This window comes from Mobula birostris, chromosome 5 (genome assembly GCF_030028105.1).
Source record: "Mobula birostris isolate sMobBir1 chromosome 5, sMobBir1.hap1, whole genome shotgun sequence".
In the NCBI taxonomy this organism is placed as follows: domain Eukaryota; kingdom Metazoa; phylum Chordata; class Chondrichthyes; order Myliobatiformes; family Myliobatidae; genus Mobula; species Mobula birostris.
Window position 1 is genome coordinate 41,047,823 of NC_092374.1, and position 144,179 is coordinate 41,192,001.

The 144,179-nt window shown below is 41.0% G+C and overlaps 1 protein-coding gene across 1 annotated transcript; it reads right to left on the reverse strand.

Moving 5' to 3' along the window:
• Nucleotides 1-1,013: 1,013 nt before the first annotated feature.
• map1b (microtubule-associated protein 1B) lies at nucleotides 1,014-108,171 on the reverse strand. Its single transcript, XM_072257956.1, has 7 exons — nucleotides 107,969-108,171; nucleotides 94,020-94,121; nucleotides 28,786-28,868; nucleotides 20,542-20,682; nucleotides 13,392-19,329; nucleotides 9,741-9,979; nucleotides 1,014-6,956 (listed from the first exon to the last, which is right to left on the reverse strand). The coding sequence occupies exons 1-7, from the start codon at nucleotides 108,138-108,140 to the stop codon at nucleotides 6,801-6,803; spliced, it is 6,831 nt and encodes a 2,276-aa protein (XP_072114057.1). The 5' UTR covers nucleotides 108,141-108,171; the 3' UTR covers nucleotides 1,014-6,800.
• Nucleotides 108,172-144,179: the final 36,008 nt, after the last annotated feature.

Genomic DNA, 144,179 nt, shown 5'->3' on the forward strand with positions numbered 1-144,179 from the left:
TGGATGATGCTGGTCAAGTCACCTGAGCAGCCAGTCTGAGCCTTACCTGAAAAGTGGGTGACACACTCCAGCTGCCCACTCCTAGATTGTAACAATGTAGGATTGTGTCCTTAAGTCCTGGGCCCAACATTTCTGACTAAGAAGCAAAGGTACTAGCAAGTAAACTGAGTTAACACAGATCACTGTAAACTATTCAACATACAGTCTCATGAGAGAGCTGTAAAACATTAGAACATTTTGTTTCATCTTCATGTCATTGTGGAATCTTTAAAAATTACTTCTCAGTAGAAATGCATTATAGATTATAAACAACACACAAAATGCTAGAGGAACTCAGCTAGTCAGGCCATATCTATGGAGGGGAGTAAATAATCAAAGCTTCAGGGCTCAATAATATGTATTTCATTGAAATGATTTAATTACTTCCAAATCATATTAAATAAATAAAATACTGTGGCATTTTTGGACTTATATCATCTGATTACATTCCACTGAACATAGGGAGTTAGTCACCTTGCTGAATTAATGTTAGTTCTTTGGTCCAACATTCCAAATGCTAATCTCAGCTTTATGCTACTTAAAATGCCCCTGCTTCAATATTTCTGCATTCTCTCTCTAAATAATATTATGGTCTTTCCCCCAAGTCAAGCATTTACTTATAGAAATCCCTTTCCATTATAACATCTAAGTTGTTGACCTCCTTGTCACTGATTTTTCAGACAGATGAAGATAATGTTCTTGATTTATTCCAGTAAAATCCTTCATAATTTTAACCATCTTTTCATTTGGAAATAGCACCAGTACTACAAGTCTCTGCTTCTAGCTACTTCTCATCTCCGTCACAGTCTATAGCTTTTAATGTCAAAAACTGTGTACAGCACACAAAAATATACATGACCATACAAAAAATAAATAATATTAACAGAGCTAATCGGAAAAATATGCTTTCTCACCACTGGTTGTGGGGGGGGAGGGGTGTGGTAGGGTGAAATAACCATAACTCCACTATCATATTTCATTTTATTGTGGATTTTAATTTAATTGTTCCCTTTACATCAAATACTCCAGTGGCAGGGGATATTGCACACAATATCTGAAAAGCACTACATAATACTTTCACTGAAAACTAAGTTCTACATTAGATATGACTGGATAGAGTTTTGCAGGATTATAAGACATAAATACCATACACAGCTGCAGTTTGACACATAAAACATTATTCAGATAATGGGAGGATTCCGTTGCTGCTCAGCCAGCTGTAAGACTGGTGCTTTCCATTTCTGGAAGATAAAACTGCATGCAAGTGCTTAAGCAGATTTTTTATGTTTACAGTCCATTTTTTTTTAAGTCATCAGAAGGATTGTTGTGAATCAAGGACGAGAGTAACTTTGGACAGTCACAATGTTGGTTGCAGTCATATACCCAGGCATTAGGCATTAACAGTTTTTGGTCACTATTACTTTGTAATGTCACAAACATCCCATTAACAGCATCACTTTGTAAATCAGCTGAAGTATCATCAGGTCACAGCTATGCAGCGTGTCATCGCACATATAATTTAATGTGTCAAACATTTACAATGAGTTTTGTTTTAAAAAAAACACTCAACATCCCAAACACCCATTCACCCTAAAATCTAAAAGTGAGCAAATTCCCTCACCACAGATGCTATGCCAATTTTATTAATGCACTCATATTTTTCTTTTTATTAAAATGAACTTCACAACACATACCCTTTTCATCCACAGAATATCATAATGGGTATACTGTATATGTGGTAAGGTGGGAATGAATTGCATTGCAATCTTTCTATCAGCAAGTGGATTATGAACAATCCAGAATCCAGTACATTAGTTTAGCGTACAGTATATAAATCTGGAAGAAAATTAACCATAGCAAGATATCAGTGGATTGTCTATTTCAGAAAAAGGTTGGTTGTTGGAATGTAACATGTTCAAACCCACTTAGTAATTGCAATTCACGTGCCTTGTTCTATGAACCTCAAGGATCCTGAAACCCACTAGAATTAAGCAATCATTTTCACCTTACTGATATTGTGAGTTTGGATGCTTTTAAAAATAGCACAAAGAAAAAGAAAATGTACATTACATTGCCAAAATCAGATTTGGCTTAACATGTTCCATAAAATCTACCATGGAGATTCAGCGCTTTCCACGGCACAGAATTACTTCTCATCAAATTCCTTCACTGTTGATATTTACTATTACTAAATGCAATCTCACAATTACACAATTGATTTTCCCACTCAGTAAAATGAACTTTTTTTTTAAAAGTCTTCAGGAAATGTAAACATGAAACCGGAAACTAACAGGGATGCAGTCATCAAATGCAGTATTTTTTTCTATAAAAAACATCCTTTGACCATTTAGACTTTACCATTCTAATTACAGCAATTCTACCAAACAGGTTCTGATATTTTATTTTAAATGGTCCTGAAAAAACATATCACATTATATCAGGTGAAAATAAATGAGAAAACAAGAGGAGCAGGAGTGAGATCTGGGGAAAGGGACAACAATGCATTTGTAGAACTGCACTGCTCGCCAGAAAACGGGTACCATTAGGATAAACTGCACATCAGCTTGTGCAGAATATGCAACTGGATCTGGGCAAAACATGCCTCTTCAACCAGTACTATTTAAAGGAACTTGAAACAGGTCTCCACAAACATTTTCTACAGGGACACCAATAAAACAGCATGCCACATGCACATTCTCACAGTACGCACCCTATGATAGCACAACTAACTGCTCACGGTTTAATTATGGATTCATAGAAGTATAGGGAAAGGCAATTTATCTGAAACAGTCATAACAAATTCTTTCACAGAAAAGTAAATGAGAACAGTTTCTTTAATTGCAACTGTTGATTTTGGACTAGGATCAGACTGCACTTTAAGCCAGTCAACCTATCTTGTCTGTGCAGCTTTGAAAAAAACTATTCTTTTAGAAAAGGAGCTTAAAAAAATAAATTGCTTTTATGATGTTACAATTAGTAATTTTGTAGTCAGAAAGCTACAGGTTATAATGGAATTAAATCTTGAAAAATATTCTTGTTCCATCTTATTTAAACACTACTAAGTTACTAGCGACAAGAAACCAGAGGATTCAAAACAGTTTGACTTGAGTCTGCCCTCACAGTGGTGTGAAGGATGTTCTCCCATGCTAACAACCATTTTGAAGCTTTAGAATTTAGCTGTTATTTTCAAATACACAAATAATTTTTACTGTGTGGTATACTGAGTACAAGGAAAGAAAGCAGATGAAAAGGGCTTTTAGATCTTTATAAGATGGCTGAACATTCCTTCCATGCTATCTCACCATTCTGGCCACAACTGCTCTTCAGTCCTTCTGCCTCTCCACGTTTGCCTAATCTATATTCAATGAGCTGATCGGAGATGTGCAAGAGTGGCCTGATATATCATTCGCTGATTTTTTAAAAATCTTGATCAGCAATGGCTTCTCTGTTTTTTCTTGTTCTGACTGCATGTTTGCGTAGAAGCTAAATCCTGTAGTGCAGCGTACTAGAGGAACAAGACGTAGCAACATCACTCAGTTTCTAGCACCAGCAGCTTTAAGCAGTGCAAACAAGCCAATTATAAATTACATGGTTACTGACATTTTAAATTTATTCTAGAATTAGGGAGCGGCTATCCTTTAAAAGCACAGTTTTGAATGTTGTTATCATTAAACTATATAGTTACAATAGAAGATGTCATTAAAATTTACCTAAAATTACTGTTGGCATTAATTGTATGCTAAAAATGAAAAAGGGTGTTTGCTTAAATAGCAAAAACAAATAATTTAAAATCATGTGTTCAGTAATGCTTCTCAAACCTATCTGGAGCAATATCTGCAAATAAAATTCTACAACTACTAAACATTATAATACATACGAAATATTGCAAAAGTTCTGCTGTCTGAAGCAACACAATGAGATTTGATTCTAATGAAGCCTGTCCACATTAGGAAAGCCGTGTACAAAAACAGTGCAAACATAACATGCTTTCATTTTCTGTTAAAACTAATTTGCTTCACACTTTTGTTCACAAAGTATTTAAAAAATAAAATAATCAGCTTTCTTTAAAAAAAAACATACTATACAAAAATGAGGTCATATCCGTGGGAAAGCAGCTGGTTAAGTTGTATATCTGGCAAAGTTACAATCAGTGGGGTCAAATGGCATCTAATTCACGTCTAAGGCTCGTTAATTAGATCCAACAGTGGATATTTTCTCAACCACAAAAGAGAACAAAGATAAATCAGATATATTTGAATCATCCAAAAGTCAATGACTTTCACTAACCTCACAGATTGATTAAATTGTTGTGTGTCATGGCAATAATCCCATTATGCTAAAAGAGTAAGGATCCAAGCTCAAAGGAATTCTGGATGTTGGTGCACCGCGCCATAGTGTGAATGCCCTCCACCATGGATGAAGGCAATAATATTTGAATCCCATCAAAATTTCAACAAAGCATCAATAAATAGTAAAGATGCATGATACCAGTTTCAATTCAATGCAATTTCTGATTCTGCAGGTTCAGCTGGAAGTAGAACTATGCATTTTTACAGCATAGAAGCTACCATCATATTTGGTATCAAAGAAAAATACATTCTCCTCGGCAAGATTTACGTGGTATTCTCCCAGTTAACAGGAGTTTTAACTGTAAAACTGCAAGCCTTGAAAATGTAAGTATACAGAAATCAATTAAGATGATCAGAAAATAATGGGTTTCAGATTATCATTAATGCTACACATTTACAATTTGTAACTTGGACCGTTACACTGCACTACCACATATCAGATTAAAATGGAATTAGTGTATTTCACTTGAATGCTAGTCACTTATTGACTTAAGTGTTTCATAAAATTAATTTCCAAAAATTCAATAAACAAAATATATTTCCTAAAATATACAACACATACATTCTTAAAACAAAAATATAGCATTCAAAAATATACAGGAGGTCACGGCTGGGTTGTCTATGAAAAGTTCACGAGAAAAAATTAAATTATTGACTTTGCAGGAAAGATATCTGCATTCATCTTGGTTCCCTAAATGGCTTATGTGGACTCCAATCATACAAGTGAAAACTTACTGATTAACTACTAAGTAACATTTGAAATTGCTTTAAAGCTGCAGTCATTTGTCTAGTACTAGCTTAGTCTTTAGCTAATCAATCATTATAATTAAAATAACACAAACACACACAAACACATTTCAACTTATATTAAAGCAACAGCTCTTCCAACATTTCCAACATCTATATCCTCAACCCAAATATTCCAATTCTGTCAGCTGTACTTATACCAGTAGATAGAACTTATGTAATGGATAAGGGTTTCAAAATAAAAGAACTAAAGTTTTATAATGTATAAATGCTTCGAAGTACAACGTATCACAAAAGATACATAAATTGTATTTCCACTGTTAGATCTCTATCAAATATGAATTAAAACTGAATTAATTCAAATTTGAGCTGTACATTATTAACAGAATTACACCAGTGACTGCACAATACCAGACCTATACAAACTTAGATGTATTACCGTTAAAGGAATGCTATACAGGTGATGAATAAGGCTCTAGAAAGATAATGTTGAGAACTATAAAAGATCAATAGTTCAGAGAGATATAAAAAAACACCCTTTCTGAGTCAACATAATGCACCCAACCAGTGAACCTTTACTTGGCCATTTTTGGATGAAAAGTAGAAACTAAACAGAATGGAATCTATTTATTAATGATATACCACATAACCAAAACAAATAAAACTTTCCACACACTTGTAGTGATTTTTTTTCTTCATATCCAATTCCACCTCTTCCTGTGCTTGTTATAAACAACAACCTTTGAAATCAAAAAAGTCTGCATCACATTGGAACATCTTCTATGACTGGTCTCAAGGAAATCCATGTTGTCGCTTACAAGTACGGACACATTCACACATACACACAAATCACAGCACTTCTCAAACTACCGTCCTACGCTGGTCTTCACTGTCTGATGTCTGCCTCATACACTTCCCATTTTAAAAAAGTGCAACCTAGATCACATTACATTCAAGTCACTGTCTAAGGCAAAATGACTAGTATGTGTACTCCCAACTCCTTTGGTCTCTGCTTAGATATATTATTGTTTTAAAGCATGCAGTTTTATCAAGGCTTAATGGCAATATGCCACGTTCATATGCAGAATTAAATTTATCAAGAAGCTGGTACAGAGGGAACATGCCTTAGTTAAATAGTTCTGCATTTTTATGGGAGGGGGTCGGCTGTTTACGTGAAAAGGGTTCAAATACTTGTGATTCCAGTATATGTGAAAGAGTGTTTCCATGTGGAGTTCGTAGTATTATACTGCCTGGCCTCGGCATTATGGTCATCAAAAAAGCTAAATTTCACACTTTAAAACAACTGCTGTTAGAGATGGTGATTCATTTTTGCCATGGAAAAGTTCACCCACTTTCAATTTCTTTTCTGAACAAAAAAAACTCAACCAATATCAACCACACCACAATTGCAACGGATTCAGAGTGTGACAGATCCAAGTATTTTAAACCCTGCATTTTTTTTTGTAAGAATAAGAAAATTTTGCCTCAGCATAGGAACTAAATAGTCTGGAAAGTGTTACACCCTAGTGACCTGTATAACAAATCTATCGTACAGTATTCAGCAGACACTGAGTTACATCTGCTTTCCTCTTTTGTTTGAAATTTCCATTTGAGTGCTTCCCCTTAAACAACTGGCTGAATGTTCTGGTTCTGTGGAACTCCCAGTTACAGTTCAATCTTGCATGCAGGGAACGATTCATCTTGCATGACCACAGTGCTGCTGCTTGCCAAGACCATGATGTTGAGGTCCTGCTGCTTCTCGTGAGTCTGCTGGTACCATTCCCGCATGACTTCCGAGTCATGGGTTGGAATCAGGGTAACCTGTAAGAAAGCACAACATAACAGTGAACCTATTCCATCTCGTATCTGTTACACGAGGGCTGTGGACTCTATCTACACTTCTCAATGCCTCAGTAAAGCAGCCAACATAACCAAAGACCTCTCCGACCCCAGATGTTCCCTCTCTCTCCCTCCTGTGCCCACTGTTATAAAACTACTGAATGGACCTCTTGCATGGTAGGATTACTCTCGACCTCACAATCCACCTTGTCATGGCTTTGCACCTTATTTATTGTTCGCCTGCACTGCACTTCCTCTGTGACTGTAACACTTCATTCTGCATTCTACTGTCGTTTTCCCCTTGAACTCTCCCAATGTACTGATGTGAGACAGTGATCTCTATGGATGGCACACAGAACTAAGTTTTACACTGTGCCTCAATATTTGTGATGATAATAAACCAATTGACCAGATGTAGGAAACAAATTCTCTGTTCATGGAGTAAGTGCAGATCCTTTACAAAAGGATCCTGTTTGGGCCAGAGATCATGTCATTAACAGATGAAATGCCTACTAATATGAGCTAATAAAAGCAAAATATCACTTGCAGGATTATGTTTTATTTTTGCAGGAATCATCCAATGCAGTATCCAGAGGCTATTCTCAAATAAAATGTTTTACGTAGCCACATATGTAAAATATAAATGAATAATTTTCAACAAACAGACATTCCATGAAGGAACAGTTAGGTCTATTCTTGTACCAGTAGTGGAATTGCCTAATGTACAAGGTGAAATACTGAACAGAGGCAACTGCCTAGAGTTGATTGGAAGAAGCACAGCCAGTCTTCCTGATTAAAGGAAGCCAGTTCATTGGGGTTGAAGGTAACTTGCTCTCTCTTCGCTTCATGGGATGAGGAGTGGAAGGTGCTCATCTGTGGCTTCTATTAATAGAAAGCGGCTGTTACACACCATCTACCATGCAGGCTTGACAGAGCGAGATCTTCTTGGTCCAGTGGTAAGGAGGTCCTAGCCACTTGAGGCTAGGCTCTGTACAATGACATTAAAAGCATGAAGGGCTTCCCACACACACATCTACTTCCTGAAACCAGACATGTGTTGTTGTCCACTGACATATCGCTAGTCCAACTCCTTCCTCCTCTCAAATCCCCTTTCTTTTTCCATCTACCCCCTCTCCAATCCCACATTTTCTGGTAAATCCCATTCTTCACTCCTTTTCTCATTCTCTTATTCCCTCACTCAACACTCCTTTCCACTCAGACCCTTGCTCTTTTTCTCTTCCTTACTCCATAGCCTTCTACCTTGTTCCCTTCCTCTATGTCACTCCACCACTCCTTCCTATGCAGTTTCCTCTTAGTCTCCCCACCCCATTATGTACCCCCTCTCTATCTCATTCCCCGTGCTCTCCTCCACTCTCTAGTCCTGAGGAACCTTTGGAAAAGATTGACTTACTCACTCAAGGCTGCCTGAATTGGACATCACTCCATCCCCACAGATTCATTATCTATGGCTTGTGAGCTACACCCCTTAGCAAGGAACCCCAGTACACTCCAACTCCAACCAGTCCAACAGACTCTTCCAAGAACTATAGCAGGGCATCAGCCTACTGCCCAAAGTTGCTTGTTGATGGCAGTGCGTGGTTTTCTGGTGTTGGTAAGTTGTTAGATCATTCCTCTGGTGCAAGGACAAATCCACACTAATCAGCTGGTTAAAAACCCAAAAGATCACAATAACCCTCAAATTTACTACTCTCTCACCTCAGTGCAAGAATACAGCAGGTTACGGAGAGAAGTCAACCTGGCACCATTGTCCTATCACAAAAAAATGTGTTTCCTGTTCTCAGAGATGTGTAAACTGGGAATATGTAGATAGCTGTAATTCGTATCACAAGGGAAAGTGATCCATTGTTGCACGTCACAAAATCTTCCTCTTACATCCAACAATGCAATTTATTGACTGTATGGCAGCTTACCTGACTGTAGAGCAGTCATTAATCCACACTACATAACTTGAGTGCCATTTTTTAAGAGGTAGGCCATTGTCCCTTTAAGGACAGTGAATTAGGTTACTCATGCTTTTTAGCCCATTTTATTTCTGACCCTTTAATCAGGAAGTCTAGCTCTAATATTTCCAATTATTTCCAGGCAGTTTCCTCTGTTCAATGTTGCACCTTGTACATGAGGCAGCTCCACAACTAACACAGCTCATCCAACAAATAATATAGCACATCAACCTGTATAGAAATGTAGCAAAATGCCCATTTCAGCTGGGAAGGCTGCTCACTGAAGGCTCTCCTGTATCTGCCTGATTTACACTTCTGTAGGCTGTCTGGGATATTCTGCTTTGCAACAGAATCTACTGTACGTTAGACCATAGTAGTGTAGTGCTCAGCACAATTGCTTTACAGCACCAGTGATCACTGATTGGATGCCCACTGCTGTCTGTAAGGAGTTTGTACTTTTTCCTTGTCACCACATGGATTTCCTCTGGGTGACCCGGTTTCCTCCCACACTCCAAAGACATACACGGTTAGGGTTAGGGTTAGTCAGCTGTTGGCACCTGAAGCATTGCAGCATGTGCAGGCCATCCCAGCACAATCCTCACCGATTTATTTCGTCACAAATAACACTGTACATTTCAATGTACATGTGACAAATAAAGCTAATCTTTATATCTTTGTATGTTGTAAATTTCAGTGGGAAATAGCACTGAAAAGAACTAGTATACAAAATGTTACAACTTAAAGGGATTCTGAAAATGGCAAAAACTCTACTCTGTACTCTGAAAGGAGGACTTGGCAACCTTACCTGCATGTTACTGCCCCACTGAGATTTGCCCTCCAGAAGAGCGTCCAGTACAGCCCTGCTTGGTTCTTCAGCTGCCTGGTCATTTCCACTCACTACGTAGTAGGAAGATCTCACTCGTTTGAAAAACTCAGCATCCACCGTCTTGGCACTGCAGTGATTTGGAATGTACACCAGGTCAAGGTAAACAGGGGGGCCAGGAGGCACTGATGGCATGCCCGCTGCCTTATTGCTGCTGGAACCTACAACAGAAACAATTCAATGGTTCAATATTACTACACTGCAAAAATCAGCTCCTTCTGCCCCCTATCTCTTCTCCTTTACAGCCCCCACCCACCTGGGACCATGCTCTGTGCTGACTGGTGAACAATAACTAAGCAAATGTAACTGCATGAAATTGTTTTCATATCTAGTCTTGCAGATACCAGCAATATGACAATAGCTGTGTGACATACACAGTGCATGTTGGTGGTCAAACTGTTCTTACCAGCCATCTATATCTTCTCTACGTGGGAGTTCATTCATGACAATAACACTGGTTGAGATATACAAAATTCTGAGGGCCATAGATTGGGTAGATAGCAAGTGTTTAAAATAAGCGGGCACAGGTTTTTAAAGTTCAGGGGTAGGAGATCTCCAGGGGAGTTGAGGAAGTGTTGAAGTCTGGAACAAGTAACCTGAAGAGGGTGGTGGAGGCAGAAGCTCTCACACTATTTACTTGGGTGAATGCTTTTCCAACACTGAGCACTGAAGGCATTGAGCTAGGTGACGGAGAAAGAATTAGAATCAGGTTTATTATCACCGGCATGTGTTGTGAAATGTTAACTTAGCAGCAGCAGTTCAATGCAATACATAATATAGAAGAAAAATAAATAAATTATAGTATATGTATATTGAATAGATTAAAAATCAAGCAAAAACAGAAATAGTATATATTAAAAAGTGAGGTAGTGTTCACGGGTTCAATGTCCATTTAGGATTCGGATGGCAGAGGGGAAGAAGCTGTTCCTGAATTGCTGAGTGTGGCCTTCAGGCTTCAGTACTTACTACCTGCTGGTAACAGTGAGAAAAGGGGCATGCTGTGGGTGCTGGGGGACCATAATTATGGACACTGCCTTTCTGAGAAAGCTTGAATATGGAAAAGCATTTGATTATCAGTACAGAAGCCATGGGCCAAGGGGCTTGCTTCTGTGTTTTGTGACTCTCTACTAATTTCTTCCTGCTCTGAACATTTATAATGGTGTACCGCTGCTGCCTCAGTAAACACCTTCCTACATTTCAGGCGTAGAACTAAGGATGAACATCTGAAGTAGAAAAAGATTTCTCCACATTGGAAATGCAACTTGTTTTTTCCCCACATTTTCTTTCAGATTTCCATCCTTTATGTTATTCTGTTTTATATTTATTTCAAAACTAACTGTTGAGTCTCACGCTGAATTGGAGGGGAAATGCCAAGGTGCCTTTCAGACTCAATTATACATTCAAAAGTAATCTACAGCTAAGAAAATCGAGTTGACAGGAGAGTTTCCTTGAGCAAATGGTGATAACTTAGAATGTATTGCCTCAAAGAAAGGTGGAAACAAATTCAAAACATGACTTTCAATAAAGTATTGGCTACGTACCTGAAGGAAATAAAATTATAGGGAAAGATTCAGGGAATCGAGTCAACTGGCCCAATCTGATATTTAAAAAAAGGACTAAAAGACTAACTGGCCTCCTGTATGCAATGACTGAGTTCTTTGGACAATTTTTTTCACAATGCATTAATGTTGATTTTAAAATGCAGATAGAGGATGGTTTAACTCAGTTAATGTAGCAGCATTTACAGTGATACAGAGGTAGGATAGTCCTGACTGTTCTTATTCTTCTATCCAGCATTGCCGAGAATATAGATAGCATGTGGAACAGAACAATGGAACATGGGCAATGCTGTACCTCCATCTTATTCCTCCACTTAACAAGTTTGCACCAGATCTTGGCCTGAACTCCAAACCCTGTCGTTGCCTCATATCCTTATAAGCATTTGGTTATCCAAAATTTTACTGTGTCAGGTTTATAACCATTTTTTGGTCCTGCATCAACTGTCAGTTGCAAAAGAAATTTCTAAGCTTATTTGATCTTTTGTGGGTAAATTGATTCTTACTTTTCTTACTGGAGGGACTGATTTCACTTTGTAGATTGTGCACTTAGTCCTAGATTCTCCACCTAGCATTTCTACCTTAACATCTATCAAATCGATCTTTTAGCTTGCAATTTGTAGGGAATATAGCCCTAGTCTGTGTAATCTCTCATTTCACAATCTTGAATGCCAAAACACTGCCAAGGAAGATACACAGAAGGAAAATCAGTGTATTTAGAATATTTGAAAATATTTTTTCAAATGGATTGACTTGTGATCCAGCAATGAATGAATATAGAGCAACACACCAAAAATGCTGCCTGGCCTGCTGCGTTCTACCAGCATTTTGGGTGTGTTGCTTGAATTTCCAGCATCTGCAGATTTCCTCGTGAATGAATATAGAGATGCCTATGATTAGCCAGAATACTGATTGACCAGAACTTTGGGTTCAAAGCCTTTAAATTCTAACCAATTATGGTGAATATTGTTGGGTGAGAAACAGCAACAAATCATGAGGAGCAGGGATGTTAATAATTATGATTATTATAAATGGTGTAAACATTTTGTTATCTAAAGATTATATGCTTAACAACTTCCGGAATCCTTTCTAGTAACCCCACTATTTTTTCATCTCTTTTAGTTAAAAGTTCTATTGCTTAGCTCAATATCTTATCCTCTAATTGCATGTTAAGTTTTTGAACAATGAGAAATTAGAACTGTATAACTGGCTCTGGACATTTTCCCTGCAGCCATCATCATAGACATAATGTTATTTGCATATTGCGTGGTCTGTCTTCCTCACTGAAAGATTATTAACAATTCTCTCTATCGGGTTTTGCACATTAAATATTAATTATCTACCGCTTAAATTTAATATATGTCCAATGCCGTTATAATTGCCTTTTCTACATTCTTTCTCAAACTGTGAATCTCCTCTAATTCTTCCTGGTATCAAACTTTTAACACAGATGAACTACATTATTATTCTACATCTGATGTGGTCCCAAAAGAGCTTCAGAAACTTCTCACAAATGCTCTAAGGCTAAAGTAACAGACATATGCTTACTTACATTATTTATGCAGAATTCTCATTGAGAATGTTAAGGACTTTTTACAAATATACGATTAACAGGTTTTTTTTTGTCATTCACCTGACCAGTTATGCAGCGTTAGCCATTTCGAATAAGGATCACTGAATCAAGAGTTGTATATCTCTGAATAAGAACACTTTACTTAGTAGTTTAAGCGTCGATGGAAAAGCAAAAAAAATTCAAAGAATTGCAGAATGTTGTTAACTAGGATTCTGTCATTTTATTTAATAGGTGAGAAATTTTTGCTATGCCTTCCTGAGAGAAACTACTCAGAAATGAAATAAGATTCTGTGTTTCTGCCAAGATAATGGAGGTCAAGAAATTGGAATTTCTAGAAGTAAATGCATACATTTTATGTTTAAATACTCAATATTCAGAATAGTGCAATATCCTGGATTTATACTGAATTAGTCAGTTTACTGAAACAGGCTAAAGGGTTATTACCTGGATTTTTAGTGGTGTGTGCAGATTTTGAGTTTGTGGTGTTTGTAGCATTCTTTGCTTCTTTGTCGTCACCTCGAGCAACTTTCACTTCTGGATTGGTGCTAGCTTTGGGCCCCTTGTCCGCTGAATCCTTTTTAGGGGAAGCTGTTTTTGCAGTTTTATCAGATGATTCCTTGGCTGACGCAAGTGCAGTTGTTCTGGAAGGAGCACTGGGGTGCTTTGGTTTGTTGTCAGATTTTCTAGAAGGAGAGGAAGACTTTGTCTTTGTGGCCTGCTTTTTGGTTTTTGTTCTTTCTTTAACATCCTTCTTCAAAGATTTATCTGCCTTTGCTAAGTTCTGTTCAGTAGGCAATGCTTCAGGATCTACCATGCAAACATCTGGGTGTGGAGGAGGAGGACTGGGGTCCTTTAAGGGGACAGGCGGGGGATCCATCTGTCTATGTACAAGTGTTCTGTCTGTAGGAAGGGTTTCAGACTCATCTTCAGAGTCTAAGGCAGCATCTGCAGTGATGGATGGGCATTCTTCTGTTCCAGGGGGGAAGTCGGAATCAGTCTGTGATGGAGCTGACTCACTGATTGATGTGCCTGGAGTATCATCGCACTGACGTGCCTGGTGCTTTCCACCAGAAGGAGGCTGAGCTCCTCCACCTTGGGTCAATGGCCTTTCGAGATCTTCAAGAGCATCTTCTTGTTCAAAAAATTCCAAGGGGCTAGGGTTGATGAAAGAAGGGGAAAGATCAGCCATGTTGAGCTTGAATGAAGTAGGAGTTTTATAACATTTGTCTGCATGATATTGAGCCTCTGTTCTGGATGCAAAAGGTCCATCATCAACCTCAAAAGTGTCTTTGACTTCATCTTGTTTGCTACTGAATGCCTCCATTTCTTCAATGTCTGTCTGCACTACTGGAATTTTGCTCGGTGAGAGGGAAGGCTCTTGGTATGAATGTGTTGCAAATACAGCAGATACTTGCTCTGAAGAAGAAAATATTGATGATCCTGTTGGAGATTTCTCCTGCAGTAGACCGGAACCTGGTGAATCAGAACCATGAAAAGGAGAAATGTTATTTGCAAATGAAATAGGCTGTGAAACATCAAACATCTGTAAGTCTTCCTTCTCTTGCAGTGGAGAAGTTGTTTGTGGCGAACGGGTAGCTGGGAGCCTCTCTGGGAGGAAAGCTTCTCCAGCAATAATTGTTTTTTCAGAGGGGATGGCAGATGAGACAGAAGCACAAACACCATATTCTTCCTGGAGTGGAGAACTTGTTTGTGGAGTCCGAGCTGATGAAGTTGTTGGAGAAGCTTCTGTTGGTGGGGTTGAACCAAACTGTAAGTGATCTTTATCTTGACTATAGAATGGTTTGTCAAGTGCAGGCAAAGAGTGCTGCATAAATTGAGTCTCGTGCATATCAGTTGGACTATAATCTACCTCAGTCGGCCCATTCTCAGAAATGTGCTGGTAGCTGGCGTTAAATGAAGGTTGCTCAGGAGACTGCTTGCTGAAGTCTAAGGCTAAAGACTGTTCAGGAGATTCCTGACTGAATTCCACAGACATTGTAGAGTGTTCGGGTGACCTGGCCTCTTGCACTGGTGTTCTGGATTTTGCAGTTTTTGGAGAGACTTCTGGAGGAGAAATTGACATGGGCCTTGGGCAATCCTCTTTGGAAGGTGAAACCTCTGCTTCTTGGAAGGCTGTAGGCGTTTGCACAACTGATACGGACAGGGATTCATCCACTTCAGTTGAATGAGGAGACCCAACTTCTGCATGCAGTGAGGGGGAAACATCATCTGCTGTGGGTTCTGGAAAAGAACTGGTGGCCAGGGATGCTGTTGAAGCTGATGCAGCCCCTTCAATGTGGGAATAGGTGTCTTCTGCCACCACCTCATCGACAGGTGTGGCTGATTTGTCTGACGTGGTTCCTTCAGAGATTGACATTTTGCTGTCTTCCTTGGCAGAACCAATCTGGCTGAGATCCACCAATGTTGGGGAAAGCTCCCCTCCTACTTTATGTGATTCAAAGGGCCCAAGTGATGCAAAACTACCAACAGTGCTCCCTTCTACTTTTGGTTCCTGGCTAAAACTATCTTTAGGGGTCAACAATTCGAACTCAGCTGCCTGGTCTTTTTCAGGAGCAGGAGGACCGGATGAGAAATCATTAAATGGATAAAGTCGGGGTGAAGAAAGAAGTTTAAGTTTGTCACCCGTGAGTTCCATTGCACCTTCCAGATACTGTACTGGGAATTCCTCTGCATCATTTGGAGAGCTATCAACAGGGGAGCTGGAACCCAACATTGGCGGGCTACGCAGTGGAGACAAAACTTTCTCAACGGGTGATTCTGAATCAGGTACAGGCTCATCCATGGGACTATACCTTGGACTGGTCTCATCAGCTTTCACATCGTCAGTCTCAATAATAATAGGTGTTGGGAGCTTTCCTGACACGTCAGCTGGAACTTTACTGTCTTTCTCATCGATTGGAGACTGATAAAATGGAGTATGGCCAGCACTAGGAGTTCCAGACTGTGCGGGTGAGGCCATTTCCAGGGTTTTTTCTTCAGGACTTGCACACTGATCAGCTGGAGCTTCCTGTTCCAAAGCTGTCAGATCAGTGGATGCCTTGATTTCTGATGGAGTCAAATCAAAGTTGACGTTGCGATCGCTTAATGGTGTCCTAGATTGTGGTGAGGATTCAGCTGGACTCCTTGCTGGGCTTAATTTGGTTTCAAAGTCTTCTATTTCTCTCTCTTGCTTTCCAACATCAAAGTCCTCCTGCTTTTCATATTCATCATGTTTAGGAATGCTGATGTCAGCAGGTGGAGGTTTGAAGTACTTGTCCTCTTCCAGGGAAGATGAAGGAGATATTGTTGAGGCAGAAGCTGGGTAATCATCACCTTGTGTCACATCGGTTTTTGAAATTTCCAGGGAGAACCCATTGTAAGTGTCAGGCACAGGAGAGAGCTTGGCTCCCTCTCGACTCTGAGAAATAACAGTTGTTTCCAACTTTGTTACACTAACATAGTCCTGAGTTGGTGACTCTGTTTCTTCATTGTTGGTCTCATCACTCATAATGTCCCTGGGTGTGGACATTCCATCCATTGGGGTGGGCTCACTAGAAATTTCAATAGTAGATTGAGTAAAGCCAGATGTAGCTGTAAATTCTTCAGGCGGCTCCTCATGGGTTTCTTCATCAGAAGCTGTTGCCTCACTTTCAAAGTCAGCAGGAATTGTCTCATTACGAATAGACAATGTTTGATCAATGATGGAAGAATGAAGTGAGGAGAGTTTATCCAGAGTTGCACCAGGAGATGGAACTTTATTCACTTCAATGTTTTTAATCTCATATTTCTCTTTCTCTTCATATATTTCAGCATCTTTGATGTCACCTACTCTACTGCCTTCATCCTCTGCCTCTTCTTTAGTCTCAGCTTTTGCAAGAAGCTTGTCCTTTTGTTCTCTGTGATCATCTGCTAATTCCGATTCTTCAGTCTCTTCTCTCTCTACCATCTCTTCAACATCAACTGGTTCTTCAGCTTCAATTAATTCCTCAGCTTCAAGGTCCTCAGCCACAGCTTTCTCCCCAATAACAACATGCTCCAGCTCAGTTTTGGTGGGAACCATCTTATCCACTGTCCCTGCGAGCTCCTCAACATCCTCAGTCTCTGCCTTCTCTTCATAGTCCCCAGGTTCAGAGGATTCTTCAAAACCTGCACCTTCATCCTCAAATCGTTCTAATGTTTCCTTATTTTCTGTCTCAATATACTCTTGAGGAGACTGCTCAAATTCACCTTCTGCCTCAGTGGTTGTTATTCCTTCATCAGGAGATTCATCTGTCTCTAGCGCATCTCCATGAATCGTAAGGCCTATCTTTTCCACTTGCACTTCATTCTGTACTGAATCCTCTACTGGTACAGGAGGTGCCTGGGTGTCTCTCTTCTCTTCTTCGTTAAGCTCTTCAAAGTCCTTAGTTAAATCTTCTGGCGAGGACATGCGTGATCGTTCAACTTCGAGTTCGGCAGCGGTGACCGTGGCTGTAACTGCTGCGGCCGTGGCTGCCGCTGCTCCAACTGCAGCAACAGTTTCAACCTTGTTTTCTTTCTTGCCTGGTTTTGCCTTTCCTTTCAGTTTGCTTGGGCTAGCATCTTCCTTCTTTACAGTCTCAGGTTTCTTCTCCACTTTGGGTTTCGGTGGTGATTTTTTGGCCTCAGTAGCTGGCACAGGTTTCTTGACTTCCTTAATGGGCTTTTTCACATCTTTCTTGACTTCTTTGTCATTCTTTTTGACGTCTTTCTTTTCTTCTTTTTTTACTTCTTTTACTGGTGTTTCTTTCTTCTTCACTTCTTTTTTAATATCCTTCTTTACTTCCTTCTTTATTTCTTCTTTTTTAGGTTTCTCCTCTTTTTTCACCTTTTCTTTCTTAATGGCTGTTTTTTCCTCTTTTGCCTCTGGCTTGGCAATCTCTTTTTTCACTTCCTTTTCCTCTTTTTTCTTCTCTTCTGGTTTCTTTGCTTTAACCTCCTTCTTCATGACCTTTTCTTTTAGAGGTTTTGCTTTGTTCTCAGTCTTTATTTTCTCGTCTTTCTGTGTACTTTCTACAAGTTCCTGTTTAGCAGGTTCTGCTTTAGCTTTTGCCTCTTTCTCCTCAGGCTTAGACTGCAATTCAGTTCTGCCTTTTTCCTTCTTAACTACAGGTTTTTCCTTCTTTTCTACCTTCTGAGGCTCTTGGAGATTAACTGCAGTAGGTTTCGTTATCTCAGGTGTTTCTTCCTTGACATCCTTTTTAACTCCTTTTCCAACAGATGGCCGGGAATTGGATTTGAGACTCTCCTTGCTGTCACTCCGTTGCTTCATCTTCGTTTGTTTAACTGTTGGGGCAGCCAGGCCTGCTATGAGTTCTTTTTGAGTTACGACCGGGTGTTTCAAGAAATCTAAGTGTTTGAGCTTTTCTAATCCATCCAGGATATTGTACTGTGGAGCATTCCCTGGGAAAAGGGCACGGACTATTTTCTCAGATGGATTGGCTGGGTGCCACACAATCAGAGAGGATATTGAAGTCAAGTATGGAAATGAGATTTCTGCATCTTTGCCATTTGGCAATACGAGTCCAGTTTTAGCTTTGTTGTTGCTGGACCAATGTTGCATGAAATATTGTAGCTCCTTGCTTCCCTTCACTGGATTTAAAATGTACATTTCTAGTCGTCCCACACCCATTTTCTGGAACAGTATTACTGGATCAATGGCATTTCCCACAGTCCTAAACAGGGGTTCTGGCTTTATAGACAGTTTGTTTAAGTACTGGAGAGTAAGGCAGGTTTCTTCAGTGTTCCTCCTGACCCTGAAATTAGGCTGCAAGTTTGTCACATTTTCCGGGACATTAAGAAAGACAACCCCCAGCTCAGGTGAGATTAGATTTTTCATCCAGTCACTGTTAGCGGTGGATCCTTGCGACTGTTCTTCTTCCAGTTCCGCTATTTTACGTTGCAACAGACTATTGACACCCGGGAGGTTGTCTGCTCCGTTGTGGGTGAGCAGAATTGAGTCAACTCTATCCAAGTGTCGCACCAGTTTCCAGAAGCATGACTTGCGATCCGATCCACCGTTTATCAGCATGTTAAACCCATTCACAGCAAACAAAGCCGAGTCCCCTCTTCCACCTGGGAAAATGTAGCAACAAGGCTTGGACAATTTCAGGAAGCCACCAGATGCAGGGGGCTCCAATACATCAAAGGCTGACGGGACTTCGACCGACTCTGACAGGTATTCTGTGAATTCTGATAGTCCTTCCATTTCTGGTAAAATGGAGACCGAGTTCAGTTTTATATTGATAAAGTCCTGCAGATTGTGTTTCTCCAAATTAGTGTTTTTCCAGTCACCTTCTTCGGGACAGAATAATGTGAGGCTGGCTTTGTTGCCTGGGTGTGTGGTACTTAATAGTTCTCCAATCTGACAGCAGAATAAAAGACAATAATTAGTAGTAATTAATGAAAGACCTCAATTAACATCAACTTGGCTTTTTTGTTTCAGAGCCATTTCCTGCCAAATGAATTGTAATTACAAGAATACTCATGCCAGGAAAAAAATAAAATATTCCTTCTACTATTACCAAAATATATGTAAATATTTTGAACTGTTAATTCCAATTTGAATGTAATATAGTTACAGAGACAACTAAATTCATAGTATGTCACTTAAAGGTCCTAACTCTATCTGAGTAAGCCCACATTCATTGAAAATATGCAAGGAACTTTCCTTGTTTCATGGTCTTACATGCAGGTACGTTAATATTATTCCTCTCTGCGCCTTGTGGCACATCAGGCAGCAACCCTGCCGTTTCTTTAGCATTTTGTCTGCTTATTACGAGGCGGAGTGGCTAGCTCGACACTCAGTCCAGCATGGATGGAAAGCGGGCAGGGAGCCGGCCGGAGCCACTCGCCTCGACGTCCAGTGCTGATGCCACTACACCAGAGGCTGGCTTTTGCAGGTTAATTTCTCGACAGCTCTTGCTAGCCAAACATTAGCAGGAAGGAAATTTGGTGATTTAAGGAGATTTTTAACTTTGCAGCAATCTGAAATCTCACATTTTGTAGAAAAATAAAGCAGTACATGAACTTATAGAAACGGATCATTGATACACAAAACTGTTTCATGCAGTCTGAACAATGCTTTTAAAGAAGTATCCCAGGATTATTCCCTTACAGTGTGGAACTTCTACTTTGCAAAGAATAAATTCACAAGTGCAAAAGAATAAGTGCCTGTTCACCCAAGTAGCAATAACAGAACATGAACTTCATCAGCAACAAGACAAAAGACACTGCAGGTGCTGGACCCTGGAGCAACAAACTATCTTCTCAGGGAACTCAGCAGGTTGAACAGCATCAGTGGGTGGAAAGGATCCGGTAATGTTTTGATTTGAAGCTCTAGGATTTCGATCTAAAATGTTGACAATTCCTTTCCCCGACACAGATGGTATTCGACCCGCTTAGTTGCTCCAACAACAACTTTGGTGAGATTAAACACATGCTCATAGCAACTGCTGACTATCTTCATGATAGACAATCATCAAGTTGAGAGTACCTCTCAAACAAGCCTTGTTTACAGCAAGGTTCAGCTGTGGGCCAGAAAGAACAAGATCAAAAGTGAAAAGCAGGCATTTACCTCTTGGTCTGTAAAACTTTCAATGAAGTTCTGAAATGAGAATGAACCAGACTGTAGAATCAATTCCCCTGTGTTTTCACAGCACTGTCCAGTTAACACCAGCAGCTTGTGTCGGGCAGCATCGGTGATCATGAGGCGTACCTGAGAAAAGGACACGCGGCTTAAGAAATGTTGGGCAAGCAGCTGCAAAGATCATTGATGACAGGAGCATTTCACATCCATTGATCTTTATGTAGGATTAATCAATAGTGCATCCTCAGATTGGTTCAAAGTGTGGTTACTAGCTTGGTTTAAAGATAGACATATTTGTACAAATCTTCTGAAACCACAATGATCTTCATGGTTTGGGGGGTCTACGTTGAAAAAAAGGTTAAAAACATTAATATCAACAGATTATTATTGACATCAATAAACATTAAGTGGAAGAACAGATATCGCATTCTACTGATAACCATACTGGTACATCTTTCTGAACCGTCCTTTCTCTACTCCCTACTCGCTGGGATTTAGAAGATTGAGAGGGGATCTTATTGAAACATATAAAATCCTAAAGGGATTGGACAGGCTAGATGCAGGAAGATTGTTTCCGATGTTGGGGAAGTCCAGAACAAGGGGTCACAGCTTAAGGATAAAGGGGAAGCCTTTTAGGACCGAGGTGAGGAAAAACTTCTTCACACAGAGAGTGGTAAATCTGTGGAATTCTCTGCCACAGGAAACAGTTGAGGCCAGTTCATTGGCCATATTTAAGAGGGAGTTAGATATGGCCCTTGTGGCTAAAGGGATCAGGGGGTATGGAGAGAAGGCAGGTACAGGGTTCTGAGTTGGATGATCAGCCATGATCATACTGAATAGCGGTGCAGGCTCAAAGGGCCGAATGGCCTACTCCTGCACCTATTTTCGATGTTTACTGGGTTCAGCTATTCCCACACAGAGTTTCCAACACTAGGAATGTCAGTAGTAATGGCACCAACAAGAACTTGCCCAGTTCTTGCCCAGCCTGAAGACAGGCTGCACTTCAAATGACCAAAGATGACCTGACTGTTGCAGTGACATATTTACCATAGAACCATAAAAACTACAGCACAGAAACAGGCCCTTTGGCCCTTCTTGGCTGTGCCGAACCATTTTCTGCCTAGTCCCACTGACCTGCACACAGAACATATCCCTCCATACACCTCCCATCCATGTATCTGTCCAATTTATTCTTAGATGTTAAAAAAGAACTCGCATTTACCACCTCCTCTGGCAGCTCACTCCATACTCCCACCACTCTCTGTGTGAAGAAGCCCCACCAAATGTTCCCTTTAAACTTTTCCCCCCTCACCCTTAACCCATGTCCTCTGGTTTTTTTCTCCCCTTGCCTCAGTGGAAAAAGCCTGCTTGCATTCACTCTATCTATACCCATCATAATTTTATATACCTCTATCAAATCTCCCCTCATTCTTCTACGCTCCAGGGAATAAAGTCCTAACCTATTCAACCTTTCTCTGTAACTGAGTTTCTCAAGTCCCGGCAACATCCTTGTAAACCTTCTCTGCACTCTTTCAACCTTATTTATATCCTTCCTGTAATTTGGTGACCAAAACTGAACACAATACTCCAGATTCGGCCTCACCAATGCCTTATACAACCTCATCATAACATTCCAGCTCTTATACTCAATACTTCGATTAATAAAGGCCAATGTACCAAAAGCTCTCTTTACGACCCTATCTACTTGTGACGACACTTTTAGGGAATTTTGTATCTGTATTCCCAGATCCCTCTGTTCCACTGCACTCCTCAGTGCCTTACCATTAACCCTGTATGTTCTACGTTGGATTGTCCTTCCAACGTGCAATACCTCACACTTGTCTGTATTAAACTCCATCTGCCATTTATCAGCCCATTTTTCCAGCTGGTCCAAGTCCCTCTGCAGGCTCTGAAAACCTTCCTCACTGTCTACTACACCTCCAATCTTTGTATCATCAGCAAACTTGCTGATCCAATTGACCACATTATCATCCAGATCATTGATATAGATGACAAATAACAATGGACACAGCACTGATCCCTGTGGCACACCACTAGTCACAGGCCTCCACTCTGAGAAGCAATTCTCTACCACCACTCTCTGGCTTCTTCCATCGAGCTAATGTCTAATCCAATTTACCACCTCGCCATGTATACCTAGCGACTGAATTTTCCTAACTAACCTCCCATGCGGGACCTTGTCAAAGGCCTTACTGAAGTCCATGTAGACAACATCCACTGCCTTCCCTTCATCCACTTTCCTGGTAACCTCCTCGAAAAACTCCAACAGATTGGTCAAACGTGACCTACCACACACAAAGCCATGTTGACTCTCCCTAATAAGCCCCTGTCTATCCAAATGCTTGTAGATTCTGTCTCTTAGTACTCCCTCCAATAACTTACCTACTACTGACGTTAAACTCATCGGCCTATAATTTCCCGGATTGCTTTTCGATCCTTTTTTTAAACAACGGAACAACATGAGCCACTCTCCAATCCTCCGGCACTTCACCTGTAGACAGCGACACTTTAAATATTTCTGCCAGGGCCCCCGCAATTTCAACACTAGTCTCCTTCAAGGTCCAAGGGAACACTCTGTCAGGTCCCGGGGATTTATCCACTTTAATTTTCCTCAAGACAGCAAGCACCTCCTCCTTTTCAATCCGTACAGTTCCCATGGTCTCACTACTTGATTCCCTCAATTCCATAGACTTCATGCCAGCTTCCTTAGTAAATACAGACGCAAAAAACCTATTTAAGATCTCCCCCATTTCCTTTGGTTCCGCACAAAGCCGACCACTCTGATCTTCAAGAGGACAAATTTTATCCCTTACAATCCTTTTGCTCTTAATATACTTGTAAAAGCTCTTTGGATTATCCTTCGCTTTGACTGCCAAGGCAACCTCATGTCTTCTTTTAGCCCTCCCGATTTCTTTCTTAAGTATTTTCTTGCACTTCTTATACTCCTCAAGCACCTGATTTACCCCGTTTCCTATACATTTCATACAACTCCCTCTTCTTCTTTATCAGAGTTGCAATATCCCTTGAGAACCAAGGTTCCTTATTCCTATTCAATTTGCCTTTAATCCAGACAGGAACATACAAACTCTGCACTCTCAAAATTTCCCCTTTGAAGGCTTCCCACCTACCAATCACATCATTTTTTGCAAATCTTCAACTGAATCTAGAATGTTCAGTGGCCTTGTGGCTGAAGCAGATTTCCGGGGGGGGGGGGCAGAGGAGGTGGGGGGGTGGTGGTCGGCATTAAGTGTTGAATGTTAGGATTACAGAGCAGCATACTTCCCAGCCTGTGATTAATGGTACAGAGAACTGAATGCAGATACGTTATATATACGAGTAGTCAAAATACACCTAGAGTCCAAGGCACACAAGTAAGAAGAAAGATTTCGGACAGAGGGCAAGTTGCTTTTAAGGTTGTTGAATCTACAAGTGGAATTAGTGACCAAAACAGGCACTATATCAATACTTTGGAATATGAAGTAATATGGGTGAAAATGAGCTGGACTATTAAAACTATTGCTGTGTTGAAGATAAACACCAATGTGAATAAATTGGTTAAAGAACAGAGAGCAAAAAGCGGATGCAATGAGCCTTTCCCAGTTTCAAACCTGAGAAAGACCCACTGGTGCCTGGGCCCTGCTATATCGACAATTTGGCTGAGGGGATCAAATGTCATTGTTTCCCAGTGTGCTGATGATGCAACACGAGATGGAATTGCAGATAGACAGGAAGATCTAATGAGACTTCAAAGGAGGACAAATAAGGAAAATGAGTGGGCAAAAGCACAGAACATGGCATATCATGCAGGGAAATGAGAGTCATCCATTAAGGTGCACAAAATGGAAAAGCAGAGATCAGGAAATGTTGATGTTCAAAGGAACCTGGGTGAAAGCTGACAAGCATGTGTACTGGACATTTAAAAAGGTATGTAATACATTGCCACCTATTATGAGAGGGTTTAAGTATAGAAGTGAAGATGTCTTACTGCAATTGCAAAATGCCTTGGTGACCACAGCTGGAATAGGGTGTACAGTTTGGATCTCCCTCCCCAGTAAAGAAATGCTTGCCAAAGGGGGGTAATGCAGTAAAGATATACTAGTAAATTAAAATACAAAAACGGCAGATGCTGAAAAAATTATATACAAACAAAAACTGCCAGAAACATTCAGCATTTCAGACAGCATCTGTAGAAAGTATAAAGGAGTTAATGTTTCCATTTAAAGACATTTTGTCAAAACTGGGAATAAGAGAAAGTACATTAAAGTCAGGCTGCTGGGACATCAGATTGGAGAAAGGGAATATTTCTGACAGGGAGAGGCCAGGCTTGCACTGGAGATAACTTGCAAATGAGATCATCTTGTTGATGGGATAATGGGAGCATTTATAAAGGACGGACATGAATCATTGGCCGTAAAAGTTATGGAATAAAGCTTTTAAAAAGGTGAGATCATAGGCAAAAGTTGAAAAATGCAGGACTGCGTGACCTGCTCACCATGTAAGCCTGTACCAATGGAGAGATAAACTGAGCCAATATCACATTATGGATAACCTGGCTTATTCTATTCCCGAGAAAGTGGATTACTAAAGTGGTGGAATTCAATATTGAGTTCAGAAGGATACAATGTCCCCAGAAAGATGATGACTTGTTTTTCCTCAAGCTTACATTGGGTCCTGTGATAACATTACAGGAGGCCATCGACAAGCAATGTGACATTGAGGCAGGGAAATACAGTGGCAGGCACTAGGAAGCCCAGGGCTGTTGCTCTGCAGTGAGCACAAGTGTTTCCAAAAGCAGTTGTAGAGGAGATCATATAGTGAACCTTGGATTGGAAGAAGTTCAAGTGGAAGGACTGCTTGGGTCTGTCAGGAAAGAGTTAACTTTGATGCTTCCTTGGTATATGCCACAATGCGTAACATAATTTGGAAGTACGCGAGACAAAATGGTGTTAGTCTGGGATGTGGGGATGTTTTGAGAAAGTACAAGGGATCCAGTCCACAGCCATGTTTTGAGAACTTAGTGGGAGTACTAGTATACAGCCTTCATAGTGAACAACATGTTTGTCTGGGAAACCGTTACAGTAAGGAGTCTAGAAAGAAGTAAAAAGGGCCAATTTCCTTATGCGAATGCTAATCTTCTCTTAAGATGGGTCATGACTACTGCTAACAGCTGGAAATAGTGACAAGGGCATTGAGAGAGAGGGAGAGGAAGAGCTGTTCCCTCAAGCAGTGTGGCAAGGTTTAATTATTTGTTAATAAGTATTATTTTCTTCTCATTTTCGATTTAATTAATCATTCTTCATTCTTTCTGTATTTCTTTCTTTATATAAATTTAATAAAGCAATTTCTAATAATCTCTAACACATGTGCAGTGCCCCATTTGTTTGTGGATAACTCTTGCTGCTGAATCAGAAAGGAGCAAGGAATGAATTTTAAAATATTTTCATTACAGAGTCCCTGGATAGTTGAAAGGGAGAGGCTGCAGTATAGTTCAAAGGGAAGAAGCTGAAGGACCAGTGCTGCATCTCCTACAGTTGCACGGAAAAGTTCTGTGAGAAAGGGATTAGTTCTCGGCGATAGAAGAGTGGACTGGGAGTTGTAAACGGATCTGACCCTTGGAAAAATGAGAGAGGAAGGAAAGACAAGACCGGTGGTGAAGATTCACTGGACTGGTTCCAGGGATAGTGGGCTTGCCCCATGAGGACAGATTGAGTAAGCTGGGCTGGTACTCCCTCAAGTTTGGAAGAATGGGAGCTGCACACAAAATTTTACAAAGCTTAGCAAGTGGGAAAAATATTTCATCAGACTGGGGAGTTTAGAACCAAACACACAGCCTCAGAACAAGAAGTGGGCCAGTTAGCACAAAGGTGAGAAGGTCACACAGAACATGTAGATTTTTTAAAAAAATTATACCCCAAGATCTGTGGAGAGTTCTTCCAAAACTGAGATCAATAGATTTTTGAATTTTGAGATGAATTGATATGGAGAGAGGCAGAACAATATCACTGAGGTAGAAGATCAGGCATGGTCTTAATGAATGCCAGAGCTGGCTCAGGGAGGTAAATAGCCTACTATTGTTCTTCTTTTCTTTATCCTTAAATTCTACATCATTCACAAAGAAGTTAGTAGTTTCAGTGTTACTTAAAGTACACAGCTGTGAAAGGGAATCAAGGACACTTTATCCTGAGTGTTCCATCCTCAGATTTTCAAGTAGGAAACTGAGAAATTTGAAGGGTAAAAAAAACCAACTGGGAAAGCAAATTTGTTTGCACATTCACTGAATTGCTTCATTGCCCATTCTCGCAAATTTTACTTTTTATTTCCAGATTTTCTAAAACTGAATTCCTTCTCTTAAATTGCAATGGGGAGATTAAACCCAATGTTGTCAAATCTCTCTCCCTTTTCCACTATGACATCACCTGCACAACATTATACATGCAAACACGAGGAACTCTGCAGATGCTGGAAATTCAAGCAACACACATCAAAGTTGCTGGTGAACGCAGCAGGCCAGGCAGCATCTTTACGAAGCGGTACAGTCGACGTTTCGGGCTGAGGCCCTTCGTCAGGACTAACTGAAGGAAGAGCTAGTAAGAGATTTGAAAGTGGGAGGGGGAGGGGGAGGGGGAGATACAAAATGATAGGAGAAGACAGGAGGGGGAGGGATGGAGCCAAGAGCTGGACAGGTGATTGGCAAAAGGGATATGAGAGGATCATGGGACAGGAGGCCCAGGGAGAAAGAAAAGGGGGAGGGGGGAAACCCAGAGGATGGGCAAGGGGTATAGTGAGAGGGACAGAGGGAGAAAAAGGAGAGAGAGAGAAAGAATGTGTGTATATAAATAAACAACAGATGGGGTACGAGGGGGAGGTGGGGCATTAGCGGAAGTTTGAGAAGTCAATGTTCATGCCATCAGGTTGGAGGCTACCCAGACGGAATACAAGGTGTTGTTCCTCCAACCTGAGTGTGGCTTCATCTTTACAGTAGAGGAGGCCATGGATAGACATATCAGAATGGGAATGGGATGTGGAATTAAAATGTGTGGCCACTGGGAGATCCTGCTTTCTCTGGCGGACAGAGCGTCAGAGTTCAGCGAAACGGTCTCCCAGTTTGCGTCAGGTCTCGCCAATATATAGAAGGCCACATCGGGAGCACCGGACACAGTCTATCACCCCAGCTGACTCACAGGTGAAGTGTCGTCTCACCTGGAAGGACTGTCTGGGGCCCTGAATGGTGGTGAGGGAAGAAGTGTAAGGGCATGTGTAGCACTTGTTCCACTTACAAGGGTAAGTCCCAGGAGGGAGATCAGTGGGGAGGAATGGGGGGGACGAATGGGCAAGGGAGTCACGTAGAAAGCGATCCTTGCGGAAAGTGGGGTGGTGGGGGAGGGAAAGATGTGCTTAGTGGTGGGATCCTGTTGGAGGTGGTGAAAGTTACGGAGAATAATATGTTGGACGTGGAGGCTGGTGGGGTGGTAGGTGAGGGCAAGGGGAACCCTATTCCTAGTGGGGTGGCGGGAGGATGGAGTGAGAGCAGATGTGTGTGAAATGGGGGAGATGCGTTTGAGAGCAGAGTTGATGGTGGAGGAAGGGAAGCCCCTTTCTTTAAAAAAGGACATCTCCCTCGTCCTGGAATGAAAAGCCTCATCCTGACAGCAGATGCGGCGGAGACGGAGGAATTGCAGGAAGGGGATGGCATTTTTGCAAGAGACAGGGTGAGAAGAGGCATAGTCCAGATAGCTGTGAGAGTCAGTAGGCTTACAGTAGACATCATTCTTTCTCTCTCTCTCCTTTTTCTCCCTCTGTCCCTCTGACTATACCCCCTGCCCATCCTCTGGGCTTTTCCCCCCCTCTCCCTTTTCCTTCTCCCTGGGCCTCCTGTCCCATGATCCTCTCATATCCCTTTTGCCAATCACCTGTCCAGCTCTTGGCTCCATCTCTCCCCCTCCTGTCTTCTCCTATCATTTTGGATCTCCCCCTCCCCCTCCAACTTTCAAATCCCTTACTCACTCTTCCTTCAGTTAGTCCTGACGAAGGGTCTCAGCCCGAAACGTCGACTGTACCTCTTCCTAGAGATGCTGCCTGGCCTGCTGCAATATTATACATGGTCTTCAACCTACAACCCTCACAGGGAGCTAGCTACAGTGCAGTGCTCTTCATTGTCCCTCTCCTTTGTGCTCTCTGTATCTGTCTGCTACCTGTTATCTGTTCTCTTACCTCTGTGCTCACTGCCTCATCTGAAGGATTGATGAGGACAACCGTTTCCAAAACATCACTTCTGTGGTGAAGGATTTTCTGACCTATTAAAGAAAAAAATGCACATGATTTTTTTTCTGTATAGATGTACACATTTTCCTAAAAAAAAACAAATGCACGCAATGTTGAACATTTTCACCACAGGTTATGTAGTTCATTTTATTCAATGTTAACATATCAGTTATTATTTAAATATAATCCTTGAGCAACTAGTTCATAGGGTTTTGACACAGATTTCAACTAATTAATCTGCAGTGCTGGGAGAGCATCAAACTAGACCCTTTCTGAAACAAGCCCTTGCAAATATCAAAAGAATTGGTGCATGCTGGATAATTAATCTTTGAAAGAATACTTGCTCCTTCATAAGACATGCTCACTGCCCATTACACTGACATACAAGCACAAGAACATTGAAGGTGAATATATATCACATAGAACCATCCAGCAGTTGCACTATGGAAAGAGACTATTCACGCCACCAAGTCAATGCCGTCTCCATTCCCCAAAGCCCTGTGTATTATTTTCTCTAAAGTGTCTCTCCAATTTGCTGATTGATTCTGCTTTCATCAGCCCCAAAGGCAATGAACTCCTGATCCTAATAATTCTTGGCATTAAAAAATTCTCCTCACATTCCCCTGCTATATTTAGCCCAAGATTTTAAATCTGTGTGCTGCAGTCCAGCTTCCTCTATTTACCCTTTACTACTTGTATGGAATCATTTTTATTAATTTGTTACAGACTATTTTATGTTAATTTATTAATCAAGTTGTGGGAACTCATAAGAACTATTAACATGAACAGTAATCTGTTTTCCTGGGCTCTGCATAGTGATAAAAAGCAAACTGATATAATTTGATAAATTAAAACAAAAAAAGTATTTCTAAAGGGCAACAACAAACATATGAATTAAGAACAGGAGGTGGTCATATGACCAGACAGTTCTGCTCTGCTACTTAATAGGATTGTGACTGATCCAATTGTAACCTCAATTTCACATTACCATCTTTCACCCCAGATTACCAAGTACTGTGCTTTAAACATATTCAATTTCTCTGCTTCCACCTCCTTTTGAAGAAGAGTTAGAGATTCACTGCTCTTTGAAAGAAAAAAAAGTTGCCTCAGCTCCATCTTAAATGAGCAACCCCTTGTTTCTGAAGTTATCCCTAGCTGCCCATTCTCCCATGACAGGAAACATACTCTCCACACATACCACGCAAAAACCTCACAAAATTTTATATACTTCAATGAAGATCTCTTCTCTAAACTTTAACATATACAAACTTAGCTCTTCCAACCTTTCAGCATAAGGCCATTCTGCATATCAATCTAGTAAACTTTCAGTAAACTATCTCCAATACATTAACAAAAGTTGCTGGTGAACGCAGCAGGCCAGGCAGCATCTCTAGGAAGAGGTGCAGTCGACGTTTCAGGCCGAGACCCTTCGTCAGGACTAACTGAAGGAAGAGTGAGTAAGGGATTTGAAAGTTGGAGGGGGAGGGGGAGATCCAAAATGATAGGAGAAGACAGGACGGGGAGGGATGGAGCCAAGAGCTGGAGAGGTGATAGGCAAATGGGATACGAGAGGATCATGGGACAGGAGGTCTTTCTTCCCAGACATCCTCTGGGTCTCTCCCCCCCCCCCCGTCTTTCTTCCCGGACCGCTTGTCCCATGATCCTCTCGTATCCCTTTTGCCTATCACCTGTCCAGCTGTTGACTCCATCCCTCCCCCTCCTGTCTTCTCCTATCATTTTGGATCCCCCCCCTCCCCCTCCAACTTTCAAATCCCTTACTCACTCTTCCTTCAGTTAGTCCTGACGAAGGGTCTCGGCCTGAAACGTCGACTGCATCTCTTCCTAGAGATGCTGCCTGGCCTGCTGCGTTCACCAGCAACTTTTATGTGTGTTGCTTGAATTTCCAGCATCTGCAGAATTCCTGTTGTTTCCAATACATTGACTTCTTTCCTTAAGAAGGGAGACTGATACAGCAACACACACAAAATGCTGAAGGAAATCAGCAGGTCAGGCAGCATCTATGGAAATGAATAAACAGTTGACATTTTGGGCCGAGACCCTGCTTCGGGACTGGAAAGGAAGGGGGACAACACCAGAGTAAAAAATGGGGGAGGAGAAGAAAGATAGCAAGAAGGTGAAAGGTAAGGCTAGGTGGGTCATAAAGGTAAAGGGCTAGAGAAGAAGGAATCTGATAGGAGAGGAGAGTGGAAGAGTGGAAGAATGGAAGAAATGGAAGAAGGGGGACATTGGGGGAGGTGATAGGCGGGTGAGGAAAAGAGATAAGAGGCCAGAATGGGGAATAGAAGAAGAGAGAAGGGGGAGGAGAAATCAATGTCCATGCCATCTGGTTGGAGACTACCCAGGCAGAACATGAGGTGTTGCTCCTCCACCCTGAGAGTAGTCTCATCGTGGCACAAGGAAATTGGAATTAAAAAGGTTGGCCATCGGGAAATTCTACTTTTGGCAGATGACAAAGAGGTCCCCCAATTTACGATGGGTCTCATCAATGTAGAGGAGGCCTGATACAGTACTCTTGATGTGATCTCACCAATGTCCTATATCACAGAAGAGTAATCTCATTTCTTGTGCTTTCAATTCCACTAAACGGCAGTCTGTTAGCTCCCTTCACTGTTGTACTGTATATGCATACTTTCCTCTGGTGAATCATCTATTGCAATATCTAGGTCATTTATCTGTCTTTGTTCCCCACCTAATATATATCTGAAAATAATATCTAAATTTCCACAAAGACCAATAACAGTAGTATTGACCTGCCATTCTAACAAGGTGTTAGGACTATGTTGCTTCAAAAATAAAAATTAAACTGAGAAATGTTTCCCTCATCAGATTCTCTAAATGTTGTGTCTTACTCATAAACACCCTCATCTTTTGATAAATCACCTCAACGATTTCTGCTCTAATGAAAACAATTTCAGTGTCACCAGCAACTCATCAGAATTGATACATCACATCCCATGGAAATAATGCTGAATCATTTTTACTGTCCTTTTTATAGAGCTGTACAAAACTATGCAAGACCTAACCAAATGTGTTTTTTTACTAAGTCACCACTTTACTGCAACTGTAAAACACAGAACTGTATTAATTTATCTGCACACAGCATTTGATTGGCAAACATCTCTCCTGACCCCTGCTTCACTCTTCCAAATTTTTATTATTGATGCTGACGGCCAAATAAAAAGGCACAAGATGAACATGATTGGTCAAAAACCAAATGGCAAAGAAGAACACACGAGAACAGCAGAGGGGTTAGGGTCTGGAATGCACTATCAGGAGTAACACTGGAGGTAATTCAATGCTGACTTTCAAAAGGGACCACTACATGAAAGGGAAAAAAAATGCAACACTAGGGCAAGGGGATGGGGCATAGAAAGGCCTGGACTGTTCGAGCATTGAGCAGGTCTGGACTCCGTGGGCTGAGTTGTCTCCTTCCATGTTTAAAAATTCTCAAATTCTGAATATACTGAATTTCAAGTATAACATTTACCAAAACAAAGTCAAAGAGAGGATTCAGAAGAAATTTTGTCAATCACAAAATGGTGACAAAGAGAATACTGTAGGTGGGTTTGAAGGGACGTCTGGATAGCATATGCAGAAGCATGTTGTTTAAGGTATGCCTGGTAGTGATTGATGAGGAGATGTGGAGGAGGAATAGGATGGAACAGGCCCTTTGACCTTCTGGTGTGCACTCATCTTTAATCACCCATTTCATACCAATCCTAATCCTAGTTTTAAAATTTTATCCACACTCTCATCAACTCTTCCCAAATTATATCAATCACCCGTCAAGAGCAATTTATCATGACCAATTAGCCTACCAAGGCTTAGTCCTGCAAACAACACCAACATCAATAGAGCAAAATGATCTGTTCTGTGTTGCATGTGATCCGTTCCATTATTGATTTTTCATCAGGATGCTGACATGATTGACAGGGTGTTTCCTGAGAAAATGTCCTCTAGAGGAAGCAACCACAATGGTGGGGGGGGGCTGTTTCAGGACAAGGGATAAATCACTTCAGACTGAGATGAGGAGGGGTTTTTCTCTCAGTGGGTCAAGTCCCTGTAAACCTCTATTCCAAATCTTCACTTGCCCCCTCATTGAAATGATGTTTCCACGACCAATGGACTCACTTTCAAGGACTCTTCATCTCATGTGCTCAATACTTAGTGCATATTTATTTATTATTACTATTTATTTCTTTTTGTATATTCACAGTTTGTTGTTTTCTGCACTCTGGTTGAACGCCCAAGTTGAGCGATCTTTCATTGATTCTGTTAAGGTTATTACTCTATAGATTTATTAAGTATGCCCACAAGAAAATAAATCTCCGCATTGTATATGGAGACATACACATATTTTGATAATAAATTGACTTTGAACTTTGAACAAACAGCTGTGGAGGGGAAATTGTCGAATATATATGTATATAATTCTGAGAGAACCAGAGTGGGAAAGTGGTTGTGAGGCCAGGAATCAATCAGTCATGATATAATTGAGTGCCGATTGGGCTATTCTTGCTGTCTGAAAACATGTCCAAATTGAACGTTGTCTTTGGCAGGCCTCAGTTTATTGCCACAGTGCCATGCGAACCAGACTGAGAATAAGGCTACAGGAACAAAAATACTACAATAATTCTGCTGAACAAACAATTAATTGTCCGGCAAACAACAGGAATTCTGCAGATGCTGGAAATTCAAGCAACACACATAAAAGTTGCTGGTGAACGCAGCAGCCCAGGCAGCATCTCTAGGAAGAGGTGCAGTCGACATTTCAGGCCGAGACCCTTTGTCAGGACTAACTGAAGCAAGAGTGAGCAAGGGATTTGAAAGTGGGAGGGGTAGGGGGAGATCCAAAATCTAAAATTGTCCGGCAGTGTGGTCTTCTGCACTTGAAAAGCCTCTTAACCCAGTGTGCATCATCTTTACCTGCAAGTGAAAACTAAGCATTGTAGACCCAATTTCCACCATATGTGCCACTCATTGCTGAGCAGATGTGGTCTGCATCAGCATTTGCAGGAAGTATGTGGCATTTGTGGCCCTCAGGAATAGTTCTTCAAGTGATCTTCTGTCTGCTCCCTAGAACTGAACTGGTGAAATGCAAATTTCCAGCAAAAAGTCACCATGGAATTGCAATGAGGAAAATGATAGCAGAATACATTTTAAAATCTGCCCTAAGCACATTGCACTGAAAGTGAAAGCAGAGAAGTAAAATAGTCATAGCACCATTGACTGAATTTAAATAGAATTGAAATGAATTGTCTCAAGGGGTTGTTTTTATCCACTCTTCCATTAACATGGAGTCAGTTCCATTGGCACTAAGGCAGCCAAATCCATCAGGTCACCACAGCCAGGGTGCTGCAATGGGCACTGCACTGACAGTGGCACTCCAAATACAAACTGAGCTGTCAGCGCACTCAGCTCCCAAGACACCAGCCCCCAGGTTACATTGTGCATGTGCTCAGCAAATTACCAGGCTGAATAATGAGAGCCAGCAGTGAGAATACCAGCACAACCCACTTGCAACTTTTAGAGACACATGAACTGAGTCACAACATTGTAATCTGAACATTCCTCTCCGAGATGTCACGAATCTTCTCAAATAATTTACCTTTGATTTTAAAGTATCAGGAGGCAGGAAAAAAAAATCAATGACAGGTTTATATAATAGAGGGAGTTTAAAATAGAATTACTCCAACAGGTGAACATTGGATTTGAAATATTTTGCTTGACTGAAATGAAATATTCATCAATAGCACAAGGAAAGAATGCACTGATGAAAATATGTCCCAAAAAATTCCAGAGATTTGCAGCTGCTGCAGCATAGCTTGGACAAGCTTGGGGGGTGGGAGAGTGGGACTAGCTGCTCTCACACAGAACTGGTACAAATTTGATAGGTGCAATGGCTTTCTTCCATAATGTAACCATTTAGTGAGCCTCAAAATTACCCCCATTGTTTCTCAACGAATCCTAGCTTTGTGGTTTGTACAAATGTCACTCCTACTTTCTGTCCTAGACAAGTATTGATTTTTAACTAATGTCTTGACATCGAATCCTTGCAACATTAGAAAGAATAAAGGACACTTTAAACTTTTCATTTTTGCTCAAATATTTTTAATAACTTGAAATTTTAAGCCATAAATTCAGAATCTCCAACATTAAAAATACAACATTAAGATGCCAATAGTTTCAATTACTCAATTTTATAATCTTAGTTTATACTGACATTGTTTGAGATCAGATAGGTAAATGTATAACACAACTATTCCTCTACAGAAAACCTTTATAAATATACCATTTCTTACTTTTAACACTAAAAGTAATATTGTTCAGATGCACTCACTAATTATATGATTTTGCTTCTCCTAGAATGGAGTAAATAGGCATGATTAGTTTTTGAAGCCTATTGAAGGTGCAATTAAATATGTGGCTGCCATTAAGTTGCCTTCTATAAAACACCTCAGTATTGAGATTACGTGATATTCCTTCAGATGAAGCATCCTGACAATTGGTTTATGTTTACTTGACAAATGGCAATTTTAACTTCAAAAATGATAAGAAGCTCTGAAAAGCTTGGCTATACCACATGGTTTGCAGCCTGAGTCACATCTCTCTGCAAGGCTGAGGAGAAGGCATCCATCACTGGTACACACACACTTTTCTACAGCCAGCAGCTCTCTGCATAATGTGTGGCTCAAACCAATAGGTCTTGCTTCATTGTTCTGTTGAATGAACAAGGACATTGTGACTAGGACTTTAATCCTAGACGTGGTCCACAAGGACACATTCTTAACCTTGGAACAAGCATTGTTTTGTTAATTCAATCAGACATTTGTGCAAAATCATATGTTCGGTATGAGCGACAATCAAACAATCCCTTCTTTACTTGCAGTTGACTACTAAAGGGCAGACAGCCTTTGGATGACACCACATTTCTTTCCAAGCCTGGAGGAGGATTTGCTTAACACTTCCAATGCTTTTGTAGAATTAATTTCTATCTCTGAGTGCCATGAATGTAATAAATTACTTGGCAGTAAAACCATATTCAAAATAATGTTCCTTTGTAAACCCTTGACAAGTTTTATCTTCCATCATTATTTTTTTAAATCAATGCTTCCTACAATGTTTGTAAGTACATATTGATGCACAATATAATAACTTTGATTCTATTCTTTGAAGAAGGAACCATGGCATCTCATTTTAAATTAAAGTGCCATTTTTATTTCCCCCTGATATTTTTCTGTTTCCCTAAATGTATTTCTTTTCCTAATTGGATTTAGCAGCACGATCAAGTGAGTATTTTCCCTTCACCGACCACAGCTGCCCCACATCAGATACATCCCATTCCCTCCCCCCTCACGCAGAGTGAGCTGGAGACAGTTCCTTGTGGAATTTACATGCCAGACTTAAAAAGCGAGCAGGACCTGTCAGTATTTGTCTGAGGAGCAAGCGATTGATTGGGGTAATAGTAACTAGGATTAATTAGTGAGGGCCAATAAAAAGTAGTGGAGTTTGAGCAGAGTGGCCATTGTGTGAGTGGGCAGTGTTAGAGGGATCAGACTTTGACTCAGCAGGCTTGGGCGAGAAGTCGCAGGCTAGAACTTAATTTTGACAAATTAGGGGCATGACCGGTGTAGGCAGGATGGTAGTTCAGGCAGTGGAATGCTCCTTCTGTGAGATGCAGAATTTCAGGGTACCTAACTGTCTCTCTGCTGACTACATCTGCAGGAAGTGCACCCAACTTCAGCCCCAGACTGACAAGGTCAAGGAACTGGAGCTGGAGCTGGATGTACTCAGCACCATCTGGGAGGCTCAAACCCTCACAGATGAAACTTTTACTGAGGTGGTCACACCCAGAGTGCAGGTTTCTGATAGTAGATGGGGATAGCAGATAGTAGAAGTAAGGGGAGTAAGCAGTCAGTGCAGGGTTCCCTGTGGCTATTCCCCTCAACACCAAGTATACCCCTTTGGATACTGTGGGACACAGCAGCATCAGCTAGGCCAGTGGCACCTTGGCCGGTTCTGAGGCTCAGCAGGGAGAGCAGTAGTGATAGGAGACTCAATACTTAGGAGGATAGAAAGAAGACTCTGTGGCCACAAAAGACAGCCCAGGATGGGGTACTGCGTCCCAGGTGCTAGGGCCCAGGATGCCTCAGAGTGACTGCAGAAACTTCTCAGGTGAGCATTATCTCACCCTGGTGAACAGCCAGAGGTCGTAGAGCACATCGGCACCAAGGACATAGGTAGAAAGGGGGAGCAGGTCCTGCGCAACAAGTATAGGGAGTTGAGGAAAGGGCTGAAGAACAGAATAGTAATCTCTAGATTACTCGTAGTGCCGCATACCAGTCAGAGCAGGAACAGGGAGACAGTACAGATGAATGTGTGGTTGAGGAATTGGTGCAAGGGGCAGGGTTTCAGGTTTCTGGATCATTGAGATCTCTTCTGGGGAAGGTACACCCTGCAAAAGAAATAGGATGGGTTACGCCTGAACTTGAGGGGGGCCAATATCCTTGCAGGCAGGTTTGCTAGGGTTGTTGGGGAAAGTTTAAACTAAGTTAGCAGGAGGCTGCGAACTGGAGTGATAGGGCTGAGGATAGCACTGTTGGTGTAATGAGGCTGTGAGAATAAACCCTGCCTATTCAATCTCTCCTTATAACGACACCCCTTCATTTCAGGCAGCATCACGGAGAATCTCTTCGATACTCTCTCTGCTGCTACTACATCTTACCTATATGCGGTAACCAGAAACGTAGACAATACTCCAAGTACAGTCCAACCAATGTTTTGTATGGCTGCAAAAAAACTCTTTGTTTTCTCCCTTGCCACAGTCCCAGGACCAGATCCCTGTTGGACAAGCCCACAGTGCTCATTGCCCCCCCCGCAAAGAGTCAAAGTAACATTCAGAGACCCCTGTCACTTGTGTCACATAGACTTGTGTGACTGTATGTGTCATCGTAGCTATATGTGCTGTGTGCAACTGTATGCACTGTGTTTTGCACCTTGGCCCCAGCGGAATGCTGTTTCATTTAACTTTATACATCAGTATGGTTGAATGATAATTAAACTTGAACCTTCTTCTTATGGCATAAGCCACCCACTTCTCAATGAATTAAACTCACAGGCTTCCAACTCACCTTGCTCTCAAAACCTTCAATGGCACATCAATCAGTAAGCTGTATTTTTCTCCAAAATCTTTATTCCTGAACTGCATAGTGTTGTCGTTGTAGCACCAATAAAAGCAAGAGTCATGAACAGAAGTTGTATTGTCTGGACCCTACTTTATATTCTCCTAACCAAAAAACTAAATTTGAAGTCTTACGCCACACCAACTCTGCAACCTCCTGAAGACCAATATCGCACTTCACACCCTGCACCATGCTGTGAAAGGAAGTCCTTTGTGTTCCTACAATCCCGACAACTAATAGATACACAAATTAGGACTTAAACAAATCACTCAGACCGTAACGTGGCCTAGAAAATGGACTGCTGAGATAACAGTCAAGTAATTTATTGATTTGTTACTTTGTTACTCTTTTCTCCAGGAGCTTCAATGACCACGTTATAACATCCTATCTTCTGAAATGGCTGAGTACAATTGTGTAACTGAGTCTCTGTTACATTTTTTAAGATGTAATGAAATATAATGCTTTTATGATATTATTAGAATAGATTCATTATTCAATTATTCTTATCTGATATCACTCAATTGTAATGATGCTCCTGGTAGATAGCTCATGAAGTGCAGGATCAGCTATCTACAAGCAGGAGAGACCTTTATTCGCAAAAGGCTCAAAATCAACTTTGATGAATTTGGGCAGAATTTCAACTCCATGGAAATCAAATATAATTTAGGCATTTCAATAAAGAGATTTACTAGTCCAGTGAATGAAAAGTCATCAATCTAAAATGTTAATGCTGTTTCACTCAACAATTGCAGCCTGATCTGCATTCTTCCAGCACTCTTCTTAAATTCAATCTTTCTTCCACCATGCTTTTCTGATGTCAATTTTACACAATTCCAGCAATTCAGTTCTATATGTACATTGGCCTACAACTTCACTGTGGATAGAATCGACTTAGCAGCTTTTATTCACTAGCAGTGCTTGAATACAAATCAACATTGATTGATGACATCAACCAATGTCAAACCACTCCATACAATGTGTCCATAATTAATCATTGTGGAAAAAATTCAGAAAAACAGCAAGCTATTGGGCACAAGTGGAAGGAAGACTGTTAGCTCTCATTACCTGAAGTTCCTTGTCTGAGGCAGGAATTGTAGTTAAAAATAGTGATCTGAAGGTCTACTAGTAAAACCTGCGAGTATCTATTGCACCTTTCACAAAACTGGTTGAAAGTAACTGAACTCCGGTTCTGCTCTCACTTTCATAGAGTGAAGAATGGGGTAACCGTAATTCTGCTCGTCTCTCTTGTGAAGTTTCCAGGGGTTGCAGAAACAAATGATGACAGCCTTGACCCAGAGTCTGCTCAACAGTGAGAGCACTGCAAAGATTTTGTGGAATTAAACATCACGATTCTAGTTCGATTAAGAATTCTGTGCTTTGACTATCATTGTAATCCTACAAGATTGGTCTGTGTGCATGAAGTGTGCAAAAGTTCATTTATCTTTACATTTGACACAATACACTTCAAAATCAGATTTATTATTATCGGCATGTGTCGTGAAATTTGTTAACTTAGCAGTAGTACATAGAAAGGAAAAAGATCAAAGTATATGTATGTACAGTATATCGAATAGTTAGATTAAAAATAGTGCAACACAGAAATAATAAGTACATCCAAGTGTTTCTTCCCTCCATTTCCTTTACATGCCATGTCAATTTTTTTAATACACTTTGATCCTAAAACTGAATACACACATTTATTTCCAAAAAAAAAGCCACTGATATTAACTAATAAACACAAGAGATTCTGCAGATGCTGGAAATCTTGAGCAACAAACACAAAATGAACTCAAAAAATGAGGCAGCAACTATGGAGAGGAATAAACTGTCGACATTTTGGGCTGAGACCCTTCATCAGGTATGGAAAGGAAGGGGGCAGAAACAAGTGATCGGTGAGATCAGGTGAGGGGGTGGGGACCGCCGATAAAGCAAGAAGCTGGGTGGGGAGAGGTAAAACAGAAAGAATCAGAAGAGGAAAGTGGCCCTTGGGAGAAAGAGAAAGGGTGCCAGAGGGAGGTGATAAGCAGGATAGGAGAAGATGATGAGTGAGAGGGGAAGCGGAATGATAACTGAAAGAGAGGAGGGAGGGGGAAGAAATGACCATAAGTTAGAGAGATCAACGTTCAAGTCAACAGGTCGGAGGCTACCCAGACAGATTATAAGGTGTTCCTTCTCCAATCAGAGCTTGGCCTCATCATGGTAGTAGAAGATTCCATGGACAGACGTGTCAGAATGGGGATGGGAAGTCAAGTTGAAATGGGTAGCCACCAGGAGGACATCCTGCCTTTTGCAACGAACAAAGCCAAGGTGCTCGATGAAGCAGTTCCCCGCCCCCCCCCCCCACCAATCTGTGTTGGGTCTCACCGATGTCGAGGGAGCTCCAGATACAATAGATGACCCAGACAGAAATTAATCACTTCCAGGCAGATGGTTAGTGAAGCACTTCATTTGGCACTTGGTCAGCCAAGATGTAGCCCATCTGTTACAGAACGTCTGATGACCAACTTATAATGCACTACTGAAACAAATAACTCTTAGCGTTGAACTCTTCTGAAATCCTTTATATGTTTTCTCCTACTGATAGAAATGTTTTGCACATTTCTAGAGTTAAAGATTTTCTTTTCATTGTGTTTCTCCACTCATAAGTAAATTAGAATATCACTGTACTATTTAGTACAGGAGGCAAACACAGGGCACAGAAGGTTATGACTAGTTGAGATGGGTGGCCTTATGCTATTTACAGTAATCTTGACCCTTATTTGTAAAAACTCATTCGCTCCCTGACTCAGAAGCAAGTGCTTAACCTACTTCCAGCATGTGACCATGCTGCTTTACAATGGTAAAAGGGAGAACTAGGAAAGTTGTCTGCAGATTTCTTGCCCTGTGAAAGTGCTTGAATGCCTGTTTCAGATTAATGACTCATAAATATTCAGTGCAGATCCTAAATGCATCATTTTATGTAAGCCCTCCCTTATTCTCGCACACCATACTTTCCTCTGCAGATGAAGTAGACTATGTAACAATAGTTTATCAGTTTCAGGGACTCTTGCTGAGATGTGCCAATGGGCCTACTGTTGGTGTAGTGTGTGCCTCACCGTTATCCCACAGTGCAGATTTCAGGACACACAAGTAGTAAGCAAATTTCTGACGGTATGGCACGTCTGCATTACTGAATCACTACAGATGCTGGAAATCAGAATTAAAACAGAAAATGCCAGAACGGCTCAGCAGGTCAGGTAGCATGTATGTCAAAAACCTGTAGCGTTCCAGAGTCAATACTGGATACCTAGTTTCTAATAGGACACTATCTCAGTATATCGGTCATTTTCACTGTGTCATTTTTTAATCAACCTCTCAAACAGGAAACACTGACCTGCCTTTTGTAGCACTTTTCTGTCACTCTCTAACTGCCTCATTAAAAACACATCCCCACGGCAACCTTGCACTCATCCTATCTGATATACTTCCCCCTTCTGCAGATTAATTTATTTCTCCTTCTCACTTCAGTTAGTGTTTTCAAACCAATATTTTAATTCTCTTTCCACAGATGCTGCCTGGCCAACTGAATATTTCCAGCACTTTCTATTTTTTCCCACTCACTTGTGAAACAGGTTGTGAGCCTTTAACTTTCTTGCTCAGTGGCAAGTGCCCTACCAACTGAGCTTCGTCTCACTGCTGTGCATTAAACCTTACAACATCCAAAAGGGCTGCATTAGCAGTCATTAAACAGGTCAGACCTCATTATAGGAATTCCTGTTCGAGATGGGTATTAGAGAAAATAAAGATGATATGCTTAGAATATCTCAATATGAAGAAAAATGCATCTAGAAGAACCAAGTCATTGCATTTTTCAGATTTGTCTCAAAATATTTCACAATTAATCATTGCCACAAAACAATGGATTTCACATATAAATCAATGATGATAAAACTGATTCTGATTCTTATGCAGATGTCTGTTGTACTCACAAATATAGAATAAAATTAACGATTTGGTAATCCAATTTACATTTCTATTAGCTGAGGGAATTTGGCCAAGAGACTTGATGACAAACATTGAAGAGGACATATCAGTATCTGGATAACAGGTACAAATCATTTACAATCTACTCAGTTAAAATTGTCATTATACATTATAATACTGTGAGTTAAAATGCCAAAAAAGGCCAAGCAACCATCCCTACTGAGAATAAAACTGCAGCTGGTGTCTCTGGCGTTACCGCTTTGTGTTGAATACTCTAGTAGAAAAGATTAATCAAGGACACTGATGTTCACTCTCCGTGCCCACCCCCACCACTTTCTCTCTCTCTCTGCTTTTGTCATCTTGTAGTGTAGAAGTCATTCACAATTCATATAAAAACAGCCGCTTTACACAAAATCTGAAAAAAAAACTGACATTAGAAATCACCTATGAACACATTCAGGGATATTTCTTGAACCCGGAAACCTGCTAATTCTCAGAGCTGGGACATACCTGAAAGATGCACTATTTCTATATGCATGAGACAACATTTCTTCAGGTTAATATGCATTTCCTCAGGCTGAAATGTTCTGCGCTTTGATTCCCTCCCAGCATTGAAACAGGATTTCTTATGATGTGACATCCCTGCTTCTCCAGTTATACTTAAGGGTTGCTAACGTGGTGTTGTACATTATTCTGTTTTGTACAAGTTTAACTTTATTTTTAAAGAGGGATTGGATGGTTAATGGGAACTCCAGAGGGACACTGGCATTGTGCAGCCTCAGACAGCACTATTGTCATATTACCAGTACTTCATAATGACCTCTGAGCACAAACTTTATAATGAAGTTTCTGTTTAATAAATTCCATTGACAACTAAAGCTGTATTGATTGAATTACAGCTGTTTGTCCGTCTTTGTTTGTGTAGTTTTTCACTGACTGTATTGTATTTCTGTTCTACTCTGAATGCCTGCAAGAAAATGAATCTCAAGGTAGTATATGGTGACATATACTGTACGTACTTTGATAGTAAATTTACTTTGAACTTTAATAGCACAAGAAACAGATGCAAGTAATTCAACAAATCAGCAATCAACACAATACAATTCCATGCCAATAATAACTTATAGCAAATGAAGATGAGCAACTTTGCCTTTTATAACCTTCATTTACTATCAATTTTAGGCACATTTTCAGAACTTCTTAGCTGCTAGCTACCAAAAAGAGCTGAACACAGCAAAGTAACGCTAATAAAAGATTGTATTTGTGAATAACCTTCTTTACTGGCGGTCCCTTGGAATCAAGGATGGTCTAGTTTCATTCGTTCTGATGTGGCTGATGAGGCTAGAAGTAGAGCAGGAAGTACAGGGTGGGTGGGTGGGTTGTATAGGAGATAGAATGCTCTTTCCATCATTTACACTTGGCTTCCATGGGCTCTGGTGAGTAGACTTGAGGTTCATAATGCCATATTAAATGTTCCTCTTCCAATTTGATAGTCAAAGGCCAGGTACTCTCAAGAGTCAGTGGAGATGTTGCACTTTTTGAGAATATCCTTGATGGGTTTTGTACAGTAGTTTACTTCATACTTCAGTTAAATTTGAGTAATATTGTAAATATATTGCTTGATTAAGCATTCTTTGTTTGTATACGTAATCTATTACAGGTAATATGCAAGTAGTAAGTGAATGGCGTATGTCATTATGCTATCACGTCATATGTGCACACCTCACTAAAGTAAAACCGAAGTAGACATGTCTTCCCAGGCTCCCATGTGTTTCTTTCGATCAGTTTCTGGAGTTTTGAAACATGACAGTAATGATGAGTAAGTTTTAAAACGAACCCGAGATGACTACCTACCAGTTGAAGTACAGCAAGATGGTCAAGTTAAAAAAATGCAGCATGTATCTCTTCAGAAGGGGGAGAGAGAGAGAGACGTTTGAGTTTTTTTTTTTAAAAGTGTAGCACATTTTTTTCTTCACAAGGGGAGAAAAGCAGTTGAGTCTTTTAACAAGAGGTAGAAAACGGACGAGATTCATGAGATCATAAACAGTGAGTACCATGTGATAATAACTAAATAAATAGGCAGAAATAGTTGGCTATATCAGAAAGATAGATGTTCAATTGTACAACAGATAACTGGATCACACATGCAGAACGAATTCAGCAGTATATTGACACATAAAACAGCCATTACAAAGTGCCAATGTTACTTTGAGCAATTGGTGGAAAAGCATACAGCTTGCTTAAATGTTTAACTGCTCCAAACAAACCAGCCAAAACGAGCTTTTCTGATATCATGAAAGTAATGCAGAAACACTTAGAACCAAAACCATTGTTGATTACAGAACGCTTTAGGTTTCATAAGTGGAATCAAAAGGAAGAGGAGTACATTTCTGCATATGTGGCTGAATTGAATCTAAGCATCGTCCGTTCAGTGATGGGCTTAACAGTGCATTGAAAGATCATTAAGTTTGTGGAACCTTATAAGAAATCATTCAAAAACTGCTCCTAATTCGCTCACAATTCACATTTAAAGGAGCAGGCAATAGCGATGTACCGATGGAAACAGCAGCCAGAGATGCAATTGAGTTGCAGTCAGGAATGAAGGTGAGCATGATCAAAATTGTAACATTAAAGAGGAACCTGCCTGACCGAACAAATTCAGTTGCCATTGTGCTCGGCGCTCCCATACACCAGACCAATGCAGGTTTAAAAAAACAAAAGTAGGACACATACACACAAAGAGCATGTCAGACACACAAAAATAAATGGACTGCACAGAGAAGATAAAGTCAAGCTATATGTTTCAAGAAGAGTGCTAATCTGCATGCTTTTGATAAAAAATTTGATTATGATGAGAGTGACACAGCACAGCGTAGCCTTGAGATTTACAATGTAAAATCTAACAAGAGACAAGCAATATAGCTTACATCAGAAGTAAGCAGGAAGTTACTTAAAATGGAATTGGCCACTAACACGGCGGTTTCAGTTATTCCACAAAATGCATTTGAATGGGATTTCAAAGACACTAAACTGAAGCCTGCAGATATCCAACTAAGAACATACTGGAGAAATGATAACTCCTGTGGGAATGACATTTGTAACAGTGAACTACAACAATGAATAATCCACATTCCGTTTGTATGTGGGAAATACAGGAGGGCCAGCATGGTGGGGTGTGATTGGCTGAGACAACCACATCTAGATTGAAGATCCATCCATCATTTGCATGCCATATCCCCTGCAACAGAGTCAATTGAAAGTGAAGTAAGAAAGGTACTGGATGATGCCACAGCAGTGTTCAGGGATGGCATTGGAAAACTCAAACATATCAAGGGCAAAATAGAGTTAAATGAAAATGCCACACCAAAGGTTTGCAAAACCTGTGCAGATCCTTATACCATCTGTGATAAACTAGCCGGTGAGCAAGATTGCATGGAGGCTGAAGGAATTCTTTCCAAGGTTGAGTGGAAAGTGGTCCTAGTAGCCAAAAAGAATAGGACTGTCAAGATCTGTGGTGATCTTAAGGTCGCCATCAACTCAATACAGAAAATATTCAGAAGCCTCTTCACAATGACTGGTGTTCCAGAATACTTAGTCAGTGACAATGGGCCACAGTTTGCTGTGGAACAGTTCCAGTCACTCCTGAAAATGAATGGAATGAGACATTACATCTACACCATACCAACCAGCTGTAAAGGGCTTGGCAGATAGGTTTGTCCACAGTCTAAAGAATGGACAATATCAGCAGAACACACTACACTGACATTGAGCCAAACACACACCAATTTCCTCCTTGTATACTGTAATACAGCATACTCCACAACCAACAACTCACCAACTATGCTGTTTCTAAGTCCTCACACTTGGATCTCCTCAAACCCAGTCTCAGATGGAGTAGGCAGGACAAACAGCTGAGACAGACTGAGGGCTCCTCAAACAAAGAGGTTTGATGTTTCACTCCTGCACAAGCAGTCCTGGTGAGGGACTACAAAGATGATCAAAAGCGGGCACTTGGAAAGATTAAGGACAGAACTGGCCCACTCTTCTACACAGTCAAGGCTGTGTCCGGTGTCACCTGGAGATGACTTATCAATCAGTTGAGGAGAGCGAAGTCAATTGTTAGAGAAGAAAGGTGTCCAGAGCTGTCAGAACCACTTCCTGCAGTCACAGAGTCAATTCTTACAAGCACCATGGATGAGGCCCTGGAACCTGAGATTGTTTCACAGCCATAAATCTCTCCTGCCAAGCAGAGCAACTTCCTTGGCAGGATGCACTTTATCCCACAACAGAAAGAAATCCCCCACAGCAATTAAATCTTTGGCTTGAATGGGACAACTTAAAATTTACTATGCTGTGGGTGTCTATATATTAGCTGCATTATATAGTATATGCACCCTCTCACCGGGCTTGTATACAAACCTAGCTCATTAGCTAACTCTGCTAAAAACCATGTGACTTGATGGTGTGAAGTCTACCTTTCATAAGCAATATACATCTAGGGCCAGTGTGATTTGGCATTCGACCACACAGGGGAGTTGGGATGTTAAAATTAAGGAACTTTGATTGTAGCGAATGCTGTGTAAGTACTGCCCCAAGCAAAGTTATCGTTTGCCAGAAAGTTAACAGAGGATACACTGGCATAAAATTACAAAGGAAATATTTACCAAATTTTCATCTTTAACAAATGGTTACAGACAAATAAAAGAAAAAGGGCCCATTACAGTTAAACTAGTCTGATATGCACATAAAACATTGGAGCTCATTTCTGGAGTAGCAGGGTAAATCATTTTATTCATGCGCTGGACCCATGGTCTGCGTGAAGGCACCTGCCACAGTACAAATTTTCCTCAAAGACCATTTTAAATGAACTATCTCTCCTCGGAGCATTGGCCCTTCCTCCTTGCTGCCATACATCTGCACAAAGCACTTTTTACAATGGGTACTCTCCTTCAAATGGCATTCTGCGGCATCTTACCTTGTCCCTTCCTCAACAGTTCCCCCCCCCCAAAAGACCCCAAAAAATAGACCACTGTCCTTCAGGAATTTGATCCCGCCCAGCTCTCCAGAATCTTTCCCTGAGCAGAAAGTTACAATTGGCTAACACAACATTCCTAAATTATACAACATGGCTCCTTATCTTTAGCAAAAGCCAAAACACTCTTACCAGCAGGACACGCTGCTTTTACAAAAACTGATGAAATAAAATACCTCACATCATACCAGTAGAAATCTTAACCAGGGCATTACATATCTAAGTTGAGATACATTCTCCATTGAGTAGGGAGGAATGTAGTATATTTAATATTTCAGTAATATTTGAGTAATATTGTAATATATTGTTTGATTAAATATTCTTTGTTTGTTTACATAATTCATTGAGTGTTATATGCAAGAAGTACATGAATGGCATACGTCATTACACCAGCATGTCATATGTGCGTGCCTCAACGAGGTGAAAATAAAGTAAGCACATCTTCCTGGGCTCCCGTGTTTTTCTTTTCGATAATTTCTCGACTGTCAAAACACAACAGGTTTCTCTGTCCACCTGATAAATTCTTGCCCCGATAGAACATCTTTGACATTAAAACAGGCACTAACATCTGGAGACAGCTTATCTACTGATGTCTACTATAAGCCTATGGACTCTCACAGCTAACTGGACTATTCCTCTTCTCACCCTGTCTCTTGCAAAAACACCATCCCCTTTTCGCAATTTCTCCGTCTTCGCTGCATCTGCTCTCAGGATGAGGACTTTCATTCCAGGATGAAGGAGATGTCTTCCTTTTTGAAAGAAAGGGGCTTCCCTTCCTCCACCATCAACTCTGCTCTCAAATGCAGCTCTCCCATTTCATGCACATCTGCTCTCACCCCATCCTCCCGCCACCCCACTGGGAATAGGGTTCCCCTTGTCCTCACCTACCACCCCACCAGCCTCCAGGTCCAACATATAATTCTCCGTAACTTCCGCCATCTCTAACGGGATCCCACCACATCTTTTCCTCCCCCTACTATTTCTGTTTTCCCCAGGGATCGCTCCCCATGCGACTCTCTTGTCCATTCGTCGTCGTCCCCATCCCTTCCCACCGATCTCCCTCCCGGCACTCATCCTTGTAAGCAGAACAAGTGCTACACATGCCCTTACACTTCCTCCCTCACCAGCATTCAGGGCCCCAGACAGTCCTTCCAGGTGAGGCGACACTTCACCTGTGAGTCGACTGGTGAGATACAATGCGTCCGGTGCTCCCAGTGCGACCTTCTATATATTGGTGAGACCTGACGCAGACTGGGAGACCGTTTCACTGAACGCCTACGCTCTGTCCGCCAGAGAAAGCGGGATCTCCCAGCTGCTACACATTTTAATTCCACATCCCATTCCCATTCTCATTCTGATATGTCTATCCACGGCCTCCTCTACTGTCAAGATGAAGCCACACTCAGGTTGGAGGAACAACACCTTATATTCCGTCTGGGTAGCCTCCAGCCTGATGGCATGAACATTGACCTCTCCAACTTCCGTTAATGCCCCTCCTCCCATTCTCACCCCATCCCTTATTTATTTATTTATCTGTTCCTTTTTTCCCCCCTCTCTCTCTGACCCTCTCACAATAACTCCTTGCCTGCTCTCCATTTTCCTCTGGTGCTCCCCTCCCCCTTTCTTTCTCCCTAGGCCTCCCGTCCCATGATCCTCTCCCTTCTCCAGCCTCGTATCCCTTTTGCCAATCAACTTTCCAGCTCTTGGCTCCATCCCTGCCCCTCCTGGCTTCTCCTATCATTTCAGATCTCCCCCTCCAAGATCTCTTACTATCTCTTCTTTCAGTGAGTCCTGACAAAGGGTCTCGGCCTGAAACGTCGACTGTGCTTCTCCTATAGATGCTGCCTGGCCTGCTGCGTTCCACGAGCATTTTGTATGTGTTGCACTAATACCTGCTGAACTGCTTCTGCCTGGCCTGTTGTTATTTTCTTCAGCCTGGCTTGGAAACAATGGCAGCCAATGGAAACACTACCTCAATAAAATCCCCATTGAAGTTCCCAAGGGGGCAAAGCGCACTTCAAAGATAACTCCTCCCAGGCAGCACATCACAGAAAATTAGCCAAAAGGCGCAGCAGAGCAGAGCATCCACAGTGTCTGGGTTGCCCTGAAGCCCATCAGATTTGACCTCATTACCAGAAAAATGCCACAGCTGTTTTAACAACCAGGAGATCCAGGAGTTAATTAATTGGTGGGTGTTCCTGGACTGGTAGCTCCAGCAAACCTCATGAGAAAAGAAACAATTCTGTGTGCATCTGAAGATAGAGGTCCAATAGAAAACAGTGAAGTGGAAAACACATAGTGGGTGGAAATAGTGGGGGGAAATAGTGGGGAAGGTCCAAGGAGCCACAGATGATCATGGCACGCAGTGTTTTTTCTGTGATGCCGAGAACAACTATGATCCAAACACCCAAGGTCCCAACCTACTGAAAACCAAGAACAAAAGTAAGCTTATCAAGGACAGAGAAGCAGACAGAACCTGCTACAAGTTTTTCAAAGAACTCCTCCACCATGATTCATCTTTAACATGAGTCTCCTTGACTCCACAGCAAAACTGTCTGATCCATGGTTTGACAAATAATCAACAGGGCCGTATGCCAACTGCAAAGTACAAGGCCTCAAAAGCATATGGCAGTCCCAGTGAACTTCTAAAACTTAGCTGGAGAGAAATTCCAATCACAGGTTCACAACCTCATCGTTAGAAAGAGAGGAACATCCAGGGAACCTCAAAAATGTTGAAAATAAAGCATCTCCAGGAAAGGGAGAGGTCCTTTGTGGTAAGCGCAAGGAGATCTCTCTGCTGTCTGCGACAGAGAAAGTCATGACCAGCATCTTCCTCCTTGTCTACTCCTAGTGGCCAAAGAGTTGCTCCCTAAATCAGCTTGAATTCTATCCATCTACATATAGATTGGACAGGATCTTAACTGCATCTCAAGTCCAAGAGAAATGTATATTGTCAATCATAAACATGGCCTTAATGACATTAAATTCAATTTAAAGAAAGATCATTATTAAAAACAGTAAGTAAAGTTGGTTGGGAACATAATAATGAACTACATTTATCCTCTTGTATTCAATGCATTTGGTTTCGGAGTTCCCCTGAGTGTAAGTTCCAAAAATGAGCAATCTTTTAATAAAGCATACCCTGTCTCCTGAGGGCATTAGCTGATTTACTTCATTCATCATTCAGGAGTAGAAGAATCAACAATATCTCAAAGGACCAAGAGAAGCCTGCAAAACAACTTGAATCATTCCAGTAACATTTTTGTGACTGCTCAGCCAATGAATGGCTTCAAAACGTAATACAGAGATATTTTAGAAAGATACATTTTCAGAGTTTATTCCAGATTAAAATTAAGTTTATAAACAAGCATCAATTTCTTCTTCAGGACTTTAAACCAGCTAACCTCAGTTAATCTACCACAAATTTTTAGTTTCAACTTTAAATCAGAAGTGGTAACTAGCAGAACTCCAGTGGAATACTGAAGGACAGATGCACTATCAGAGATTCTGCCACTTTAAACTGGGGGCCTGGTTGGGTATTAAAGACTACATGGTATTCTCAAAAGCCGCTAGTAGGGAGTTCCCTTGAATCACGGTCAATACTTGGCCTTCCAGAATCTCAGGAAGAACACTGGCCATTCATTTCACTCGCTGCAGTCAAACAGAATGCAAAATGATTGCTGTGCTTGCAAACGTGACTGACATGAATTGGTCAGTGATATTGACCAAAACAGAGCATAGGCTCTTGTAAGTACAAATAGGCCGAATTTATATTCTAATTTTCATTTAAAGATTCCTTCTGTTTTAGTTTCTTTCTCTCTTATTTGCAAAATTTTTATAATTATAATTTGTGATTCCCAGGATTTATTCCAATCATTATGTCCATAACTATGAAATGTATCTTAAGGGTGTCACTTTTTCATCCAACTTTTAAGAAATGGTCAAATTTCAATCAAAATAAAAAAAATACTGCAGAGATCAAATTTCTTTTAGCAAGTAGTGTACTTGTTCTTCATGATCCCTTTGCTACACTGCCCCATCTAGACCCAAATTCTAAATGATCAGCCACTTTCCTATTCTACCCTTTTGCAACAGATGTTCTTCCCGCACTTTAATAAACATTTATGTTTTAAATTGTTGCCCTACATTGTTTTTTTGCCAATATTGTTGCCCATTTTATCTGTGCAAACACAATCCGCTTTTTGCTCTAATAACATGATTTTCATCATAGTGTGTAGTATATTAAATGCACAAAATGACCTTCTCTGCTCTAGTTCATTCACTTTTACTAGATCCAATCAGAATCAGATTTAAGATCACGGGCGTGTGTTGTGAAACTTTTTGTGTTGCAATACATTACAATACATAATAAAAAACCGGTAAATTTCAATAAATATATGTTAAATTAAGAGTGCAAAAAGAGAAAAAAAAATAGGAAGTTGGTCCTTGCTGGGCTTTTCAAAATCCCAAAATCCCCATGATTATTATTTTATGCTTTTCTTTTTGCTTACTTATTTCCCTACTTTGCCCACACATTTCTTGCACAACCTCTCTACCATTATAACAAGGCTTGAAGAACAAACCTATTAGTACCATTGATTCCTTATGTACAGAATTTTTTTTTATTTCTAACAACAGTGATTTTAAATTGAAATAGTTTGCTGCATTTGTTCAGCAGATCAGGCAGAATCTCTGAAGCGAAAAATAGAGTTGATGTTTCAGATTAATGACCTTCCATCATATTCTACTTTGGATTTCATTATGGATTAGTCTCTTTCCTCAACTGCCATTATGTTATTCTTAATAGTTACTAACGCTCCAGTGTTTCCTTCTACATCTTTTTGAAGTACATTGTTATGTTCAATTTTCAGTTCTGCTGCTTTGAAAAACTCAGTAACCCATACAACATCTGATTTCTTCTAATGCTTGACTGCCTCCTGCTTCCTTTTTATTACAGACACTGTGAAGTTTACTGTATGGACAACTTAGCTTATTTTAAGGTTTAAAGGTTCATATATTATCAAAGCATATATCCATATACAACTCTGAAATTTGTATTACTTTAGTAGCATTTCCTCTCACTTCATGGTTAACCATTTTATTAGACTATGGCTCTTTAACTCATCAATATTCTCCTTAATTTTATTATTTCCTTTCTTTTTCCTGCTTTGCTTATATTTAGACGGCTGATGTTTCTCGTAGCTCCTGCAATTCCTTCCTCTTTCTTACTCACAGAACTCTTACCCTTTCAATGTAAGCTGAAGGAATTTCCAGCTTTGTATTTTACTCCATTGAAGACTCAACCATAAATTTCGTATATTTAAGTAATCCATCATTTTGACCTTTTTTTTTTGAATACGCATGGTAACATGCTCTTCTGGCCCAATGAGCGGGTGCCGCCCAATTACATCCATGTGACCAATTAACCTAACCCATACGTCTTTGGAACGTTGGGGGGGGGGGGGAAGAGAGAGAAACGGGAGCACCCAGAGGAAACCCACACAGTCACAGCGAGAATGCACAAGCTTCTTACAGAGAACAGCATAAATGAACACGGATCACAGGTTCTATAATGGCATTACACTAGCCACTACACTATAACCTGCCGGCCCACGTGCATCTTGCATTTTACATTCCAAGTGGTCGGATTATTTTTTTCTCTTCTCTGGTGGCATTTCAACTTTCATTCATCCCCTACACGCACCTACACCAACCATACCTTTAGTTACCCACCGTGCTATAACAATCTCATTCAACTGGCACCGATCCCATCACATGTCATTTAGCCTATACAGTTCTTCACCCTATCACAGACTTCTGCTTTTGCTCTCTCCATTCCTCCTCTAGCTTACAGCAAACATAAGTTAGTTTCATTTCATTCCAAACATTTCCAAGATCTGATTTACCACATGCAAAGATCAAATATGAAGAAACTAGTCTGAATTAACCACCATTGTCTTGGTTCTGTTTCTCCCCCAACTCTGACCTTGAACTACTGAGTACTTCAAGAATTTAATGTTTCCAAGTCCTACTTTTTGAACTATGGCTGTGGTCAGACACTGTCGAAACACAGGAACTGCAATAAGAAGCTTGCATCTGTCAAAGACACAAAACTAGTGTCGGAAATTGGTATGAGTGGTGATAAAATTACATTGATTCTATTTGTGCATTACATTTATACAAATAGAGTCCATAAAACCTTAGCTTACCTGCGTTTAAACTAAGCATTATTTAAGATTCCAGTTCATTTGTCATGTGTACATCAAAACACGGGGAAATGTGTCATTTGCGTTAACAACCAACACACACAACAGTGTGCTGGGAACAGCTCACAAGAATAACCACACATTCTGGCGTCAACATAGCATACCCACAATGGTTGGCAGAACTACACAGAACACAACAATCAACAAACAACAACGAAGACAACAGCTTAAACAAGCCCTGTACCTCCCTCCCAACAACATACGTACACAGTTCTTCAGCCCCAGGACAGGCTCCAGCCTCCAGCAGACATAGACTCGGACCTGTAGATACCAGGCTTCGACGTCACTAATGGACTCACAGAAATTCACAGACTCGGCTCCGGACGATGAGTCTCGACTTCCAGAACACAATGCATTATGGGTAAGGTTCAGGCAAAAAAAAAAAGAAACTAAACGTCGACAATATTTGCCTAATGTTTCTGTCTTGGGAGATAGTAACTCCTGCTGGAATAACATAGATGAGTGACAGCTTCAAGATCCCAGACAGCTAAACTGGATCTTATTCTACACACAACACCCACAAGTTACAATTTTCCTGAAGGAACTATTGGAATAGAGTGGAGCTGGATATTTTAGCGATTTTTTTCCCCCCTCACCAGTCTGGAAATACATGCCAATTGCTGATCACCGAGATCTAAATCAAATTGAAATGGTGGCTGCTGGGAAATCCCACCTGATAGATTGGGAGAGCTTGGCAAAGTGGTCTCCCAGTCTATATTTGGATCTCACTGATATAAAGGAGGCTACACTGGGAGAACCGGATACACTAGATGACCCTGACAGGCTTGCAGGTGAAGTGTCACCTCATCTGGAAGGACTGTCTGGCCGTGTGGGGCCAGGTGTTACACATTCTCTTTAAGTACCTTAGCTGCACCTTCTGTAATGTTAAATGATGCAGAAAAATATCAGCAGGAATTCTGAAACACAAGAGATTCTACAGATGCTGGATATCTTAAGCAACACAGACAAAATGCTGGAGGAACTCAGGCATTGATAACACGGTCTGAAACATCAACTGTTTGTTCCCCTGCCTGACTTGCTGAGTTCCTCCAGAATTTTGCCTGTGTTGCTCAACAGTAATTCTGGTTATTTATTATCTGATCATGCAAATATAGTTGATTTGCATTATCCAAAGATCAGATGTTAAGAAACTCATCATTAACCACAACTGTGCATTGTTGAAACCAGCCAATTAAAAGCAAATCCTTCAATCAAGAGTCTTCAAAGGAGTTCATCCATGATAATGCTGACGTGCTGAACCGTCCTAAAACACCTGCCTGACATATGAAGCAGCAGAACAACGTATTACAAAGGTCTGCGCCACATCTGTAGCTCTTGCTATAATTAAATTGCCAAGGAGAGAGCATAATTTGGCTTCTCTGACCTCAAGTTTCACTAATTGCCTGATTTCATTTATTCAGCCCACAATTAATTTTGTGAAGATTCAAAGTAGTAACTGGTCTCTTGATTTCACTCCAAAGCAAAAATATCAATACAAGCATCTCTCCCCTATTAATCCAATTTGCTCTTTATTTCATTCATTCAGTCCCATACACAATTTTGTTGGAAAAATAGTGAACAAAACTGATTTATTAGTGACAAATTTGCTGGATACTAATAACTGCCTCAAATAAAATCAATTCTATTTAATATATGCAGCATATTTTCCTCTTGGATGGTGTTGTGAAATACCCCAAAGGATCTGCAAAGTCAATTAAAATGGATTTGTTGTGCAAATTGTAACCATGCATTTAGAGTCCAGCTTGCCATCAATGCCCAATTTATGAATCTGCCATTTTCAAAACAGCTCATACAGCTAGTGTTGAATGCAGGATATTTGTGTAAACCATTGGGTAGTCCCAGAAATTAAAATGGCAGCTATACCAATATCAAGTGGAGTAGCTGTCTCATTCAATCAGAACATGTTGCTAATGTCAGGAAGATTCAGGAGTAAACATTAAAAAACAGAACAATACAGCACAGTGTAGGACCATCCGCCCATGAGGCTGCGCTAACCTTTTAGCCTACTCTAAGATCAATCTAGCCCTTCCCTTCTACAAAACCCTCCATTATTCTATCATCCATCTAAGAGTTTCTTAGATGTTCCTAATGAATTTGCCTCTACCACCACCCCTGGCAGAGCGTTCCATGCACTCATCACTCTGTAAAAAAATTCCCCCCGACATCCCCCTGTACTTTCCTCCAATCTCCTTACAATTATGGCCCTCTCATGTTAGTCATTTCTGACCTGGGAAAAAGTCTCTGGCTATCCACTCAATCCATGCCTCTTATCTTAGACACCTCTATCAAGTCACTTCTCATCTTTGTTCTTTCCAGAAACAAAAACCCTAGCTCATTTAACCTTTCCTCGTAAGACATGCTTTCTAGTCCAGGTAGTATCATGGTAAATCTCCTCTGCACCCTCTCTGAAGCTTCCACAACCTTCCTATATTGAGGCGACCAGAACGGAACATAAAATTCCAAGTGTGGTGTAACCATGGTTATGTAGACTTGCAACATTACCTCATGCCTCTTGAAGCCATTGACTAATGAAGGTCGACACACCATGCACCTTAACAACCCTATGAACTTGCGTGGCAATTTTGAGGGATCTATAGGAGTGCATTCCAAGGAACTCTCGGTTCCTTCACACTGCTAAGAATCCAGCCATTAACCCAGTATTCTGTCTTCAAATTTGACCTTCCAAAGTGAATCACTTCACATTTTTCCAAGTTGGGTTCTATCTGCCACGTCTAATCTCTTCTCTAATTCGACAAACACAAATCCATATGAATTTTACTAAGCTTTTCATATTTCTTTTTAAGAGATATCCTATATCCCAAGTCAGAAACTTGCGCATAGCAGCCATGCATTTGGAAAATCCCACAGTGACTAGGTGGGACAAGATAATTTTCCCAGATTGTGAGGTGTAGCACTATCGTGAACTGGTATCCAACAACTCCCTATTAAGCATACAACATTTCTACAGGTGTTGTAGTTTTCAAACAAAATCCATGTTTATTTTCAGGTGTAAAACAAGACCCTTCTTCACAATCAAAACACAAACAAGAGAAAAATCTACAGATGCTGGAAATCCAAGCAACACACACAAAATGCTGGAGGAACTCAGCAGGACAGGCAGCATTGATGGAAAAGGGTACAGTCAACATTCTTGTTGAAGGGTCTCAGCCTGAAACATCAACTGTATCCTTTTCTATAGATGCTGCATGGCCTGTTGAGTTCCTCCAGCATTTTGCGTGTGTTGCTCAAAATCAAAAGAGCTTTTATGGCAACAGAAAAAATTAAATAAATCTACACGTCAAGTAGCATCTGTGGAAGGAGAAATAGTTAGTGTTTCATCAGAAAGGTCTTCAATCTAAAATGTTAACTTTTTTTTCCCCCACAGATGCTGCCTGACCTGCTGGGTGTTTCCAGCATTTTATTTCCTTATTTCAATTGATACTTCAGATGAAGTGTCTCAGATCTTGAACTTCATCTTCTATCACACCAATGGTAAGTTTGCGCCTCTGCATCTGCCCTTGTGATTCACAGGGGGAGATGGTTACATGAGAGGGCTACTTCTCCACCTTACCGATACCCTTGCAACACAAAACACTGGAGAAACTCAACACGTCAGGCAGCATCTATGGAGGGGAATAAACAGTAAAACCCAGACCCTTTATCAGGACTGGAAAGGAAGCCGGAAGGAGCCAGAATGAGAAGATGGGGCTAGGATGAGTACAGGTTGGCAGGTGAAAGGTGAAACCAGGTGAGGGGTAAGGTGGGTGGGTGGGAGAAGAATGGGAGGTGATAGGTGATAGAGGTCATTAATTCCCTTGCCTTTCCTCAAGGTGGTAACACCTTCCAGGGTTTGGCTCCATAGTGGCGATAAGCTAACTGATATTCAGGGTAGCAGAGCTGCTGCTTCACAACCCCAGTGATCCAGGCTCAGTCCGAATATCCACTGTGGTCTGTGTACAGTTGCACATTCTCACAATGACCATGAACATTTCCCCTGGGTGCTCGAGTCTCATCTCACATTCCAAAGACACGTAGGTTGTTTTGAAAGTGAGTGGATGAATGGATGGAGCTGAAGGGAAGATGATGCCGAGATGGGGAAATTAAAATGAGATCAGCGGAAGGTTAGTGCAAATGTGTTTGTTTGATGGCTGTGTGAACCAGGTGGGGTCTAGAGTCTTCCTCTGTACTCTGTTCGATGCTATTCTTTAGGCATGTGTCCAATAATAGGTCAAAAACTGCTTGATTATAAGGAACATTGCAGCAGAACCTTTTGTAGTCACTACCTGACTTCCCAAAGAGAAACCAGGAAGTGAATGAGAGCAGATAGTCACAGCATGAATCTGAGGAGAGGAAGACCCAGCCACTATTTCCGCTCTCTGCACAGGGGCGCTGTGAGCTTCATGCGAAGTAAATGACCTCAGCTTACCCATGCAGCTTGGTAACCATTTCTACTCAAGGACAACTGCTGATTTAGTCGTCTCTAATTGGACGCCAATTCCACTTAGAGTCATAGAGTCTTGCAGCATGGAAAAAGGCCCTTCGGCCCAACTCCTCCATACTAACTGTGTTGCCTAGTGAGCTAGTCCTATCTGCCCATGGTTTAGCCTATCATTTAAACCCCTTCAATCCTGGATGTTCCTATTTAGATGATTTTTAAACATTATTAATGTGCCTGCCTCAACCGGTATTCTGGCAACTCATTCAAACACGCATCACCCTTTGAATGAAGAAGCAGCTCTTGATATCCTTTCTAAAATCTCACCTCTAATCTTAATTCTATTCCCTCTTGTTTTTACCACACCCTCCATAACTATACCCCTTAGAATTCTATCAGGTCTCCTAACAATCTCCTACAATGAATAAGGTCCTAGAACTACACAACCTGTCCTTGCAACTCAGATCCCCAAGCCCAGGTAACATCCTAGTAAATTAATTTGCTCTTTCTAGTTTAATAACATCTTTCTTAAAACAGGTGACCCATATCATTTTGCACTTATCAATTCTTTTCACTGTGTGATGTTTAAAAGCCTTCTCTTTTCAAATGTTAGCATGACAATTAATTCAGTCTTCTCTGATGCTAGTAAGGCTAACATTTGGTTGGATTTTTTTTACTGAGTCACAGTGCTGCATAATATGCAGGGATCTGCAAGCAAGTTAACAAGTTAGACTGTTACAATGACAATAACACTGATAATCTTTCTAGCTCATCAAGAATAACACTGCTAGCATTTCCATCTTCCTTGTTACTCTGAGTGCTCCAACAGATAGAAATACACTCAGTGGTGACTTTCAGATACACCTGTACACCATGCAATTTTCTCATCAGCCAATCATGTAGCAGCAATACAATGCATGAAAAAGCATGCAGACATGGTCAAGAGGTTCACTTGATGTTCAGACCAAACATGTTGACCATGGAATGACTGTTGGCGCTAGATGGGGTGGGTTGAGTATCTCAGAATCTGCTGCTCCCCTAGGGTTTTCGTATACAAGAGTTTACAGAGAATGGTGTGAAAAACAAAAAAAAGAGAAACATCCAGTAAGCAGCAGCTCTGTGGATGAAAATTACCTGTTAATGAGAGATATTAGAGGAGAATGGTCAGACTGGTTCAAACTGTCAGGAGGGTGACAGCAACTCAAATAACCATGCATCACAACAGCGGTGTGCAGAACAGCATCTCTGAATGCATAACAAATCAAGCCTTGAAGTGGATGGCTACAGCAGTAGAATACCACATCAGGTTCCACTCCTGTACCTCATCAGGAAGGTGGACAAGGAAAGGAAGCAGGCGTCTTCTCCCAAGTGGCTTTCTCACGAGTAATACCTGACCACTGCTTTCACATGTTTTTGTTATAAGCAGCTTTCTTTAAATACAAACAATAGGATTCCAGCAACAAGATTCCTTCATTGATCACTGAATTCCAATAAAAAAAGGTATCACTGCAACTAATTTGCAGCTAGCTCTGGACAAATGGAATGAGTAATCTATAACTGAGTTCTGCAGGCCAGAAAGCTCCAGGCTTGACCACAACTCTCTGTTGAGCTGGTACACTTGTGTAATCTGTCAAGGTCTGCACAGATGCAAGATTTGTCCTTGATGTTACCTGTATAAATCAGTTGGATTTTCTGTTTCATTCTAGTAAATTCTGCTGGATCATTTAAAGTATGAGGAAAGAACTATATTTTATATAACCACTGGGGCCTGGTAACCCAAAATTGGTACACATGGAACCAAATCCAAACAATAACATGGAGGAATAATTTAGAGTTACACTGACTTCATAATGAGATAACAGTAAACACCTTAAGCAAAATATAATTGTACATGAAAACAATCTGCCTTTACTGAAATTGAGACTTCACCTACTTACTTGGCTTTAATTTCACGATACCACTTTGAAATTGTAAAACCAAGTTTAAAAATGAAAGCACCAATTAGGTATTTCATTCCAAACCTTTCCGGCTCCGTTAGATGATGGTGGAGCTAACACACTCACCAATTAGATTATTTAATAAAGACCAAGAGTTAACAATTTGTTTCTCATAAAAATGATTATTTCATTTAATAGTTTGTTCTGATAAATTGAATTGTCAAATAATTTTTTTCAATTTTTGAAATAAATTAGCAATTATGTGAGGAAACAATTTCCTGTACTTACTGTTCATTGGAAAATCCACCACTGTCAGATAAAATTAAGAACGAAAATAAATGCCTCTCATTGACTACGAGATCTCATGAAAATTAAGTCCCCTATCACAATTACTAAAAAATAATGAGAAAATGTTTCTGCAAGTAATGGTGTGCTAATAACACATGCTGCTATTCAAGTGCAAAACAGCCAGTTAATTCCAGGGATTAGGTGGCTGCCATAAAGGGCAAACCTCCACAAGTCGATTTATACCATTCAGCTGTTTGCTTTGCACAAGTGGCGACTCACAGCCTATCAGCTATTTTTAACCCTAACTGGATGTACTCACTAATTACATATTAATTAAAGTTTATTAAGAGGTAATATATGGTCATTTTTAATAAACTGGTAATTATCAGCACAATGGCCATTGTTCATCAGCCTAGAAAGCAAACATTTACTGTTTCATTGGTTCTTAGAGAATAGAGAAGTTCATATGGAACTCATTATCATTTTGAGCCCTTAGTTATAAATCTAGGTAACAGCCCATCTGTTGTTTCCCTCTAGGGCTACAGTGATGCATCCGAGAGGGAAATATTTAACATAGACTTCACTTAGATGCATATCATAGGTTTACAGGTATTTTTCACAGGCTTGGCATTCTCAGAGTGTATCCATTTATAGCTAACTCTATCTTTGCATATTTTATCAAGTCATTGTCCTCAAATCACTCTTACCTCAACCAACATCGCACTTCATGGTTTTTAGGAACTCACAGACTATCCAATCTGAACGGAGTTTGAAGTGACAGTTTTCAGTGTATCCAAGCAAGTGCTAAAATCTATTAACATTTCACACACTCACCATCGCACTTAGTTGAATCCGAATTACAGCAGAGCAATACAATGCTCTCGCAAAGTGTGAAATATTAACAATCTGGCAGAGAGTGGTCTCGAGTCACACCCCTACATGGCTCTGCGTCACTAATGTTGCTCCAGCAATTTTTTTCAGTCAATTGAAGTGATAGGAAAAGCTGAAGAAATGAGATGGAAGTATTAAATGCACAGTTGGCATAATAATAATTAGAAAGCAGATTAGAAGCCTTGCAAATATATGCAAATTTCCAAAATGAATAGAATTACTTTAACATCTTGACAATGAAATGCATTCAAGCATGAAGGGAAACACAAAAAGAACTGAAGAACTCAGGCACCACACCAGTGAGAAGAACAAAACCTGCTTATAGGGAATTAAAAGCGCAAGATTTCTGTCCTAATTTTGAAAATTTAATTTATAGATACAGCCAAGTGTAATTTCTCAAGCTTTCATACAGGCAAACCACCACTGAACAATTGTTTCCTGATCGTTAGCAAAATGGTACTTAGGCTCTTCCTCGAGCTGAAGCTGATGAGATGGCCCATTTGCTAGGACTAAATTGCCAGTTCAACCACAAGCAGCTCCCAGCTGGTTCCTTTATTTCCACAGGCCTGCAGGCCTCATACAAGCTCCCATCTGTGCCCTGACATCAATGCAGGTCACCAGTTCTGACAGCTTCATTTCTATCTCACTGTTTATTTTACAGCTTTGATGTGCACAACTGTTGCATAATTCTTTCTTAATCTCCATACCATGGTAGAGGATTGCAAAGAGAAAAATGAGGTAGCTACTAATGTTTCCAGGCTTCTAATGCATCACACCCAAAGCTTAAATCTTTAAACAAAACCTAATGTTCTGAAAAAAAATAGTGGCTATGTTTCATCTGGTCCTGGACTGGCCATTGTTGGAGCAGCACATACTTGGTTAAGCTATTCACTACTGATTTCCAGAAAGGAGAGCATCCAGCTCAAAAGCACCATGTCACACTCAGTTCACCTGTGGTGTTGCTGACAGTAAAATGGTTTACTGCATGCAATGTAATATTCTGATACTCATGCTCTTTTTAACCTGCCGTATCACTCAAAATATTAATTTGCAAAATATAGTATAGATTCGGCAGCTTCTTACGCTGACAGCTCTCTCGAGTGAAACACAGATGGCATTAAACATGTTCTCATGCATAGGACACAGATTAGCTGACATGTTACCTCTTACAGAAAAAATGTAAGTTTTGTTTCCAGAAAACAGGGAACAACTTAACCCTTGCAGTGTCAGACTGGACATTGCATTGCATGCTGCATTCACACCCAATCATACTGGAAGAACTACTGTTCTGAGTAAAGCAACAACATCAATTTCTCGAACCTCCAGTAACTGCCCCCACCCTTCTCCTTCACCACTCCCCATTCTCTTTTCCCTCTTACTTATATAGTTACCGGTCCATCAACTCCCTCTGGTGCTCCTTCCCCTTCCCTTTCTTCAATAGGTTCTGTCCTCTCCTATCAGATTCTCTCTTCTCCAGCCCTTTATCTCATTCACCAATCAACTTCCCAGCTCTTTACTTCACCCCTCCTCCACCCAGTTTTACTTATCACTTACTACCTTGTACTTCTTCCTCTCCTCCCACCTTCTTACTCTGACTTCTCATCTTCTTCCCGCCCACCCCCCCCCCGTCCTGATGAAGGGTCTCGGCCCGAAACGCTGACTGTTTCTTCTTCTCCACTGATGCCACCAGACTTGCTGAGTTCCTCCAGCATTCTGTGTGTGTTACAACAAATTTAGAATACCCATCATAAATTAGTATCTTTACAATTGACTTGGATGTCTCAGAGCAATGAAATGCAATATTCCACTGAAGTACAGGACCTCTGAAGAATGTGACAGTCACCTGCGGTTGTGCGTCAAAATACCTTTCACACATCTAACAGCCACAGGTTGCTAGGTGTGCTTCCTGTGAGGGACTGCAACAAAGGAAATATGAAGGCTACTCCTACGATTCCAAAATAATTCAGGTGACGCTCTCCTTCATGTTGAAATAAAAATATAGGGCAAAAGTTATGAAAACATTTTTTCAACTTTGACCAACAGCTTTATAAACTTAAGTGTTCCAATCTGCAATTATATTAATGACATCATTACAAAAAGGCAATTTGACAGTAATTTTACACTACAAGGGAAAGAAAGCTGGAGAAAATAACAGCAAATCATATATTGTAATATGAGAAGAAAAATATTAGGCCGTTGGGATAAAAGTACTGGCAATAAGGGAAGTGATCCTGAGAAATGTTGTGCTGAGTGTACTGACCTCAGCAGGAATGGTGGTTGAGTACAATTAGTTCAGGTTCACAAGGCTGCATGCGGAGGGGAGGACACGTCAGAGTTCCTCCTCCTCATCAGTCACGTTGTCCCTGTTGACAATTCACACACCAAGGCACTGTGTTTGAATACAATTCAGCTTGACTAGAACAGTCGACAGTTGGTTGACAATACTTGACGCATGGTCACAGGCTGGATATTGGAAGGGTGACTTCAACCAAGGGAAAAAGACAACTAATTGAAAGTGGCTGTATCAAATTCAAAATATCCAAGGTTCGAAACAAAACTTCCACACAGCAAGGAAATTAATGTGGATAAAAATGATTACTACATCTCTGTGGCAAATATTGGGTGAAAACCTTACTACATTCTATTTGTGCAATTAGTCTCTTTAATTCTACTGTCTCTGCCTGTTTTTATCCCTTGATATCCATTTCAGCACTGGTTTACATAGGGTTGGTTCCCAACAGTATGAGGCTCGCCCGTGGCCAATCAGCATCAAGAGCAAAACTGCATGCCGATGCACCCAGAATCCCAAGCAGAAGCTGCCTCTCTGCAGGGAGTCTGCATTGGCAAGCACTGTTTTTTATATGTTCTGTCTCAAGAGCCTGACAGTGACCTATCATCCTTGAATAATTCATCCAGAAGGCTGCACAGCGCTGGATGCACTGCCAGCAGAGCTGCTGGTGAGTATCTTTGATATCACCTCAGCTATTTGCTCACACCATCTGGCACTAGTTCTGATAAAATTTAAGTCAGGATGTCTCTTTGCACCTTCATCTTGAATAACCTCAGTGTTAATTCCTAAATGGCAGTTACACCTCACCTACAATATTCAACTTTTAGTAATACAAGCAGTGCTTTTGTAATGCATTTGCTTTTCTCCTATTCTTTGTTATGTTAAAATACTTATAAAGTTAATACATAATTTTATACTAAACAAAGACAGTAGATCAACTCTTCCCGATGGCCTAAGGAAGCTTCAGACTGTACACGAGCTGCTCTCAGCTGAAGTTAACAAGAGTCGGTCAATAGCAAAGTAATAGCAATAAATAGCAAATAAATTCCTTTCCAGGTGATTATCTTCATACAGATGATGAAACTGGGCAAATCCCACTATCTTTAATCTTCAAGCAAAAGGAAATCCTCATCTTCAGCTAGATGACAAAATGTGCTTTGTGAAAGAGGCCCTCATATTGATCCACCCTTTAATCATTTCCTTAATCCTACAGGAATTACAAGGTTGGGACTGACTTGATTTTAGTCCAGAAACAACAGCATGCCAACTGGGTGTCAGTATGTTTTAATCAGTGCTCTGGACTCCAAGATGCACTAAACAGCAGCAGTGAAAAAAAGAGGCAAGACACGGCAGGGTAAGAGGAATAGATTGGGAGGAAATGTACCTGAGCTCCAGAGGGTTGTGTGTGATAAGATCTATAATGTTAGTGTTAAAAAATAATCAATACATTGAAAAACCATGGTCTGATATTTATAGGGCAGAGGGGTTGGAAATTGTGAGGAAACTGGCAAGGACAAGGATGAAATGATTCGCATTTACAATATTTTTTCCCAATTGCTACCAAATTAGGTTGATGGGCAAACCAGCAACAAGATTGGAAGAAAATAATAAGCTGAAGTGAGGGTGCCGGAGACTGGGTCACTGTTTGTGGCTGTGGCAAGAGAGACAATGATCAATGAAATAAAAATATAAGGTACTTTGCCAGGGTTAGGTAAGCTCCTTACAGCTCACACGTATGGCAGTGAAAGACACTTACCTTCAGTGGCTGACAATTTCCGCTTTCATTTTTCTTTTGGGTCAGAAATCCTATAGCCAATGTAAAACTTAAAACACCACAATATTTTACCCAGTTTTAATGTGTTGACAAGTTATCCTGACTTTCCCAGAATGGATGGAATACCTGGATGACATCTAAAACGTGGTCAAACAAATAGTCTCAGGCTAAAGTGCAAAGGTTTAAAGACCTGCTCCTCGGTCAACAGCCTTTAGCTCCCTTTGACTTCTTGGCATTCCAGCACCAATATTGGCAGGAAGGGGCAGCATTTAGTAGAAGTCAGTATGTTACAATTTTATGTTAAACTTATTGTTAAATTTTGCAAAGGGAATTCTAGGGATTTTTGGTCCCATCTTCCACAACTAAGATTACCTGTTTGGTCCAAATATCTCAAACTATGAAAAGGTCATTAAAAATGAAATAGATATTTTTCAAATGCTTAATTATGAATTAATTTTAAAAATCTCCAAAAATACACAAGGAACTTAAAAAATGTACCTGCTTTTCTTCCCCTCAGTCCTGCAACCCCAAGTGCAATTTTGAAAACTGACTTTCCATCATAAATTCTCGGGAATCTCAGCAAAACTGACTGCCAATGCTGCCGTCAAGAGGAGTCCAGCAATAGAACCTCTAGATAGATGCAGCGCCATCTATTGCTCGGTGACCTCAGGACTTCTGTATTTGACTACAGATGTGGAAGTCCGGGACATGCTGGGACGTTTGGATTCACAGTGATAGCCCATGTTGTCTTCACTCATGATATATGTTGCAACACACTGACTAACAGTTATTTTATTAACTGACATTGCACTACCGAAGTGGTTAGCACAATGCTTTACAGTACCAGCGACCCAGGTTCAATTCCCTCCACTGCCTGTAAGGAGTTTGTACGTTCTCCCCATGTCTGCGTGGGTCTCGTCTGGGTGCTCCAGTTTTCCTCCCAGAGTCCAAAGATGTACCGGTTGGTTCATCATTGTTAATTTTCCAGTGATTAGGCTAGGATTAAATCAGGGGATTGCTGGGCAGCACGGCTCAAAGGGCCAAAAGGCCTTTTCCGTGCTGTATCTCAATAAATAAAATAAAACAAAACATTACACAATTAATCATTAAACTTTTGTTACCAGGTCTTTGCACTGAGCTAGCACTCAGTACAATACAGTACAATGCAAACGTGATGGTATCCATTTTTCTTCGCACTAGAAATGAAAAGATTTCACAAATTTGTTCAAAATATTACCCCCTTTCCCATTATTCAAAATGCTTGTGCAACATTATGAAATCCAAGGTGAGCCTGTGTTTATACTGGTTTTATGAACTACAGTTAATGTATATCTACCTCCTCATTCAATTAACCTGGAATTAAGAAGGGTAATTTTTACCTGAAATGACATTCAGCAAGATAACCTCTGTTACATTTGCAGCAATGTATTCCTATGAGCCTGTGACATGTGACAGGTGCCTTTCAAGAACCTGTTGTGCGTTAGCTCATTATAGCAAGGCAACAGCATGTCATTTAAGGCTTAGAGCAATTATTGTTCTCTTTAAAGTAGCTGATTAACATATGAATGGCTTAATATTGTATCATTTCATTTTAAAATTCACATGAATATATTCAAGCCTGGGCAAAATGTGAGTTTTCCATTTTCAGTTCTGTACCTGGTAAAATAGGAAATTAATGAAACTGTTTATTATATAACTCAAGTAAATCAGCTAATGCATGTCTAGAATACAAAAACACCCAAACCAAATGACCGATCACAGTTCAAACATTGCATAATATCTTTCTAAATAATTCCTCCACAATTGTACAGCAGATTGAGGCCACCTGATTCAGCAGTGGGTCAAACTCTATCTTCTCATTCACAGCTGATCTTCTGAAGAAGGATTTTCATGGACCCTACACACGATTAATGCGATATGTGCTTTGAGCTGCTCCGATAAGAGCAGGCAACGGTCTTTAAAGCAACCAGCCACACACACATTCGATAAATGCGAATGCCACATCAGCAATTTCCAGAGCATAAATGACTCTGGGGACCTTGCCAGTATAATTACAGCAATCACTTCTTATGGTATTGGGTCTGCTTCACTTCCACAGTAGCATGATGTGATCTAATTACACGTTTCAAACTTAATTGAAATGGTAGTGAGCTACTTGATCAGCAAGTTTCTGGGTCTTCGATGAATTAGCTGTTTTCAAGGAGGGTAAAATCTGGATTCTATGCAGTCATGGTATCAAATCACACTTGGACCAATCTGTCTACTATTCCTGTGTTGTCCCTAGAGACAACAGTATTTATTGAAGCACCTTCAATTACTCCAAAAGACTGAGGTTTGGTAAAATACTGAAAGGCTTTTATTCGCTGTACAATACGACCTCCACAGTGAGTGTCTGCCCCCGGACTGAGGGGGAGGGGCAAGGCGAACACCTTTATACAGGACTCTGTGGGAGGAGCCACAGGGGCAGTCAGCAGAGGGGTGTGTCCAGACAGGTAACCGAGTTACAACATATATACATGGTTTACCACATGCTCATTCTCTACAATCCTGGAAGAGGGATGAGGGGGCAGGGTACCCATTACTAAATGATGATGGGAGCAGTTAGGAGAAGGAAGGATGGAATGCTGTAGCAAGCACTATGGGGCAAGCATATTGGCCAGAGGGGAGTCCCTTTGCAAGAAATGCTGAAAGTATGTGGCTTACAGCTACTTACTTTTCAAGCAATGCCACTTGATATAAGGTACTGGAGAGAGGTTATTGCCCATATCAACCTGTGGCAATGTTCTTAGATAGACTCTTATGCAGAATGCAAGAGAATTTAGAGTTTGCAAAAAGATGACGTTACATTTTTGCACCTACAGCAGAAAGATCAATTTAAAATACACACAGCAGGCCCAAATTATTCGGCTGCACACAAGTACAGCTATAAGAAAAAGATTGGTTGAGGCTTGGTTGTAAGAAAAAGATTGGTTGTAAACAGGAATTATTGTTTATTCAGAATGTCAGAAACATGATTGGTCCTCTATGCTGGGGAAGAGCACAATATTGAGCACAAAGGGAGGAAAGGTATTAAATAACAACAGAGAAATTCTTCAACAATATTAGTTTGACAAAGTATGTGACGGTGAAGATAAAAAGACACATTGCTATGGATGCCAGAAATCTGAAATTTTAAAAAGTGTTGGAGATGCTGAAAAGTCAAATGATGAAAGGTCATCAATTTAAAATGATGAAAATGAACAGAATTTACATTTGAATAATTACAGGTAACTGGATGAAGGGACAAGAACTGGTGTGAAAAGCAGGAGTTGTGTTAATGCTGCTATTTTACCAACCCAATGCAATGTGGGAATGCAAATTAACCCTGAATCTGAACAACTAATTGCAATAGGTGGCTGCCTTTGGGATTCCCCAGGAGAAGCTCCTTTATAATCTACAAACAAATGGCCAGATGATGTTTGGGAAATGGACACTCTGGGAATGAGAATTAGAAAGTGGGTGCATTTGCCCAACTCAATAACGCAAAGAGCTACAGCAAGGAAGGAGGAAATGAGTTTAACATAACAGTATTGAAAACAGTAAGAAAAGTTGATCCTACAAAGTTAATGGGATGAAAGATGCTACTGGAAAGAATGCAAAAGTTCACAATTGTATAAACTGGGAATAAAAAGTTTGGCAAGTCAATGACAATGAAATGAAATTGTCATATTAGTAATGATCTCCTTTACTCAGTCAGACTCTGCAGTTTTCTTTCTCTGGGACTGTACTTACAAACCTCAGTTCTCCCTCAAGCTTGCCTTCATTTCCTTCACTGTCATCCACTCTCTTTCCCTCCCAACACACCTGCCCCCTCCCTTCACCATACTGCTTGCTCAGGTCAAGAGATAATTTCAAAAGGAACCCTGATTTTCATGAGGATTCCTACGCTAAAATGTACTGCAACTAGATAGAAAGGACCAGGTGAGTATGAAAGTGAATGTTAATGTATACAAAGCAATAAAGAAACATGAAAAGCAGAATCCATAACAACATTTTTAAGGAGTTTTGGAGAAAGAGAGGTGACAGTAAAACAAGGACATGATCAGAGGAATATGGACAGAGATAGCAGATTAAAAGCCACGGTGACAATTTAAATATACTGTATATGTAAAAATTATGATTTCAAAATGTTGGATAAGAGGAAAAGATTGCTTGGAAGTTTTATTATTTTCACAGACTGTTGATTATCAATTTGATATTATATCCTCAGATCTGGCAGACAGTAGAGGTCCAGAGCAACGCGCACAAAATGCTGGAGGAATTCAGCACGTCAAACAGCTGCTATGGAGAGGAATAAACAGTCAATGTTTTGGGTCAAGATCCTTTATCAGGATTAATTGCACTTGTCAGCTCCAAGGGGCAGGTCATGTTACTCAAAAGTACACATGGTCTCAGCCCGAAACATTGACTGGTTATTCCCCTCCATAGATGCTGCTTGACCTGCTGAGTTTTCCAATAACATTAACTCGGTATATTTTATAAATGTTTCATTGTTTGCCTATTACAATTTTTCTTCTTTATATTTTGCCTCAGTAATTTCACATATTTTAAAAGCTGAGCTAATGAACACATTGTTTCAAACTCACTGTCACAGGTTCAAACAGGAGAGATGTAATCGTTCTACATCAACAACAGGAACTCCTTCAGAGAACTGTTCCGGGACCGATTGCAAATATGTAAAACATCATAGCCCAGAAAGTCAAAAGAAATACAGATTCTGGAAATAAAAGCATAAAGTGCTAAAAATATTCAGAAGATCAGGCATCACCTTTGACTTTTCTGATGAAAGCCTATCAACCTGAAACACTGTCCGGGTACCATTCCGATTTTATTGTCAACATATGCCAGAGCCCTCCACTCAATTTTGACATCACAATTGGTTAATTGGGCATGATTCATACTGCAAACCTGCAATCAAGATGCAGAGCTGTCTCAGAAATATTTCTCACATTAGCAATATATACTGCTGCATTTAATAGTTACTGTATTAACAATATATCATAAAAACAGCAACGACTGCATACTCTGCAAACCTAAAATGGAAAAGAAATAGTGTTTGAGTTAAGGATTATCACAGAATAATTAAAAAAAATTTGAGTGCTTGTAAATAATTTAATTGGAAACAATTAATTTTTGTGAACTCTCCTGAGGTTGTCTTACACTCTTATCTGCAATGGAAGTGCCACCTAAGCAAAGAATAAAATTCCACCATCTTAAATATTTTGTATCAAATGGAGAGCTACACAATTGTTTTTTTTTTACATAATTTTCTTCCTAACCACACCGCTTCCAAAGGTGCTTTTCACAAGGCAGCACAATTCCACAGATGCCTGAAGCTCCTGGGTATTTTTCCCAATTAGTCACTCTTCGTACACGGTCTTAATTAGTGTGCACTGACGAGCACTCAACCATGGAGGGCATCATAATGAGGCTTAATCCTGTCCTCACTCAGTATGACATGTGTACTTTTCAATAACATGGCCTGCCGCTCAGAGCTGACGAAGTACAATTAGACCCCCCGATATTAGGAATACCGACCCGTGAGAGGGTGCTGACATTGATTTACTTATCCAGTCTGTGGATTTGGCAGTACTGGTGATATCTTTCCAGTGCCTTGGAGTCTCCCTGAAGTTAGTCCAAGCCTCCACATGTACACAATGGCCAGGAATCACAGCCATCCAGGAGACAATGATCTGTTCTCTGGGTCTGAGGCCTTGATCTTCAAATACTATTTTTCCTAAGGACCCAAAGGCTGAGCAGACACACTGAATTTCATCACTGATGTCTGCCTTTGCTGAGAGGTGTCTCCAAGATATGGGAAGCAGTCCAAAGTTTTCATGATTTTGTACAGATGGCAGCATTATCCAGCGGGGACGGGATGGGTGGGCTGGGGAATGATCACTTTGCTCCAGTGCAAGGGAAACCCTCTCACAGGCTCCAGTGAACAAGTCAGCTGGAACTCGGCCTCCAAGGTTAAATATATCCGAGTGTCACATGTGTACTCCAGTTCAAGGACTGACACTGGGGGTGATATTAGTTCTGGAGTGAAGGCAATGTTGGTTCAACAGCCTGTCCTGCAAATTAGCTCAACTCAATGGAAAGATTAGACCATAAGCCATAGGAGGAGAATTAGGCCATTTGGCCTATCAAGTCTGCTCCACCATTCAATCATGGCTGATCCTTTTTTCCCCTCCTCAGCCCCACTCCCCGGCCTTCTCCATAAGACCATAAGGCATAGGAGCAGAATTAGGCCATTTGGCCCATTGAGCCTGCTCCTCCATTCAATTATGGCTGATCCTTTTTTCACTCCTCCTCAAGCCCATTTTCTGGCCTTCTCCCCATAACCTTTGATGCCATGTCCAATCAAGAACCTATCAATCTCTGCCTTAAATACACCCAATGACCCGGCCTCCACAGTTGCACATGGCAATAAATTCCACAAATTCACCACCACCCGGCTAAAGAAATTTCTCTGCATCTCTGTTTTGAATGGACACCCCTCTATCCTGAGGCTGTGCCCTCGTGTCCTAGACTCCCCCACCATGGGAAACATCCTTTCCACATCTACTCTGTCTAGGCCTTTCAACATTCAAAAGGTTTCAATGAGATCCCCCTCCATTCTTCTAAATTCCAGTGAGTTCAACCCCAGAGCCATAACCTTTTCATTCCTGGAATGATCCTTGTGAATCCCTTTTGGACCCTCACCATTGCCAGCACATCTCTTCTAAATTGAGGAGCCCAAAACTGTACATAATACTCAAGGTGAGGCCTCACCAGTACCATATAAAGCCTCAGCATCACACCCCTGCTCTTGTATTCTAGGCCTCTTGAAATGAATGCTAACATTGCATTTTCCTTCCTCACTACCGTCTCAACCTGCAAGTCAGCCTTTAGGGTGTTCTACACAAGCACTCCCAAGTCCCTCTGCATTTCAGATTTTTGGATTTTTTTCCAATTTAGAAAGTAGTCTGCAATTTATTTCTTCTACCAAAATGCATGACCATAAATTTTCCAACATTATAATTAATTTGCCAATTCCTTGCCCATTCCCTTAATCTGTCTAAGTCCATCTGCATCCTACTTGTTTCCTCAACACTACCTGCCGCTCCAACAATCTTCACATCATTTGCAAATTTGGAAACAAAGCTATCTATTTCATCATCAAAATCATCTATATACAGCATAAGAAGTGGCCCTATCTTCTTCTTATGTTGGGGGGGATGACTTACCTGGGACAGGCTGCGGCAGCTGGATCTCTGGCATTGAGTCTGGTTCTGCAGTGCAGAAAAGATGGTGGAAGAAGAGGAGAGTGGTAGTGATAGGGGACTCGATAGTTAGAGGTACAGACAGGAGGTTCTGTGGTCGTGACAGAGACTCCCGGATGGTTTGTTGCCTCCTGGGTGCCAGGGTCAGGGATGTCTCTGATCGCATGCACAGCATTCTGAAGTGGGAGGGTGATCAGCCAGATGTCATGGTACATAGTGAGGAGGTCCTGAAGAGTGAGTATAGAGAGCTTGGTAGGAAGTTGAAAAGCAGGACCTCAAGGGTGGTAATCTCAGGATTGCTACCTGTGTCATGTGCCAGTGAGGGTAAGAATAGGATGCTCTGGCGAATGAACACGTGGCTGCCGAACTGGTGTAGGGGGCAGGGTTTCAAATTTCAGGATCATTAGGACCTCTTCTGGGGCAGGTGGGACCTGTGCAAGAGAGACGGGTTACACCTGAACTACAAGGGGACCAATATTCTTGCAGGGAGGTTTGTTAGTGCTATTGGGGAGGGTTTAAACTAGATTTGCAGGAGGATGGGAACCAGAGTGCCAGAGCAGATAGTGGAGCGGGGGTGAAAATAAATGATGTTAAAAATTCATGCAAAGTCACAAATAGAAGGGTTGTGTGTGGCGGTAATAATCTTCTGAGGTGTGTCTATTTCAATGCAAGGAGTATTGTGGGGAAGGCTGACGAGCTGAGGGCGTGGATTGACACATGGAATTACGACATTATAGCCATTAGTGAAACTTGGCTACAGGAGGGGCAGGACTGGTAGCTTAATGTTCCAGGGTTCCAATGTTTCAGACGTGATAGAGGCAGAGGAATGAAAGGCGGGGGGGGGGGCGCGGGTGTGGTGGTATTGCTAGTCAGGGAAAATGTTACAGTAGTGCTCAGGCAGGACAGGTTAGGGGGCTTGTCTACCGAAGCCATATGGGTGGAACTGAGAAACAGGAAAGGTATGACCACATTAATGGGGTTGTATTATAGACCACCCAATAGTCAGCAAGAATTGGAGGAGCAAATCTGCAGAGAGATAGCAGACAACTGCAGGAAACATAAAGTTGTGATAGTAGGGGATTTTAATTTTCCACATATTGATTGGGACTCCCATACTGTTAAAGATCTAGACAGGTTAGAGTTTGTAAAATGTCTTCAGGAAAGTTTTCTAAATCAATATATAGAGGTACCAACTAGAGAGGAGGCAATATTAGATCTATTAGGAAACGAGTTAGGACAGGTGACAGAAGTGTGTGTAGGGGAACATTTTGGTTCCAGTGATCATAACACCACGAGTTTCAACTTGATCATGGATAAGGATAGATCTGGTCCTCGGGTTGAGGTTCTAAACTGGGAAAAGGCCAAATTTGAAAAAATGAGAAAGGATCGAAAAAGCGTGGATTGGGACAGGTTGTTCTCTGGCAAGGATGTGATTGGTAAGTGGGAGGCCTTCAAAGGAGAAATTTTGAGAGTGCAGAGTTTGTATGTTCCTGTCAGGATTAAAGGCAAAGTGAATAGGAATAAGGAACCTTGGTTCTCAAGGGATATTGGAACTCTGATAAAGAAGAAGAGAGAGATGTATGACATGTATAGGAAACAGGAAGCAAATAAGATGCTTGAGGAGCATAAAAAGTGCAAAAAAAATACTTAAGAAAGAAATCAGGAGGGCTAAAAGAAGACGAGGTTGCTTTGGCAGTCAAGGTGAAGGATAATCCAAAGAGCTTCTAAAGGTATATTAAGAGCAAAAGGATAGTAAGGGATAAAATTAGTCCTCTTAAAGATCAGAGTGGTCGGGTATGTATGGAACCAAAAGAAATGGGGGAGATCTTAAATGGGTTTTTTGCGTCTGTATTTACTAAAGAAGCTGGCATGGAGTCAATGGATATAAGGCAAACAAGTAGTGAGGTCATGGAACCTATACAGATGGAAGAGGAGGAGGTGCTTGCTATCTGGAGGCAAATCAGAGTAGATAAATCTCCAGGACCTGACATGGTATTCCCTCGAACCTTGAAGGAGACTAGTGTTGAAATTGCAGGGACCCTGGCAGATATATTTAAAATGTCGGTATCTACGGGTGAGGTGCTGGAGGATTGGAGGATAGCTCATGTTGTTCCGTTGTTTAAAAAAGGTTCTATAAGTAATCCGGGAAATTACAGGGTGGTGAGTTTAACGTCGGTAGTAGGTAAGTTATTGGAAGGAGTGCTAAGAGACAGAATCTAAAAGTATTTGGATAGACAAGGACTTATTAGGGAGAGTCAACATGGCTTTGTGCGTGGCAGGTCATGTTTAACAAATCTATTAGAGTTTTTCGAGGAGGTTACCAGGAAAGTGGATGAAGGAAAGGCAGTGGATGTTGTCTACATGGACTTCAGTAAGGCCTTTGACAAGGTCCTGCATGGGAAGATTCAGTTGCTAGGTATACATGGAGAGGTAGTAAATTGGATTAGACATTGGCTCAGTGGAAGAAACCAGAGAGTGGTAGTGAAGGATTGATTCTCTGAGTGGAGGCCTGTGACTAGTGGTGTGCCACAGGGATCAGTGCTGGGTTCATTGTTATTTGTCATCTATATCAATGATCTGGATGACAATGTGGTAAATTGGATCAGCAAATTTGCTGGTGATACAAAGATTGGAGGTGTAGTGGGCAGTGAAGAAGGTTTTCAAAGCTTGCAGAGGGATTTGGACCAGCTGGAAAAATGGGCTGAAAAATGGCAGATGGAGTTTAATACAGACAAGTGTAAGGTATTACACTTTGGAAGGACAAACCAAGGTAGAACATACAAGATAAATGGTAGGGCACTGAGGAGTGCAGTAGAGCAGAGGGATCTGGGAATACAGATACAAAATTCCCTAAAAAATGGCATCACAGGTCGATAGGGTCGTAAAGAGAGCTTTTGGTACATTGGCCTTTATAAATCAAAGTATTGAGTATAAGAGTTGGAATGTTATGGTGAGGTTGTATAAGGCATTGGTGAGGCCGAATTTGGAGTATTGTGTACAGTTTTGGTCACCAAATTACAAGAAGGATATTAATAAGGTTGAAAGAGTGCAGAGAAGGTTTACGAGGATGTTGCCGGGACTTGAGAAACTGAGTTACAGAGAAAGGTTGAATGGGTTAGGACTTTATTCCTTGGAGCATAGAAGAATGAGGGGAGATTTGATAGAGGTACTGTATATAAAATTATGATGGGTACAGATAGAGTGAATGCAAGCAGGCTTTTTCCACTGAGACTAGGGGAGAAAAAATCCAGAGGGTATGGGTTAAGGGTGAAGGGGGAAAAGTTTAAAGGGAACATGGATGGGGGGGCTTCTTCACACAAAGATTGGTGGGACTGTGGAATGAGCTGCCAGATGAAGTGGTAAATGCGGGCTCACTTTTAACATTTAAGGAAAAACTTGGACAGGTACATGGATGAGAGGTGTATGGAGGGATATGGTCCAGGTGCAGGTCAGTGGGGCTAGGCAGAAAAATGGTTCAGCTCAGCCAAGAAGGGCCAAAAGGCCTGTTTCTGTGCTGTAATGTTCTATGGTTCTATGGTTCTAACACCGACCCCTGCAGGACACCACTAGTCATTGGCAGACAACCAGACAAGAATCCTTTTATTCCCACTCACTGCCTTCTTCCAATCAGCCACTGCTCTAATGATCTTAGTAGCTTTCCTGTAATACCATGGGCTCTTAACCTGGTAAGCAGCCTCATGTGTGACACCTTGTCAAAGGCCTTCTGAAAGTCCAAATGTACAACATTCACTACATCCCCTTTTTCTATCCTACTTGTAATCTCCTCAAAGAATTCCAACAGGTTTGTGAGGTGGGATTTTCCCTTCAGGAAACAATGATGACTTTGTCCTATCTTGTCCTGTGTCACCAAGTACTCCATCACCTCGTCCTTAGCAATTTACTTTAACATTTTCCCAACCAGTGAGGTCAGGCTAACTGGTCTATAATTTCCTCTCTGCTGCCTTCCTCCTTTCTTAAAGAGTGGGGTGACATTTGCAATTTTCCAGTCCTCTGGCACCATGCCAGAGTCCAATGATTTTTGAAGGATCATTGCTAATGCCGCCACAATCTCTAATACTAACTCTTTCAGAACCCTAGGGTGCAACTCATCTGGTCTGAGTGACTTTTAGGTCTTTTAGTTTTTTTGAGCACCTTCTCCCTTGTAACAGTAACTGCACCCACTTCTCTTCCTTCACACACAACAACACCTGGCACAATGCTAGCGTCTTCCATAGTGAAGACTCCTTGTAACCTTTCATGCCGTGTCCAATCAAAAACCTATCAAGCTCTGCCTTAAATACACCCAGTGACCTGGCCTCCACAGCTGCCTGTGGTAAGAAATTCCACAAATTCACCACCCCCTGTCTAAAGAAATTTCTCCGCATCTGGATGCCCCTCTACCTTAAGGCTGTGCCCTCTTGTCCTAGACTCCCCTAGCATGGGAAATATCCTCTCCACATCTACTCTGTAGATGTTGAATGCCTTTCAACATTCGAAAGGTTTCAATGAGATCCCCCTTCACCCTTCTCAATTCCAGCTAGTACAGACCCAGGGCTATCAAAAGTTCCTCATATGATAACCCTTTCATTCCCAGAATCATCCCTGTGAACCTCCTCTGAACCCTCTCCAAAGTCAGCACATCTTTTTTTAGATGAGGAGCCCAAAACTGTTCACAATACTCAAGGTGAGGCCTCACCAGTGCTTTATAAAGCCTCAGCATCACATCCCTGCTCTTGTATTCAAGACCTTTTGAAAGAATGCCAACATTGCGTTTGCCTTCCTCACCATTGACTCTAGCTCCAAGCTAACCTTTAGGGTGCTCTGCGCAATGGAAGAACAGAACTAATGGAAGTGAGGTGCGGCATTGCAATGAATATGATTTGAGAAGAGTGTCATGCACTTAGACAGGGACTTGTATGATATGCCTGCACCAGGAATGGGCCTGTTGTGTGCCCATGGGTCCAAATCACAACTCTCATGCCATTGTGAAGCAAACAAACAATGGAGTTGTATTACTCTGAACAGCTAAACCTGAGAAGAATGCCTCACAGAAAAAGACTTTCTTGGTGTAAAATGAAGGCCATGCATAGGTAGACGCTGCTCACTTCATTTCTCTGTAGTTGTCACATGCCTCTAAGAAGATAGAATCCACATTGCCATTCATGACACAGGAGATACAGAATTGCTTTATCCCCCTTGCTGGGATGTCTAGAACTGGGGGTGGGGAAGAGTGCCAGCCATTCAGGACCCAGATGAGAAGATACTACTTCAGCACAGGGTTGTGATGCTTTTGAGATGAACCAACAGGGTGACATAGGCTCTGCGAATGTATTCAAGACAGGAATTGATAGATTTCTGGACATTAGAGTGATCAAGGATTGTACGGTTAGTGCAGTAAAATGGCACTGAGGTAAAAAAAAACAAATTAGCCAGGACCCAAGAGCGACACAGCGTGCACCAGGAGCCGAAATGCCTCCCTGTACTTTTATTTCTATTACTTTGGCCAATTGAAACAGAAGAACCCACTCAACCAATTAAATTGAAGAGAATGCCTTCAAAGACCTTCCCAGTGACAGACAACCTGACTGTTACCACAGTCGTATGCAGGGCACCAGATTCCCAAGGCACTCTCTTCCAAACTGTCTGTGCAAGTGATTAGCAGGTGAAGAGAGGAAAAGACCCAAGAACATTCTCAAAGCCTCTGGAAAAAAAAATTGTAACTTCCCTGCTAAATCTTCGGATTCTCTGCTTCAAAATGGAAAAGGCACATTCAGGATGACACTGAGAACCGAGTTTAAATCCCATCAATACAATTGGGGAACTAAAATCCAGTTTAATAATACACCTAGAAACACCAAGCTAGTGTGACGTTGTTAACTATTTAACAACTGGATTGCCACTTCTGATTTACTAGTCTCCTTTATCGGGGATATCTGCCATCCTCACCTACTCTGGCGTGTCAAAGACTCCCTGCTCAGCAGAATGAGCTAAGAAGTGGAACTAATGGACAGCTCGTTTGAAGAGCCTCAACACATACAAAGGGCCAAAAGGCCTGCTGTGGTAGATAATTCTCTGACTGAAGGGTGACATTAACATTTTTACCTGAAACAACATCACTGACAACAAATGAACTCATTTACTTTCCACAGTGATATTAGCATCTAGATCATTATGTTCAGATACACAGGATCACAGCTCAAAAGTAATCACTGGAAAATACAGCATTTTGGGATATCTTACAATTTGTGCATCTTAACATGAAGTACTGAATTTCAAGTCATAATTCAACATTTTCCATAAGATTAAAGGCCTTTTGAGTTTTGTTAATTGAATTGTTTGATACAAAATACTGAATAATTCTATATTCCAATTCAAAAACAACAATAATTTACTCTGATGAGATTATGAAACCTATTTTATTACAATTTTGCAATGTCTAATATCTCCAGCAGAAGAAAATTTGAGGCAATCCAAAAACAGTGAACCAAACTAAAGCTCGTCTCAGAATATGAGCTTTAAAGGGAGTGTCGCAGCCGACTTTGAAACAATGACTTTGACAGCTTTGTACAGTTGTCCATTCTGTGCTAATTAACTATAATGAATGATGTTCTTGTCATGGCCCATTAATTAACTTTCATTAAATGTGGGCATTTAAATGGTCCATCAAATTCAGGTATCTTCTGATATGAAGTACTAAATAAATCAGGGTATTTGACTGGAACAAGAAAAGGGTTAGTAATAAGCAGCCTTCAGCTGTCTCATGAGATCAGTAGCTGTATGATAATGAATGGGGGATGGAGACCATTGGCAACAAACATCCAATCACAGGGAGTATCCTTTCAAGGAGCTTACAGACAGATGAGTTCTGCCTGCTTAGCGAGGTGCAACCCCTTGAGAACAACACCAGAATGAGTAATTCCCCGTCTTATTTTAAGAATATTTAAATTTAGGATAATCATTCATTCTCCATCTTACTTTATTAAGCATGGGTCTTGAAGGTATGTACACTCTTTAATATTATAAGAAAAACTGAACTTTGAAAATGATCAAATGACCATAGTCTGATCTGCTAAAACTTTTTCAGTCTTTGAGTCTCCAAAAATTAATTGCAGCTGAAGCGCTCAGTCATTAGTTATTTCTGAACTCAAGCTTGAAACTTCATCCCGCAATCACATTTTCTCCAGGGCTGCTGAGAAATCCTGCAGAATCTGGCAACAGAAAATAATAGGCTTGCGATAAAAGCTTGCTGTCAGTCTGCACTCAAAGAGCATTGGACTACAGCTTGTAAGCACAGCTGTATTTCTGAAATAATACACTGCACTCTACAGAAACAGAATATTATAGCGATTGAGGAAAGTGGACCTCACACGACACCAGCATTTCATCTCAGCCTTGTGAGGTCATTATGCACTTCTGAATTGTTGCAGGCAAACACAGCAATCAATTTGTGTATGGCAGACTTCCACACCAACAGTCAAGCAAATTACCATGTATTTTCTAGTGAGGTTGAACAGAGCAGAAAAGCGTACCAACATTCTGGGTGAACTCCTTGCCTCCTTTGCCTACCTACCCGAATTAAGTATAATCCAATTGATTCTGGCTCCTATGACGTTTCAGTCAATTGTAATACACAATTCTCAGTCTCAGTCATACTCAACCCTGATGTAGGACTTGCTCCTTTTTATTCAGAAGTGCTTGTGCTGCCTACTCATCCCAAATCAATTCCTCAGCATATTCAATTCCTTATAGTTTCATTAGTGCCATGTAAAGTCTTAATGCAGACTTCCTTTAAAAAAAAGTCCTTCACCACTTTGTTGGACATTGGCACTGCTGGGTCCATTTTCTCCAAGTCTCGTCATATTAATTCTATTACATTCATCATATGTTTGACCATCATTCACCCATTTCATGCCTTTTGCACAATTCTTATCTCTGTAGATTAAAAAAAACCCTGTCAATGAATCATGAGATTGAGAATTACTGCTAGATCTTGCCAACTAGTTCCACCCTCTCTTCTCCACACTGATACTCTACTAGCCTGGGATTATGCTACTGGGAATGGACAAGTCACAATAGAGTTTGCCACAGAAAACTGTCATCTCGGAGTTCTTTAATTTTCCACCTACATGTTCATCCCTAATGCCACACGTGAAGAGCTCATGGGCATTTTCAGGACCATGAGCTGACCATATGGCAAGTTTCTTCTATTGCCAACTTCATAACTTTACAATCCCAAATTATTCCAACTTGCTTCAACATCATAGATTCCATCTCCCCCAATATCCCTGTTTTTACTTGGCAACTTTTCTATTGCTTTACTGTTATTTCCACATTGGTAGTTTAGATCAGGAATCATCTCTTTCAGCATGTTCATGATTATGCCCTGTACCTCACTTCTATTTGCATGCTCTGAAGTTGGAGAGAAGAAAATCTCCATTTACTTATTAGGTGAACATATTAATGTATCCAAAGACATGAGGTGTACAGTGACTGCAGCTATGTTATTGATTCCATAAACATCTATTGCTACAGAGTATGTTATTCAGATTATACTAGCAATCTGATGGTATACTAAACATTCATTGTAAGCACAAGGCAACCCCACATAAAATCATACATTTTTATGCTGTATATTTTATTCTATGGGGCTTGGAAGTTAGATAAACAACTTAAATCGTTCTGTAACACTGAAAATCCTGTGTGCCAAATGTACACTTAAAATAGTCCCTATGCAAAGTAAAGGATAAAATGAAGGGAGAAAATCAGAATTGAAAAAGTAAGACTGGGACAGCAAGAAAATTTAATTCTTTACATTTTCTAAAATTAATCATTGCTCCATCTACTGAAACTATGAAGCCTACTGACAGGTAGGTGTTCTTTCCTGGTTCTGCAATGAATTTATTCTATTTTATTCTTGCATAAAGAAGTGTACAAGTGTCAATTTGTAATCGCAAGTCCTGTATTTTTCACAAGCTGCACAAGTAATGTTCTCATGAGGCAGGCTCCAAGGAAAAAGAAGCACCTACTGGAGATCTCAGGAGGCATTTAATGAAAGCAAATGCTGAACAAAAAACAATCTGACAGACTATTACAAGAATTTATATTATCTGATTGTAGCATTAATGCAAAAATCTATTACAAATATGCAGCATATTTTAAATATAACCATCCTACTACATTGTAGTAGTGTATTCTCTGAGAATTTCATATTTTATTGATTGATAATTCTGTTGCAGTACTAAAGAAAATGCTGAAGTGTTTTAGGAACATTCTCATAAATGGGAATAAGAAACATAAATTGGCAGATGCTGTTTAATTTATGAAAATTACAGCCTGGTCAATTAATCACCCACAATTAATACTATTTAAGCTTCAATAGTAATTTATTGTCAGCAATGTTGGCATTTAAATTTGCATAAAAGCAAATATTTTAATGCCTGTGAGCTCTCTTCACATTAGTCTGAATTTTAGCTTGGAGCTGAGTTTTATGTAGAGGCCACCAAGGTTTAGAACCCTCTCAGGGTTCCTATAAATGGGAGTTCCATCTATGGGCAGTCCAGAGGCTCACTGCAATTGTAATAGTCAAATAACCAGTCCACATTCCATGAGCAGACTAATCACTAGCCTCTCACCCAGCCGCCATTAAAATCAGAAGTGGGCCAGATTGGGTCAAATTACAGCTGTATTTCATTTCCAATTCCATTTGTTTTTGGAAATAAAGACCCAGTTCTTTTTTTCTGGGAAATTACACCCGTTTAATCAACTATAAAAATGAAGAAATGCAGCACTGAATGATGATGGCAAAAGAGCCCGAATGCAAACTAGTAAAAACCCAGATACAAATATATCAACCAGGAAAAGTATGATCAATTCTATTTGATTTCAAATAGAATTCCCAAGCAATATCATTTTAAGTCATTAGTACCTTTCCACTGAATATAAAAATGCAATGTAATTCATTTGTTATAGTAGAAACAGTGAAAAATCAAAAGAAAAAGTTGAAGATGCTGGAAATCTAAAACAAAAACAAAGTTCTGGAAATACTCAGCAGGTTGGGCTGCATCTGTGGAAAGAGGAATAGCCAACACTTCAGGTCAGAAATTTGACGATAAGAGTCAGCATGTCAACGTGCTGGCTTATTGTCACACAAAGCAAGATAGTCACCCCGTGAGAATGAGAAACTGTTACAACCAGATTTCTGACCTGAAACATTGACTTTGATTTTCTTCCCACAGATATGGCTTAATCTGCTAAATATTTCCAGCATTTTCTGTTTTGGTTCCTGTATCAGCAGTAACCATATAAAACAGGCTCTCTACAATACATATTATTATCTATATATTCAAATGTATCCCAAAGGCATGCCGTGCTTCAGAAGAATCTTAAGTGCTTTATTATGTGAGGTGCAGGTGGAGCTGTGTGTAATTACAACCATCCTTCTTCAAAATATACTAATTGTAAAATGACAACTACCCTGTGTTAGGTACATGGGGAATCTCTTCCCCCTGAGGAATTGAACCATTTCTAAAAGGAACCTTTATATTGCTACTTTTCTTCTCATTTTGTTTATATTCCCCTCAGCAGACAATTCAGATTACATTATGCCAGAGCCATCTGCTGAACTAAGTGGCCAGGATCTGTAAGAGGCAATTTGACGACATCCTACCTGCCACAAAAGCAATCCTGAAGCATGGCATCTCACTTACTTCAACAGTAAACAGCACTCTTTCAGCAGCCAATAAGGAAAGCAAGTAATGAACTCAGCCATTGTCAACAGCACTGTCTGTCACACTGCCTTTATTGACTTCAATAAGGAAATCGAGCAGATTGTACAAATGATATTTCCCATTTTATGACAGAAAAGACCAATTTCAACCCCATAGCTGTGTAAAGCGAGCTGAATGCTGACAGCTGCTCTCTCTCCTGGAGTGACCAGGTTGCTTTGCTAAACTAGTAGTCTAGCATGCTGGCTGAATAAATTATCACAATGAACAAAATTACCATGTAAATAATATAGATCAACCAGAAATGATGCCATTAAAAGTGTCCTTCGTTAAACGAGGAGGAGCTATATTTGCCTTGCTATGCATCGTTCTTCATTAATAAACAGAGGTTTTCTTCTTCAATTTCCAATAGCATTCAGGAAAATTTAATGTTCATTCTGGTCACATCAGACTGCAATAGCCTTCTCTGAAAGGGTGCCCCAACGGGTCACCCCGTTGTCTAGTATTAGCTAAATCTGTTCTTTTAACCTTCTGACAATGGTATTGTCTCTTTAAAAAGGTTCAGTATTGATGCACTAATGATTCATACTGTGAAATTGTGGAGAGATGACACCCGTCCTTTCTCCAGCCAAGTGAAGTATAGAGTGGTTAGAAGCAAAGGCTGCCTGCTTCCTCTCAGGAAGATTGTGGTAAAAGCTGGCAGCTACTCATGTACAAATCCTCCTATCTGGATGAGCACCAGTGGCAGCAGCCTAGGAGCAGCTGTCTGTGAAGGGATGCAAAACGGTTGAAAGACCCAGGAGGAGGAATGAGAGACAAAATAATAATGGGGATGGAATTCTTTAAACAAATAACAATTAAGAGGATTGGCCTGCAGCTCCTCTCAGAGAAGTGAATTTATCTCAGACTAACTGAAAAGGGAATCGAGCATAGAGAGCGACTGATCTTTGGGAATTCCTGCTCTGGCTGATGTGTGAATGCTGGGGGAGGACATGTCAACTGTTTTATTCCCAAGGTCAAAACATCAAAGTACCTGCAGAGACTGTCTAGACATATACACGAAGAACAGCCGATTGAGCAAAATACTGGAAGGCTGCTTAACTATCGTGGAGCCAAATCCTGAGTCAATTAATCAGGGAAAAAAGCTAAAGAGAAAAGATCATTACAATAAGTTGAAATTGAAACAGCTGCATATAAAATTACGTGCATCACTTTCTGGATTCAAGATTCGATAAATATGCCAAAAAAAATCATTTAAATTTTCCTTTTGCCTAATAACAAACCTGTCAGAATGTTTATACTTCACAATCATTATTTCTCCTAGCATCATAACCTTGCAGGAGTCTTTTCATTAAAAGTTTTGTCATAAAAGATATTGTTTCCTTATCAATGGTATCATTGCCAAGATACTAGAGTCAATATCAAAGAGGAAAGAACCAATCATTTAGGAAAGATGAATAGAGTCAAAACTAGTAATATGGTTTAATGAATATCAGCTGCATGGCAACTCTGGCAAGGTCTGCAAGACAATACTTCCTACGAAGCGAAACCCAATAGCATGAATGGCAGTGATAACTCACTACTAGATGAACTCAAAGCCTTCTGTGCCTGCTTTGAAAGGGAGAACACAACTACAGCTGTGAAGATCCCTGCTGCACCTGATGACCCTTTGATCTCTGTCTCAGAGGCCGATGTTAGACTGCCTTTAAAGAGAGTGAACCCTCAAAAGGCGGAAGGTCCCGATGGAGTACCTGGTAAGGCTCGAAAACTTGTGCCAAACAATTAGCAGGAGTATTCAAGGACATTTTCAACCTCTTACTGCTACAGGCGGAAGTTCCCGCTTGCTTCAAAAAGGCAACAATTATACCAGTGCCGAAGAAGAATAATGTGAGCTGCCTGAATCACCATCCCCCAGTAACACTCACATCGACAGTGATGAAATGCTTTGAAAGGTTGGTCATGACTGGACTAAACTCCTGCCTCAGCAAGGACCTGGACCCATTGCAATTTGTCTATTGCCACAATAGGTCAACGGCAGGTGCAATCTCAATGGCTCACCACATGGCTTTAGACCACCTGGACAATACAAACACCCATGTCAGGATTCTGTTCATCGACTGTAGCTCAGCATTTAATATCATCGTTCCCACAATCCTGATTGAGAAGTTGCAGAACCTGGGCCTCTGTACCTCCCTCTGTAATTGGATCCTCAACTTCCTAACTGGAAGACCAGAATCTGTGCGGATTGGTGATAACATGTCCTCCTCGCTGACAATCAACACTGGTGCGCCTCAGAGGTGTGAGCCTAGCCCCCTGCTCTACTCTCTATATACACATGATTGTGTGGCTAGGCATAGCTCAAGTACCATGTATAAGTTTGCGGACGATACAACTATTGTTGGTAGAATCTCAGGTGGTGACGAGAGGGCGTATGGGAGTGAGATATACCAACCAGTGGAGGGGTGCCGCAGCAACAACCTGGCACTCAACATCAGTAAGACAAAAGAGCTGATTGTGGACTTCAGGAAGGGTAAGATGAAAGAACACATACCAATCCTCATAGAGGGATCAGAAGTGGAGAGAGTGAGCAGCTTCAAGTTCCTGGGTGTCAAGATGTCTGAGGATCTAACCTGGTCACAACATATCGATGTAGTTATAAAGAAGGCAAGACAGCAGCTATACTTTATTAGGAGTTTGAAGAGATTAGGCATGTCAACAAATAGACTCAAAAACTTCTATAGTTGTACCACGGAGAGCATTCTGACAGGCTGCATCACTGTTTGGTATGGGGGGGGCGCTGCAGCACAGGATCAAGAAAAGCTACAGTGGATCGTAAAATTAGTCGGCTCCATCTTGGGCGCTAGCCTACAAAGTACCCAGAACATCTTCAGGGAGCAGTGTCTCAGAAAGGCAGCATCCATTATTAAGGACCTCCAGCACCCAGGGCATGCACTTTTCTCACTGTTACCATCAGGTAGGAGATACAGAAGCCTGAAGGCACACACTCAGCGATTCAGGAACAGCTTCTTCCTCTCTGCCATCCGATTCCAAAATGGACATTGAATCTTTGGACACTACCTCATTTTTTTTTTAATATACAGTATTTCTGGTTTTGCATTTTTTTAAATCTATTCAATATATGTAATTGATTTACTTGTTTATTTATTATTATTATTATTTTTATTTTATTTTTTTTTCTCTCTGCTAGATTATGTATTGCATTGAACTGCTGCTGCTAAGTTAACAAATTTCATGTCACATGCCGGTGATAATAAACCTGATTCTAATTCTGATTGGGCAAATTTCATTTATGAAAGATGTGATGATGTGTCCAGGGAAAGGTGACAGAAGGGAAGCTGTAAATATAATGTATTTACATTTCCAAGTGGCATTTGACAAGGTGTTATATTAGATGCTGATACAAAAACTAACGGGCCAAGATACAGGAGGGAGTATATTTGCATGGATTGAAACTGGTTGTCAGATAGAAAATAAAGTGTTGGAATAAATAGGTTCTTTCAGGCTGGAGGGGTGTAACTTGTGACGTGCTGTCGGGATCAGCTCTTGGGTCTCAATTGACTTACTGTTTTCATTAATGACCCAGAGGAGGGGACAATATGTAAGTTTTTCAAGTTTGCTAATGATACAAAAATAGGTAGAAGGGCATGTTGTGGTGAGGATACTGTGATTGTGTGACAGGTCACCATATGGATAGATTGAGTGATTGGGTGAAAACCTGGCAAATGGAGTTTGACATCGGGAGTTGTGAGGTCATGGGCTTTGGTGAGAGGAATCAAAAGGTGGATGATTATTGAAATGGACACGAAATGGACAGAGACTACAACTGAGTCAAGTTCAGTGGGATTGTGGTGGTCTAGTGCATGGCTTGTATGAAGTTGGTAGGCTGGTCCTACAAGTAGACTTCACGTTGTCCTTAATTGCAAAGAGGCTGTAGCTTACCAACAGGGAATTAAACATGGCATAGTGAGGGCATACACAGAAAATTGTGCTCAGTGCACATCTTGTAACCTTAAAAATGAGGTATCATGCTGTTAGAAGTAGTGCAAAGGAGATTCACCACGCTAATTCCTGGTTAGATTATTCTATCAAGACAGGCCATGTATTTTTTGTGTCTGTATTCTTGGAATTTAGAATTATGGGGGTAACAGGTAAGACTTGAACAGGCTTCAACAGGGTAGACGGTGATGAGATGTTTCCATGAGTGTATGAGTCGTGCACAAGGAGACAAGCTGTTAAATAAGGGACCAGTCATTTACAACTTCAGTGTGAAGAAACGTCTTTGTTCTGAGAGTCGTGGATCCCTGAAATTCTCTGCCCTTGAGGGTAGTGTAGCTCAGACCCTTGGATATATTTTATGTCTGAAAGCTGGAGAAATTGAGGGTTGTAGGGAACTGGCATAGAACGGAACAGCATAGATCATACTGACTTGAGGGACCAGGTAACCTTCTTCTGCTCCTGTGTCCTTGTGTCATTCTCTCCATGCTTAAATATCATGTTGCTTATTCCACTGTGCATGTTTTAAAGGTTTTCAGCAGAACCGATGGAGTATTTCACCACTGTTGTCAACTGGAACAATGCATCCTACACTGAAATAACTGAGCTGTTACGCCACCACAGTCTGTCAATCTCACATTCTTTAGATGTTCGCTGCTCATGTATTTCATGTGGCAAACACAAAATATAAAGCTAATGAAGAAGTGAGATCCCTAAATCACATCAACCATAGAACACATTTTCCTGCATGATATTAATATTAATTCTCTTCCATTTTGTCCCTCTTAATTTTAGTTTGGAATATCATTTTATTTGTCCTATTCTACATTTTTTTAACATTACATATCATTAACTGACTGGTGAGATTGTCATATGAACTTCCTCTGTAATGTTCAAGCAAGAATGATTATGAGTAGTCTGGATAATTAACCGTATTTTCTTTCTTTCTCTCTCTGTGCTGTATGTGTGACAAGACAGTCACACTTGTTACACCATTATTTGTCTATTCAATGGCTCAGATAAGAAAACATAAAACTTTATTTATCCCAAAGGAAATTATTGTTACACGGTTGCTCAGTCAGAAATATATACTTTAAAATACAAAATGTAAGTACTGAATGGTAGTATCAATGCATCACATAATACCAATATCAAACTACAACGCACAACATCATCAGTTCAGAATATCCTTTAAAGGTGCCAATTAAATTTAAAGGTTATTTAAACAGAAATATCAAACACTCCTCTATCCATAGGTGCTGCCTGACCTGTGAAGTAGTACCTTCTTTTCTGTTTTTATCTTAGATTTCCAGCAATTGCAACTTTCTTGCTCTTAGAGCGCCAACTCATAAGTTTCTAAAGGCACCTAAGGAAAATCAGTTTTTCATTTTGTTTGTTCTACATAAAGTGACAACATTATTCCAGGCAGAATGAAGATGGCTGCCTAATTCCCTTGTCAAAATTATTGCTGTAGGTGAATGAGAATGATTTTATACATATAATTTTTATGTAAATATTGTCTATTTTTGTGATCATTTCTACAGAATTATTCCACTTTTACAGGAAGAAACTGTTTTTCTTTCTGTCAGAAGTTCTCTTACATCCCCTCTTCTAAAAAAACTCCACATTCTACATGAACTGATTTAATCAGCTGTACGATCAACCCTCTGCTAAAGGCCCAATCTGCCCATCCTCTCTCCCAACATTTCCAGCCTCCCCACTTCACTCAGTCCCCCACCTGCAATCATTTGGCTGATAACAGACATTAAATGCCAAAATGCCAAAATTAAATGTTACCATTCTACTCCACTGTGTTCATTATCCTGGAAATAGCAGTACAATGCAATAATATTACTCAGACACTCCCAGGAAAAGCATTCTCATGGAAAACAACATTCTTAATTACAACTGACCATTAAAGTATGTAGTGGTAAGTAGCTTTGCTTAAGACTGTATTTAAAGTCCTGAGGCTGACATTCTAATAATGGTTGCTCTCTTAGCCCTCTAAAATCTTCTCCTGGCTTTTAAAATCATTGTTAAATATAACTGTTTTCCTAATTTATTATTTATTAATCTCACTCTTCATTTGCACAGATCTACTATTCTACCACCTATCAATAGTAAGAATTCAGCAAATCTTATGTTTGCTTAAAAAAATTATAACATTAAAAAATCATGATGACTTAGTGGTTGCTGTAAGTTTAGCTCTACTTAACACTCAGGATCTGCTCTTCAATTCACTGAACAAGATGTACAAGTAAATAAAAGTCTACTTCTATAGATGTACCATGGAGAGCATTCTGAAAGGCTGCATCACTGTCTGGTATGGTGGGGGGCTACTGTACAGGACCAAAAAAAGCTACAGTGGATCGTAAAAATTAGTCGGCTCCATCTTGGGCACTAGCCTACAAAGTACCCAGGACATCTTCAGGGAGCGGTGTCTCAGAAAGGCAGCGTCCATTATCGAGGACCTCCAGCACCCAGGGCATGCCCTTTTCTCACTGTTACCATCAGGTAGAAGGAACAGAAGCCTGAAGGCACACACTCAGCGATTCAAGAACAGCTTCTTCCTCTCTGCCATCCGATTCCGAAATGGACATTGAATCTTGGGACACTACCTCACTTTCTTTTTAATATACAGTATTTCTGTCTTTGCATGTTTTTTTAAATCTATTCAAACTATGTAATTGATTTACTTGTTTATTAATTTTTTTATTTATTTTCCCTCTGCTAGATAATGTGTTGCATTGAACTGCTGCTGCTAAGTTAACGAATTTCATGTCACATGCCAGTGATAATAAACCTGATTCTAATTCTGATTGGATAGATATCATTTACGAAAGATCTGACGATGTGTCAAGGAGAGGTGATAGAAGAGAAGCTGTAAATATAAATACAGCTTCTTCCCCTCTGCCATCCAATTCCCAAATGGACATTGAACCCGTGAACACTACCCTATTTTTTTAATATATATTATTTCTGTTTTTGCAGGATTTTAATCTATTCAATATACATACACTGTAATTGATTTACTTATTTATTTTCTTCTATATTATGTAATACATTGAACTGCTGCTGCTAAGCTAACAAATTTCACAACACATGCCGGTGATATGATTAGTATAACTCAGAGCAAAATTTGATATTTTCAATAGCACCAATGAAGGAATGAAGATTCATTCCTGAAAAATGAGCATGATTTCATTGCTGTCTTTGGACAGGCCTGTCCATTGTACTAAACTGGCTGTTTGCAACATGAAATACTCATTTTCAGAGACAGAAAGCTTAAGACAGCGATGCAAACGAAGACGGAAAATCTCAAGAAAAGCAATAAACCAGCCAGAATGCAGAAGATTTATAACAGTGTAAGATGTAAATAGGAAGACTGGATCATCATGAAAATTCCCAATATGGAATACCTAGAAAGATAAATGCAGTGATGTTACTGACAAGAATACTTAATGCAAGTTTCTGAGCATGCCAACTGTCTTTTATTTCTCAAGTCCTCCTTTAATTGAGCAGCTGCAGGAAGTGAGTGTCAGTTCAATGCTCGATCCAGACACCATAACACTGGTACATTGGCTTTTCATTGTTTCTCTTCAAGTGAAGAAAAGTGCAATTGAATTAAATTAGACCAGTGTATACATGTTGTTTCCCTCTTTCAACAGTCACGGGTGCAAATGTGGATTTTGTTGAAATATTTGGTAAATTCCACTGAGAAATAATAGCTAACTGTATTTCAGATATTTATTTAATATTTCTCAGTATTTCAGATGTTTACATATCTAAGAATTGCTTTCCTTATTACTCCAAGGCCAAGAGCTTTTAAGTATTTGTTTCACTGGTGATCTGGAAGTCATTCAGTGAAGTAATCTGCCCTGAGATCTGTCCCAACAAACAGTAATTTTGATTCTTGATTCAAATCATGACAAATTCCAATCTCTTAAAAAAAATCAAAAAATACTGGAAAAGAGAACCAACCGAAAAAATATCTCGATTTTCAGAATTGAGAATTTTTGACCACATACATCAAGTAATATGCAAATCTTGTTAACTTTGTCCATTTTTATTTTATGTGCTGATATACTTGCTTTCCCATTATTTTCTATGATACATTCTTTACTATTGTATTGGTTCCTACCTACTCTCCTGGCAGCACATTCCAGGCACCTACCACTCTCTGTGAAAAACAACTTACAGTATAAATCCCTTTCAAACTTTTCAGTTCTCAGCTTAAAACTGTCACCTCTGGTATTTGACCTTTCCATCTCTGAAGAAAGACTGACTATCTACCCAATCAATGCCTCTCGTAATTTGAAATACTTCCATCAGGTCACGCTGTTCCATTTTCAGCATTGACCAGGCAAGTTCAAAGTAAAATTATATTCATTAAAGTACATATATGTCATCATATACAACCCTGAGATTCATTTCCTTGTGGGCATACAGAGTAAAGCCAAGAAATACACAGAATCAATTAAAAACTGTGTCCAACGGGACAAACAACTACTGTGCAAAGGACAACAAACTATGTAAATATGAAAAAAAAATAAACAGTGAATATTGAGAAGATGAGACGAAGAGTCCTTGAAAGTGATCCACAGGTTGTGGGAACAGTTCAATGAAAGGGCAAGTGAAGATGAGTAAAGTTAGCCCCCATGGTTCAAGAGCCTAATGGATGAGGAATAATAACTGTTCTTGTTCCTAGTGGTGTGGGTCCTAAGACTCCTGCACCTTCTTAAAAGGAATAAAAGGATCTTTTTCTAGTTGGCTGCCAGTGATTAGTGGTGTTCCGCAGCAGTTGGTGTTGGGACCGTTTCTTTTTATACTATATATCAATGATTTAGATTATGGAATAGATGGCTTTGTTGCCAAGTTTGCAGATGATATGAAGATACATGGAGGACAGGTAGTGTTGAGGAAACAGGTAGGCTGCAGAAGGACTTAAGACAGATTAGGAGAATGGGCAAGAAAGTGGCAAATGAAATACAATGTTGGAAAAAGCATAGTCATGCACTTTGGTAGTAGAAATAAATGTACAGACTATTTTCTAAATGGGGAGAAAATCCAAAAATCTGAGATGCAAAGGGACTTGGAAGTCCTTGTGCAGAACATCCTAAAGGTTAACTTGCAGGTACAGTCGGTGGTGAGAAACGCAAATGCAATGTTAGCTTTCATTTCAAAAGATATTGAATACAAGAGCAGGGATGTGATGCTGAGGCTTTACAGGGCACTGGTGAGGTCTCACCTTGAGTATTGTGAACAGTTTTGGGTTCCTCATATAAGAAAAAGGTGTACTGGCATTGGAGAGGGTTCAGAGGAGTTTCACAAGGATGATTCTGGGAATGAAAGGGTTATCATATGATGAACGTTTGATAGCTCTCAGTCTGTACTCGCTGGAATTTAGAAGGATGAGGGGGGATCTCATTGAAAATTGTTGAATGTTGAAGGGTCTAGACAGAGTAGATGTGGAAAGATCATTTCCCATGGTGGGGGAGTATAGGACAAGTGGGCACAGCCTCAGGATAGAGGGACGTTCATATAAAACAGAGAGGCAGAGAAATTTCTTTAGCCAGAGGATGGTGAATTGGTGGAATTAATTACCACAGGCAGGTGTGGAGGCCAAATCGTTGGGTGTATTTAAGGCAGAGCTTGGTAGGTTCTTGATTGGACACTGCATCAACGATTAGGGGGAGAAGGGATTAGGGAGTGGGGCTGAGGGGGGGAAAGGATCAGCAATGATTAAATGGCAGAGCAGACTCGATGGGCCAAATGGCCTCATTCTCCTCTTATATCTTACGGTCTTATGTACTTTCTTCCTGATGTGGTCACCAGATAACATCAGTAGAGACGACACTATCTGACTTCTCCCCATCTGAAGGGTGTTGAAATTATTTTTTTCCAAACCAAACTTCTGGTCAATACTAGTCTGGCATCAAACCTGTGGTATCCTGGTACAATTGCTTCGTGTTGCACTGTGCCGTGTTGTGCCACAGTAATATTTCCTCCACCATTGTGCAAATGCATACGGAAATACGAAGAAAGCCATCGGTTATACATAGTCGATAATAGTAAATGAAACTGCACAATTTTATATGTCTTGATTCATCAACAGGGCAAACTAAGCCTGTGGAAAACAGTACTAGATTATAAAAGTTATTTATCAGTAAGGATGTCATTTTTGTTTCTTCCAAGTATAGTTACAAATTACACCCTGACATGTCATGCCAAGTCAATGTGCATAACATAAAAAAAAGTCATGACTCTATGAAGTACAGGTATCAAGGTTTGGTGCTTCTTTTATCAAATTTCATCCATTTTTTAATAAAGATGCTATAAACTATTCTAAGCATTCAAATTTCACTTTTATTTATTTGTTTCACAAATTGTTAAAGTGCTTACTAAAAGAACCAAACATGTCCACAGTGGCTTCACTGGCCATGATGATTAATTAATATTAGTCGCTGTTTCCAGGCTATAAAGACTTTGGTACTAAAATTCTATGCAGGCTGATCTGAACTATCACCATAAATCTGGTGGTTCTTCCAAACACGTGTTCCTGTCAAGAATTATAATAGGTGACTACAGAAAGCCCTACAAAATTTCAACCTACTATCTGAAAACAAACTTCCATCACTTGGTACTCATTTCTCCAAGAAAGCAGTTAAAATGGTTCTTAAACATCTAAATTATTGATCCTTCAGCTTCATGAACAAAATATTTATCACTTGGAAATAAAAAGCTTGAAAACAGGCAGAATTTTAGGAAAATTTATTTAATTCTGTCTTAATGGGATAAAGTCATTTGGACTTTCATTATCTCTGAATATTCTTCCATTATTTTCTATAAACGTATATAAATGCTATTGATATAGTAATCACTAGGTGCATTGTGAAAGGCTAAAATCATTTCAGTACTGCATCAAATGAATCTACAAATGATGTCAAGGAATTAACAGATCGACTTTATGATAATATTGATCTCTACCATTTTACAACCTGTTGCTACTTACAGTTCTGGTGAACTTGTAATATATCTTACCTCTAACATCTGCTGAAAATCTTGCAGAGTGGCGTGACACGAAGAGCTTGAGCTCCTGGTCTAGATTGCAGGCTATTAAGTCTGTGTCCCAGGAACGAATACCTGAAAAGATAACACAGCAACATGTAATATCTTCAGCACACACGAGAAAACATGTCAAGAAAAAGTATAGGCATTGTACAGTCTTTAATAATACAGGTGCTGGAAGCTCTGAGTCAAAGAAGGGTCTCGGCTCGAAACGTCGACCGTTCATTCATTTCAATAGCTGCTGCCTGATCTGCTGAGTTCCTCTACCATTTTGTGTGTGATGTTTTGTTTAATATTGTGTCTGAACAAAACCATTTCCAAAAATTCACCAGGAAGATGGAATAAAATTACAATGCAGAAGTGTAGAATGCAGAGCTGATTTGAATATGCTATTGTACATCATTTCCATTTGATGGATACAGCCTAGTTTTGAATCATACAGTTAGGAGAGTATCGTTTAATGTTCAGCATTCAGTAACTTATCTAAGTTAAGACTGCATTAATCAGAGACCCACTGCCGAACAGTGTTATTTGTCATGGAAGATAAAATTAAGTGTTTTTACTCTAGATCATGATCATTTGGGTAAATGTGTAAATACTAGGTTAAAATATTATGCCTGGTTCATTATCCCTAACCCAAACCAAACACACACATGATCTTAGATGTTTGATATGTGCACATGGTTGAGAACCTAATGGGCACCTCAACTTATTGATCAACAGTCCAAAAGAAGTCACTGACTGAAGGAGAATGCAGAATAAAATGGGCAAAAATACTTACTGTATAATGTTCCACTGTGTGCAGTTTAACACCCAAATCTTGTATTTTGAATCAATTTCTAAGTCTGAAGTTATTTAAACTCATCTAACTGAGCAAGTGAGTTGCAGGAAGAGGCGAGTGGTTCAGTGACTAATTAGCAGTTCCATTGTAAATGAAACATCATCTAGAAAGAGGTTTATTTCAAATTAGATTAATTTTGATTCTATATTATGCACTGACAGCTTTTTTAAATGAAGAATAATAAAACAGCAGGAAATGATAAATGAATAATCAAAATAAATGATTGATAAATTATAATGTTTTAAAGTACTAAATTGGACCAGCAGAAAAGAACTTCTATTGCGTCTACTCCAATTCAACTGAGGATATAAGATGTTACTATTCTTGGTTGGGAATGCAAAAGTAGCTTCCAAGTATTCCAGCAAGTCAAAACTTTCAGTATTTAAACCCGTCTTCCTGGACCAGAGCAAACAACTGTAGTCAATGACAAAGTCAATGGTGCTCAATAATTCTGCACAATTCCCAGTGAATCTATTTCTAGCAATGAAATAGCTTAAGCTTCTTAATTCGTGACTAAGTACTTGATTATAAAGCCATCCATTCAAATCTTGAAGAAGTTCCTGAAAATATTCATTATCAATCCTCAGTCTGTTAATATTTTTTTTCCTTTTGTACAAAGGCTCTTTATAAGGAAATATAACAAAATATTTCTACTTGGGCAGCTATACAGAACATTAGTGCATACTAACATGCCTCCAGCCTTATGAGGTGAATAAATCACAGTCTGGTTTGTCCCATGCAAGAGTTGGATTGGCTCCTGATTGCTGAACTGGACCCAAGCCAACTACCTCTGAACTACAAACCCTATCAAGTCTTACTTTTTAATTTTATTTAACACTGACTGTGCCAAATTGACAGATAACTATGACTTCCTGCAAGTTGTGAAAACAGCAGCGTCAATAACTTGTATTTCTTAACTCTTCATTGTAATGTGGGCACATTGGACAAGGCAGCAGTTTTAATTTTTTTAATCTATTGACTTAAATATACAAAATGAGATGACAAAATCTCGTGATATGTTATAAATCCTAGGGGGACCAATATCCTGGCAGGGAGATTAGCGAGGGCTACTGAGGTGACTTTAAACTAGAATGGTTGTGGGGTGGGAATCAAATTAAAGAGGCTAGGTGAGAGGAGGTTAGTTCACAACAGGGGGATGGGAACCAGTGCAGAGAGACAGAGGGGTGTAAAGTGAGGGTAGAAGCAAAAAGTAGTAAGGAGAAAAGTAAAAGTGGCAGGCCGACAAATCCAGGGCAAGCATCAAAAAGGGCCACTTTTCAACATAATTGTATAAGGGCTAAGAGAGTTGTAAAAGAGCGCCTGAAGGCTTTGTGTGTCAATGCAAGGAGCATTCGCAACAAGGTGGATGAATTGAAAGTGCAGATTGTTATTAATGATTATGATATAGTTGGGATCACAGAGACATGGCTCCAGGGTGACCAAGGATGGGAGCTCAACGTTCAGGGATATTCAATATTCAGGAGGGATAGACATGAAAGAAAGGGAGGTGGGGTGGCATTGCTGGTTAAAGATGAGGTTAACGCAATAGAAAGGAAGGACATAAGCCGGGAAGATGTGGAATCGTTATGGGTAGAGCTGCATAACACTAAGGAGCAGAAAACGCTGGTGGGAGTTGTGTACAGGCCACCTAACAGTAGCAGTGAGGTCGGAGATGGTACTAAACAGGAAATTAGAAATGTGTGCAATAAAGGAACAGCAGTTATAATGGGTGACTTCAATCTACATGTAGATTGGGTGAACCAAATTGGTAAAGGTGCTGAGGAAGAGGATTTCTTGGAATGTATGCAGGATGGTTTTTTGAACCAACATGCCGAGGAACCAACCAGAGAGCAGGCTATTCTAGACTGGGTCTTGAGCAATGAGGAAGGGTTAATTAGCAATCTTGTCGTGAGAGGCCCCTTGGGTAAGAGTGCCCATAATATGCTGGAATTCTTCATTAAGATGGAGAGTGACATAGCTAATTCAGAAACAAAGGTTCTGAACTTAAAGAGGGGTAACTTTGAAGGTATGAGACGTGAATTAGCTAAGATAGACTAGCAAATGACACTTAAAGGATTGACGGTGGATATGCAATGGCAAACATTTAAAGATTGCATGGATGAACTACAACAACTGTTCATCCCAGTTTGGCAAAAGAATAAATCAAGGAAGGTAGTGCACCCGTGGCTGACAAGAGAAATTAGGGATAGTATCAATTCCAAAGAAGCATACAAATTAGCCAGAAAAAGTGGCTCACCTGAGGACTGGGAGAAATTCAGAGTTCAGCAGAGGAGGACAAAGGGCTTAATTAGGAAGGGGAAAAAAGATTATGAGAGAAAACTGGCAGGGAACATAAAAACTGACTGTAAAAGCTTTTATAGATATGTAAAAAGGAAAAGACTGGTAAAGACAAATGTAGGTCCCCTACAGACAGAAACAGGTGAATTGATTATGGGGAGCAAGGACATGGCAGACCAATTGAATAATTACTTTGGTTCTGTCTTCACTAAGCAGGACATAAATAATCTTCCAGAAATAGTAGGAGACAGAGGGTCCAGTGAGATGGAGGAACTGAGCGAAATACATGTTAGTAGGGAAGTGGTGTTAGGTAAATTGAAGGGATTAAAGGCAGATAAATCCCCAGGGCCAGATGGTCTGCATCCCAGAGTGCTTAAGGAAGTAGCCCAAGAAATAGTGGATGCATTAGTGATAATTTTTCAAAACTCGTTAGATTCTGGACTAGTTCCTGAGGATTGGAGGGTGGCTAATGTAACCCCACTTTTTAAAAAAGGAGGGAGAGAGAAACTGGGGAATTATAGACCGGTTAGCCTAACGTCGGTGGTGGGGAAACTGCTGGAGTCAGTTATCAAAGATGTGATAACAGCACATTTGGAAACCGGTGAAATCATCGGACAAAGTCAGCATGGATTTGTGAAAGGAAAATCATGTCTGACGAATCTCATAGAATTTTTTGAGGATGTAACTAGTAGAGTGGATAGGGGAGAACCTGTGGATGTGGTATATTTGGATTTTCAAAAGGCTTTTGACAAGGTCCCACACAGGAGACTAGTGTGCAAACTTAAAGCACACGGTATTGGGGGTAAGGTATTGATGTGGATAGAGAATTGGTTAGCAGACAGGAAGCAAAGAGTGGGAATAAACGGGACCTTTTCAGAATGGCAGGCAGTGACTAGTGGGGTACCGCAAGGCTCAGTGCTGGGACCCCAGTTGTTTACAATATATATTAATGACTTGGATGAGGGAATTAAATGCAGCATCTCCAAGTTTGCGGATGACACGAAGCTGGGCGGCAGTGTTAGCTGTGAGGAGGTTGCTAAGAGGATGCAGGGTGATTTGGATAGGTTGGGTGAGTGGGCAAATTCATGGCAGATGCAATTTAATGTGGATAAATGTGAAGTTATCCACTTTGGTGGCAAAAATAGGAAAACAGATTATTATCTGAATGGTGGCCGATTAGGAAAAGGGGAGGTGCAACGAGACCTGGGTGTCATTATACACCAGTCATTGAAAGTGGGCATGCAGGTACAGCAGGCAGTGAAAAAGGCGAATGGTATGCTGGCATTTATAGCGAGAGGATTCGAGTACAGGAGCAGGGAGGTACTACTGCAGTTGTACAAGGCCTTGGTGAGACCACATCTGGAGTATTGTGTGCAGTTTTGGTCCCCTAATCTGAGGAAAGACATCCTTGCCATAGAGGGAGTACAAAGAAGGTTCACCAGATTGATTCCTGGGATGGCAGGACTTCCATATGAAGTAAGACTGGATGAACTAGGCTTGTACTCGTTGGAATTTAGAAGATTGAGGGGGGATCTGATTGAAACATATAAAATCCTAAAGGGATTGGACAGGCTAGATGCAGGAAGATTGTTCCCAATGTTGGGGAAGTCCAGAACGAGGGGTCACAGTTTGAGGATAAGGGGGAAGCCTTTTAGGACAGAGATTAGGAAAAACTTCTTCACACAGAGAGTGGTGAATCTGTGGAATTCTCTGCCACAGGAAACAGTTGAGGCCAGTCCATTGGCTATATTTAAGAGGGAGTTAGATATGGCCCTTGTGGCTCCGGGGATCAGGGGGTATGGAGGGAAAGCTGGTGCAGGGTTCTGAGTTGGATGATCAGCCATGATCATAATAAATGGTGGTGCAGGCTCGAAGGGCCGAGTGGCCTACTCCTGCACCTATTTTCTATGTTTCTATGTTTCTAAATACATGGATCAAATAGAATGAAGATTTACATGGTAAAGATAACGGAGGAAATGTGTGACACTGGAAGAGGTCTGAAGAAAATTAATAACATAACAACAGGAGCTGTAGTATAAAGTGATCAGCAAAAAGATCAGGAAATACATGATTAAGGCCAAGGAAGATTGGATTGAGAGACTGTGTACAGAGATAGAAGAACAAGAACGATAGGCAAGCCTTTCAAATTATGAAGGATCTCACTAAACAGAGACAGTCATGAGGCAGTGCCATCAAGACAAAGAAGGTAACTGTCTCACAGACCATGAAGACAGTCTCAACAGATGGACTGAGTATTATTCAGACCTTTACAACCATCAGACCCAAAGAGACCCCAGCGTATTCGCTAGCCAGGACTTGTCAAATGACAGTGACTTGCTAATTCTGTGGGAAGAAGTAGAAGCAGCCATAAGATCACTGAAGAATGGGATAGCTGCAGGAATAGACAACATCCCGGCTGAGCTGATAAAACATAGACATCCTCACCAACATCTGCAACAAAACCTGGCAGATCGGGGAACGGCCAACACCATGGGCAAAGTCACTCATCATCACTCTCCCCAGGAGAGGCAACTTTCAGCAGTAACAGAGTTATAGAACCATAAGTCTTACCAGCCATGCAAGCAAAATGATGCTGAAAGTCATCTTGAACAGACTGCAACCACAGGCAAAAGAAATAATTACCGAAGAGCAGGCTGGATTCAGACGTGGAAGAAGTACAACAGAACAAATATTCAACCTCCAAGTACTGTGAGAGAAATACAACCAACATCAATAGGACATCCTCCACGTGTTCACAGACTTCAATAAGGAATTCGATAGTGTGTGGCATGATGTACTCTGAGCCACAATGAAGAGATATAACATGGGCTAAAAGCCGATCCACACCATCAAGCTCTCAGTGCAGCACTTGTTCAAGGTACAGTTGGAGAGTGGTTCCACGCATCAGTTGGAGTCCGACAAGGCTGCCTTCTTTCACCCACACTGTTCAACATTTTCCTGGAGCAAATAATAACAAATGCCCTGGAAAACCATATGGGCACAGTCAGCATCGAAGGACAGATCACACCCAACCTCAGGTTTGTTGATGACACTGATGGGCCGGCAGGAAGTGAAGATGAACTGGCCTGCCTTGTGAACTATCTGGACATCTACCAGAAATGACATGGAGATCAGCACAGAGAAAACCAAGCTGATGAGAAACAGTGAGGAGCCAATCACAACAAAAATCACAGTCAGTGGACAAGAACTAGAGGCTGTCAAATGGTTCAAGTATCTTGGAACCATCATCAACCAAGAAAGATCAAAGCCTGAAGTCCTTGCAAGGACAGCTCAAACAACAGTGATGCTGGCTAAACTAAAACCAATCTGGAGAGACAACAACATCGCTCTCAGATCCAGGTGGAAACTCCTGCATGTACTTGTGCTCTCCATCTTCTTGTATGCATGCGAATCATGGACTTTGACAGCAGAACTGCAAAAGAAGATCCCAACAGTAGAAATGAGATGTTTCAGAAGGCTTCTCGGCATCTCTTATACAGACCATATCTCAAACGATGAAGTACGGAGAACTATTACTCAGCACATGAGACACAGTAAAGATCTACTGCCCACAGTAAAGAAGAGGAAACTGAGATGGTATGGCCACATAACAAAATCAAGTGGACTCTCAAAGACCAATCTTCAGGGAGCAGTGCAGGGGAGAAGAAAAAGGGGCAGACAGAGGAAGAAATGGGCAGAGAACATTGCTAAGTGAACCAGAGAGAGCTTTGCCACAACCCAGGTACTTGCCCATGATCGGGAGTGATGGACACAACTGCTGCAGCGTTTGTCAGTACAGCACCCCTACAACCAAGGTGGGTTGCTGGATCTGTAACCGTAAAGCCTTCTGATGGATGGTCTTAACCCTAAATGCTGACTGTTTATTCCCCTCCAAAGATGCTACCTAACCTGTTGAGTTTCTCCAGCATTTTGTATTTTGCAGTGGTAAACCCCTCTTGAACGACTGCAATGTTTGTAGTGAATTTGCTTATCAAAGACCTGTTCAATAAGGTAGTACGATCACTCTAGTTGAGTATGCTGTTCTCCCAAGAGGTTGTATATTGGTGAGCCTCAGGTGGTTGCGGAGGCCAATTCAGGATCCATGTAACCAGGATGTTATAGTGGATACCCTCAATGGAGAATGCTTGGGCATTACTTGGTTTAATGTGTGATGGGCAGCCATCACATGGACATAGATCTGGGTAAGGGTCCAGTGGTGTGGCATACAAGACGACTGAGGGACTTTCACTGCGGCAGCCTTCCTCTACCTACACTGCCATTGTCAGATGTTATCATTGAAAGATTCAAAGTCAAGGTGCTTTTATTATCAAATAATGTACAAATCATCTTCTGCCAACTCCACTGTTGAGATCTTGGTTGGATCAGTCTTTGTCTGGAACCTCCCCCTTGACCTCGCTGCCATGGGTGACCCAACCAGGAGTGAAACGCCAGGTGACAAAGCTATTACTAAGTCATCATGGAATGAACATCGGAGGTGGTACTGTGCCATCTCACCTCTGCACCAACCCTTCTAGATGATAAGGTGTTGCAACGAAATAGCTTCTCTTGGCAATCTAGTGCAGTATACCCAGCAGACATTGTCCACTGTAGACACAGGGTTCTGCTGATAGAGGAAGAGATTTATTTATTTTTTGAGATACAGCACATTATAGGCCCTTTTGGCCCTTCGAGCCATGCTACTCAGCAACCCCCAATTAACCCTAGCCAAATCATGGGATAATTTACAATGACCAATTAACTTACTAACCGGTATGTCTTTGCACTGTGGGAGGAAACCAGAGCATCCTGAGAAAGCCCACACGTTGCACAGGCAGGAAGTAAAGACTTTTTACAGATGACGTCGGAACTGAACTCCGACGTCCCAAACTGTAATGGCTTTGCACTAACTGCTACACTACTGTGGCGCTTTAAAATGAAGAATGGGGTTCTAATCAAACAAACTGCTTTGCCCTGAGCCTTGTTGAGATCCCTGAGTATTACTGGAGCTTCAATCATCCAGGAAAGTGAAGAGCCTCCTGGCTCATGACATGGTGGTGTAGAGGTTAGCGTAATGCTATTACAGCACCAGCGACCCTACCTCAGTTCTGCCACTCTCAGTAAGAAGTTTGTATATCCTCCCTGTGACTGCATGGTGTTGCATCGGGTGCTTCAGTTTCCTCCCACATTCCAAAGACACAAAGGTTCAGAGGTTAATTAGCCGCATGGGTGTTATTGGGCATCACAGCCTCAATGGGTCAGAAGGCCTGTTAAAATAAATATCCCTCATATGCCTTGTAGGTGGTGGAAAGGCTTGAGGGATCAGCAGATGAGTTATTCCTCAGAAGTTAGCTTGTTTCTGAACTACTGGAGCCATAGACTTTATATAGCTGGTCCCTTTATGTTCTTGCTGAAGGGTATATAACCCTGTTCCCAATGGATGAGGACTGGAAATTTGATATAGTGGTTTCCTTCAGTGTAAGACGAGGATGCTAAACACTCTCTTATTGGACGTGGTTGCTATTGGCAATCTTCTGGCCCAAATACTACATATACTAAATCTAGTATGTCACCAACACCAATGACTCTTGAAAATTCCACATTTATTTGGTGGAGTGCATTCTGATTGGTTGCATCACTGTCTGAGATGGAAGTTCCAATGCACAGGATCAGAAGAAGCTGCAGAAGTTTGTAGACTCAGCCAGTACCATCACAGACACAACTCACCCCAGCACTGACAGTATCTCGAAGAGGAAGTGCTTCAAAAATATGGCATCTATCATTAAGGCTATTCGCAATGGTATATGCCCTCTTCAGGCAGAAGATACACACTCAATGTTTCTGAAACAGCTCCTTTCCCTCTGACATCAGATTTATGAGCAGTCCATGAACACTATATCAGTACTTCTTTTCAGCATAATTTCTTTTGTAATTCATAGTAATTTTGTCTTTGCTGCTGCAAAATGACAAATTGCACATCATATAAGACAGTGTTAATAAACCTGATTCTGATGTCCAAACCTATGAGTTTTCCAATTAATGCTGCATATAGTTGTAATGAAAGGAAGGTTATTTGATGAAATAAGTGAAGATGATTGGATTTAAGATTCCTCCCTGAGGAAAACTTGCAGCAAGGCCCTCTGCCTGAAATGGTTGGCTTCATTCAACCATCTTCCTTCATGTGAGATACCATTTCACCATATACTGTAAAAGTTCTTCAAAATTCCATTGACTTCAACTTACTAAGGCTCCTTGATGCCATATACATTCAAAATCCAAGGGCAGGCATTCTCGCCAAATATTTCAAATTCAGGCATTTTGTTCATGTTTGAAATGGAGCTCAATGAGGTCTAATGTCAAATGGCTGTAACAAAACCGTAAGTCTTCAAAGTGGGCATGGAAATGGTGAGGATGTATCTTTGGCAGAACTGCCAATATATTTCATGATTGAGAGAAATTCAAAAGATAATTAATATTTTGTGCAGTCTTGATGTGTCAGATTTTATTGTTGTTATTCCTCTCCGCACCTTGTGGTGCATCAGGCAGCAACCTTTTCCATTTTTTTAGCATTTGTCTGTTTTTTTAAGAGGTTGAGTTGCTAGTTGACGCTCAACTCAGTACCGATGGTAAATATGTAAGGAGCCGGCCGGAGTCGAACCTGAGACCACTTGCCTCAAAGTCCAGTGCAGATGCCACTACACCACCGGCCGGCATCAGATTTTATACAGCACCTTAAACATTCTAAACCTTCCATGGTACTGCAGAAAGCATCATCCAATCAAATCTGATATTGTGCAGCCTAAGCTGATGTTGCATAGGGTAGGTGACCAACTTGGTGCAAAAATCCTATTTCACACCATACTTCAATGTTTAAAAGTAAGGTGGAGAGACTTAGAGTGGAATTCAAGGTCTTGGAAGCCAAAAGTATAGCTGATGAAGATAGTGTATTTAAAAATTCAGAATCCCAAGAGATGGAAAAAAGTGGATACTGACAGGTATCTTGAGTGTTGTTGGGGTGGAAGAAATGACCGAGTCATAAGGGCCCCATCATGATGAGAGCTTTAAAACATGGTGTTGCTTAGCGAGAACCCATTCTGGGTCAGTAAATGGAAGCTTGGACTATTCATCCCAGAGCCAAAAGATTCTGGCTGACTTCAACTCTGCAGGGAACAGGTATCCAGGCAATAATAGTTATGTTGTAATATAATAAAAAGCTTTGATGAGGGAGATTGTGGCTGGTTAGATTAAAGTTCAGATATGAACCCTGTCCAAACTCTTCACTGCAGTGAAAAGGGTGGGTCATCTCAATGGTAATACTTTGAACCCAAAACTAGAATCTATTAGCACAAACAAGAGGAATTCTGCAGATGCTGGAAATTCAAGCAACTCACATCAAAGTTGCTGGTGAACGCAGCAGGCCGGGCAGCATCTCTAGGAAGAGGTGCAGTCGATGTTTCAGGCCGAGACCCTTCGTCAGGTCCTGACGTCGACTGCACCTCTTCCTAGAGATGCTGCCTGGCCTGCTGTGTTCACCAGCAACTTTGATGTGCGTTGCTAGAATCTATTAGGGTATTTTTGTAAATATGTGTACAGATCAAATGGACTGCAACACTGTTACAGTCTGCATCCCTTCCTAATTAAATTATTCTCATCACCTCCTCTACCCCTACAGTAATTCATTACTGTAGTAATTTTTAATCCTGCATGCTTAAATAGTTGTCCATTTACTTGAAGAATTGTTTAGATGTATTAAATGCATTTTTACTGCAAAAATATAAAGCATACATTAAAATTCTAAATGCCTTGTTAAGCTATCTCGGGGTTAAGGTCAACCATTTTGCCATAGTCTTGGAGTGACATATCGATGGAATGACCAATGAGCGCATCTTCCTTCCCTTTTGACAATATAATGCATTTTTAGTCACCTTTCTGCATAGCAGCTTTGTTTCTTTTTTATTTCCAGATTATTTTAATGCATCCAAATTCTCAAACATTCTTAGTCCAGTTTTTCACTCTGAAAATACAAGCACTTCATTGTTGAAGGGATAACAATGAGGTTTTAAGATCACAAAGGGATACAAAGTGTATCATTATAGTTGTATTCGTAGCTCTTACATTATCCCTGCAAAATTTCCTAAACGTATATATTTTGTGCCATGATGTTGATTAAGAGAGTACTGATTTATGCTCATTCTGCCATCATTGATAGTGCAGACTTGAAATCCTGGTTTAAAAATCATAACTGCAGGGTTGCAAGGAGTCAGTAATGCTGACACTGTGGAAATGGAGCACACACAAAGAGGCACAGCATACTGTACTCCAAAAATAGGTATCGCATTGATTGAACATCTACACTTTAGCAGCATTGATGAAACCATTATGCTTGCAATGTATGGATAATTTAAACGTTATCTGATAAATGTAAACACTATAATTACATAAACATATATTTAAAACTATAATAACAATCATTACATTAAGTTGAAGGAAATGATTGTTCCTACCAATTTTGTTCCCTTTTGTTAATGTTTTTCCACAGCAGCAATATGCTAGCTTCAATCTGCTGAATCTGATGACTAAAGAGATGATATCACCCTTTGACTCATGTTATTAATAAAATGACCGTACGCTTTCAGTTAATGCTATTGAATATTGTTCTCCATTTTCAAAAGCAGTTGTTGACAATGTGCCCTCGACAGCTACAAATGGTCCTGGGAGTGAATACTGGGTGGAGCTTTCCACTCACAATTAATTGTGGTAGGAAGGAGAAATTAGAAATATTCCAACCGCTGATCAGGCAGGTCCCCTGTTGACTGAGCATGGAGTAGCAACCAGTGCCTATGGAGAAATCTGCTGTTCTAGCTGCCCCACCCATCTGGAGGAACAAGAAGACACGGAGTCCTACAGCCTTGAGAAAATTTGACTGGGGAAGGGAGCCAGAGATAGGTGGGACCATGTAAAATGTAAATACAGAAATAATAAATAGATGTATTTAAAATTAAATTCTGCTTTGTGTCGAATTTGATAGCAAGAGGATGGTGGTTTGAGAAATATCTCATTGTCTTTTCCCCCCCATTAACGTTAATGGTTAAAACAAAGGTACAATAATCAATAAAGTAATTCATATAGTTCTTTTATCTATATATAACCAGATTCGCATTTGCAATGCAGACTTTTCACTGGGATTGTTTTAATGTTTCGGTTCAAATCGTTTTTACATTCGTATATTGTCCATTATGATTAATAATTCTACCTACTGCGCACGGTGCACGGTTCGAACTATCCGTGCTTGGCCACCCTACTGGCCTTAGCAGTAACAAGCGTTTTGAATAACAATATCAGCTAAGTGAATGGGTCCTGCGTCGGTGCCCAAAACACCAGTCAAATGCACCTGTATCTCCTTTTACAGCAGAGACGTCCTGCAGCTCACGTAAACCCTCAACCTATATTCTCCCCTGACCTTTACGTCTACTGCAAATCAATGTCATGCACTTTCACTCAAATTCTTCGTGTACATTCATTTCCAAAGATGCTGGAGCTTCAAAGCGCGGATGGGGGAGGGGAGGGGCGGGGGGGAAATTGCAGCTGGAAATCCAAACTACAATTCCCAGCAGGCGTCGGGCAGGTTGAACCGGGCCCGGGCTCCCTCCCTTTGTCTGATGCTGGTTCGCAGCTTCCGGAGAGACCGCAGTGCGGAGAGCACGCCACGCCCACCAGCCGCCCGCAGCTCAATGAATGAGAAGCGTCAGCTCCCGGCATTGCAAACTTACCAGCCTTATTTTTCTTTTATTCAATAATTTGTCCATTATTAAAATACAACTCTGTGAGCATTTCTTCTTTAGGAACCCAAAGCTGCGTCTGAATGTAACCGAGTGAAAATTTTGCTCCCCATTCCTTACAGTATTAATTTGAGAATCAATTCTTTCTACACGGGGAGGGGGTGATGGGGGCAACGCCTTTACATTGAATAAATTCACTCGATGTTCCCAGTCAAAAGAATAGCTGTGAAAAAATCGATGCGAAATATCAAATACAACACGGTTCAAAGCAACAAATGTGAAGAGCTATAATGAGTTTGCAACAATTTACCAGCAAGAAAGGGAGTCTGCTATTAATCGCCAACGCCTGGTGGATACATTGTTATACATGATGAACGGTGCCGGCTCATTCCTGTCTTTAGTCGGACTTTTTTTGTTTTTTTTTTGGCGCTTTGGCAAAAAGATCGACATGCAATGAATATATAAAACACACGCGAGTGGTCTTAATTTGTTATCCGCAAAATTTTGTCTCTGCGTTTCAGATCATACCTTAGAAATATTAAGCAGATATTGTTCATTAGAAAAAATATTTCCCCTCATATAAGTACACTTAACAAATTAAAAAAAAACAACGGTCCTGATTTCCGGAATTGCCTTTAATGGTGAGCGAGATCCGCAGCGCCAACAGATGATATAATGTGGGCTGGAAGGGAGTGGTGTAGTATCTTTCAGCTAAAAAAGTATATATTTTATCCACAATAAAAATTACAGGTGTCAAAGAAAATGCATCCCTTAAGTCCATCGCTCCTCTTCATCTAATTGATTTCTTCAAGGTTATCTCTAAGTCGCAAATACTAGTACAGGCTAAAATTCTCAAAGCAAGGCCAACTAGCCTTCCAAAGCAGTGAGATGTGATTCATTTTATGTACCAATATTACACTTCGAAGCTACTAAAGGTTCCCCACCCCAGTTTTATCCCATTAGCTCCGCGTTATATGATCATTTAACGCTGCTGGCAAGCCCCTTACCTCGCTCTATATCTGAAATGGCACATCTCAGGTGGTCTTCTGTAACAATTTCCCCAATAACCACAAGTAAATAGAACTTATTGTCGAGAAATCGGTGAGTCAGGCTTGTGTTTGATGGCGATGTGCTTAATTTGCTACACGAAGCTTCTGGGTCCACGTCTAAGGTCGCCATCCTCAGCCTCTCTGTCCGCACTAGGCACTAGACAGGGAGTGAGTGAGCCTGGGAGGCGAGGCTGCTGCGCTTTTATAGCGCAGACACTCGCCTGGTCCTGGGGAGGAGAGACAACGAAACTGCCTACCTCACATCGCCAGCTGATGTCATCAGCAGCGAATCAGACCCTCGGCAAGCTCCAGCTAAACGTCCCCGAGCCTGCAGAGTCGTTGCATTACAGTGCGGGCAAGATTCCGCCAAGTTTTTTTCCCCCCCGCTTGGATTTCCTACCAGTAGAGCACCATTCAGTACAGCAGAATTGCTTTCCCCTTTCGATGCAATGAAATCTACTCGAGGTCAGATTATATTCAGGATTCTCAACTCCAAAAGTTTGAAAATGTTGGGATACCGCTGAAATCCCTGGACATTAGGGATTGTCACTATATCGGGGGAAAATAGCAATACTGACAATTATTTACTGGTAGCATTAACTGCTATCAGTGTTCATATGGAAGTCAACGCGACAATGACACTGACCGCATTGGCTGATAATCGAAATCTACGCTTTCGTCTTCCTCTGGGATACCGCGGGAACAACATGTGTCTAGCGAGGATACCCAGGTAAAGGCTTCACATGCAATATCCTCTCGAGCAGTGAGAGACCTGGGCTTGGTAAGTGCTACAATCTTTGGTGAGGTTAAACACCAGATTGAGTTTCTTCATGGTTGTCATACCCACGTTCCCATTGTGTCTTCTGAGCGACATTGTTGGATCAAGCTCCTGAGTTCTACACATGGATTGCTCGTTCCATGCATGGAGCTTACACTGGGAACAGTGGTCGCAAGCACCCGTCCTTGATCATTCTGATAGCTTTTTCCATTGCAGCTTTGATTTCGATGGGTTTGAACAACTTGCAGTACAGTGCTCCTGTTTATAACCACGGTAATATCGTTGCCAATAATTGGTGATGTTGTTAAGAGCACCGTCATTCCATTTTCCTTCATCAATGAATGTGGATGTGAAGCATTCAGAGAGGAAGACAAACGTCGGCATTGGTTCAGAGATACTGGTTTCTGGTCCAGCCGCTTAAAACGTGACCATATGTGAGGTGAGATGGCTTCGCGTCGACACCACACTAAGGAATCTCTGACTGAATTATTAAGATCAATGAATAGGTACAATCCCGTGGGCTGGTGAGGAAATGAACATATTGAACTTCAATCCAAGCAGGTTCTTCTAAATAATTGGAGAAGTAGACACAATTCTACTATACATCTGTCAAATAGATTACAGAACCCTTGGTTTTCAAGCCCAGAAAACCTGTCACATTACTGGTACAGAACAACAGAAGCAAAAGGGTTTTGAACTATACTTATTAACCAGGTTAATTACTAATGGTACCATTCAATACAAGTCAAAAGGCATAACTTTGCCAGCATAGAGATGGCTAATTGCATCAGATCTGGAGAACTATATTCAGTTTTGGATCGACACATGGCAGGCAATAATTGCTACTTTCGCTTTGCTCCAGAGGTAATCTACAAGATTAATGTTTCATTAAAAATATACTCATATTTTGCTGGAAAATTTCAGTTATTTAGTTAAAATGGCATTAATTTAAAGGTGTCTTTATTGGAAAGTTGATGATTCTGCAATGACAAAACAGGGATGTGTCAGAAAACTTTGATTTAAATATGCAAGAGTAGGCATTGATTGTAAATCAAATGTCTTGCATAGTTATGATATTCATGCTCCTCTGTGATGTCATCGTGAATATGGGTCAGACTGAATGAGCAATCATGCTTTTCTTGTTATCACTCTTCCTGTTTGAGAGGACATAGCTATTTTGGCAAACAATGTGCTTCCTCACTTGGGGCCTCAGATTGGTTCAGGTTCTAGCCATTGAGGCCTGAGCATTATCCAAATGACAGATATGAACAGTGAATGGGTGAAATGTATGATAACCAAGCAACAAGTATAAAGTCAGCTTTTAACATGATTCCAAGAAGAGTTTCCATATAATGAGATTCCAAATCCATCTGACTTACTTTCAGTATTCACAGAATCATTGTTCATTATCCATCTGTATATGCATTTGATTGAACATAACCCCCACGATATTTATTGTTGGTCAGCTCGTGGATAGGTTTAATGGATTGCAGGATTTCCTGTTGGATTTGCTCATGGGTCTGTCAAAAGCCACAGGCATAGGTCTGGCATGTTTTGATTCCAGGAAGGAGTTTTGCAGAAGTTGCTTATAATTTGATCTCCTCTATGTAGAAGATTTACTATATAGTATGACCACATAGATTCTTGTGGTTTTTCAAGAGACTTCCTATGACTGGTTGGCAATGCATGTTATTGCTTAATAATATAAAAAAACGAGAAGAAGGAGAAAGCCACTTTGCCCCTCAAGTCTGCCCATCTTTCACTATGAACATAGTTAAGAAAGCTTATGGGGTGTTAGCTTTCATAAGTCGAGGTATAGTGTTTAAGAGTCGCGAGGTAATGATGCAGCTCTATAAAACTCTGGTTAGGCCGCATTTGGAGTACCGTGTCCAGTTCTGGTCGCCTCACTATAGGAAGGATGTGGAAGCATTGGAAAGGGTACAGAGGAGATTTACCAGGATGCTGCCTGGTTTAGAGAGTATGCATTATGATCAGAGATTAAGGGAGCTAGGGCTTTACTCTTTGGAGAGAAGGAGGATGAGAAGAGACATGATAGAGGTATACAAGATATTAAGAGGAATAGTTAGAGTGGACAGCCAGTGCCTCTTCTCCAGGGCACCACTGCTCAATACAAGAGGACACGGCTTTAAGGAAAGGGGTGGGAATTTCAAGGGGGATATTAGAGGAAGGTTCTTTACTCAGAGAGTGGTTGGTGCATGGAATGCACTGCCTGAGTCAGTGGTGGAGGAAGATACACTAGTGAAATTTAAGAGACTACTAGACAGGTATACAGTATGGAGGAATTGAAGGTGGGGGTTATATAAGGAGGCAGGGTTTGAGGGTCAGCACAACATTGTGAGCTGAAGGGCCTGTACTGTGCTGTACTGTTCTATATGTTCAATGTTTAACATTACCGATCTGCCCCCAAACTCACCTTCCTGTTGTACCTATCCCCTATGACTCTCAATTCCCTGAACTTCCAAAAATATATTAACTTTCTCCTACCAATCAATACTTATAATAATCTAACCCTACAATCCACTGGTATAGAAAATTCTAGAGATCTGCCATCCTCGCAAAAAGCTCCTAAGCATCTCAGTTTGAATTTTGCAAGATGGTGCCATCAACCAATGGCAACATCCTGCAGACAACTCACAAAAACTACTAGATACGTCTTTTCTTTTAAGTATGCTTCTCCTGAACTGTGATCAATTGCAGCCCTTATTTTCCATTTTGATGACATGTTTTTGAGCCGACTAATCGATCTGGTAACTGTACCTTCATCTGCGATTTTCCCTAATGGAAACTTCTCAACCTCCACTCTTTTATGCCAACTAAGGATCATCCATGTTTAGATATGATCACCTCTCATTCTTTGAACCTCAAAATAAAAACAGATCAAATTTCTTTCGACACTTGTGATAGGACCACACTTTCATCCCAGGAGTAAGCCTACTGAATCTAGGACTGTGTCCAATGATGGCATTTTTCTTCTTAAACAAGTGGACAAAAATCATGTAGCTTTGCTAGTACCCTGTAGAACTGTTATAATACTAACCTGTTTCTAAACTCCAATTCTTTTGTTGTAAAGGCCATGTACCTTCCTAGCCATTTGCTCTGCTGCCTGTTAACTTTATGTGTCCATGCACAAAAATACCAATATCCCACTCTTCTTTGCTCAACTGTAGTCTTTAAGTCATTGAGATCATAGATTGCCTTTAGATTGATCTAAATATCTATTATGTTTTTCTAAGGAGTCTCCTAGAATGCATTTTCAATTGGAATCATTATACATTATACATTTGATCAGGGTTTCCCTCATTCCAAGAGAGTACTTGTAGCGGAATGGTTTCTATAACATCAGTTGAATGAAAGAGTTAAGATCTGGAGCAACTTGGCTGCATATGGCAACTGCTCTGCCTGTGACTTAAAGAACCTGTGGAGAGATGAGATCACAGCTCAGCATATTATGGAAACCAGCATCCCATTCATGGGCTTTCATGGATGATTCCAGGAATGAAGGGTTAACATATGAGCATTTGGCAGCTTTGGGCCTGTACTCACTGGAATTTTAGATTATGAGAACACTCAGTCCTCTTTTATTGTCATTTAGAAATACATACATGCATTAAGAAATGATACAATGTTTCTCCGGAGTGATATCACAGAAAACAGGACAAACCAAAGACCAACACTGACAGAACCACATAATTATAACATACAGTTACAGCAGTGCAAAGCAATACCATAATTTGATAAAGAACAAACCATGGGCACGGTAAAAATAAAAGTTTCAAGGTCCCCGCGTCCCTGATAGCAGGCGGCAAAAGGGAGAAACTCCCTGCCATAAACCTCCAGGCACTGTCAACTTGCCGATGCCTTGGAAGCAGCCGACCACAGCCGACACTGAGTCCGTCCATCCGAAAACTTCGAGCCTCCGATACAGTCTCCCGAGCGCCATCCTCTGTCGAGCGCCTTCGACCTCGCCCCGGCCGCTGAAACAAGCAAAGCCGAGGATTCGGGGCCTTCTGCTCCAGAGATTCCGGTTACCACACAGTAGCAACAGCAGCGAAGCGGGCATTTCAGAAGTTTCTCCAGATGTTCCTCTGTACTCTCACGTCTGTCTCCATCAAATCAGAATTGTGCACGGTACCCTACTTGACAGATTACAGATATCATTCACCGGAAAGACCGTGCGCACTGCTGTCGCGCCGCCATCTTCTATTTAGAAAAATGCAGGGTGATCTCATTGAAACTTACCAAATATTGCAAGGACAGATAGGGTGGATGTGGAGAGGATGTTTTCTAGGGTGGGGTTATCCAGATCTAGAGGGCACAGCCTCAAAATTGAGGGGCAACCTTTTAGAACAGCGGTGAGAAGGATTTTTTTTAGCCAAAGAGTAGTGAATCTGTGAATGTGCTTCCACAAACTGTGGTGGAGGCCAAGTCTGTTGGTATATTTAAGTAGGAAGGTGATAGTTTCCTGATCGGTCAGGACATCAAAGGATATGGCAAGAAGCCAGGTGTATGGGGGGGAGTGGGATCTGGGATCAGCCATGATGGAATGGCAGAGAAGACTTGATGGGCTGAGTGGCCTAATTGTGCTCCTATGTCTTATGAACTTTGTCTAACATTAGTAGAATGCAGTAACAGAGAAAGTGCAATGCAGACAGATAATAAAGTTCAAGGCCATAATGAAGGTGGTTGTAAGGGTAAGAGTCCATCTTATCACACTAAGTGTCCATTCACTTGTCCTATAACAGCATGCCAGAAGCTGTCTTTGAGCATGATGTGCATTCTCTCAGGCTTTTTAATCTTCTCTCTGATGGTAGGGGTAAAGAGAGAATGTCTGGAATGGGTGGGGTCTTTCGTTACTTTCGCTACTTTACCAAGGCAGTGAGAAGTTTTCACAGTGTCCATGGAGAGGTGGCTGGTTTCCGTCATGGGCTGAGCAATGTATTTCCTCAACTCTCTGCAAAGGAAGTAGAGGCACTGGTGAGCATTCTTGGCCATGGCAGCTGGTTCTAGAAAGATAATTGGTGATGGTCCCTCCTAGGGACTTGAAACCTTTAACCCTTTTGACCTCAGCGTTGCTGGTGTAAACAAGAGCATGTGCACGGCCCCACTTCTGATCGTCAATGACCAGCTCACCCAAGGTTTGGTCCATTTAAAACTTAAAAAATAAAACAAGTTAAATCACATAAAATGTGTTGAAAACTGGAAAACCAAAAATGAAATCTTTTCAACATATAAGAACTTCGTGAAAGCTTTACCTGATCTCGATTAATTCAAATAAAATGGACAATTCCTCTTTTACTTCTTACGCTGGATGTCAGGGTTACTGCATGTGGTTTTCTGGGTTCTGAGGTGATTTAAAAAGACAGTGTGGAGACTTCCACAGTTGGGGCAGGTGAGGACCAACAGGGTAGGTGTATAGGTGGGTGGGTGGGTGGTGTGTGAGGTAGTGAACTTTGCTTATGCAGGGCTTCTTGCTGCTTCCTGTACCTGGCCTTGAAGCTCTCAATGGCATATTATCCAAACATTAGCTTGCTTGCAAGCAGAAGTTCCTTCCCATTAAATAAAAGTCCCATGTCTAACCTAACCTAGTACAGGCTGAGCAAGCAGATTCTTCAGCATAAGTACTGGCGAATTACTGAGGCTTTGTGGTCTGCTGCAGGATTCCATGAGGATTACAATATTTGAATGCAGTCAGGAAATTGCCAGCAAAGAGGACACTGTACATTAGGATTCTCAAGGGCTTTCCCAACTTGGCAGCTCATTGACTACAAGCATTTCAAGTTGAAATTCAAGTTCAGATAATTGTCATTCAATTGTACACATGTATATCACCATTGTTTCCTAAGTAAAATACGAAATTTTATCTGCATTTCCCAAATACGTGTCTCAAATAATGGTCACAACATATATCTCCTTTCTAGTAAAGCTATCTTCTGAGAACTTTGATCTTTTGTTCTTCACAGAAAAAAAATTGTGGATAGACATAGAAACATAGAAAATCTACAGCACAGTACAGGCCCTTCGGCCCTCAAAGCTGTGCCGAACATGTTCTTACCTTAGAAATTACCTAGGGTTACCCATAGTCCTCTATTTTTCTGAGCTCCATATACCTGTCCAGGAGTTTCTTAAAAGACCCTATCGTATCTGCCTCCTCCACCGTCGCCGCTGCGCATTCCACACACTCACTACTCTCTGCATAAAAAAATTTTCTCCTGATATCTCCTCTGTACCTACTTCCAAGCACCTTAAAACTGTGCCCTCTCATGCTAGCCATTTCAGCCCTGGGAAAAAGCCTCTGACTTTCCACACGATCAATGCCTGTCATCATCTTATACACCTCTATCAGGTCACCTCACATCCTCCGTCACCCCAAGGAAAAAAGGCCAAGTTCACTCAACCTATTCTCATAAGGCATGCTCCCCAATCCAGGCAACATCCTTGTAAATCTCCTCTGCACCCTTTCTATGGTTTTCACATTCTTCCTGTAGTGAGGCGACCAGAACTGAGCACAGTACTCCAAGTGGGATCTGACCAGGGCCCTATATAGCTGCGACATTACCTCTCGGGTCCTAAACTCAATCCTATGATGATGAAGGCCAATGCACCGTGTGCTTTCTTAACCACAGAGTCAACCTGCGCAGCAGCCTTGAGTGTCCTATGGACTCAGACCCCAAGATCCCTCTGATCCTCTGATTGAAGTATGCCTAAGTAAGTTTGCAAAGTAAACTCTTTTCGGGCTTCCAGCCAGGTACAGGTATCAAATATAACCAATGTTTCAATGACAAACTCTGCCAACTTCAACAGGGATGATGCTAGAGTTTGATCCAGAAGATGACAGAGTTCGTCATCGAATCATCAGTTATAATCAATACCTGTACCCAGCTGGAAGCCCGAGGAGAGTTTATCCATCCTATACACTGGGAGAGCACTAGATCTTTTTTCGAATTTGCTAGGATTTTGCATGAATTGAAAATGTATTTTAAATTTCAGTGGGAGAATCTGTAGTATGATATTGCTTAAGCTTATTTTGTGTGGATACTATGAAAATCTGATATCCCAACCACGGGGTATTATAAAGTTGTATAACACAGAAATGGGCCTTTACCCAATATTTCCATACCTTCCTGATAGCCCATCTACACTCATCCTACTTGCCCACAATAGAACCATCTCCTTCTATACCCTGCTTACTGAGGTTTCAGTTTCCATCCCTTTTATACATAGCAATTGTATCTGATTTCACCACCTTCTCTGGCAGTGTGTTTCAGATATAGCTGCCATGTGTGGAAATAAAACTGTAACTTCAAATCACCTCTGTATCTTCTTCTTCTTATTATAACTCTTTCCCCTCTAATTTTAGATAACACCTGCCATAGAAAAAAAAGATTTTAATTATTTACCCTACCTATGCATCTCATAATCTTAGATACTTCTTTTAAGTCACCTCTCATTTTTCATTGTTCCAGAAAAAATAAGCCTAACCTATCCAATCTCTCTCCATAACTGAAGTCCTCCAAAGACTCCAAAGTCCTCCAAATTCAGACAGAGAAATGACAGATTAAGTTTAATTGGAAAACTATGAGGTGGTTCACTTGGGGATGCACCAATGGTCAAAGTCATTTGGGTCACATTTCTTCCCCATTCTGATGTTTGGTCTAAGTAACTGAACCTCTTGACCATGTATGCATGCTTTTACGCAATTAGTTGCTTCTACATGATTGGCTGATTAGATATTTGTGTTAACAAGCAGGTATACTTAATAAAGTGGCCACTAGGTGTATAAGAAGAGGTCTTTTTATCAGGGTATGAATGTCAAATGTAATACAGTATAGATTTAAGCAGGCGGGTTATGTTTAAATAGGTTTATCAGGCATTTATTTTACACGTAGAATCATAGGTGAGGTGCCAGAGGAGGTAATGGAAGGTGAATTATGTGTGTAACGCTCAGTTATATTGGCTTGTATATGTCTAGGGGAAATCCCACCCAGCACCTGCCTCAACGCTTCCCACGGAGTCGGTTGCTGTACCACTGCTGCCCAAATCAATCCCAAACGTCAATCATTAGCCAACACACTCAGTATGTTTTACCAAGTACACTTTATAGATATTACTAAGTCTATGAAATTAATATAAATTCAATACAGAAAAGAAAGTAAGGGAAAAAAAAGAGGCGCCAGATTTATCAAAGTCCGAGTTCTTCATGCACAACCGTTGGAGCTCAATCGATTCCTGACGACCACCCGGATCCTGTTGACTCATGGCTTGGTACCACCTGAAGTGATCGACCGGAGCCTTTCCGCACGTCCGCCGTCCTCCCAGTCTGTCCTCCAACTCCCCGCCAAAACTCCATCCCCAGTCATATGATACAGCAGTATCATTCGAAAAAAACGATACATGAACACCCATTGGCTAATAGCACCCTGCTGTCTGTATTAACCCAAGCAAATGTCGAGCTGGAGACTTTCTCAGCATTTAACATAACAAAGAATCATTCCCCAGTATAACATAACAAAGAAGCCATTTAAATTTAACATACAGAAAAGAAAGACCTCGTACATGTGGAATTTAGCCCAGCAGAGGAACAGGCAGGGGTTGGAAGAATATCGACCAAATGCAGGCAGATGGGATTATCTTAAATTGGCATAGTCATCAGCACTGACATTGTGAATCAAAGGGTCTGTTCCTATGTTGTACTTGCTATGTTCTATCTTGGTGAATCTCCTCAGCACCCTCTCCTTATCTCCCATTATCAAGGGCAAATGGGAAAATTAAGCACTGTCATGAGTAAAAGGTGTTCACATCTCTTGGACAGGACAAGTTACTTAATATAGAGGCCTGCCCATTCTTCTGATATGAGAATTAACAAAATAAATGAAAACGAAATATATTTTGGGCAACATACTGTGTAGTGTAAGACGGGGCCCCAGTGCCCCACAGCTAAATCTAGGAGGTCAGCTGAGCAATGATATTTGCTATTATGCAGGATTTATTATATTCCCTTCAGGCATTAGAAATTTTTGATGATTTTGTCTCCGAAAAATAGTACTTTCTCGGCTGATGTCCTCTTGCATTTAGGTTTTTAAGTAAAAACTGACTGAATCTGGAATCTAACCAATGTTTGAGAAATGTATGAAACTCATGGCAATTTAATAGTTGACCATTACTAATATGAGCAAGCTATCCAAGAAAATGCAACACTATATACCCAGTCTAATATAAAACTTTTCACTAGGATTATTGGCATCATAGTAAATGAGTGTATGGTATATTCATTAATATATAAGTAAATAGCCAGCCTATACTGATGACTTGCACAGCAAACATTGTAGTAGGATGAACAGGTCATTTTACAAATGCAAACACGAGGAAATCTGTAGATGCTGGTATTTCAAGCAACACACATAAAAGGTCATTTTACAAGGTGAATTTGATCATAGAAAAAGACACCTGAAAACAAAGCTGGTAAAGAATCAATAGGGTTAAATACATCTGGTGATCTGCAGCTGCAGCCTGCCTGGCAATTACATCAATACATTTGTCCTTACAGCTCTCCACTGTGATTTTCTAAAATGTATATTTAATACATTTCTCTGCAGTATCCAGGCAAAAGAAAAGAGATCTGTGTGCAGTCTGGTTAATGAAACAGATGTTTTATGCCTACCAATAGATGGTTGTTTCAACTAAGATAGTCAAATCTTACTATATTGTCATGGAATTTAGAAACAATAAACTCCAGATATGGTTAAAATATGTAGTAATATGGTTGTACACTTTTGACATTTTTGGACAATAAATCTAAATGCCTTCCCTGTAGTTATGCTTGCTCGCACAGAATCAAAATACCATGCTTTTCTCTGAAATACTTGGCTCCTAATCAAAAATAAATCAATCAGTATCAAAAGGAATTTTCTTTAGAAGGAATGGATAGATTAACTTTATACAATATACCAATTGTCCATTAGTGTTTCAAATGTTCAGAAGTGTAAGTTGTGTAGATGTAAATGGCACTAGGGATTAGAGCAATCCAATTATTTCCATGGAGTGATGAATGCATCAAGTAGGCTTTCAGCAGAAGTAACGGAGGCTGAAATGATTAGCCTTCACAAAGGTCTGGCTACGAATGGAATCAATGTTCTTGAACATCTCAAATATAAACATTGGAAACGTGAGGATGTATCCATATGTTTTATTTTAACCAGTTTTGAAGTTAAGGAATATATAGTATGCAGATCACTTCATAAAATATTTGTTTGAAATAATTCATTTATTCTAAATGGATTAACATCTCCTGCAGAAAAAGAAGGGAAATTGAGATGAGCAAGTTAAGACTCTGTACATTTATGTTCCAAAATATGACTACAGGGCTGGTATAATAGAAAGCATTTAATAAAATAATGATTGGAATATAGCACTTAAAAATAGTAAGTGTTCTCTTATGTATTGAGGCATCACGCAGCAATGTTGATGATGTTGTAGCAAAATGTTTGTAATGATTTCTGTTTGTCACACAATCTACCAGCACATTATTTCCAATACGTACTGTTTATTTTTCATATTTATAATTGAAGATATCATTCCAGTTCACTTGAACATATTAAAGCATGTGGCAGTAGATAATACGTATGCTGTGTGGCAGGGCATTCCAGAAACAGATGGACTTTTACCCCACGCTTTGAGCTGTGAAGGATGAATGGTGAAAGCTACATATGAATTTGGATTGAAAAGCACATGTTGAAATTGGAGATATAAGGGAAAAGAATACCAGCTTTCACCTCCAGAGAATTTCCAGCTAAACTGATTCTCAGCTTGCAACAAAAAGCCAATAATCGTCACTTGTTCACTACTACTTCAGTGAGGGAACAGAGCAGAACAAATAAAAATGATTAAAACTATATTTAGTCATAGAACACTACAGGACAAAACTGAGCCCTTCAGCCCATCTAGTCCATGCTAGCATGGTCTGTGCCTAGTCCTGTCAACCTGTAGCTGGACCACTGCCTTTCATACCTTTTCATTCATGTAGATATCCAAACTTCTCTCTAATGTTACAATTGAACCTGCATCTGCCACTTCCACTGCAGCCCGTTCCACGCTTGCACTGCCCTCTAAGAGAAGAAGTTACCCCCCCCCCAATTCCTCTTGAATATTTATGACCTCTAGTTCTATTCTCACCCAACCTGAGGGGAGGTTGCCCAAACATTCACCGTTTCTGTGGCCCTCATAATTTTGTATACCTCAATCAAATCACCCCTTATTCTCCTGTGTTCCGGGGAATCAAGTCCAAACCTATTCAGTCTGCATCTGTAAATCAGGTCCTTGAGAGCTGACAGCATCCGTGTAACTTTTCTCTGCACTCTTTTCAGAGAAAAGAGCACAGTTGTAGATTGGCAGCCATGATGTTATAGATATCACAGAATCATGGCAGGGAGATTATAGCTGAGAGCTTAATGTCCAAGGATACACATTGTATTGAAAGGATAGGCAGGAAGGCAGAATGGGTGGTGTGGCTCTGTTAGTAAAACTATGAAACTAAATCATTAGAAAGAGGTGACATAGTGGTGGAAGGTGTTGAGTCATTAGGGATAGGAACTGCAAGCATAAAAAGACTTTGCTGGGAGTTGTATACAGACCCCCCCAAAACAGAAGTGAGGATGCTTCCTATGGTGGTGTAGCCTAAGACCAAAGGACACAGCCTCAGAACAGAGGGGCATCCTTTTAGAATGGAGGTGAGGAGAAATTTCTTTAGCTGGAGGGTAGTGAATCTGTGGAATTCTTTGCCACAGGCATCTGTGGAGCCCAAGTCTTTATGTGTAGTTAAGGCAGAGGTTGATAGATTCTTGATTGGTCAGGGCATGAAGGGATACAGGGAGAAGGCAAGAGATTGGGGCTGAGAGGAAAATTGAATCAGCTATGATAAAATGGCAAAACGGACTCAATGGGCCAAATGGCCCAATTCTGTTCCTATATCTTATGGCCTTATGGCCTTTTCAGTTTATTGAGTTCTTTCCTGTGGGTAGGTGACCAGAACTGTATGTAATACTCCAAATTCGGCCTCAGCAACGTCGAATATAACATCTGTACTCCAGTATTCAATGCCCTGATTTATGAAGGCCAATGTGCCAAAAGTTCTCTTTGTATCCTATCTACCTGTGATGCCACTTTCAAGGGACTGTTGGTCTGTATTCCCAGGTCCCTTTGTTCTACTGCATACCTCAGAACCAAACCATTCACTGTGTAAGTCTTACAAAGGTTTGTCCTGACAAATTGCAACACCTCACACTTGTCTGCATTAAGTTCCATCTGCCATTTTTCCAGCTGGTCCAGATCACTTTGCAAGCTTTGATAGCCTTCCTCACTGTCCGCCATGCGCCTAATATTGGTGTCATCCACAAATTTGATGATCTAGTTTGCAACATTATCATCTAAGTCTTTAATATACAGTAGCCGATAAACAAAAACGGACCCAGCACTGATCCTTGCAAAGCCAATGTTGATTCCAGTTGACCACTTCATTCTGAATGACATCCCAGGTGACCTAAGCCTCCCAAGTGGAACTTTGTGAAGAGCATTGCTAATGCCCATATATTACAAATGCTGTAATACATTCACAGCTTCAAGAAACTGTATTTAGATATTGCAAAAGCACTGTTGTCAATATGCAGGAGCGTGGGATGATCCCACCTCTTTTTCTGATGCAGGCCCTCAGGATTGAGGATGACTTGCTTTCACTCGGTTTTGTGGGTTCAAAGGTAGCTGATGAGGGCAGTGTGTGGACCATAGCCTCATCATTAGATGGACATGGTGCTGGGTGGGTTGAATGTGAGGAGGTCTGATCTTCTGCTGCTTACACACAGATTTCCCATGCATGGCATGTGGTTTCTCAATGCCATCTCCTTCCCTAAATGAGCAGACATGGGCCAAAAATTCCCAGGAGATGAAGGAATATTGCATTTCCTCAGAGGAGTTTTTGAGCACATCCTTGAATCTTTTCTTCTGCTTGCCTGTTAATATTTTCCCATGACAGAGCTTAGAATAGAGAGTACATTTCTAAACACTGGTGTTGTGAATGCATACGATGTGCCAATAGACAATAGACAATAGACAGTAGGTGCAGGAGTAGTCCATTCGGCCCTTCGAGCCAGCACCGCCATTCACTGTGATCATGGCTGATCATCCACAATCAGTATCCTGTTCCTGCCTTATCCCCTTAACCTTTGATTCCGCTATCTTTAAGAGTTCTATCCATCTCTTTCTTGAAAGCATCCAGAGACTTGGCCTCCACAGCCTTCTGGGGCAGAGCATTCCATATATCCACCACTCTCTGGGTGAAAAAGTATTTCCTCAACTCCGTTCTAAATGGCATACCTTTATTCTTAAACTGTGCCTCTGGTTCTGGACTCACCTATCAGCGGGAACATGCTTCCTCCCTCCAGCGTGTCCAATCCCTTAATAATCTTATATGTTTCAATAAGATCCCCTCTCAGCCTTCTAAATTCCAGAGTATACAAGCCCAGTTGCTCCAATCTTTCGATATATGACAGTCCCACCATCCCGGGAATTAACCTTGTGAACCTACGCTGCACTCCCTCAATAGCAAGAATGTCCTTCCTCAAATTTGGAGACCAAAACTGCACACAGTACTCCAGCTATGGTCTCACCAGGGCCCCAGTACAGCTGCAGAAGGACCTCTTTGCTCTTATACTCAATTCCTCTTGTTATGAAGGCCAGCATACCATTAGCTTTCTTCACAGACTGCTGTACTTGCATGCTTGCTTTCAGTGACTGATGTACAAGAACACCTAGATCTTGTTGTGCTTCCCCTTTTCCTAACTTGACTCCATTTAGATAACAATCTGCCTTCCCGTTCTTACCACCAAAGTGGATAACCTCACATTTATTCACATTAAACAGCATCTGCCATGCATCTGCCCACTCACCCAGCCTGTCCAAGTCACCCTGCGTTCTCATAACATCCTCCTCACATTTCACACTGCCACCCAGCTTTGTGTCATCAGCAAATTTGCTAATGTTACTTTTAATTCCCTCATCTAAATCATTAATATATATTGTAAACAGCTGCGGTCCCAGCACTGAACCCTACGGTACCCCATGGTCACCGCCTGCCATTCCGAAAGAGACCCATTAATCGCTACTCTTTATTTTCAGTCAGCCAGCCAATTTTCAATCCATGTCAGTACCCTGCCCCAATACCATGTGCCCTAATTTTGGCCACTAATCTCCTATGTGGGACTTTATCAAAGGCTTTCTGAAAGTCCACGTACACTACATCCACTGGCTCTCCCTTGTCCATTTTCATAGTTACATCCTCAAAAAATTCCAGAAGATTAGTCAAGCACGATTTCCCCTTCATAAATCCATATTGACTCGGACCAATCCTGTTACTGCTATCCAGATGTGTCGTATCCAGATGCCCTACCCAACATAGCTAACCAGCTGAGGGTAATCAGGGTCTTAATGATGAGGATTTGATCTTGGAGAAGAGGCTGACCATAGTTTGTTTATTCTTCAATGAATTTAGAAGAAACAGTGGAGATATTTTTCCAATGCCTTGAGGTTTCTGCTGCAGGCAGTTCATGTCTTAGAAGCTTTGAGCGGGAGAGGGATCACCGCTGCCAGATGCAATATGCCAGGTCTGATATCATAATCTTCAATTACTATTTCCCTCAATCTACCAAAAGCTGTGTTGATATATTGTAGGCAGTGAGATTTAGATCAGTGATGTCTTGAGAGGTGACCTGAGATATTGAAAGTGGGCCAAGTTTTGCAGAATCTCATCATAAAACTTTACTGTTTTGGGGGCAGCAAGGTTCAGCAAGATCAAGCCAACAGAGGACCTTGATTGTGGAGGTGTCGCGTGCAATGACCGTCCTCTTTCAACCTTCAGTGGACAAGTTGCTGTCTTAGCAGTTCAGCCTCCAAAAGTGTAAACCTGCAAGAGTCCTCTGCACGTTGCAGCTTGACTACTGAGGTTCAGTTAGTTGCTATTGGTTGAACAGGCTTCCTTTAGTGCTGAAGATTATCTCTGTCCTAATGGGAAGGTTGTGGGAGATAAGCTGCAAGAAAGAAAGAGAATTAAATCATCAGCACTGACAGAGGGCATTTAGCTCATCATGTAAGTACCAGCTATTTGGACAGATAACAACACAAGAAAGTACAGTGGATTCAAGTTAATTGGGCGATCAGTTAACTGAGGCAGCTGCTTATTTGGGACAACTCTTAAAGAACAAAAACAAATGAAGAAAATAGCTGGGATTCCCTTAATTTATTTGGGACTCTATGCATCAGTCAGTTACTGCACTTGTGTGGCTGTTAGACTCTAACCGTGGTTAGAGCGAACAGTTGCTTCAGATGTGTGCTTTCGTGTTACGTTATCTATTTTGGCTTACAGGTGCCAATTTAAAAAGCAGCGATTTTTGATAATTTTTTAAAAGATTTTGACTTTTAAAACATTTTTGAGATCCTTGCCACAAAAAGATTTAACACTGGCCGAAATGAAATACCCACTGGACCAAATTAAAAGCCATCTGCCTAACATCATTGCCAGAGTTAACTGGAGTGCCGAAATCTACAATTGCATGCTTGGTTCATCAGCAAGATAGACTGCAAGAAGAATGGGCATTATGTGAGGGACAACAGGGAACATCCCAAAAACGGAAGTGTGAAGGTAAGGATCCAGATGTTGAAGAGGCCCTCAATCAATGATTTCCATTGTAACCGGATGATATGTACATGTCAGTGGACCAATATTAAAAGACAGTCAGGGGAGCTAGCTAGGAAGCTGGGTCATGAAGATTTTAAGGCAACAGATGGTGGGTTGACTAGATGGAAATGTAAGCACCAGAATAAATTCAAGAAAGCACACGGTGAGAAAGGTAGTACTGATGCTAAAAATGCAGAAACATGGAAATCTACAAAACTCCTGAACTTCCTTCAAAAATTTTGTGCAGTTGATATCTATAATGCCTGTTTTTATCATGCCATGCTGGATGGTTCCCTGTGCTACAAGCACACAAAACCATCAAGTTCCAAGAAAGCAATGGTCGGATAACTGTGTTCCATTGTTCAAATATATCAGGAACTGATAAAAAGAAATTGTTGTTTATTGGGAAAAGTGTTAAACCTCGATGCTGCAAGGGTCCAAGAAGGGATAATTTACTCGTCAAGTACTGTGGCAGCATACACTTGAATTCTTCCATCAGTAGACATTACGAACTAATACAGTTACATAGTACTGCAATAATATTGGTAGTGTTCTAAATTGTTCTGCATTTCATTTAAATACTTAATTTGCTATTCAAACAGTAGTTTGTTTTTTCTACCTTTTTAACTTCAGATAATTTGGGCAGCCGCTTAATTGGGCCAAAATGTACTGGTTCTGATATGTCCCAATTAACCAGAATTAGTTGTACATAGAACGTAGAACAGCACATCACAGTACAGGCCCTTCGCCCCATTACATTGTGCCAAACCTTTTAACCTACTCCAGGATCACTCTAACTCTTCCCTCCTGCAAAGCCCTCCATCTTTCTTTCATTCATGTACCTATTTAAGAGTCTTTTAAACATCCCCAATGTATCTGCCTCCACCACCAACCCAGCAGTGCATTCTACACACTTACCAGTCTCTGTGTAAAAAACCTACCTCTGATACTTCCCCTATACTTTCCTCCAATTGCCTTAAAATTATACCCTCTCATATTCGCCATTCCCACCCATAGAGTTGATAGGTGCTGGCTATCCACTCTATGGAGAGCTGGAGTAGGCCACTAGCAACCCCCAGCCCAAGCCTGCCCCACTATCCATTATGATCATGGCGGATCTATGTTAGCCTCAACTCCTCTTTTGTGCCAGTTCCCTTTATCCTTTAATTCTCCCATATTTCAGATACTTATCTATCCCCACCTCAAAAATGGTCTGATCTCCACTACCTTCTAAAGCAGAGAATTCACTGTCCTCTGAGAGAAGACATTGTTGCACACCTCTCTTAACTGACTGGTCCCTTATTTTGTAGCTTATCCACTTGATCATGATTCTCCCACGAGCAAAAATATCTCAACATCTACTTTGTCAATCTCCTTTACGATCTTATATGTTTGAATAAGATCACTCCTCATTCTTCTATATTCCCAAGGAATACAGACCCAAATTTGATAGCCTGTCATGATAGCCTCATCCCAGGAACTACTGCTAACAATGCTGGTCTATCCTTTTGAGGTAAGAGAATCAAAACTGAGAACCGTATTCAAGGTGTGGCCTCGCCGTCAGTCTGCAAAAAAACCTCCCTATTCCTAAACTCCTTACCCTTCACACTGAAGACCAACATGCCTTTGTCTTCTTCGCTGCTTGCTGGACCTGTCTGCAAACTGTTTGTGACTTACGCATGGGAATACTGAGATCCCTCTGAACTTGAAAGAATTGACTAATTAGCACAACTCTCCTGCTTTCACCACAGCCTTAACTTTCTTTTCCCACTTGAAATACTTATTTGCATCACTACAACACACTGAATAAAGATTTGGTACATACTTAGGTTCTGTGATTACAAAGAAGAACACAATTTGTCACAACAGCAGATACTGCGAAGGTGTCTGGGTGCTCTCGCGGCAGGCAGCTGAAAGAAGATGGCAATTACACACATGAGAATGCACACATTCCAGCCAATTAGGGTTTCTTTGTCATTTGTCGTTTTGTTTCAATCTTGTCAAGTCTTGATTGAAGCACTGTGATGATGGTGCTCCTTATTTACCTTAGTTAACATTCTGGGAAAGAAGACTAGTGATTTAGATAGATATTGTTAATGGAGTGGTATTAATTTAGCTCTAGTTTATTGCTTTTGAGCTGCAGTGATGCTGTTAGTGTCTAATTAGTAGTCTAGTGTTTATTATTTTCCTTTGTTCTGTACAGTTTTTACTAAAACACAGCAAACTGTTCATTCCATGTCTGTGGCTCTCCCTCTGCACTTGGGACATCACTGAACTCCTGTAAGCAAGATTAGATAATCAAAATGGACCAAGTGGAGAGACAACAGCTAAAATCGGCCCCGAATGTTGTTGGTTAGGTGGTAGAGAAGTTAAGAGCAGTGGAGGCTGGGTAGGGAGAAGTGACTTTCGCAATGCGATAACTACTCTCAAGTGGTTAAGACCAGCCCAAGATGGAACAACAGATATCCACACTTGCCACAATCTTTCAGCAACTCAGAACTGACAGCCAGAATCAGGTGGCAGCCATTACAACTCTCACTACCAATTTTCAGCAGTCCAATGCCAGGACAGCCCCACTTCCAGCACCGGCACCTCCCCTATCCGCCTCTATGGTAATCTCATCAGCCTCAGCCCCTAATGCCCCAATTGCCTTAGCTGCTTCTGGACCTGAATCGAGTATTTCTCCACCAGGCAGATACTTCTGTCAGCCCAATGGCTGCAGGAACTTTATTACCCAGTGTGAGGTAACTTTCCAAGCCCGGCCTGGTCAGTTCAGTGATGATGCATGTAAACTGGCATACGTGGTGAATGTCAGACACTTAGACGGACCCTCACTAAGCCTGTTCAGTGCCCATTGAGGACAAGGTTCTCTTGCGGCCCAATCTTTCCAGCAATTTGTAGTCAAGTTTAAGAGAGTGCTTGGTCATCCAGTACAAGGTCAGGAGGCTTCCCACCAACTCCTGGATTTGCACCAAGGGAGAGGGTCTGTCAGAGACTATGTAGTAAAGTTCTGTGCTCTTGTGGTTGAGATGAGGTGGAACGAGCAACCTCTCATCACTGCTTCTCAGGGTGGCCTGTGCACAAAGGGCCGGCATGAGATCAGAGTGCGTGATGAACAGGACAGCTTGGATGACCTGATAAATCTGGCCATTTAAATAGCCAACCAGGCAGAGAGAGAATGCCCGAGCCTCAGGTTGCCACCTATCTTCACCCCCTCTCTCATCACCCAGCATACAGTCCGCAGAGGAACCCATGAAGGTGCGGAGCTTGCACCTATCTCAAGAGGAACAAGATTGCCGTAGAAGAACAGGCTGCAGCCTCTACTGTGACTTTTCAGGACACCTCTGCTTCCAAGCACCCAGTAACAGAGAAGAATCCTCAGTAAGAAGGAGAATTCTAATGGGTTGAATCTATCTGCAAGCATCTTCCCCTAATCAAATAATACTCCCAGCTTCCCCGCCGCAGGTGTCCCAGACCCATGTGCTTCAGGCACTTACTGACTCCAGGACAGCTGTGAATCTCTTGGATATCTCTCTGGTTCAAAGATGAGGAATTCCCACTCAACAATTGAGAGAGAATATTGATATCAAGGCTCTGGATGGTCTAGCTTACCAGTAGGGCTGGGCTTCTTTTTTGTGAGTATGAATGATGACACTCTGTTCCTGCATTGATTACTGGCCCCTCAACAACATCACAGCGAAGAACTGCTACCCTCTTCCCCTGCTTGCCAAATTCTCTAAGATAAATCTGTGCAATGCTTACAACCTGATTCGGATCCGAGAAGGGGACAAGTGGAAGACAGCATTCAACAGCTCCACTGGCCATTATGAGTATCTTGTGATGCCATTTGGCCTGGCCAACACCCCTGTTGTTTTTTGGGCCCTGATCAATGCACTAAGACATGTTGAACCTATTGTTTTTGTCTATTTGGACAATATTCTTATCTATTCCTGCTCTCACCAGGGCCACACCCAGCAGGTCTGGAAAATTTTCAGATAGCTCCTCAAGAATAAACTTTATGCTAAGTTCGAGAAGTATGAGTTCCACGAACAGCTGCTGTCATTCTTGGGCCACATCCCCACCCCTTCCATTGTTCAAGTGGACTAATGTAAAGTTCAGGCAGTCACAAAGTGGCCCAAACCATCTATAGTCAAACAAATGAGGCGCTTCATTGGGTTTGAAAACTTTTATCACCGCTTCATCAGAAACTTCAGTTCCATCATGGCTCCCATAAATGCCCTCACCATGAAACCGTCTGCAGGGTTCCATTAGACAAGTGAAGCAGACCAAGCACTCTCAGAGCTAAAGCAACACTTCACCACTGCCCCAGAGCTGCACCATCCAGACCCTAACCATCTGTTCATTGATGTTGGCATTGGAGCTGTACTCTTCCAACACTCTTCAGTAGATAACCTGCTGCCCCTGTGCTTTTCTTTCACATCACTTGACTCTTGGAGAATGTAGCAATGTTGTTGGGAACTGAAAACTTCTGACTGTCAAGGGGGCCCTGGAGGCGTGGTGACACTTGCTGGAGGGAGCAGAGCACCCCTTTCTGATATTGACAGATCACAAAAACTTCTACTTTCGTGACACTAAGAGATTCAACTCCCATCAAGGACGTTGGACTCTCTTCATCACCTGGATTAATTCCACCCTCACCTGCCGTCCTGGCAACAAGAACACCAAGGCTGATTCTCCCTCCGACTAATTTGACACCTCAGAAGACAACGCCACTCCAGAGCCCATCGTTCCCCACACATGCAGAGCTGCTGCAGTGATTTGGGGAATAGAAACAGATGTCAAGGCTGCCCAATAGTCAGACCCAGGCCTAGGTGGGGGACCTCCCAACCGGCTCTTTGTCTCTGTCGCTGTGCATCTCAGAGTGCTGGAGTGAGGTCACTCTTCCCATCTGATTGGCCACCCAAGGATTCAATACACCCTGGCATTTATAAAGAGATAATTTTGGTGGCTGTCTATGTCCCAAGATGTCCATGACTTCCTGTCTGTCTCTGCCTCCCCCACCTGTGCCCAGAACAAGATGTCAGTACCCAACCTGCTGCCTGTGCCTTGTGCCCCTGGTCCCACCTCTTTTGATAACAGCATTTTACATAGTATCAGGACTCACTGAGAAAACTGAAGTCAAATGCTAATGTCATACCCCATACAAAGGAAGACGGTTTCAGTTTCTGGACATAAATAATTCCAGTTTTAGATTAGATTAGATTAGATTAGATTCAACTTTATTGTCATTGTGCCGAGTACAGATACAAAGCCAATGAAATGCAATTAGCATCTGACCAGAAGTGCAAAAGAATAGTGTTATTTACAACATAACTGCGAATAAGAAGTAAGTGCTACGGCATACAAATATAAAAGTACTGGGATAGTCCAATATGGGTGCAATACTGCTTGGCACTGTGATGTGAGGTTCAGAAGGGTCACAGACCCAGGGGAGAAGCTCTTCCTGAGCCTGCTGAAGTAATATCAGCTTTAGATATTATTTCAGAAGTTCCTCAGGACAGTGTCCTGGTTCCAAAAATATTCAGTTCCTTTATAAACTGCTTTTCCATGTCCACTCTATCCAGGCCTTTCAGTATCCGTACTTTTCAATGAGTTCCTCCTTCATATTTTTGAACTGCATCGAGTACATGCCCAGAGACATCAAACATTCCTCATGTGCTCATTCCTGAGTTCAATTTTATGAACCTGCTTTGGACCGTCTCCAAGGCTAGCGCATCTATCCTGAGGCGTGGAACCCAAAATTACTCCAAAACCCTGCTTTATCTCTGACTTCTGAATTTTCTCCCCATTTAGAAATTCTTCCTGCCAAAGTGCACAACCCACTCATCCTGACACTGTATTCCATTGGCCACTTCTTCACCCAACCTATCCAAGACAGCATGAGTCCCTCCAGTAAGATACTGAAGGAAGTCAATGGGCCTGGCAGCATTAGTGACAGGAAATGAACAGTTGATATTTCATGTGTTCCTTCATCTGGACTTAAAGATATCCAGGATCAAGAATTGGCAAGCAATAAGTGGGACAAGACAATGGGCAGATGGAGGAACAGAGAGTGGAAGCAGGGAGGTGATAGATGGAGGGAATGATAGGGTCTTTTAAGAGACTGCTTGATGGCTACATGGAGCTTAGAAAAATAGAGGGCTATGGGTAAAGCCTAGGTAGTTTTAAGGTAGGGACATGTTGAGCACAGCTTTGTGGGCCAAAGGGCCTGTATTGTACTGTATGTTTTCTATGTAACAAGGGGCTGCAGATGATGGAACCTGATAGGAAGGGAAGGTGGGCATGGAAGCAAATAATGGAGAGGGGTAGGGAAGATGGGAATGGTGAGAGGGAAAGGACTTTGTGGAAGGGGAGTTGGTAGATGAGGGGAAAGAACTAGGTGATGGAGGGGAGGGGTGAGTGCAGGAGATAAAAAAGAGATAAATGGGGTGCAGTTTTCCTGATATTGGAGAATTCAATATTCACACCATTGCATTGTTGACTGTCCAAGTTGAATAGGAGGTACGGTTCCTTTTGTTTGGTCTTGGCCTCATCCTGATAGAGGACAGACATGTTGGTGTGGAGATGAGGACAGGAATTAAAATGGCAGTCAACCAGAAGATCCAGGTGGCTATGGTGGACAAAGTGTATCTGTGTCTTTTGCTTTTCTCTTTTCTTTTTCTCTATTTTTTTTCCATATAGCTCGAGTTGATAACACTAAGATCTGTATAGCCCCAATTAAAACTCTAGGTAACCTGCTGATTGTTATGATGTCAGGGAAACATCCAAGCCCTGGAGAGCAAGTAGATCCCAGCATGCATTACACCAGGTTGACTAATTTGCATATACTTTACCTTAGAGATCGTATACTAGAGATCATCCTAAAGAGCATCGAGCTGCTTCTCGAAACCCATAGTATACAGTTTGATCTTTAGCAACTCGATTTGGTAGGATCCCTATTGTCTTAAAATTTGTACAGGAATTTTCTGTTACTCAGAATTCTTGGTGGGGCCAGTCTGGTCGATTTTCTAGACTATTACTTATAATTGCAATTAGTACTCCAACACACTGTTCATTTTTTAAGATGTTACATAGTAGTACAATAAATTTTTCCAGTGAACCTGATAAGTTTAATGGGAATGTGGGAAAAAGTGTCCTGGTGAGCTTAAAAAGAGTTCAGAGATCAGGGTCCCGTTGCGTTTCAAGAAAGTGTGGGAAACAAAATTATCTGAGTTTCAGGGTAACATGGTAAACAGAGCCTTTAGGAATTAAAGAAAAACATGTGAATCGGGGTTCTGGTGTGTTAAAGGGAGCACAGAAACCGGAGCCTGTGAGTTCAAGAGAGCACAAGAATCTGGATCCTATTCCTTAAAAGAGGGCACGAGAACTGGGACCCTGATGTGTTGAGGACAACAGAGTCCACACTCTCTGTGTTTAAAGGGAGTGCAGGAATTAGGTCCCCAGGGTCCTGCTTCGTTAAAGAGAAGGAAAGAACCAGGGACCCAGTATGTCAAAGGGAATGCACAAACCAGATACCTGGTATTTCAAACGGAATGCACAAACCAGGGACCCAGTATTTTACAGGGAATGCACCAATCAGGGACCCGGTATGTTAAAGGGAATGCCGGAACCAGGTACCCAGTATGTTAAAGGGAATACACAAATCAGGGACCTATCATGTTAGAGGAAATGCACAAATCAGGGATTGGATATGTTAAAGAGAGTGCAGGAACAAGGGACCAAGTGTGTTAAAGGGAATGCAGGAACTAGGGATTGGATATGCTAAAGAAGCAGGAACGAGGAACCGAGTATGTTAAAGAGAAAGCTTGAAACAGGGACATGGTATGTTAAAGGGAGCACTGAAACAAGAGCACCAATTTTTAAAGGGACAGGTTGTCTTAACAGCAGTGCAAGAACCAGGGTCCAGTTTGTTGAAAGAAAGCATTGTCTTAAAGGGAGTCCTGAAACCAGGGTCCCAGTGTGTTGAAGAGAGTATAGGAACAGAGGCCCAAGCGTGTTAAAGGGAGTATAGGAATCTACACCCAATGAGCCATATGCTGAACCATTAGGATTGCTGAATAATCAAAGAGCAGAGTATTGGAACATTATTTGATTACCGTGCCTTTAATTGCTCCCCCTTTATGTAGACATTCAATTATCAATGTTTTGTACCTAGTATTTTGTTCACTGAAATAGGAAGGATTGGTTAGTGAGCAAGTTTACTCAAGGTGAATTGGAAAGGCTGTAAGTGGAGATAGGATTTAATTAATCTGAATTAATGAAACTATGAGTAACAAGTTTATCAAGAAGGGTATTATGAACAATACCTTAAATCTTCTTTAAATGTTCTGAAGGCTTTTCTCACTGATAAAAGCCCTGTACCCTAATATTGATGTGTTCAGCTTTTGTGCTGGTAGAACTATTGAGATTCTCCAATCCTCCATGAATGATTACTTCATTCCACAAGGTTCCCCTGATATGGTTTGAACTTTATTTATTGCATTCCATTTTGTTTGTTGTCTAAGTCTGTCAATCTACTTTTAACAGTATTGTACACGCTTTAAAATCTTGCAGCTTTATTGATTTTGTTTAGAACATATAATTCATGCATACATCCTTCTGCAACCTGTATATGCTTCATGACAAAGGAAGCATGTTATTTCGCAGTTGTTTTACTAAATTAAAACAAAATCCATCCCAGAAACCATGCTCACCACTTGAATTTACATTGCCTCCATTTTGCAATCTTTATTGCCATCAGAACATGTTGTATCTCCACAGCATTTGTTAAAATAAATTAGCATATACAAAGAGCTTATTCTCACTTGTTAAGGTGGTATATTCGATTAGTTCTTACCAACAGAAGTGTGGGTGGCTTAATTATATTGTATGTGCTGATAGAAGATGTTGCTATCAGAATCTGCCACCTTCCCCAACACAGAAAAATGAAACACTGCTGTGTCAGTGCATGAAGTGCTCCAATACTTCCCAATCAGATATTTTCATTGCAATGTTTGAAGGCACTGTTATATTTTCCTTATTTATATGCAAAAATTGGCCCTTAAGATAGATAACAAGCATCTGCCTAGCCTAAGGATGTGTTCAAAGCAACAATCTGTTAATTCTAATGTGGTAGAGCTCAGTTGCCAAAAGGATATTTGTCTAAAAATAACTATCACTGACAGTATTCAAAAATTCAAATGTCAGTGGTTCTGAGAAAATTGAAGGTGACAAATTCCATTGGAGAAAAACACTGTTTCCTATGTTTGGAAATGGCTTAAATCAGGTGAGTTTTCAAACACTCGCATTACATCTGATTTTCTTTTATTGACGATGACTGAAGCTTTTAAAAAAATATTGAACATATTTAGTAAGGAGTTTTGATACTGTTTGTATATATTTAGATTGGCTGTATTTTTTAAGATTTCAGTGATTGTGATTTTGAGATTGATCTGAAATTTGCTTTGGTTTTTGGTCACTGTAAATCTGTTGGGTACAGCCATGGAATCTTCACTTCATTTTTCTGCATTTTGGCCTAATGCTGAGTTTCCATTGTTCTTGGCTGGAACAGAGCCTCCGAAATTGGATAAATACAGCCTAGGGCTCATATAGTGAGGATGTACAGCTTGTTTATCATTCATTTATTGTTCACTATTTATTTATATATACTTGTCTCGTAAGGAAACAACAATGCCCTTGAATGTAAAATCATACGATAAGTGATGGATACAGTCCAGTCCATCATGGGAAAGGCCCTCCCTGCCATTGAGCAGACCTACACAAAACATAGTCACAGGAAAGAAACAACCATCATCAGGGACCCCCCCCCCCCCCCCCACCTAGGACATTCTCTCTTCTCGCTGCTGCCTCAGGCTCACCCACAACCATCAGGCTCCTGAACCAAAGGGGATAAATGCACTTGCCTGATCATTGACATGTTCCCGCAACCTATGAACTCACTTTCAAAGACTCTTCATGTCATGTTCTCGATTTAATGGTTATTTATTTTTATTAGTATTTCTTTCATTTTGTATTTGCACAGTTTGTTGTCTTTTGCACATTGATTGAATGTCCAAGTTGGTGCAGTCATTCATTGATGGTTATTAGATTTATTGAGTATGCCTGAAAGGAAATGAATCTCAGGGTTGTATACGGTGACATATATGAACTTTGATGGTAAATTTACTTTAAACTTTTGAACTTGAGCAGGGTATGAAGTTTGTGAGACATATGTGCCTTCCCATAGGATTCAAATGAAGCCAAGTGGATAGTCTAAGCCAGTGTCAATGCAGAGAACTTAGAATCAGAATTATTATCATTGAGGTACCACATTTGTCCCTACACCCCCTCCCTCACTACCATTCAGAGCTCCAAACAGACCTTCCAGGTGAGGCGGCATGTCACCTGTTGTGGTCTTATGCTGTATCCGGTGTTCCCGGTGTGGCCTCTTGCTGTATCCAGTGTTCCCGATGTGGCCTCTTGTATATCAATAAGACCCAACGGAGATTGGGAGACCACTTCATCAAGCACCTACACTCCGTCCTCCAGAAAAAATAGGATCTCCTGGTGGCCACCCATTTCAATTCTACTTCCCACTCCCATTCCAACATTTCTGTCCATGACTTCCTTTACTGCCACTCTCAGGTTGGAGGAGCAACACCTTCTGGATAGCCTCCAACCTGATGTATGAACATCAATTTCTCAAACTTCCAGTTATTGCCCCCCCCCCACCATTCCCCATTCCTATTTCCCTCTCTCACCTTATCTCCTTACCTGCCCATCAACTTCTCTGGTGCTCCTCCCATCTTTTCTTTCTTCCATGGCCTTCTGTCCTCTCCTATCAGATCGTCCCTTCTCCAGCCCTGTATCTCTATCACCAATCGATTTCCCAGCTTTTTACTTCACCCCTCTCTCTCTCCCAGTTTCACCTATTACCTACTGCCTTGTACTACTACTTCTCCTTCCCCCATCTCCTTACTCTGACTTCCACTCTCTTTTTTCCATTTCTGATGAAGGGTCTCGGCTGGAAGCATTGACTGTTTACTTTCTTCCATAGATGCTGCCTGGCCTGCTGAGTTCCTCCAGCATTTTGCGTGTGTTGCTTCTTTCCTGTATGTTGTGAAATTTGTTCTGTGGCGGCAATACAGTGCAATACATAAAATATACTATAAATTATAATAATGAGACTAGCGTCCATCATGAAGCTGGCAAAGTTTACAACCCTCTACAACTCTAAAGATAGTCAGAAAATTGTGGGGAAGGGTGGCTGCAGATACACCCTCACAGCACGGATTTATCCTCTCCACATTCCCATCACTTCCCATCCCACAGGTTCTACCACTCATGTGCATGCTTCGCTGGCCAGTTAACCACCAATCCACACACTTTTGGGGTGTGAGAGGAACCCAGAGCACCTATGTGTTCACAGGGAGAACGTGATAAATCCACAGAGGCAGGACTGAACCTTGGTGGCTGGAGCTGTCCCACTGTGTTGTCAGTAACAGTTCTACAACAAGCGCAATTCCCATTGAAGCAGCTCGAGTTTCGGGTCTGCATGTTATTTGCAGTGCCAAGAAGATGCAAAACCAAGATATGTTAGTCTTAATGAATGAGATTGCAATTCCAAGCACAAGATCTTAAAAATAATCAATTCCACCTCAACAAACTAGATAATTGAATTTTACTTGCAAATTCAAACTTCTGATACGATTTGGCCAATGCCCTGTGCTTTAGTAAGTCTATAGCTGTCACAGTTTCACAGGAGCTAATGACTTGGCACTAGGTGAATGGGTCTGACAAGAATTCTTAACATCATATACTCAAGTGGGTCTGTGATTCTTGGGGCACTAGAGGAGATGCCATTCTATGGATGAGGCTGCTTCATTTCTTCGATTCTGGGTGGCGTACAGTATTCTCCATGAGATGCAAGATAATGGTAACAGCTAAAAAACAGGTCACTTCGAGTCATATAGGTTGGAAACAGGCCACTTGGCCTAATTGGTCCATGCTGATCAAGATTCCCATCTAACCTAGTCCCATTTGCCCATTTTTGACTCATACGCTTCTCAATGCTTCCTGTCCATATAACCCCCCCCCCTTTAAATCAGGGGTTCACAACTTGGGGTCCACAGAATCCTTGCTTAATGGTTTTGCGCCATGGTACGGAAAAGGTTGGGAACCCCTGTTTTAAATGTTGTTAATGTAACTGCCTCAACCACCTCCTCTGGCAGTTTGTTTCATCTGCTGACCAGTCTCTGAGTGGGAATAAGTTGCCCCTAAGTTCCGGTTCAATCTTTTTCCTTTCAACCTGAACCTATGCCCTCTAATTCTTGGTCCCAATTCTGGGAAAATGACTTTCCGTTCGTCTTTTCTATGCTCCTGATGATTTTATGCACCTTTATAATATCACCCCTCATTCTCCTACACTCCTGTGAACAAAATCCCAACCTGCTCTGCTTTCTCCCTCAAGTCCCACCGGGCTTCTCAAGTCAAAGGAAACAACGTTAATTTCTGGAGTAATTAAAAACAAATCTGAAGTTTGGCAATTATTAAATGAAGCCTCGTTACTCAGGATTGTCCTGGAGCACATCACATACCCTGAAATGCTCGTGAAATGCTATTCCTAACGCACAGTGGGAGTGCAGAGGAGCCACATTATGTCCCCCTATTTTATACCATGAGGTGCAGGCTAAGCCTAATACCTGGTTGGTCAAAATGGGATGGGAGTGGGGATGAGGGAAAAACAAGTGCCCCATATGTCCTGCTTTGCAGGCAAGAGCTGTGGATTGTATTGAAAAGTACTCAGACATCTGTGAGCTTGGTATATGGTGGGTACACAGAACTTCAGCTTCCAGAGAACATCCAAATGATTATATCTACTTCAGACAACTGGCTCATAGCATCACTCAGTGGGCAACATTCTGCTTCAGGTTACTAGCCCTTCTGTTAACATGTTCTTCCCTCCCTCATTAACAAAGACCTCCATCACACAATAGTTGCCCTTATTTTGTGCCTCGGCCATTTTACTAGGAGATGTCAGAATCAGGTCATTTATAACTGGCCATTTCAATAATTTGGATTTGTGAGCAAGCTAGGTGCTGGAATATAATTTGAAAGATCCATTGTAAATGACCTGGGCCATTTGATGACTGGGAAACATTGAGTGATTGTACGTTCTCCCGTGGCAGCGCAGGTCTTCTCCGGGTGCTGGGATGAGGCATTCCTGTAACTGACACTCAGAAAACTGAGGATGCTAGAAATTTGAACACAGGACATAGAACATTACAGCATTACAGTACAGGCACTTTGGCCCACAATGTTGTGCCAACTCTTAACCTACGCTAAGAAATAACATGCAGGATAGTCAAAGGAGTATCAGTGGATGTTGTGTACTTGGATGTTCAGAAAGCCTTTGGCAAGGTGTAACACATGAGGCTGCTTAACCAATTAAGAGAGCCCATGGTATTACAGGAAAGATGGTCAGAGGGTCGACTGATTGGCAGGAGGCATAGGGTGGGAATAAAGGGAGCCTTTTCTGGTTGGCTGCCAGTGACTAGTGGTGTTCCGCAGGGGTCTGTATTGGAACTGCTTCTTTTTTACACTATATGTCAATGATTTGGATGACAGATTTGATGGGTTGGTGACCAAATTTGCAGATGATATGAAGATAGGAGGAGGGACAGGTACTTTTGAGGAAGCAGAGAGGCTACAGGTGTAGAAGCTGGAACCAGTGCCAGGAAGTGTGTGGTCATGCACTTTGGTAGAAAAAAATAAAAGCGTAGACTCTTTTCTAAATGGAGAGAAAATTTAAAAATCAGAAGTGCAAAGGGACTTGGGAGTTCTCATGCAGGTTTATCTAAAGGTTAATTTGCACGTTGCGTCAGTGGCTAGGAAAGCAAATGCGATGTTAGCATTCATTTCACAAGGAACCAAATTTAAAAGCAAGGATGTAATATTGTGAGCAGTTTTGGGCCTCTTATCTGAGGAAGGATGAGCTGCCATTGGAGAGGGTTCAACGGAGGTTGATGAAAATGATTCTGGAATTGAAAGGCTTGTCATATGAGGAGCGTTTGGTGGCTCTGGGCCTCTGCTCACTGGAGTTCAGAAGAATGAATGATGACCTAATTCGAACCTATTGAAAGGCCTCAATAGAGTGGATGTAGAGAGGATGTTTCCTATGGTGGGAGAGTCTAAGTCCAGAGGATACAGCCTCAGAATGGAGGGACGTCCTTTTGGAATGGAGATAAGGAGGAATTTCTTTAGCCAGAGAGTGGTGAATCTTTGGAATTTGTTGCCACGGGCAGCTATGAAGGCCAAATCATTAGGTATTTTTAAGGCAGAGGTTTGATAGGCTCTTGATCAGTCAGGGCATGAAGGGTTATGGGGAGAAGTCAAGAGATTGGTGCTGAGAGGCAAATGGATCAGCCATGATGAAATGGCAGAGCAGACTCGATGGGCCAAACGGCCTAATTCTGCTCCTCTATCTTACGTTCTTAATCTAACCCTTCCCTCGTGCATGCCCCCCCATTTTCCTATCATCCATGTGTCTATCTAAGGGTTTCTTAAATAATGTGTTTCTAAAATGAAAACAGAAGTGCTGAAGATATTAAGTTGGTTAGGCAGCATTTGTGGAACGAAAAGCAATTAGTGCTTACCTTTTGTCTCATGGTGCAGAAATAGCCGCTGGATATTTGAATGTGATGTCAGGCATGGCAGCTCATGTCATGCCCTTCAACCACCTCCCAGTGAACACCTGCAGGCTGCATCCTGCGAAGGAGAGAGAAACCCCATCACACCAGGAGGCTGGCTCTGACAAGATCCATTCCTATTTAAGGCAGAAAGGAGAAGTGGAACAAGCAAATATGAAAAATAAATGAGAAATATCTTGTACCTTTGTGCAGGTAGTTTTGCTGAGGATGGCTCTTGTAAAAGAGATAATTAGTTACTGTATATGTAATGTGACAGTTAAGATTCAGCCGATGGAAAAGTACTCTGCTGTTTCTTCAACACTGGGATTCATTACCTCGAGTACTGAATGAATTACTGGAAGCGGTTATTAATGTGTTTGAGCTGCATCAACCTTACAGCCTGTAATTCTGCTTCATCTATTTTCTCACTCTGCTCATAGGCAGGACTGTAGCCCAGCAGTTAACGCATCACTTCTACAGTGCCAGCACAATCAACGTTGATTTGATTTAACGCAATGACGCATTTCACTGTGTTTCAATGTACATGTGACAAATAAAGGTAATCTTTCTCTCTTTCATCCTCTACATTGCCTTTTGCACATTCTGTTCATTTACTATCTGGTATTTCTGTCAGAAAATGAGTTGGACATAATTACTATTTTGGACCTTCTGCATCCCTATTGATACCAGTGATACAAAGGTTAATTTTATTGTCAAAGTATGCATGTAAAATACAACCCTGATAGTCGTCTTCTCCAGGTAGCCATGAAATACACAAAAACAACCACGGAGGTAGTTGAAAGAAAAAACATTAACCCCTCCCTACGTGAAAAGGAAAAAGAAACAAAACTCACAAACCCCAAACCCCTCCCCACTAAAACTAACAGATTGCCCACACAAAAAAGAACGACAGTAACAGCAAACCCCCAACCCCCTCCCTTGCAACAGAAGGTGACAATAACATCAAGCCCCCCAACCCCCTTCCTTGTAGAAAAGAACAGGGACAATAGCATCAACCCCCCCCCCCCAAACTCCTCTCTCATGCACAAGAACTAACAGATCACCCACACAGAGAGAAAAAAACAATCAAACCCCAAATCCCCAACCCCTCCCTCTCACAAAAACTCCAGCCCACCAGTTGCCAACACGAAAGAAAACACAGAAAACTGAAGGAGAGCAAAATTACCTACAGTCCAATAGTCAGATAAATGTTAGATTTCAAAAACATCCTCCCATCAGAATTGAACGCCATGAAGAGTGACCGCCATACCGCTGACCTGTGACCTTCCGAATGCCTCAATTGTGAAATGTCCTTCAAATGTTGTAACTGCACCTGCCTCTACCACTCACTTTGTCAGTTTGCTTCACACACCCATCACCCTCTGTGTGAAAAACCTGTTCCTCAAACAATTGCCCCTGCTTTGGAATCCCAAATAGTGCAGAACCTACTGTTCCTGCTAAAGGCCAGTGCTTCCGTGTGTTTAGATTCAGCTGCTATTTCACAGTTTATCAGGAAACTTATTAGCCATGGTTGGACGGAGAATTACTGTTCTCTCTACGGCCATCTCACAGAGGATCATATACTTCATCTTTTGAATACTTTGGGCAATATGAAGAATATAACACAGGCGATTCTGCAGATGCTGGAAATCCAGAACAACACACACAAAGTGCTGGAGGAACTCAGGAAAAGGATCTTGGCGATTGTAAGGATGACTTACAGCAGATTGAAAAGCTTGAGCATATAGACATTAAGAAAGAGGATGTGCTGGAGCTTTTGGAAAGCATCAAGTTGGATAAGTGTTTGGGACCAGATGAGAGGTACCCCAGACTACCATGGGAGGTGAGAGAGAAGATTGCAGAGCCTCTGGCAATGATCTTTGCATCATCAATGGGGACAGGAGGGGTTCCAGAGGATTGAGGGTTGCAGATGTTGTTCCCTTATTCAAACAAGGGAGTAGAGATAGCCCAGTGAGTCTTACTTCAGTGATTGGTAAGTTGACGGAAAAGATCTTGAGAGGCAGGATTTATGAACATTTGGAGGGGCATAATATGATTAGGAATAGTCAGAGTCAGGTCGTGCTTTACGAGCCTGATTGAATTTTTTAAGGATGTGACTGAACCCATTGATGAAGGTAGAGCAATGTATGCACTCTATATGGATTTCAGCAAGGCATTTGATAAGTACCCCATGCAAGGTTTATTGAGAAAGTAAGGAGGCATAGTTTTAAGGTGCTTGGAAGTAGGTACAGAGGAGATGTCAGGGGTAAGTTTTTTATGCAGAGAGTGGTGAGTGCGTAGGATGGACTGCTGGCAACGGTGGTGGAAGAGGAAATTATAGAGTCTTTTAAGGGACTCCTGGATAGGTACATGGAGCTTAGAAAAATAGAGGGCTATGTGTAACCCTAGGTCATTTCTAAAGTTAGTACATGTTTGGCACAGCATTGTGGGCTGAAGGGCCTGTATTGTGCTGTAGGTTTTCTATGTTTCTAGGTCAGGCAGCATCTATGGAAATGAATAAACAGTCCAAGTTTCAGGTTGATGCCCTTTTGTTTATTCATTTGCATTGATGCTGACTGATCAACACTTCATGTGTGTTAATAAAGAATTTAATTTTGGTGATGCTTGGAAGCTGGGCCATTAATACATTGTAGTGTTTCTATGGTTGGGATCTGCCTGCGCAAATACCAGAATGGAAGTCCATTGGAACATACAAGATTTCTTATAGTCTCATATCACAATGGATGGCCAGAGGAACTTTTCCCCTCTACCTTAGTAATGGGTGCCTTTTTTCCCAGCAGTCACACACCTTCCCTTTTATTCCATCTTGTTGTTTTTATTGCTGAACCTCCCAGATACTTCCCCTAGGCTTTAGGGCCTAGAGATTGCCAGCAGGCATTGGGCTCCATTAAGCTTATTGGCTGAGACATCAGGACCTCGGTGCAGAATTATGTTCAGTTACATAAGGATATGATTAGCTTGAGAGGGCACAGAGAAGATTCACAAGAATGTTGCTGGAACTGAAGGGGCTGAGACTACTTTCTCTGGAGGAAAAGAAGTTGAATTAGGAGGGTAGGGGAATCTAAAACAGGAGGGTATCGGTTTAAGATGAGAAGGGAAAAATTTATAGAGGGCCTGAGGAGCAAGTTTTTCACACAGGGTATGTGAAGCAAGCTGACAAAGCGAGTAGTAGAAGCAGGTGCAATTACAGCATTTAAAAGGCATTTGGACGGCTACATAAATAGGAATGGTTTAGAGAGATATGAGTCAAACACAATCAAATAGAATTAGTGTAGATACACTCCTTGGTCAGCACTGATGAATTGGGCCGAAAGGCCTGTTTCTATGCCGCATAATTCAATTACTCTATAGTTATGGTGTCAGAGATGGCATCCGTTGGCAAATCTCTCCACACCCCAGCATTTAGCTCAAAAGTTAATGAGGACAACATCTCATTTATCATTCTTTGGATTCTGAATACAGTAATAACATTCAGTTTTTTCCAAAGAGAAAATTCCTGTCACCTTTTATATTTGAATAAAGTGAAGAACGTTGATTAGAGCTTGTTTGGTTCACATAGTCGCAAGAAAAGGATCGGGTGAAAACTATGGGAGCAGCCCAGAAAGGTGGCACATGAGGGGAACTAGAGAGTAAGCTTATACACAGTGTTTTCATAAAGGTGGGCAACCAGCAGGATTCTGCAACATTCCTTGCTGGGACCTTTATCTGTGAAACTTACTATGAGTGGGGCCAGACAAGACGTGGTCAAGCTTGCAGATGATACTAAAACTGGGGCAGCGCTGTTTAAGAAAAAAGAGCAGACAGATGGAAAGCATGGAACTAGAGTACCAAGCTGACAAAAGACGTTGAGTATTGTGGTTCAATGTGGATGATAAGGCTGGGACAAGAAACCAGTGGAAGTGTATTATGAATGGTGATAAATGACAGTATTCAACACAGGAAGGAGATGTGGGATTAGGCAGGAATTCTTTGCTGAATCCACAAACAGTGAAATGGATTACCATGGTTAGGGAAAGGAATTTGACCCACTGATTTACAGAAGACTGTGGTCACCCAGAATAATTGCATGATTCTATTATCCTAGTTTTCTGATACTTCACAGCTCATTTGCTAAAGTTTCAGCAGCTATGAAAGTTCACCCTGAATATCTGGTAACAATGAAGTCAACAGAACCTGAGGTTTAAAAGTAGAAGGGTAATCAGAAGCCATGGTAGAGCAGAGAATTTGTTAAGGGCATTGATTAAAGCAGTTGTCATTATTGCCCCTTAATGTGTTGAAAGATGTTTTTTGGGATGTTAAGGGAACTGATGTTGTTTTTGAAATACAAGGTTGATAAGCCTCTTATACAGACCTCCACAGTGAAAGAATTTCCTTACTGTAAGAAACCTCTGAGGTAGATGAGAGCCTGCCTCTGTTCCTGCTCCAGAGACACTACACATGAACATAGGACAAAAGAAATATTAAATCACCAATGATTACATAGAAAATAGCTGTTTATAATTAAATACACACAGAAAAACAACAGGATAAACCTGGAGCTTTTATGGAGTTCCTTAAAAAAATCAGGAAATTTGGCATTCCACTCAGTTAGCACCATTAGAATATTCCAGTCAGGCCTTACTTGCCACCCTACCTAACACACACAAAACGTTAGAGGAACTCAGCAGGTCGGGCAGCATGTATAGACATGAATAAACAAAGGCCCTTCATCAGGACTGGAAAGGAAGGGGGAAGACGCCAGAGTAAAAAGGTGAAGGGAGGGGGTGGAGGATAGGTGGAAGGAGATAGGTGAAGCCAGATGGGAAGGAAAGACAAAGGGCTGGAGAGGAAAAAATTCTGATAAGAGAGGAGAGTGGACCATAGGAGAAAGGGAAGGAGGAGGGGACCCAGGGGGAGGTGATAGGCAGGTGGGAAGAGATAAGGGGCTAGAGTGGAGAATAACAA

What these genes read in the sequence shown, in the direction of transcription:
- map1b (XM_072257956.1), bottom strand. Translation starts at nt 108,140, where the DNA reads ATGGCGACCTTAGACGTGGACCCAGAAGCTTCGTGTAGCAAATTAAGC. An exon ending in CATTTCAGATATAGAGCGAG is followed by an intron (nt 94,122 to 107,968) that starts GTAAGGGGCTTG and finishes TTATCTTTTCAG; the next exon opens with GTATTCGTTCCTGGGACACA. An exon ending in AGTGGGGCAGTAACATGCAG is followed by an intron (nt 6,957 to 9,740) that starts GTAAGGTTGCCA and finishes GCTTTCTTACAG; the next exon opens with GTTACCCTGATTCCAACCCA.